A 123,771-nucleotide genomic window follows, 5' to 3' on the forward strand; every position below is an offset into this window, starting at 1 on the left:
GGCACAGGTAGTAAGCACGACCAGCAGTATCTTTATGTAGCGACTGAAGAACCACGACTGTCTTACCACAGTCACAAGTCGGGACGGGGAGGGCGGGGGGAACGGGGGCATCTTTGCAACTGACATCGGGATACTTCTTACCGATATGTGCTCACTTTTGCTTACGCCATAAATTCGAAGTCATACCGAAAAACTGCATGAATACAAAACCTACACATTATACATTTCAATTCGACTAAAATTCATCTCTGCAATGCAAAAACATGCATTGCTCATATACATTTAGTATAGCTATATGTATTTTATTTTCCTACGCTCAACCAATTGTATGCAACAAATTTCACACGATACATATACGTTAGTATACGTACATAGCATGATATATGAGCACCGATCTAGACCGAAATGTACAAATTTCATAGATCAACCGAATCAAATTCTAAACCATAACTACCCAAAAACTAGCAATGCAAACCGAAATAACCAAAAATACTTGGAGGGATTGGAGGAGATACCTTCCTAGGACTCTTTCCCCTCAAATCCACTTCGAATCGGGCCCGAAATCGGTGAGAATGGAGGGAGGGGGCACCAGCGGGGTGTTTGGAGTCCCTGCTGCTCGCGCTCGGTGAAGAGGAAGAAGGGGAGGTGGGGAGAGAGGGGCTAGGGAGCTGCCTGTATGACGCTCTGTCACGCCATACACCCTGACGCGACTGAGGGCTGCCACGTCGGCACGCCCACGTGGCATGGGGCTGGCCGCGCCAATATGGCACCTAATCACGCCAGGCTCCTTGACGTGACCAAGTAGTGAGTCACGCCAAACTCGTTGGCGTGACAAAAAGAGCTAGTTTCTAAAAATTTAGATCCTCACCGGTTATTATTAAAATATTAATATTAAATAGGCTAAAAAAATTCTTTGTGCTTTCGGCGTCCACGTGCGCGTCTCACTCACCTCGGTTGCTCAGTCCGTTAGTTTTCAAGCGCACAGGGGAACGGTGCGGCCTTCCCGGGCTGGGCCTCCCCTCCTCAACCTCAGTCGGTTAAGAGCTTGTTTGTTTAGGTTTCTGCTTGGTGTTACGTAACGATAAGGCATCCTTTGAACACAAGCAGGGTATTCCGTTACTTTCAGCTGGCTCGGAGCATCTTCTGCCTTCTCCTTACTACCCCCTCGCGGCGGTATGGTGATTTCGATGTGATCTCATATTAGCGTCTGCCGCCTGATTTGATCAACAACGGCTGTGAGTTTTCGTAAAATTCAGGCACACACCACTTCAGATTTCCCAGTATTTTTGACATACGCCGTTGTAAAGTAGCCTTCCACAGCAAATTAATCCCTCTTCGTCTCAACCAGAGAGAGGTTAACCTGTCTTCTCTCAGCAAGCAACGTAACCAAAGGCAACGGTTAAATCGAAATGTTGAGGAAACTGTAATAGTTCAGAATTGTACGTTGCAAACATGACATACGTACTTCCAACAAATTAGCCAAGACCTACTTCCCCTGAATGTTGGTACCTCAGATTTGTGCCAAGATGTATGCTTTAAAGATGGTGGTACATGAGAAAGAAAAGAAAACCATATGTTTAAAGCTCCTAACACCTGCTTTTTCAATGATACCTCAGTTACAATTAGTTTATATCCATCAAGAGCCCCCGTGTCGCTCTGGAAGGGCGGCTCGGGCGGCACCGAAACTTAGCGCCGCCTCCCCCTTGGTTAGCCAACCTCTGGTGTTTCGGGCCGCCTCACCGGATCCTAATGCCCTACGCGCAAACGACGGGATCCGGGTGCTGAAGGGCCGGATCCGCCCGGGGGCGGCGAGATCCACGCAAGAGCGGCGGCGCTGAGCTCGCGGAGGTGCGCAGTGGTGCAGCACAGAGACACGGTGCGTGAGGTGCAAAGGCACAACACGTTAGGCAAGCTGTAGAAGCTCCATCGGGAGTGGAAGCCTCTCTCAACTGTCGACAAGCTGGAGTAACGATCACCATCTCATCCAAGGTCATGTCTCTACTGACGATTACCTTAGGGGGTCTTGAATCTTTACACCACAAATGATACCTCTTAACTCCATCATCATAACCAAAACACACTTCAATGCTCGAGGTTCCAACTTATTCTCGAATATGAGCATACGCCGGACAACCAAATACCCTCAAGTGATCATACTGAGGTGGCTTGCCAGACCGCACCTCCTCTGGTGTCTTACACTCAATAGCTATCAAAGGCGAGCGATTAACTAAATAGCATGATATGGTAATTATCTTTGCCCAAAGATTTTGTGGCAACCCGACATAAGAGAGCATGCAACGGGTCCTCTCCAACATTGTCCTATTCATACGTTCCGCAACTCCATTCTACTGTGGAGTACCAACTGTGGTGTAGTGTCGAATAATGCCGACGTCCCGATAATACTTCTCAAACTCTCTCGAGCGGAACTCAATGTCATTGTCTGATCTCAAATATTTGACCTTCCTTTCTATTTGTGTTTTCACCATAGCCTTCCACTGACGAAAACAAACAAATGTCTCATCCTTGGACTTTAGGATGTAGACCCAAACCTTCATACTGAAATCATCAATGAAGGTTAGTAAATATTTTTCACCTCCAATAGAAGTAACTGGTGCTTCACCCCACAAATCAGTATGCATATAGTCAAGAATGACTATAGTTGTGTGAACAAACCTGCTGAACCTCAAACGAGTTTGCTTCTCAAAAATATAATGCTCACAAAACTGCAAACTACTTGTCTTTTGACTGCTCAACAGAGTAAGGATGTGAGCATCAAGATTAAGGATCTTCTAGTTCTAAGTGTTATAAGGAGATGAAGGATATTTAAAGTAGTATATGTCTCTTTCTTAGTCTTTTGACCGTACTATAAAGAGAGGTTAAGAGTAGTAGTTTGATCTAGTTGAGTCTAGACTTGGTTGTATGTATACTTATAAAATTCTAGCACTATGTGGCTTAGAGAAGCCCATAGATGAGTTTTTGAGAAGTTAAAGCTCAATAAAGTTTGAATTGGACGAGCTCAGAAACATTTATTCTTACTGAATGGTTTGATGCTCAGAAAAGAATTCACACCGGAGTATTTGTCACAGAAGAGGTTTTTCTGGAAGAAAACACCGGATGGTCCGATGCTCAAAAAGAAATACACACATGAGTATTTTGACTTATAAGACAAAATTGAATACAACACCAGATGGTTCGACATTGAGGCTTTGAACACGTCAGATCATTTTGCACGAGATGTGTATTTATTTAGAGGATAAATTTTGAACTCACCGGATGGTCCGGTGATCTCTAATAGTTTCACCGGAGCATTTTGCATAAGTCTATCATGTTAGTGTGCTTGGTTTTACTTTGCCGCTGATCGTAACGCTGATGCCAATACTAGAGAAGTACTGGCCGTCCTTGTACTACAGATTTTCTTCGATCTTTCGCAGTGACCAGTGACCAAACCAGCAAGAGGTTCTGGTGAGAACAGCATTACATTCACGTGGAGGGTGACAAAATAGAAAGGTTCATATTCATGAGGATTATGGTTGATCAGCCCAACTGTTCGGCCTTGGTCAAGGTAATGTTTAATTTGCTTTTTGGATCCAGTAGTGTAGCTCCGGTTGATTATGTGATCCTTACCCTTAGATGTCCAATTATGGTTGTTGTTTTCAGCAGAACCTCCTTCTCGCATGTTGTCAGATCTTGCGCACCGTCCATATTGTGTACATCCATAATTAACTTGTAGTCTGAATGCTATACTAGGTACATTCATGATGGCGTTGTTCTTTTGCATCTGCAGGTCAGCAGGTGTGCTTATTGATTACGTGTGGGCAAATAAAAGACGTGTGATCAATATGCCTGTTGTACCTCGACTAGGTAAGGAGTTGCTATGAAGTTGGGGCTTGATAAAAGACGGTGCAATATAATGGATTCTCGTAAGCTCCAGAACAACACAGAGAACATGTTCCATGCTGGTCAGCTGCTGCTCTTTCGGCCTCCGGCTACCCCCAATGACTTGTGCATGCACCCCTTTTCATCTCCGTTTGGAAGATGTTTAGAGCTGTACATGAGCAGAAACTACAAGTATACGCAGTTAAGGGGCGTAAAAAAACATACACAAGAGCCCGTTCCCTATATCCTACCATAAATTTTTGTTTATATTTGTCTTAGCGACGTGTGTGAAAAATAAAATAGATGTTGAGTGTAGGATTTAGATAATTTGGCACGGGTACCATTACCATTACCATACCATACCAGGATGTTGTTTCATCCAATCTTGTGCCTTGGTTTTCAATCCGATGGCAAGAACGCAGAGTGGAGCATGGGACGGACGCTTTGCATAATCCTCTCCCCTATCCTCGTCTCGCTTTGCATAATCCTCTTATTATTGTCTCGCCGAGAGGCGTCGCCCTCGTCCTCTTTCCCTGCCATCCATCCATCCGGACACAGAGATCGATTCCTTCTTTTTGTTGGTGCGCAACCCTAATCTAGATCTTTCTCTCCCTCTCTCGATTCAGCTAGTTGCGGATTTGATGGCCATACTAATCTATCCATCCATGGTTAGGCTTCAGCCGCGCAAGGTCAATCCGCCTCTATGCCTACTAATCCTCCGCCTCCGCCTCCTGGGTCTTCGTCTTCGGCTCCGGCGGGGGCCAACTATTTCCCGCTCCCTTTCCACCTGCAGCAGCACCAGCCGCAGCCGCAGCCGCAGATGCCGATGGCGGCGAGCAGCTACCAGCAGTACCAGCAACAGCTGCAACAGGCGCAGCAGCTCTTCCAGCGGGACGCGCAGACCATCACCCCCGAGGCGCTGCAGAGCGTCAAGGCTGCCCTCGCCACCAGCGACGTCCTCGACCCCGCCGCCGCCGCCAACGCCAGGCCCTCCGACCCCTCCACCAGCAAGAAACCCGTCCCTCGCCGCGCAGCCGGACAATCCTGGGAGGACCCCACCCTCACCGACTGGCCCGAAAGTACTGACGATGACACCTCTTCATTCAATTTCCTTTGTTTTGTGCCTCACCCTTCTCTCATTTCCTTGGGTCTCAACAATTTACAGACGACTATCGGCTGTTTTGTGGAGATCTGGGCAACGAAGTTAATGATGATGTTCTCTCCAAAGCATTCTCACGGTTCCCCTCCTTCAACATGGCAAGGGTAACTACTCCCTCTATCCAAAAATTCTTTAACGCTCAAATACTCTTCATGCTCAAACTCTTTTTCATAAGAGTTTTTATACAAAACTCAAGCTCACATAATACTCAGGTTTTTAGTTTTGGCACAAGGTGGTGATATACATGGCCAATTATCAACCTGTTCAATACGTAGAAATATTGTTCAAAGTAATTCTGCCTCAAAAGCCTTGCAGATATATAGCACATCTCCCTGCAAAAAGTTTGATAATTGATAGGTAGCTTTACAGAAAACATCACGTAAAACATGAGCTACAGTATGGCAAATCCGGTGTCAAACTTTCAAACAACAAAGCCTTTTAGTCCCAAGCAAGTTGGGTAAGCTAGAGATGAAACCCAACAAGATCCACCAATAAAGAGGATGGAAAAAAGTAAACAAAAATCAAACACACCCCAGAATTGTCTTAAAACCATGGCCAGTCTTGTGGAGCTTCCTTCCACAGGGACACTTGAAAAACGACATCAACGGTTACTCGTTGGCACATACAAAGTAGCAAAATTTTAAAAAAACAAATCAAGCTTCAAGTAACCTTGCCCATCGCTGAAGAAATCTGTAGCTTAACATCAAGTAGCTAGTGATTACTGAGTTGGTTGTTGCTTACTTTCATACTCAAATCCCACATAAAGAAAGTCAAATTGGCTCACATAGATTTACAGAGAGAGGAGCTAACAAATTAGGAGGTGGTGATTCGGGCTAAAAGAGATGAAGGATACAAGGATTGAGGCTCCTTGAAAGTAGAGGCTGCTTCCTGCTCTACACTACCACTACTACGCGCCTTAGGCTTACTCCGTCATTCTTGTTCTCCACCGTTACGGGCAGCGTTGCTTTGCCATCCTCGCGTTGGACCACCACCATAGCCACTCTACCACCTCTTGCCCCATATCGCCTGGCCTGAGAGAGCAGTGGCTAGGGATGGCAGCTGGACCCGTGGGTTCGGGTCCTCACGGGTTCTGCACCCGACAGGTGTGGGTTCGGGTGCTAAATCCCGCCCAGGGGTTTGACGGGTCGGGTGCCCGAACTATAGCGGGTTGGGCGCGCATTTCGACCTAGCCACCCCGCCACCCCCTCCGTTGGCCCGCCTGGCCTCCCCGCCGCCCCGCTGCCGCCCCGCCCGACCGACCCGACGCCTGGCCTCCGTGCAGCCGCCCTTCCCGGCCTCCTTGACGCTCAGCGAGGCTCCCCAACCCAACGGGCACCCGGCGGGTGCGGATTTGGGTCCCATTTTTCACCCGTTTGTCATTTCGGTCTCGGGTCGGGTCAAGACTGTCAGGTTTCGAGTTGAGCGTGGTTTTGCTCCACCTAACCCTGACCCGATCCATTGCCATCCCTAGCAGTGGCAGCTGGTTAATCAGGGGTACGGATGGCAATCAGGCGCGATGGGCACAGGTAGTGCTCACCCATACCCGTGCTCATTAGGAATCCTATGGCTGTGGGTGTGCCCAGTGCCCACCACCCGTGATGGGCAATCAATCATGTTGATGCCTGTCGCCGGTATTTGATGTCCACGGGCATGCCTGATTGGCCACCAAAATTTGTCCAAATGGCACATGAAGCCCAAAATTACTACCAAGGTCTAAGTGGAGATCATCAGAAATTAAAGCTATACTTCATGTGGGATGGATGGAGTCAAAGAGTGGGGAACATGGGATTACTGAGATGGAGAGGAATTGGGAATGGGGCCCAGGGCTTGAGTATGAGTGGGAGAGACTAAGGGATAGATGGGGGTGGTGATTGCGCTCCTTGCACTATCTAGGCATCCATCTAGGATCCAGTGGCTGACAATAATTGGGGTGATGTGTCGACGCTAGTCTTTATGTCATTCCAGCAAGAATAGTATATAGTGCACATAAGATCTGTATAGTTGTGTACTGTTTTCAGAATATGTTTATGAATTGTGACTGATTCAGATCTTGAGTTGTACATAGCACAGTGTATATTGGTCCTTGTGTGCAGAATTTGGCATGCATTTCTTTATTTTATGCGGCCATAATTTGTATTTGCACCTTTTTCAGGTTGTTAGAGATAAGAGGACTGGCAAAACTAAAGGTTATGGATTTGTGAGCTTTTCAAACCCTACGGACCTGGCTGCAGCGATAAAAGAAATGAATGGTATGCATCTATAATGGGTTCTACAGATTGAGTTGCTGTCACTTATCAACATGCTTTGATTGACTCTTACCCTTGTGACTTTTGAACACTGGTTTAGGAAAATATGTTGGGAACCGCCCTATTAAATTACGTAAGAGCAATTGGAAGGAGAGGACAGATGTTGAGGCTCTAGAAAGACAAAAGGTGTCTTCCTGTTTCCTTCTTCAAACAATTGTATGTTGCTCTCCTCGTGGCCTCTAATTTTGTTCATATTTTTTAATTTTCCAGAACCATATCCAGAGGAAGCCTAAAATGCCCAAGAAGAGTATTCTTCACAAGTAAAGCTATATTGGCCCTACTGAGGGTGACCCCTGCAGAGGGTAAGTTCCTTTGATTGCATGAGCTGAACACTGTCCTTGCATCACTATCTTGTGGTTTATCATTTGCAATTATATCATCTAGTAATACTTGGTCTGTTATTTTGTACAATAATACGTAGCCAGGCTTGTGATTTTGTGATAGAACTTGTATAAAATCGAGAAAGCAATGCTAATAGCACCCAAGGTCCCTTCTACCTTTTTTATTTCTTTTGAAACACCCGGTCCTTGCCAATAAGTCAGAATTCAAATGGTTATGTCTCATCTAGCTTGTATAATGACTGATATCCATATAAATTCCAAATAGCATATAGTTAGAGCAAAAGACAATTGGTATCGCATATGCCAGTTGGGACCAAGAAATATGGTAATCAGTATGTGTCTGCTGGTTTTTATAACCCTCATAGCATTGATGTATTTTCTAATCTTCTAGGGCAGACTTCAAGAGTGATGGTGTATTTAGAATAGTTGCTGTTAGCTTGAGGTTCATGCTTGTATTCCTTATAATATTAGGTGAAATTCTTAATGACCTACTGATCTATTGGGGGGCGCCAGATGTTAGTTATACCATTCTTTCTCCTTCCCGATCTCTATATTTCTCCATTCTAAGTATTGCCTGTACTCCCAGTGTGCTCTCTCACACATCCACACTTCATCACACCTAAAACAAACCAAGGTTGCAGCTGTAGCATTCGCCCAAAACATACTGCTCAGACCCCCTTTCCCTGTCTTCCCAACCATGAGTGCACCTCAATATGGTGCTAATCCGGCTCGAAGAGGTCCCCCCCCCCCCCCCCCCCCGCGTGCGATTCATGGCTGTTCGTGCAAATTTCACTTCTTAATGGTCCAGCCTGCTTGTACCTTGCGTCCTGCAATCCTTGCCATTTCCACACTAGCCAACTCCCATGTTTCTCTGTCATCGTGCTTGTATATGGCACCGATACCATGCCATGCTGGCTATGGCTGTGACCAGGAATTCGACATGTTATCGGAAGAAATACAGAAAGATGCGTAAGAATGGGCCAAATTGTGTTACATTTGTTTTCTTGGAAAAAGTCCATTTCTCGATCCCTCGACTCTTTGAGCGGCTTAAAAATGGTCCCTCAACTTGAATACCAGAAATCTTTAGTCCTTCAAGTATTAATACCATGAGAAACATGTCCCTTCGCTTTCAACTAGGCGGTTTTGCACATGTGGACATGCTGAGTCGGAAATTGCGTGGCCACGTGTTGCTGAGTCAGCCCCCTTATCATCCCTTTGCCTCCCGCACACTCTCTCCTCCTGCCGTTGTGTGCCTGCCACCGCCGCAAAATCCGGAGAGGGTGTAGAGGCCCGCCGGCGCGGTACCACCACCATGAAGGCGAATAAGGTAGGGGCTGTGGCGCCGTCCCCAAAGAAGCTCCGGTGGACACAACCCATCCACCTTTCTTCTTTTTCACCTTCCCCTTTCCTTCGGTTCTTCCCCTCCCCAAGGTCTCGCCCACCTCGTCCCAGATTGGAGTACTCGTTCAGCAGCCACCCGTAACGCAGTTGGGAGAGGAAGTAGAGCAGCGGCAACAGCACTCCTCGACATCTAGACCATGGCTGAGAGGACATCTAGATCATAGCAGTGAGGAAGTAGGGGAATCAGGAATAAGTAGCAGCAGGACAATTGCAGGTCATATGGAGCATCAGCAAGTTCGACCTCCTCATGGGCGTGGAGAAGCAGCAGACTTGGCGGAGGGGGTGCTGAATCTTTTGTGGTGGCTTCCATGCCATCCGTCTCCACGTGTTCGGTGGCAGCAACCACACCTCAGAGGCTGTGGTGGCCGAGCCCCAGCAGTGGGCATCTGCACACGGCGTCCGCTTCTCCCCTGTGGACAAGCACTGGCGTGCTGCGCTCGCTGTTGTGCTGTAGAGAGAGGTGTGTGTGAGAGGGAAAAGAAGGTAACGGGAACGACATGCGGGACCAAGTTGGTGATGTGGCAGCCATGTGCCCGTGTCACACAAAAACGCCCACATCAGATCCGAGTCAGCTTGTGCACGTAGGCAAAACCACTCAGTATGGGTTGGAGGGACTGAAGATTTCTGGTATTCAAGTTGAGGGACTATTTTTAAACCACTTGAATAGTTGACGGACTATTTTTAAACCACTTGAATAGTTGAGGGACTTTTTCCTTTTTTTCTATTTGCTTAGTAATCTCCATGCCATCCGTGGTAGTAAAACCGTCTACAGAAACTGCCTCGGGGGGTTATGTTCTCGGGTTTTTTGAGATCATGGGTTAAGTAGATGGCTCTTTATTATAGGGAGTTAACGCACACCGATAGTTTATGGGCTGTATAAACCTTGCTATTAGGGTTTAGGGAGGAAAAGCAAATGCGCCTGCAGGGGCATATGCACCTCATATCCACATGGGTAATGCACATGCAAAATCCATAGTCCTGTTTTATGTCCTATTTTTCTTGGCTCTGATAGCAATTATGCGTTCTGTTTTCCTTGGCTCTCGTAGTCTTATCATTTAGGTAGATTTCATTCTAACATCTTTAGTCTCCTGCCATATATGTGCATGCCACATTGACCAATATATATTAAACCCATCATGTCCACCTCTACCATTGATGGGCTTTAGCATGCCTTGATGGTGACATATGCAAGAGCTGTAGGTGAAGGGCCTCTTTCTTTCTTTTCTGCATTACGACTTAAACCACTTTCACGGGGCACAAGCTGATGCCTGTGATGTTATTGTCCAATTTGTGCTGCAGAGGGCTGATGGATCATGGATGGTGCAGTGCTGCTGTTGCCTTGTGAAAACTCTATTAAAGCAATGCTGTTGCCTGTGAGGCGTGTCACGCTATTTAGCAAGCAATGTTCCATCTGATGACAGACAAGCTGGTGGTCACATTTCTAGAGTATTTGTCTGTTAACCTCTTTTGGTTGCTTAACGGCGTATGTTTAATCAGCTATAACTGGAATTGTATTGCTATCTGATATAAGCCTTTTCGTACTGCCCCTTTAAAAAAAAAAACCGTTCCTGCTGTTTTGAATTGTGCCCGAAGCTATGGCTATATGAAACATCTCCTCTGATTCAAATGAGACATTGAGTCTGATGTTTCTGGGAATAATCTGGTGGGATGTGGGGAATATGATCATCTTATTGCGGTGTTCACAGCCCAATTATATATACTCTCTCTGTCTATTTATGTAAGGCGTATTTTTATTTGAAAAAATTAAACTTTATAAGGTTTGACTAATAATTAGTCAAATTATATGTATATTTAGTTTACAAAAGTTGTATCAATAAATTCGTATTTCAAAATGTTTTTAATATTATGTTAATTTTATAGTAATTGATAATATGTTGTAATAAAAAACTAAAGGTCAAAATTTACTTTTAAAGACTTTTTCATTTTAAAGTGCGTCATATGTAGATAGATATAAAGTGCGTCTTATGTAGATAGATAGACGGAGAGTATATATAAAAAAAAATGCACAGTTCATTACATAAGTACAAATTTTGATCCATGATGCTGTAACAGATAAATTCCTTAGTTTGTTTTCAAGCAAGCTCAGGACCATGGATGCCAACCAGGGTTCAAAAAACCGTTGGTAACCGCTCAAAAATCGCGGTTACCGACCTTCCCGGTCCGGTCCGATTTCAAAAACCGCTCGGTAACCGAAATTTGAATTCAAAAAATTCGAAAAAATAAAAAAATTCAAAAAAAATTTAAAAAAAATCTTAAAAAAAACTAGACACAATTCTAAGAACTTCTGTGAAAACAATTTTCAAAAATAATGTCGTTTGCATCATATTCTATAGGGAGAAAGTTTGAAAAAAATGAAAAAAATTGAAACGTGCGGCTCAATTATTAACTCACGTTAAGGAAAAGTGTAACATGCAAACACATATTTTTCTTGTATAAAACGTATTTTAAGAGAACCTTTAAAATTGATTTCACTTTATTTAGAATTTTATTAAATTCTCTATGATTTTTACAAAGTTCACAAGCATAAAGTGAATATGTTAAGAAAAATCACTGTAATTAATTTTTTCATGTCTACTATTATTTTTTCTACGTAAATCATAATATAAATAAGCTAATGAAAGTGGTTTCACTAATTTTTAAGGTGTGATGGGTCAGTTATGAATTAATCTAGTCACAACACATTTACACAATCATGCATGTTACAATAACTAATTCATGAGTTCATATATTTTTAAAAGATATAGGATCATATAAGAAGACTAACAAAATTAGTTTCATGATTTTTGGATTAGCAAAGAGTAAACTATGCATTTACCTTGGTTTAACAAATAAAATTTCTCACAGAAAATTTTGAACTTTTTTATGAGTATAAATACTTTTATCATGTAGATCATGTTACAAGGAAGCCAACAAAATTTGTTTCACTTGATTTGAAGCTCGGATGAATTAGTTATTGATTTTACAAGATTGAACCTTTTTTTAGGTTTTTTGTTGAACTGCGCTGAAATTCGATAAAACCGCTCGATAAATCGAGAAAACCGAGCGGTTACCGAGCCAAACCGCTCGGTAACCGACCGAATAAAAAATGCGAGAAAATCGCTCGGTAACCGACCCAAACCGCTCGGTAACCGACCCAAACCGCTCGGTTACCGAGAGGGCAAAAACATGATTTTTTCGCAAAAATTTAAAATTTGCCGAATGAATTTTCTCCAAATTTTTTTGAATTTTTGACCGGTAATCGCGGTTACCGCGGTTTTTCGGTTACCGCCGGAGGTCGGTAACCGACCTCCGATCGGTAACGCGAACCATGATGCCAACCCTCGTCGATTCAGGGAGTTGTGGGGAGCGGATTGAGGCGCGGGGTGGGGAAGAGCACGAGCGGCTGCTTCCGGGCAGAGACGAGCCCGTCTGCCTCCATGTCCAATGGCGGCGCCTTGGATTGACCAGGCGGGAGCGGCACCGCCCAGTCGAAGCATTGCACCAGCGCGGCGAGGAACGCCGGCACAGCCTGCATCGCGAGGCCCATGCCAGGGCAGGCGCGGCGGCGGCTCCCGAACGGCATGAGCTGCCCCTTGGGGTCCACGTTCGCGCCGGCGCCACCGGGCATGAATCTCTCGGGCTCCTCCCAGCACGCCCGATGGAGAATATGGTGAAGAAGACGGACGTCTTGGTCGGGATGGTGTAGCCGCGGACGTGCACCGGCTCGATGGTCTCCCGCTGCGCAAACACCGCCGGCGGCTGCAGCCGCAGGGTCTCCTTGAACACGGCCTGCAGGTAGGGCAGCTGCGCGACGTCCTGCTCGCCGACCAGCCGCGACGTGCCCACCACCGCGCGGCAGTTTGTCCATGCAGGCCGGGTGGTTGATCAAGTGCGCGAGCATCCACTCGACGCTGGTGGCCGTCGTGTCCGACCCGGCGGTGAAGATGTCCTGTGAGAGGGAGGGTACATATATATAGCAGGTTGCGGCCTGAATTAATCTGGAGTAACTCACGAGCTACAACTCACGAGGACGAAGGCCTTGATGTTCTCCCTGGTGAGCTTGACCACGGCGTTCTTGTCCTCCGCCGCGTAAGTCCTTGGTTGTCTTGGCGATCGTCGGCGAGCGCTGCTTCTGCTCCTTGCCCGTGATCATGATCTCGAGCAGCGCGTCCAACTTGTCGCGCACCTCGCGCGAGACCCTGCAGGTCCCACCCGCGGCAGAGCGCGACGTAGTCCTCGAGGTTGAACGCCCCCACGAGCTCGGCCACCTGCTTGGCGCCGCCTCCGTCATGTCGCCCGGCAGAGCGCTGGCCACCATGCGCATGATGGCGTTGTTGGACATGCGGATGAGCTGGCGGCTGACGTCGATGGACTCGTCCTTGTCTGCACCGCCCCCAGCTCGGCCTCCCGCACGGGGCGCAGCTGATCGACGGTGCGCGGGCCGAGCAGCTCGGACATGCAGAGGCGCTTGACGAAGCGCCAGTACGGGCCGTAGGGCGCGAAGGCGAAGCCCTCGGAGCCGTAGGCAAGGTGGCGGGTGACGGCCGTGAGCGGGCGCTCCGGGATGCTGGCCTCGAACTTGAGGAGGTCGCGCGCGGCTTCGGCGGTGCCGGCGACGACGCAGTGGGTGGAGGGGCCGAGGCGGAGGTAGACGAGGGGCCCGTAGCGCGCGAGGATGCGGTCGAAGGCGCGGTGCGGATGAGATGCAGGTGTCCGATGAGAGGGAGGTCCAGCGGGCTCGGGGGCAGCTTCTTGTTGCTTCTTGTCCTTATGCTGCTGATCGCCGACAGCGTGAGGAAGAGGACGGCGGCCAGTGCGACGGACAGTTTGTTGTATAGTTTTAGTCTTTCGGTGAGTAGGTTTTTTTAGTTAGGAGTTTGAATAGTTTTTAATCTCCTTTTAGTTCTTTTTTATTGTAAACTGTAATAATTTGTTGTATGTTTAAGAATTTATAATGTAATTTAATTATTTGATCTTTCTTAAATTGTATTTTGATGCTATATATTGTAAAGATATTGTTCCGATCCTGAAAGTAAACACGTGCCGAGTCTATCGGAATAAAATTCTAATTAATCATCGAAGTTGTGATTATAAATAATAATCCTTCTGGTGATTAACTAAAATACTATTTAGACAGTTACCTATAGCTATTCTATGCTTCGAGAGTCCTTGATGATGACCTCGAACAGTGTCCGTAGGCTAGAGTATTTCCTCTGATAGTACCATATAGGTGCAGGAAGTTGATCTCTATTTGGTCGGGTACCATGTAAAGAGTGCTTCTTGAAATTCCTTGTTGAGAGAGAGGACGCAAATTCAGCTAAGCATCCTTGATTGTTCTCTCTGCTCTCTCTTTTTTTTTAAAAAAAAACCGGAATCTATTTCACACATATAGATAAAGTATTATATAGCAGTACTTACAAAGACACTCTTGAAAAATATCAAAATAACACATTGGTCCTTGCAAGGAACTCCCGGTCACTTTGTCACCGGCAATCGGAGCTTGCAGCTTGAAGCCGAAGCTCTTTCCGGTGAAGAAGTTTTGAAGTTTTTTATTGCTACAACGGGAAGCACATCAGAGTCAGACACGACGTACTCTTGAATCGTTGAACGCTAAGGCACTTCTTCTCCTCTCCTGCTCTGGATATCACAATTCTCAGAAAGAAACAAAAGAAAACAAAAACAAAAACCTCTTGGGCCAAGCCCAGTGCCTTCCTGTCTGTCTCCTCTCCTCTGCCGCAGCGCCGCGCAGCTGGGAAAGGAGGAAAGCGAGAGGACAGCGCGATGTCGGCTCCGGCTGCTCTGCCGGTGGGGTTCCGCTTCCGCCCGACGGACGAGGAGCTGGTGCGGCACTACCTCAAGGCCAAGATCGCTGGGCGCGCGCACCCGGACCTGCTCTTCATCCCGGACGTCGACCTGTCGGCGTGCGAGCCCTGGGAGCTCCCCGCCAAGGCCCTCATCAAGTCCGACGACCCCGAGTGGTTCTTCTTCGCCCCCCTCGACCGCAAGTACCCCGGCGGCCTCCGATCCAACCGCTCCACCGCCGCCGGCTACTGGAAGGCCACAGGCAAGGACCGACTCATCCGCTCCCGCCCCGGAGGCACCCTCATCGGCGTCAAGAAGACCCTCGTCTTCCACCGCGGCAGGGCGCCGCGCGGACACCGCACCGCCTGGATCATGCACGAGTATCGCACGGCCGAGCCCCAACTCCCGCAGGGCCAAAACGTTCGTAATTTCTACTCGTCCTCATCATCCTTGCACTTACTACTACTAGGCTCAGGAGCCGATTGCTTTCTCTCTACTTGTGCACCAGGGTAGCTTCGTTCTCTACCGCCTGTTCAACAAGCACGAGGAGGAAGCCTCAACTCTCCCAGGGTCCAATTCGGAGGACTCGGATTCACCATCCACATCGTCTCCTGCCAACCCGCAACATGTCCAAGGAACAATCACCCAGGTGGTAAAAGCCGAGAATTTGATCCGACCGGCTTCTGGCAAAATGCCTCATCTTCTTACAACTGTCGATAACAATGAGCCAACAGCCACTAAGGTGAATTTCTTTTCTAATAGAGTATACACCAAGCAAGAACCTCCAGTATTTCATTTCAACATTGCATATTAACTCTTGGTATAACATGCAGGAAGATGATCCTCTTCTGGATGTGTTAGCTCAGCTTCCAGACCTACAGCCTGAGCAAAAATACGATGGATTCCCTACCATCACTTCTCCGATGCGTCCTTACACTGATCATCCTTTTGTTGGCAATGTTGGCGGGCAAGATCTTTCAGCATATATCAATAGTATCATTGCTCATCAGGATCTGGAAGACTTGTTGCTTAACCCAGCTTTGGCCAAGACGGATGAGCACCCCACTGGAAATGCTGAGCCCAATCCTACTGCTCTACTCATGCCAAGCAACAGCTCGAACAACAAGAGATTACCTGAAACTAGTTGGACAAAAAGTGATTCAGATGATGTGCTCCTAATTCAGGTTAGAATGAGTCTTCGCTTTTATCCATCTTGACACTCTTCTCTGAACTTATCTTCTCTCACTTTTTCATTTTGAAACAAAGGGTGCAGATGGCACGGGTGCTGCTCACTGTTCTTCTGCAACCAAAATACTACAAATGGATACGGGTGATGCTAATCATGACACAGGAGCCCAAACCAACTTGGCCTACAGTGAGTCAACTCAAGTGTCCCACTTATACAACCAGTATCAACTTCAATCTGCGTACATTCCTGAAAATGAACCACCAAATAGTGGAGCATTGTGCCCTGCTGGCTCATGGACTCCTTCCCAACATTTGTTCAACAATATGGTAGAACCGTCCAGGAGTGACATGACAAATTCAGATGCCTTTAATGCACTCGAAGGTTGGGCAGCAGAACCCACGATGCAGCAGTTCACAGTTTCAAACTTCATGGATCCACAGCAAGGAACTGCGGCAAGAAGGATCCGCCTTGTGCACTCTGTTCAGAGGCCATCAGTCACTGAACCTGTACTAACTTCTCATTTGGAGAGTGAAGATGAAGCTGGGTCATGTTATAGCACACACAGTTCATCAAGCAACCATAACAAGGATGATGCCAGTGTGATCTCCCAAACTATGGTACGACTCTAGCTTCTCGTAAGTCTATTGACCGCTGCTAGTATTCACTGGGTTAATATGGTCTTTCTCAGGCTGGAGAAGCAATGCATATTCAGGGTGGAGGGGTGATACCTACTCAAGTTCTTTCTTCGGTGGAAGTGACAGGAAAGCTCCAGGATTTCTCATTTGATGGTAATATATTGCAAATTCAATTTAAATAGATTTTTAGGGCTTCCTTGTGTTAGTATATAATATTAATTATAAATATCATGACTAAAGCAGTGAGGTAAAATATTTAGCATGTCCTATGGAGCTGTTTTTTTTTTCTCATTCTGGCATGCTGCAAATTGCAAAGCTGTAGGTCTCACATGTGGCTTATCTACAAAATTTGTGCAGTGGAATCCCTTCTGTTATGCAAAATTTCAGTGGGGTTCCTTCTTATATTGGAGGTAAAATTGAACTTTTTTGTAATTTCGCCAATACTGAAGGGCAGGCCTGTGACCCTACAACGATCCGCCTGTTGGTCTCATGTATAGCTAATCTAAAGGGCATGTATTGCCTTGGGACGCTATTGACACCAAGTTCCTAAAACTTGACCTTTTTTTAAAAAAAATGAAGTAAATATTTAGGGGAGGAATGCTCCTATTGCGTGCCCTGAAATATGGGCAGCCAAGGCAAAATATAGATGTTCATCTGGAAGAGTGCATGTTCACTTTGTGATGCAGTAGCTTAGTATTTAGAATGTTCCTATTGTGCGACATGAAATATGGGCAGGCAACAAAGGCATAATGCACATGTTCGTCTAGGAGACTACATGCTCATTTCTCTATGCAGTAGTTTAGTATTTAGAATGTTGTGGGAGTAGTTCTAAAACATAATACGTTGGAGTCGATGGACATAATACCTGCATCCTGAGCTGTCTCTGAGGTTTTGGTAATTTTGTTCTGCAGAAGGCACATCGCCACATGGTGAGCTGCCTCATGGAGGCGATCTCAAGCAGAGGCTCAAACAGGAACATAGAAAGACCAGTCAGAATGTCTGCGAAGGCCTGCAGCACAGTGAACGTGTGCCTGGAGAGCCAACCTTGAGAAGAAGAAGACAGCCTACACCAATTGGTTCGGTTGTGCGGTTGCTCTGTCTGGCTCTCGTGGTGATCCTTGCATTTGTTGGTTTATGGAAATCTAGCTTATGTAAATCGCTGCTGTGGTAACTATTGTAAATGATTCAGGGTAGTCGCAGCATTAGTACCTAGCGTGAATGGCTGGTCTCCAAAAAGAAAGAAAAAAAGTGTGAATGTTTCAGGGTCTATAGGACTCACTATGCTCCTGTGTATATTTGCTGGGCTGGCATAACATAGAGTTAGAAATCTCAGAGCTGTTCTGTAAGGTAGTTGATTCATACTTCATAGAATGAACTTGTGTACACGAGTTACTTATGTAGAAATTCCATGCTCATATATGTGGGGAGGTGCTTGTAGCTGTATCATGGATCCCTCATCTATTTTTACCACAAATCTGTTGATTCCTTTCCATCAGAATAAAGCTCAGTTGAAATCAGCGCAGGTGAAATATGGAATCAACTCATTAGAGCCATAACCAGGTGAGTCCAAATTATTATCTGCGAGCATGGTCCTAGAGTAAAATGGGTTGGAAGAGAAATGAAAACTGCAGGGCCAATCTTTTCAAAAAGCTAAAATTGCTGCTACAACCTAGAGTTTAAGAAGCTAAAATCATACGAGACGAGAACACATCTTGGTTTCTACATGTATTTGAGGGCAAACACACCAAAACTGATTCCGAGGAAGGTGGCGATGGCGATTCCGAAAATGCCGGCGAGGATACCTGGAACCATCAAAGAAATCCAGCCCTTTGCGGTCGCCATCCCGCAGGCTGTGGTCGGGCCACCCACGTTTGCGTTTGACGCTATCAGCAGCAACTTGTCGTCAAATCTGAGCAGCTTCCCGGCGCCAAGAATCACCAAGAGATGTACCGCGATTTGCACAGATGCAAATGCAAATATGGTAGGTGTTGTGTTGATGACATTGCCGATGCTTCCATTAGCTCCAACAACAGCAAAGAACACCTGCCAATTCGATTGAATTGCGTTGAATTGAATCGAATCGAATTCCATGCAGAGGCTAAAGCATACTACTTGCCTGCATCAGAATTACAGCCAGGGCCTCGCCTGACGGAGCAAGCTTTCCGATGAGAGGGGAACAATGTTGCCAAAGCCACCACGATTCCAGTGATGCAGGGAAGGCTTCCCCCTTGTATGCCCAGCAAGCTCGTCGTGTATCTTCCTGCTTTGCATATGGCAAACGCCACCGCCATGGCCATGGCACTTTGCAGAGAAGGTAACTTGTCCCCAGCTAACGATTCCGAGCGCCCCTGACCATCTCCTCAAGATCAAAAGGTATTTAGGTACTAGTGTGTTGAATTAAAGCATAATCTACTTAGTTGACTTGCAACATATATTAGAGAAATCTAAACATGAACTCGCACTCGCTAATGAAGGGAAAGTGAACTCTTGAATTATATCAAATTATGTGGTGGATGGAACCAAAGTTTTCAGGTCCACGAAAACGCAACGCTATGACTGGGGGCTTTTCATTTTTCTTGAGAACCCAGCCAAAAGATGCATTACTTGAGGCTTTTCATTCTTTTTTTTCTTTTCTGGCGAGGAGTATTACTGGAGGCTTTGCCTTGCACTAAATTTTCCGCGAGAATAAATGCAAGACACCAACATGATCTGCCTACGGAATTGAGAATTATGAGAGAGAAAGGAAAGACTACAAAACAGGAGAAAGTAAGTAACTCACCTGCTGGTTGCGAATCTTCTGCGGGAATTTTAGCAGCTAATGCAAAGAGACTTGTGAAGTAGAGTGCACAGATAACATTGTCAGCAGCTAGTCCTGCTGCCTGCACTGATGAGGAAACCCCAAGAGCTTCTGAAACAGCAACGTAGTTGACGGCTGACGAGGTAAAGTAGCAACCAGTGTTGAAGTTGAAGACGTTTACAATGAAATGCAGGTAAGCTAAGCTAAGGCAAGAAACAATTGGTACCACACCTCCACCAATGTGGCGACTCATGAGCGCTGCTGCGATCTTCCAATTATCTTGCCCCAGCGACCGCATCGGGACAAGCAGGAATGCCACCACTGTGCCGATCGTTGTCGCCACTGCAAGCAAATTGAGCAGCAAATTACGATACTACGAGCAGATGGGAATGCAAGAAATAGTACAAGTAGAGAAGGCCGTACGAGATCCGAGCAAGAAGGCTCGGAGGAGGTCGCCGGTGGAGCGGAGGAAGGTCCGGTTACCCCAGTGGTCAGATGCGGGAACAAGGGGTCCATGTCCATGGCCCCAGGACGGCAGGACGAAGGCGGTGGCCAATATCGGGCGCTGGTGGAGTCGGGCAGACGAGGAGGACGACGACCGTGCAAATGCAAGGCCGCACGAGTAGTTGTGGCGGCAGCTGCGGTGACGGAGCGGAGCGCTGGCCTTGGCTGGGACGAAGATGGCCGTCGCAGCGGCCATCCGGTGCACGCACGCGGAGGCGGAGATCACGACGAGAGTCAACGACCGGTGAGCACCTTCGGACCTCACCTGAGCACTGAACACTGAACAGCAAGGGAACAAGTAAACTGGAGCCAGGCACAAATTCAGCAAGGAAACAACATTACTGGCAGCATTGTTATACCACTGATGAATTGCATTACATTACAGTGCTAGATACAGGTAGCCTGAAGAAACAGCAAGTTCGTTCGTCACCGGCAAATCAACACAACAACCTAACCAAGCATACACTCCAGTACATCAAACAGGAGCAGTAACTTTAACGCATTTCAAGCGGGGAGATCCCAGCAGACGGTTTGTAGTATTCAAGAGCGCTTCTTCCTCTTCTTCTCATCTTCACATTTCTCCGACGCATTCTTCAGCTGCAACAACAACAAAAATAACAACAGCAGACATCAGAACGACACGAGCTATTCCCTGGTGGGGCGGGGTGGGATGGGGGGGGACATCAACTGCTAACTAACCATGATGACAAGGACCCGAACAAGAACTGCAACAAAGTCGGTGAAGAGAGTAAGTGCATGCTTGATGTAGTCCATATCCCCATGGTGTGCCCTCTCGATGATCTCCTGGGTGTCAAACACCATATATCCCAGGAAAACCAGGAGGCCAAAGTAGAGCTGCAGATTATCATCAATCCATCATGCAAAGTCAGTTTGCCAGGCTACTTTTACGAGCCTAGGTCAGCGATTTTACCTCAAACATGAAGGTCGCAGTGGAATGGCCAAAGATGGAAGCGGCAAACTGCAGCCAGAGAAGAATTGAGAGGCCAGAAGAAAGCAAACCGCCAAGGTACAGATATTCCCTGCGTTTGGCAATGATAGCAGCACCCGAGAAGCATCCAAAAGCAATTGCAGTTCCGATGAATGCCGTCACTAGAATCCTGGAGGCACAAAGCGTACTAGATAAGATACAGCAATCGAAACAATACACTGCAGGAGGAAGTAGACAGTATCTCTCAGCTCAAAAATCAGGTCCAAGCGTTTGGATAATTAAGGAAGAAGTTGTGTTTGTTATTAGTTGAGCACCCTGGGCAAAGAGGGCAAGTGGTTACTCTAGCTAGGAGAAATAGTACAGCTTAAGCAACGCCTGCTACAATCCTACACTAGACACTAAACTAATCATGGGCATGGATCACTATCTCATTCTGATGTTTACTGCTCTTATTCCGGCATGATCAAATCGCAAAGCATCCATGTACAAAACCTCTGCAGTTTCAAAAGATTCCTCTGCATGACGACGGTCCTGGCTGAAAAAGACTGATTCAATGAAATATGCCATGCCTACATTAAGATTTAAAACGTGTTGTCTACTTCCAGGAAATGTTCGAAACACTCTTAGTTAAGCCAGCGCATAGAATTCCAACCCCCTCCGGGACGAGGAGTGGTTGTAGCAGCCAAAACTCATCTACATATGATTGTAACAGCCACTGATGTACCTCATAGTTGGGCTGTACCTTCCACTCGTTGCTAGAACCGAGAGCGCTAGCGATTACTTTCTTTCTGACCTTGAGCCAAGAAATTCCATACCTTCCACCGACTTTTTTTTGCGTGAATACGTACTTGCCTAGCTAACTACCTCAAGAAGTATTAATCACAAGCAAATGCCTAGCTAGCTAAAACAACCTATGCCTCGCTCCATTCCTGCGCACTCATACCGCTCGAGTCACTTGCGTTCCACTTGTTGAATAATAAAGAGAAGATTGTTAACAGAAATGTTAGCATAGCACTTACGTTCCACTCGTTGAATAATAAAGAGAAGATTGTTAACAGAAATGTTAGCATAGCATAGCATCTAGTTGAGAGCAAGGTCCACATGCATCACATGGTAAGGAGAGGACCTTGGATCGAAGTCAAGAGCAAGGTGGATGAGAGGGCCAACGGAGGTCCCTTGAAGGAGGGCGGCAGACATGAACAAGGCAAAGCGGTTCTTCTCCTGGTAGGTGGGCAGCGAGAAGAGGCCGACGATGGCGGCCAGGCATCCCAAGGTGGTGAGGGTGCCGCCGATGTTGAGGATGATGTGCAGGTAGGCGCCGAGTGCGGAGAAGGCCAGCGCGGAGCACAAGGTCACGTACACCTGCAGCAATTCAATCAAGCAGACTAGCTTTGAGTTGAGTTGAGTTGAGAATCCGAATCCCCCAAGAAAGAAAGAGGGAGGGAGGGACTTGCGTGCTTGAGGTGGGACTGCACGGCGGGGGAGATGTGGCCCAGGTGCTTGAGCGAGTCGAAGCCGCTCCTCCTCCTCCTCCTCCGTTGCGACTGCTCATCCCAGAACCCGAACAGGGACTCCATCGCCACCTCCGATCCCCCAATCGAATCCAGCTGGCAGTGGAAAGGACAGAAACCCTAATAAATCCCCAAATCGGCCGACCGGGAGGAGGAGGAAGACGATGACGTATGCGTTGGGCCAGGCCGTGGCCTATGGGCCTCATCCTATTTTAGGCTAACTCCAACGGAATCTTCAAATTTACAGTACTTTGACTGTAGCAGTACTGTAGACAAAGCTGATCGTGGGTACGAAGGGAGAAAAAAAGCAGTAGAAGGTAAGAAATAGAGTTGCTGTTGGAGATGAAAAAATAAAAAATACTGTAATAGTGATAAAATATGTTGTAATAGTATTTTTAAAGATGAAAATTTAAGATAACTGTTAGAGATGTTTTTACGCTAGGATGCATTCTCCCGAGCTGAGATCATCATCCTCATGTCATCCGGATGGCCACAAGCCAAATCAGCCAATGGCGCGGGATAAGAATCCGAGGGCGTGGATTCGTGGCCACCCATTCACTCCATGGTCTCATCCATGACTGCCCTCCCGCCCGCCATTGATGATATCATCATCTATTTCTTCTTCCTCCTCCCGCTCTCCGGCCGGCCTAGCTACTTAGTACTATATAGCCACACTGCCCTGCGCACTCGTCGGCCTTAGCTATAGCCAAGACGACCAGCTACCAGCTAGCAATGGTCTCCTTTTCCTCTGCCGCAATCGCCGCCCCATCCTTCGCTGCCGTCCGGGCGCCCGCCCGCGCCCTGGCCAGGATGTCCTCTTCCTCCTTCACTGTACGCGCCTCGCTGAGCAAGGCGGCCGGCACTGCCGCTGTGGCTGTGGCCGCCAGCGCCCTGCTGGCCGGCGGCGCCACGGCGCAGGAGGTCCTGCTGGGCGCCGACGGAGGTGGGCTGGTCTTCGAGCCCAGCGAGTTCACCGTCAAGTCCGGCGAGACCATCACCTTCAAGAACAACGCCGGCTACCCGCACAACATCGTCTTCGACGAGGACGAGGTGCCCAGCGGCGTCGACACCTCCAAGATCTCGCAGGAGGAGTACCTCAACGCCCCAGGCGAGACCTTCTCCATCACCCTCACCGTCCCAGGCACCTACAGCTTCTACTGCGAGCCGCACCAAGGAGCAGGAATGGTCGGCAAGGTCACCGTCAACTAGATAGATAGATAGATATAATCTTCACCAATTCCATTCCATTCCATATAGGAGAGCGATCGAGTTACGTTGCTTGTAATCCCATCATGCACGACATCAATTGATCGATCATCCATGCATTATTTTGAGAACAACGACCAAGAGAGCTAGCTAGCAGCCACCTCCATCAGCGATATGATCGAGCTGCATGCTTAATTATTTCCTCTTTTTGCTTGCTAGATAGATATCCCAGTGTGTATATATCATCGAGGTAATCTCAATTGATCAAGTAATTAGTTGTATTACGATGGATGATACATGTTTTTATGTATCCATCTCTCATGACAATTCAGCATCGAATTCACACCCTGACAACCCATAGATATGATTGTCCTCGTTTCCTTTCGCCTGAGCTGAACAAGCTTATATATAAGTTGGCCGTACGAATCTCGCAAAGCAATTAAGCATATCAGTTGTAAAACAAATATACGACTAAAGAAAAGAAGCCCAGTGATATGGTGAAAACAGACTTTATTCATTCACTAGTTTAAGCTCAGCATGAGACTTTATCCGTATGTTTCTCTCTCTCTCTCTCTTTCTACAAGAAATCCTGATATATATATATAAGCATGAGTGTTGTAATAAGCTAGAAGAAAGCGTGCGAGCAAGGATAATAGCAGTGATGCTAGCTTGATCCGCCCGGCCATCATGATATGATAGTAGCTAGATCAGGATCACAAAAGCGAAGCAGCTATCGGAAGTAGCCGTAGAGCTCGAGGAAGCAAATGCACAGGTTCCAAGTGTTGGAGACGCCGGCGGCCGGCCCCATCAGCGCAACCCTGAAGAATCGGAATGGCAGCAGCGCCGGCGGGCCGGGGATGGGCCACGACGCGAACTGGCCGGGCTGGCAAATGGTCTGGTCGTCTTCATGGACGCGAAGGTTCGTCCAGCTCCAGCCGTCCATCGATCCCTGGAGGACCCAAGACCTCATGAACGTTGTGGAGCCATCCTGCCTCACCGTGTAGTAGTTGCACATAAGCTGTAAGAGCAAATCAAATTAAGCCGAGAGCATATATACCGGGAAAGAGGCCCGAACAGAAACCAAGTTACTCATTTTTCAGTTCACTACTGTGAGAAACCAAGTGCAAACAGATGTCAGATAAGAAGGAAGAACCTGGTTTCGGTTCAAAAAAAAGAAGGAAGAACCTGGTGGTCCTGTCCGATGTCGACCATCCACCAAGAACGTTTCTTGCCTTCTTCGATACAAGGCCCAGCGAAACAAGTCCCCTAGAGTCGCCACATGTCAACTTTAGTTTCACCAAGAGGAAATACCATTAGTGTGTTTTATCAAGCATTCCCAATCTTATAATACCTGGTAATTTTTCGAAACCAAAGCCTTTGGATCCGTGTATCTGCAATTCGGGCTGCTTGCCATCACAGTGATATTCTAATTGCAGAAAGAGATACCGATGAATGAATAAGCGAGGGTTATTACTACAATGAATAGCCTCAAACAAAGCGAACCTTCCCCTTTTACCTTGGCTAAAACAGGATTCATCCATTGATGCTTTCCGAATGACGTTCCAGCATAGTAGATAACACCATTGTTATCACCATCAGAAATATACTGGAGCTCTTTATAGCTGGAGCGTCTATGCTGAAATCTCTCGCTGAAAGATTTGAGGTTCATGAATAGTAGTCAGGCATATCGGCAATCCTTAATCCAGCTTGATCGAAGCGTTAACACATACTCACCATTCATATGATGCAGGCATCCATTGCCCACCATGAGAGAACTCGATGGCTTCTGCAACCTGCGATCCAAGAAATAATCGGATTTTACTCTTCCAGTGTAGAAGCATGCACCCAAAAGATTAACTATGGAGCAAGCGAGCACTAACCAACTGTCTGAATGCTTGCATGTGGTTCGCTAGATTACTTCTCTCCATCTGCATTGAAGCAACAAGCGCTATTAGAGACTAAACAGATTTATTCAGCAAAAGCTGCTTCATAATAGAATCACATAACAAGAAAAGCAGTACCCTCTGAAGGATCGATTGCTGCATCAAAGGGAACCTTACAAACGGTAATAAAGTATTGATGGCAGTAAGCCTCTCTCCAAAGAGTTGCTCTGGTGTTGAAGTGCTTAAGAGCTTATCTACTGAAGTCCAGGACAGAGTTTCACAAGTCTCCATACACCATGTTAAGATGGCATCTAGAACTCTCTCTTCCGATGTTAGAGTCATATCACCGTGCTGCAAAATTACTACTAGTATGACCAATGCCAAAAGAAATAGCTCACTAGTATTTTCAGCATTTAGTCTATTCAAGACACATGTTGTGTATTCCACTTTGCGAGTACATGTGCCCCGAAATTTAGGTTGCACTTCCATACAGATTCCATTTTTCTAATATTTAACAGAAATGATAATATATAAACCAGAAAATCTTAACCATTTCAGAACCCAAAAAAATGGAGAGCAATTTTACTTCCTGGGCAAAACAACATCTGAAGTACTTAACTGTTGAGAATCTTCACCATTCCTATCCAAATTCATAAGATTCCTTTTTCCCTTACGTTTTATGAATGTGTAGGTTCATCAACAGAGTACGCCTGAAGATTTATGTTGAGCATGTTGCTGCTTAGTTAATTGGCAAGCCTTGCAACCGGAAAAAGTTACCAAGGGGTAAAGCTAAAAACTAAGAGAGTCACATTTGTTTATTAGGAAAAATGCAAAAATATGACGCAACGAAGGACCGACACACGACAGTGCCAAAACTAAACCCATGCGACGTTAGGGTTCAGTTTGGCCGAAAACCACAGCGTGCAACACCTAGGCAGAGCTAGTCCTGGTGTTGGGCAGCGGCGCTGCCCTAGCTAGGTTCTAAAACCCGGCCAGGAAGAAGAAAAAAGGAGAGATCAAAGGGAAAAACAGGACTATAGGAAGAACAGGACTACAGGAAGAACTACAAAAATAATAGATGCAATATGTTTTTTGTCGATTGGCTTGTGATTGCAATCGGTCTTCACCCCCTCAACTATTTATAGGGGCGGCTTGGACTTAGCCCTTATGGAATAGGACTCTATTCCATGTCTACACGTGCCCTATTTGGCCAAAACTTCCAAAAGAATCTGAACAGATCTAAAAATCCAGTCGAGTCAGACTCGGACTGAACACCGAATGGTCCGATGAGAACAAAATTGTGAACACCGGAACATCCTGCGAGTTTAACCAGGCTGAAACCCTAAACTCTGTTTAATAAACACCAGATATTCCGATATACAATATGTACACATCAGAGGCTTCGCCGGAACAATTTTCAAGAGTTCTGAACTCTCTACAACAACTCGCATTTGCACTAGACCTATTCAAACCTCGGGTCGGGCTTTGAAAAGCCCAATGGGAAAACTGTAGGCCCAAGCCCAACACCGGGCCGGGTTTTTGAAGCCCGAGCCTGGTCCGGTGGGAACCGCGGGCCTATTTTTGAAGCCCGAGCCCGACGTGTGCACTGGTCGAGTCGGGTTCCTCGGGCTTTCTTTTCCATGAACAGGCTTAATTTGCACTCACGGATAATCCAACGGTCATCGGATGATTCACCGGACTAATTTCAAGAGATCTAAACACGCTACAAGAATTGATGAACTCACCGGATGATCTGTTACTTCACCGAATAATTCACCGGACTAATTCCAGAAGATCCAAACTCTCTGCAAGAATTGATGAACTCACCGGATGATCCGATGATAACACCGGAGTCTTCACCGAACTATTCTCTAGAAGATTGCAACTCTCTGCAGAATTCAAACTACTCTACCCACCGGATATTCCGATGATGACACGGTCTAAACACTGGACCATCCGATGTTCATAAAAAACCTAACCGTGTCATTTTTTGCTATCAACACATGCCCCCCTCTTTTTCTGGTAAAGCTTGCGTACCGAAAAACATTTTTATGCACAATAATCATGAACGATGATAAACTACATCGGCCACGTACAATTATATTTCTTAGGGCGATGATAAACTACATCGGCCACGTACAATTACTTCAAGTGCCGATCTATCTCCTTTAGCTTCTTAGAAAATAGCTTCTTTTGGCCCAAATCCAATTGAGCTACTTCACTTTCATTCATAGCACGGAATTCCAAAGATAACATAAAAACCATATTAACATCCATACCTTCAGTTGGTGAAGCATCATTAGTGTGCACCGGTGAATCACCATAATCAATTAATTCCGCATCTTCCTTATCGTCTTGCATAGACACCAGCGTTGTTGTTAGTGAAAGAGCTATTGTAGAAGCTGTTATAGCATCTAACTTTGATCTCCACACTTTCACGGGTTGCATTGGCTTAACTTCATTGAAAGTATCATCCCGTAATTCTTCAGCTTGTTGCTCCATTAATTCTTGTTTGCGTAACCACTGCAACCTTCTCTTCTTTGTGTGAGATAAGTCTGAGGGAAACTACCTCGGATGTAAGTATTTAGAAAGCAGCTTGCTACTACTTGTTTCATGATCATTGGTCTTTAAATCAACTTGGACAGCAGTAGGTACATGTTTAGACTTGACCGATTTATCACCAAAGACAATCAGTCCTTTACCAAGTTCTTCGACCACTACTTTCATTGAACCAATCTAAAACATTCCGCAGGTGTCAGCCCATAAGGGATGCCTGACACTTGCAGTGGTATAGGCGGAGCACTATATGCTACAGTTTGGTAACAAGGTATTTACATATTGGGATAAAGCGTGGTGCTTAACATATGGTCTTTGGTATGAATTTTGTCACATCAGTCTTAATAGCATAAGAAGCGATATAATTAGGTGCAACACTACCCATATAATTTCGGCTATCCTAAGGGTTACCCAAGCAAGTATAAGAAAAACTAGGTAACGTATTACTAACAGCACGAGGAATTGGAGCATTAACATTACTAGTAGCGGGTTTTTTCAAACTTTGTTGCTCATGTATTTGCAAAACTAAAGGCCGAAGCTTATCAACCAACGTGTCTTCAACCATCTTTTGAATACTACTAGCTATAGTTGGACCAACAGATTGACTAATCATATTAGCAACATCTTGATGCGAGGGAGAGGGTTGAGCACTCACATTGGTTAGTACCTTAGGGCTTTGGTCAGCGGACGATGAAGAATCTTCTTTCTTGAACACGCCTTGTCGAGTCTTCACGTAGCGCGAGAGCAAGTCAGCTTCGATTGTCAAACGCGCTTCTTCCAGCAACTCGTCATAGGATCCTTGTCGATTTCTGAAGTAGACAACTCTAGGGTTTCAAAATTCGGCTAGAAGACAATCGAAAACTCGATTCCCCAGCAAATATGACGCGACGAAGCACCAACACACGATTCAATGTAAGACAACGCCAAAACCAAACCCAGGCGACATTAGGGTTTAGTTTCGCCGAAAACCACAGCGCACAACACCTAGGTGGAGCTAGTCGTGGTGTTGGGCGGCGGCGGTGCCCTAGCTAGGTTCTAAAACCTGGCCAGGAAAAAGAAAAAAGGAGAGATCAAAGGGAAAAACAGGACTACAGGAAGAACTACAAAAATAATAGATGCAATATGTTTTTTGTCGATTGGCTTGTGATTGCAATCGGTCTTCACCCCCTCAACTATTTATAGGGGCGGCTTGGACTTAGCCCTTATGGAATAGGACTATTCCATGTCTACACGCGCCCTATTTGGCCAAAACTTCCAAAAGAATCGGAATAGATCTAAAAAATCCAGTCGAGTCGGACTCGGACTGAACACCGGATGGTCCGATGAGAACAAAATTGTGAATACCGTAACATCAAACGAGTTCAACTGGGCTAAAACCCTAAACTTTGTTTAATAAACACAGGATATTCCGATATACAATATGTACACACCGGAGGCTTCGCCGGAACAATTTTCAAGAGTTCTAAACTCTCTGCAACATCTCGCATTTGCACTCACCGGATAATCCAGCGGTCACCGCATGATTCACCGGACTAATTTCAGGAGATCCAAACTCTCTGCAAAAATTGATGAACTCATCGGATGATCTGGTGCTTCACCAAACTAATTTCAAGAGATCCAAACTCTCTGTAAGAATTGATGAACTCACCGGATAATCTGATGATAACACCGGAGTCTTCACCGGACTATTTTCCAGGAGATTGCAACTCTCTGCATAATACAAACTACTCTACCCACCGAATATTCTGGTGATGACACGGCCTAAACACCGGAGCATCCAGTGTTCACAAAAAACCTAGCCATGCCATTTTTTGCTATCAACAAATTGCCAAGCTTATGTGAGGTGACACTTGAAGCAATCTACTACAGCATTTAAATGTTATACGTGCCATTTCATATTAGACCACTAACATATTATTTTTTGGTGATGCTAATCTTGATGAACATCTTAATATGTTCTCAAAGACACCATTTGCATTTAGTCTGACTGCAGTCGGCTGATGAAACAAAAACAGTTGTATTACTTGCCTGAAGAATATCCTTAAATGTTGCCTCATCTAACAACACAAAGTCCGTGCAAGCAGTTGTGCAATAATCAAAGTGCGTAGCAAAATTCCTCTTGCACACTTCTTCAAGCAGTTTACAAGATGGGATTGATGAAACTGCCTGTAAGACTGAACATACTGTGTCCTGCAATAAACTTTCAGCGGTCAGTCTACATTGAATCAGTTACAAGTTCACCCAAATTTGCAGAAGCCATATCCCTTAAATTTGGAAGAAAAAAACTAGAAATTAGTCTTGTTGGATGAGCTTCTTCCAGTAGGACACACGAATCCTGCATGTGTAACGCACGTGGAAAGTGTTAATATCTCATATACTTGATTTCTGAGGCTAACGGCCCCACTAATTACTATCACGACTACCACAACCCACGGCAAGTCTTGACTAGCCACATATATAGCTTTCAGTAATGGCAAAAGGGAAAATAGAAAGGCCTGAAAGTCTGAAACTATAATAGAAGTCTACAGTCATGAGGTATTGCATAAAAATAACATTTTCCTTTTGTTATTATATGAACAACGCTGCATGCAGAATGAAGTGTCACAAGTGCCTTTTTAAGAACAACACAGCTCTACAAACTGGTGAATGAGACGTATTTGTGATAAGTAGTCTTTAGTTCGACTGAGTTGTACCAGTAACTTCTATTGGTGTACCATTCTATATGAAAGAAAACAATAAAACATAGGTACCTCTGAAAGGCATTCCATTATTCGTTTACAGCATTCAAACTGAAGAATAGTGATGGCAAACTGGTCAGACAATAGAAGCAGTTGAACCAACACAGAAGTAATATCCCGGGTATCCACCTTAAGTTCCCCATAGTACATAAACTGAAGGAGGAGAAAGAATGCTTCAGCAGAAACATCTTCGAAAAATACATCCGATGCATTGCTTTCCTTCATCCCATTTGTGAACATCTGCATGATTACGCTCATATCTTTATTTATGCAAAAATATGCATGATGCGTATTTCGTTATCCCAAAATGTGAATATGATGCAGTAATAAAATAATAATAATATGTGTACCTTGGCGAGAGGCACGCTCCACAAGCTAAGGATAATCTTGTGACCCTTGGCAACAAGACCATGCCCATTAACATAGATATTTATATCACTATGCTCGCCATTTGCAAGGAACTGTCCAATTTTCTGCACATTCACTGGAGCTTTGAAAGGGAATGAGTCAAATTGATGAGCTTGGAATCCATTGCTTGATACTTTCAAGTTTTTCCCAGACTCAGAAAGTTTCTTATCCATCTTCAAACAGTCAATGATTTCTTCACAACATGACACCAATGTTTTAACCTTAAAGTGTGAGCTAAACTCCAGCAGGGAATTCAATTGACACTCTGCGATCTAAACAGACACAAAATGTAGAGTTTACAGTTTCCAGACTGGCTCAATATCAAGATAAGAGCGGTTCAAACAAATCAAAGATTACCTGTGTAGAACCTGTATAGATGTACTCAAGAAGAGAGTGGAGAACTGGGTAGGATACTGATGGAAGCTCGATGGTAGATCCATCCACTAAGTTAAAAGGGAAATCTCCAGAAGCACCCAACACAACTTTGTGGGCGGGAACAACCTTTCTTTCACTGCCAACAACAAATACAGCATCGGAGAAGTCCCAGTTCTCTAGAAAATCTTCAAGTACCCTTTGCTCACAGTCATCTTTTAACACTTGTTTTCTCGCATACTCTCCATCACCATCCCGCTCGACATATGCATACTCAATTTGGGTCCAAAGGATGCTATTTGGGGGAGCTGATGGAAGGATGCTTATGTTTCTGTACCCGACATGCTTGTCCCAGCTGGATAGTCCCACGTACTGAACATTCCTGTTGGGATCAGGATCAAGCCATTGGAACAGGAGATTCTTGTTAGGATGCTTTCCTAGTCCGATGCTTATCAATCCATCATAGATGCTGATCCAGTAGCTCTGAAAAGATGAAGAGCAGCATAGCCCTACGCCAGCAACATCAACAACAGTCCTTCCATCTACCTCAATCTTCAATCTTTTGTTTCTATGGCTGCCCAAGATGACAGTGTAATGGCGACTGCTGTCCAGTTTATAGTGGTAGTGATGGCTCCCAAGCTGTTGGCGGAACACCAGAGTAACATCGTTGTGGGCAGATGCCTCAAAGGCGATGCAGCCACGGCCAGGCTCCCCGAAGCGAAACTCTTCACCCCAAGCGCACTCAAAGGGGGCAACTGTTAGCGATCTCTTCGTCTCCTCTACTAATCTCATTGTTGTTTACACCCCACAGTCCCAGAGAGAGAGAGAGAGTAGCTTAACTGAAAAGAGGAGGACAAGACAAGAGCACATCACGACAGGGGCGGATCCACCACTGAGGCGAGGTCGGGCGACCGCCCGAGGTGTCCCGGCGGCGGAACGAGCAGAGGAACGCGCTGGCGCCTGTCGGAGTTGGAGACGAGGTGAACCGCGACAGAATCGAGCTGGACAAGGAGAAGAATGGAGACGGGGAAGGTGAGGTTGCAGATTGGGTAGAGAGAGGAGGAGAGCTCCGCTTTTAATCAGGAGAGCAGCTGCCGGGTCCGAGTCCGCCGGGCGAATTCTGAAACCTAACGGCAGCCGAATGGGCTGCTCGGCATTGCCTGGAGTAGCCCATTAAGCCAACCGCCGCCTTGTTTTCTCTCTCTTTTTTTCCCCTTTTTTCCATGAAAATTCCACATTTCAAATTTGGCTACAAACTCAAATTCGAAATTTATGGAAAACCTCCTAAATTTTTCAACAGTTCTTAATGAAAGATTAAGGTGTGGCCCATTACGTGTTGTCATTAAAATATTACACTCGGATATTAAATATTCAATCTATCTATGCAATCATGCTTAAACATTTAATTAAAAACACACATTATGCCACATTGTACCTTGTTGGAAATATATCAAAATTGTTTTAAATTTTATGCATACTCTAATTTGTAATATGGTATAACCATTAGTAAACATATTTATTATAGCTTAGTCAAGATTTTACTGTTTCCCCCACTAATCCATCTACATTTCCCTTTATTTAATTTATAGGTTTATATTTTTTCTGTTATCTTTTGTTGGGGAATTAATATGCTCTATTCATTATTGAGGTATTCTTCTTTACTTAGATTCCGTGTCTTCGCCTTATTTCAAAATTGTTTTTGAATCTGTCACTAGCCGAGGCAGTAAGCGTCGCAGTGAACAAGGTAAGAGTAGGAGACAAGGCTGCCCAAACCCTAAATCGATGTGAAGGTAACCGATGAGGAGTTGTCAAGAGGAAGAAGGGATGACATGGTCGCGACCTGTGAGGCCAGTGCGCATCGGGCAGAGGGCACAAGGGTTCTCTATAGAATTTTTAGACATCATGAGGATAGGGATAGACGGTGAAAGACAAATCCATCTACATCTCTGGTCTTCATCACAGATATGACGGCTCTCATTGCAGCAATTTGGTTGCTTTCTATTCATTTTTGCTTTCGGAGTTGCTCGAAGATTTATTTCAATTTTTTATAAAAAAAAATACAACCAATTTTGAACTATGCGTTACAGTTTTGAACTCAATATATGCACTTACTAATGGACTAACCTTCGTGTCATGGAAAAAATTGATCTTTTGCCACTCAAAACTTGAGCCATTTTGATCATAATGCCATCGAAGTCAATGACAAATGGCCCCCTTGAGTCTATGATTGTGGGGTCTGTGGCAAATAAACGAAGCCCATTTTTAACTATGGCAAATTGGCAATTGGCCCTGTATCATGGGGGAACATGCACTTGGAATGCAAAAGATTTTATATTCTCATTGTAAAAGTCTAACAAAAACTGCATAGTTCCCTCATTTCAAAAAAAGCGATCATATGTTTGTGATGCTTTTTATTACAACAGCATACTCTGCTCTACATCTGCAGGCTCGTTACTTAAACACACAACCTGGTAGAGGCAACATACAACACGCGTTATACCAGCCATATGGCTTCCACAATAACTTTTTCATTATAACTGCAATCTAGTTTATATTTAACTAAGGATTGTTGAATTATCAATACATACATGAAATTCTTTAAAATAGTTTGAAGACTGAAAAAAACTAGAGTTATCATGCTTCATGGCAAAGTAAAGGTTTGTGTGAAACATAGATATTTCTTACTAGATATTTTACATGGTAAGAAATATCTAGATTTTAGATAAAACTGAAAAAATCTAGATTTAGATATTTTATAAGAAATGTGTGGAATGTGCCATGTACCAACATTCCAAATGTCTTGCATCAAAGGACAATATAAATATGGGTGACCTCCTCTCCCACTAGCACTAAGTAACTAGAAATTAGAATAGGGCTCTAAGTCTAGATAGTTTCACCATATATTGATAAAATGTAACATGTCATAAATATACGGGATACAAAACTTATTTAGGTTATGATCTCATAAGGTCATTCCACATTACATAGACAAAAGTATATAATCTCGCCTTGTATTCTTCCTTACTTAGACTCCGTGTCTCCGCCCTAACTCAAAATTGTTCCTGGATCCGTCATTGATCACGAATTGAATTGAGGTTCAAGATAATGCAAAAGACTGCTGGAGAGGACAAACTAACATCAATTAAAGACAAGCAGAGAACAAACTAACAATAATTGAATACACAAAATAAAGGAGAATTGCTACAGTAACATGGACTGATTGAGATGGATTCTTGTTCTCGTGTGCTGAAGAAGAAACATAGTCAAAGTAATTAGATAGAGATGGATGGATTGGATCAACGCTCTACTATTACTTGAGCATGCATGTTATACATCCTTTTTCCATTGTTATTTATTTATTCATTGCATCCGTGATTTTTTTAGGGAACACTGAGCCGACGATGCAAGCAAGCAAGGGTGACGCTGAATCCCACGATTTCTATGAGTTTTGCATGGGCAATGTGAGGCAACTATCGGAGCAGCAAAGCAAGCATCTAAACATATTGCACCCTTTGTGATGAAGTTGAATGAAGTCTAAATTAATAAATTATGCTTATGTATGTTTGCATGATTAGTGAGTCGATATTGGGCGTATATGGGTAAAACCTATATTGATTGCATGATCTCTACCCTGAGATGTTGTTTATCCCTATCCTTGTAGCCTTATTAACAATGTTGTTGTCTAAGTTACAAGTTCATTTTAATATGCTTAGTAATGAATAGGTCATCAGTAGAAGACGAGCAATGGTTCGGCTATTGCTCGCGAGCTTAGAGATTAATTATTGTTCATAAAATACAATGATGATGTTGAGATGGTTGAGTTGTGAGGTTGAGGCGAGATGTGAGCGGTGCTAGGAGGTGTCTTCTGCCCAGATGTGGAGTTTCACTGGGTAGGTCGAGAGAGGAACCCGGACGTCGTAGACCGCTTGCATCGTTTAAGCACCGATCGTTGCTGCAGTTGGCTTTAGCACTTTCTGTGCTTACCACATGTCGCATATGGGAATTATAAACCGATTACCTTTGTAGCAATGTCTTTTTGGCATGCGGGTCGATGGTGTCGAGTAGGAGGGGTCGGTTGAGGTATCCAGTTTGTTTCAGGAGTAGCTATGAATGACCCCCGTACCTATTGGCGTATATCCAAACGGTTATGATTTATTGGGAAAGGTTGACATGAATACCCCCTTGTACGGACATGTGTGGTCATGCAAGCCATGTGGTCCTCAAGTCTTGCGAGTAGAGGAGTACCCACTGTAGGGTGTAAAAACATTTCAAAATAACACGCTCTCGGTCATAAGCATGCTTCTGTCCTTTTGCAGCAGTCGTAGAGTTATGAGTGTGAGCTGTGGTTGGTTATGTGGGAGTTGGTTGAGATGGTTTTATTTACAGTTATGATTACTATGATTCTAGTTACATACATGTTCATGTGGGTTTTGCATGTTAAAATGGTAGTTTGGTTAAGTATAGTTGCTCACACATACGTATCTAGGTTGCTTATACATATGTTTACTTAACCTTTGGTATTTTTTTTTTTGCTATTGGCTCAATGCATAATCCTTGGAGTCGGGCTATGTATATATGTACTATATAGATTAAGTCTTGCGAGTACCTTCGTATTTACGCTGCTTTTTCAGGTGTTGTTGGTGAGAAAGAGACGATGTTTGGCTACTTTGTGTTCACCAACGATGGTGATAGGTAAGAGTAGTGCATCCTACTCTTAGGCAAGGCTTTTGGGGCAGTGTCTAAGGGCATACGGTGTTGTCCTCTCTTTTATTTTTGATAGTTTAAATCTTTCGCTGCTTAGTTTATCCCTTTTGTTGTAAATTGATGTAAATGGTTGCATGCTTAAGAACTTATAATATAAATATTTATTTCAATCTTTCTTAAGCTTTGTTGTGATGTGTATTTTGGAAAGGCATGTGTTCCAATCTTGGGCATAAAACACGTGCCGAGACTACTAGGATAATATTCTGGTTAATCACTGAGGTTATGATTATGAATATTGATCCCGCTGATGATTAATTAGAATACTATTTGGATGGTTTCTCACATCACGCATCACAACCAAATCCGGCCGCCCTTGATCGGATCCGGGAGCCCCGAGCACATAGGAGCGAAGAGGGAGGCCCCTGGCAGCTCCTCGGCCGCACCCCAAGCTCTTCCTGCAATTTCCCTCCCTAAACCGAGCCGTGCGACTCCTTCTTCCCCGACACCAGCTATAGCATCTAAGCCCCTAGGTAAGTGGTAAGTGTTTTAGTGATTAATGATAACTATATTATTGTAACTAACAAGTTTGTTTTGAAGGGAATTAAAAAATTAGTTCATAATGATGATTAGGTAATCTTGGTCTCTAAAATTGACTCTATGGATGATCAAAGGATATGTGCATCAAGATTAAAGACTTTCTAGTTCTAAGCGCCATAAAGAGATGAAGGACACTTAGAGTAGTTTAAGTCCTTTTCTAATTCTTTGACCGTACTATAAAGGGAGCTAAGAGTTGTAGCTTGACCCAGTTGTATCTAGACTTAGTTGGATGTACACTTATAAAATTCTAGCACTAGGTAGCTCAGAGAAGCCCATGGATAAGATATCGAGAAGATAAAACTTAAGTTTAATTGAATTGGACGAGTTCAGAACAAATTTGCCTCACCGGATGGTCCGGTGCTTTCACATTGGAGTTTTATTTTGGGACACGTGGCTGAAAAAATATGAAGTCGGCACCGGATGGTCTGGTGTTAGGTAAATGAACACACCGGACCTTTTTAAGGAGATGTGCAAATTTTGAGAAAAAAGAGTTCAATGCACCAGATGGTCTGGTGTTCACTGGTATGAAGCACCAGAGCTATTTTTTTAGAGGGTTTGGCTCAGTGCAGTGAGAATTGAACACATCGGATGATCTGGTGTGTGAATGATAGAGTACACCATAGCATCTCTTAGTGTTAATGGCTAATGCCCACTGGCAATGTGAGGGTTTGGAAAAAGGTACACACTAGATGGTCCAGTGTGTCTGAGCATGTGTACACCGGACCTTCCGATGTTAATAGAAAATTTGGGTGGTTAGTTAACAGCTAGATTTAGACATTTAGCCTATAAATACCCCCTCACTTCGTCTCACTTCTACCTCTTGCGACCCCAGAGGAGCTTATACAATGTGTGTTATCAAGAAGCAAGAGAGAACACTAAAGTGATTTGCAAAGTCCCTAATTGAAGATTAAGGATATCATTGGTGCTTTAAGAGGAGCAAGTATGCATCTAGCTGTAGTTTATGCTTGATCTTGTCAAGTGAAGCTATTGGCTTGTTACTCTTGGTGGTTGGCAATACCTAACCGGTCTTTGGTGATTGGAGGTATCTCGGTGAGCTCTTGGAGTTCTTATGGGAGCCCAGGGGGAAGATCGTTGAACTTGGTTTGATGTCTGCCAATTTGGAGATGGAGAAGTGGCTATCATGAGTGAGCACTTGAGTCTTGGTGACACAAAGGGAAGCAATATCCTTTATGGATGCTCCAACGTGGACTAGCGAGAGTGCCAACTCCTCGATACCTCAGGAAAAAATTGATGTCTTCTTGTCCATCTTTTTACTTTCCCGCATTTAAATTTGAGTATTTACTTGCTTGCAAGATTTCAATTCCGTATTTACTTTTTGTTCTAGCTTGCTTGTCTACTTGCTTTCTTCTAGCTAGATCGTGTAGTTACATTATCTTTCATCTAGCATAAATTTGTTACTTGTTCTAGAATTCAATAGAAATATTTTTTAATTAATAGCCCAATTCACCCTCCACTCTTGGACCATTCGATCATTTCATCGGCACACTCTTCTGCCTCTCACCGTCGCACCACCTCCCTGCAGCTCCAACCACCAATCCCCGTGATCGGTGAGTTTCACCCTGTGCTATTCAACGTTCCGCGCGTGGTGATTTTGGCTTCGTCCATCACTGGCATGGTCCCCCACGAGAGCCGCTCGTCGCCGCCCTTTTACTGCTCGCCGTCGGCTTGACTCCGGTTTGGCCAGTTAGCTGAGCCCTGCCCAGGTGGATTCGAGTCTTGCCCTGCAGCTTCCACTGCTGTCACATCCCAACTTCCATAATCGTGTGATTAAGCTTAATCATGTGTTATTAGCGTCATAATTAAATTCGAGGGGAATTATTTTGGCACATTAGAGCAATTCATTTTGGATCAATTGGATGAGAGAAACTAATCTGAGAGAGAAAAGAATAGAAATCGTATTGGAAATACCTCCTTTCTCTAGCACGTGGGCCCCACTCGGTGGGCCAACCACCTCACTCTCACCCTCCCTCGCATGCACCCACCTGCTCCCACTCCCTCTCTCTCGTGCTCAACCGAGCTAGCAAGGGCAGCAGCTCCCTCTCACTCTCCTCTCAAGCTCTCTCTCCCTTTCTCCCAAAATCCAACCTAAAGAGAAGGATTTGAGGTATGCATATGATACTCACGCGATCCTTAGCTCATAAGCTTTCTATCCCTCCAATTCATTTGCTCTTTCCCGAAAGATTTGGGGTGGATTTGATGTCTTTTGGTGTTTAGGGTTGAAACGTGAAGAACACCGGATTTCTTTGTCTCCCGAATGATTTCCTCCGTTTTCTTCATCATCCGACGGTCACCCAACTCCATAAGCACCGTGGGTGAGTCTCCTAGGATCCCATAGCATGAATGCATGATTTGGTTGGTCGAAATCTAAGAATTTAGTGCTAAAGTTGAAGTTCATGAGTTCTTGATGTTTTGGTAGCAATAGACGAGTTTTGGTCGATTTCGGCTTATACGTGTGTTCCTATGCGGTAGAGGAGATCCAGATGATAATCTAGGTCCAAAGCCCTAACCAAAAGGTCACCGGAATCGTCGTTGGCAAGCTCACCAAGTGCCCCCGGCCGTATATAGTGGTCCGACCGCCCCTTGGGCCGATCTGACCGCCAAAAGCCCAGAACCCAAACCTCTCTATTCGCTGGCAGTCTGACCGCAATTTTTGGAGGTCTGACCACGGCCCCCGGTGGTCTGACCGCCCCTGTTGGCGGTCTGACTGCGGTCAACTCAGCAGAACCATTTTCAGCATAGTTTACTGTTTGCTGAAACTTGTAAAATTCATAGTAAATTCTCTGTATCTCCAAAAATTATGAAACTAATTTTGTTGGTCTAATAATAGCATACTCTACCTATTAAAAATGTCCCCATCCATGAAATAGTTAATTAATTTTCTAAGATTAATGACTTAGATTGAAGCTTCATTAATTCACCGTTAATTCATCGTGAGCCTGAAATTAGCGAAACCAATTTTTCTAGTGTCCTTATGACTTGTTCTAACTAGGAAAAATATTATCATGCATTATGTGGCATATTTGATGGTATTTCTTTATTTGCATATTGCGGCATGCATTGTTGTATTTCACTCATGCTCATTATTGCATGCGCTTTTCTTTAGTGAACAAGGAGCCGGAGCGGGAGACGACCGTGGTTGAAAATGACTCTAATCTTTCGGATTTCTGCGAGTGTTGCTTGGGTAATTATAAGCAGTCACCGGAGCAGCAAGGCAAGCAACGAAGCATATTGCACCTTTGTCCAATTAGATGAAGTTTAAAATTGATGAACTATGCTTATGTATGTTTGCATGTGTTGAGTCGAGATCGGGTACAGGTGGGTAGATCCTATATTGAATGCATTACTTCTACCTTGACTTGTTGTTCATCCTTTCCTTGTCGCCTTGAGTATGTTATTGGTGTCTAGATTACAAGTTAAATCAAAATGCTTAGCAATACATAGGTTATTCGGTAGAAGTCGAGCGGTAAATTGTTTCATCGGTCGCGAGCATAGGCGTTATTTACTTTTATAATGATCACAATGTTGGATATGAGTTGATGATGGTTGGATGAGTGATGAGTATGAGACGAGACGTGAGCGGTGCTAGGAGGTGTTTATCCTACCCAGATGTGGAGTTCCCCTGGGTAGGTCGGAAGAGGAAATCAGACACCGTAGGCCGCTTACATCATTTAAGCACCGATCATCGGTGTAGTCGGCTTTAGCACTTACCGTACTCACCACATGCTGATCTAATGGTAAGGCGACCCGAATACCTTTGTAGTTGTGGTCATTTGGGGCCTGAACATCAAGAATGTGAGCCGGTGGGCTTGTAGTGGTACTAGTTTGCTTCGAGAGTAGTTCTAGTACCGCCGCGCCGAACGATGCATGTTTCAAATGATCAGGGCTTATTGGGAAAGGTTGACACGAGTACCCCTTGTATGCACTTTAGCGGGTGGCACAAGCCGTATGGTCCTCATGTCGTGTGAGTAAAGGAGTATCCCCTGTAGGGTGTATAAACATTTCAAAATACCGCGCTCTCATTCATGAGCATGTTTTTGTCCATCTGCATCGGTCGTAGAGTTTTCGCTTGTGGTTGTGTCGGAGAGTGAACTCCTGTCGCAGGGATCCCGAGAGACCCCTTTTTAGAGATTCGGCCGGGGGGATGATCCTGGAAAAGCTTGTTTGGGAAATAAGCGGGAACGGAAATAAATGCGATGGCTGGTGGGAGACGATCACCCTAATGCAAGAAAAAGTGGGTACGCCGGGTTTTAGACAGGTTCGGGCCGCACGGAGGCGTAACACCCTACTCCTGTATGAGCGCTATATTTATCCTTGAAGGGAATTCTTCAAGGAGGTATCTGGTTCTAAGGAGAGAACTGTTTACAAAGAGCTTGAGGCTCTTATGTTCTAGCTTAACTTGAGCTGGTTCGAGTGTCTGTTGATCTATCTTTGGTCTGGTTCGTCGGGGATTGTTGGTTGTCTGGTCTCTTGGTCGTCTCGTGGTCGGGGGCTGTCGTTTTCTCCCTCTTTTAGTGTTCTCCATCCTTTCCTTTTATAGGCGCGCTGACCTCAACATATCCTGAATGGGAAAGAGGGGACGCGAATGCCAAGGTGCCACGGAGAAAGGCGTAATCATTTCATCTTGGCGAAGTGACAGGGGCGGTGGAGAAATGCGGCGCGCATTCGATCACCAGCCGCTGCGGAAGCCTATGGGCGCCATAAAAGGGGCCCACCGGGCAGCCTCAGAGGTGCCCGGTGCGCCCACCCCGTCTTGTCCTTCTGACAGGGCAGGGTGGCCGACGGAGCGCTTTGATCCTGGCAACGTTATCCCGAGGCACCCGGATGAAACGGGACGGGACCCGTGCATTTAATGGACCCACGCCCCCCTGCCAGTGCATGGCAGGGTCTGACACTGGGGCGTGGGCAGCTGAGAATGTCAGGATGTCAGGATGTCAGGCCGTGCGTGCCTATTAAATGCGGCATTGGGCCTCTGACTGGATAACACCCTGACGACGGGACCCTTCGGGTCGTCGAATGATCTTGCGCGAACCTTCGGGGCACCGAGTCCTCGGGGGCCGCCACGTGCAGCCCCGAGCACTCTCTCCCGAGCACTTCGGCGGGACCTTCGGGGAACCGAGTCCTCGGGGGCTGCCACGTGCAGCCCCGAGCACTCTCTCCCGAGCACTTCGGTGGGACCTTCGGGGAACCGAGTCCTCGGGGGCTGCCACGTGCAGCCCCGAGCACTCTCTCCCGAGCACTTCGGTGGGACCTTCGGGGAACCGAGTCCTCGGGGGCTGCCACGTGCAGCCCCGAGCACTCTCTCCCGAGCACTTTGGTGGGACCTTCGGGGAACCGAGTCCTCGGGGGCTGCCATGTGCAGCCCCGAGCACTCTCTCCCGAGCATCTGCGGATCATCGGGGAACTAGGGTGCTCGGGAACCAGAGGCGGCGGCCCCGAACACCTTCTCCCGGGACTCAGCTTCTTCCTACCTTGCAGGGTGGTGACATGTGGCGGATGGCCGGCCGGGTCTCGGGACTTAGGGACCCCTGGTTCTGAATACACCGACAGGTTGATAGTTGGATATGTGGGAGATGGTTGAGTTGGTCTTTGTTACATGTATGTTTATAATGGTTCCAGTTATTTATGTTCAGTTGGTTATGGCAGGGTAGAGTTATGTTGTTGTTGGTTAAGTTAGTTGCCCACACATATGTGTACAGGTTGCTTACCGCTTATGTTTAACTAAACTATGTGGCTTTTCCTTGCTAATGGCTCAATGCATAATCCTTGGAGTCGAGTTATGTATATGTGCTCTATATGGTTTAAGTCTTGCGAGTACCTTCGTACTCATGCCTGTGTTTTCAGGAGCTGCTGGTGAGGAAGAGCCAATATTTGGCTACTTCATGTCTGCCGTTTAGGGTGGCTGGCAAGAGTAGTTCATCCTACTCTCGGAGGTCGTGCTTTTGGGGTGGAGCCTAAGGGCATGTGGCTCTACTATCTTTTGTTGTATAGATTTATGTTTCCGCTGCGTAGATGTTGTTACCTTTTAATGTAAATTGTTGAAAATAGTTACATGCTTAAGAACTTGTAATATAACTTTAATTACTTGTTCTTTCTTAAACTATGTTGTGATGCTAAATGTTGGAAGACATGCGTTCCGATTTTGAACACAAAACACGTGCTGGGACTACCAGGATGATATTCTATTTAATCATCGAGATTGTGATTATGAATAGTGATCCTCCTGGTGATTAATTAGAATATTATTTAGATAGTTTCTCACAACTGCTGCTTGTGGCCGTCACCCAGCTTGCCTCTAGCGAGTCTTGCCGAGCTGTCGCCACAGTTGCCTTGTGCAGCCACAGGCCAAGGTCAATTTTGACCTCGTAAAACAAGTCGGCCCCACTATTATACTCAGTAGCTAGAAGGAATTTGGTGTAAAAAGGTTTTGGGAAATAAAGTATTTCGGTTAAAAGAGGGAAAGGGGAAAATGTTTATCTGTTCAATGTAAAAACCAGCTGAAAGTTTAAAAATTCATAGTAAATTAATACTTGCTCCAAAAATTGTGAAACCAGTTTAGTTAACTCTGTATGGTTGTGCTCTACAACGTAAAAATGGTAGCACTCATGACAAATGTGTATTAATTTCTGTAAATGTTTAAATGTGCCCAGTATTAATTCACCATTAAATATTGGTTGATCCAAAAATAGTAATTCTAGTTCTAAAAATCTTGTTAAGTGGAGCACTTTCTAGGAAAAATATTGTCCAGCATGCTAGATGTGTTGGGCTCTATGTTTTAGCATTTGTTTGATCTCACTTTTATTGACTTCTAAAATTTGTACATAAAAGAATAAAAATAATTTGGGGGGTGAGACAACATCTGAAAATCTTTATTAGTGTACTCCTACACACGAAAAATAGTTAAATGACATGTTAGGTGCTGTCTTAACATCACCTTGTTTTAATACACAACTTTTAATTAATTAGCCTTTTTGGACAGCTCCTCGCCTTTTTCATTGTACCATGAGTTTACGCACAATACTTCACATGATTCTTGTTCTATTGTGTTACTTTCTTGATACACTACATTTATGTGCATTTTCATCACATTCGGATCACATCTCATTTGCATGCCATTCATTGCATGCACTCTTTTTTTTTTAGAACGAAGAGTCGGAGAGCGACACGGGCGTGATCGAGGGTGATCCGGAAGTGGTTGCTGTTGATTGCAAAGTCGAAACTCAAGGCAAGCATATAAGAATGTTGCACCATTACTTTAGATCATATGTTTTTTTAATTTGATAAATTATTGTTATATATATGTCATGCATGATAGCTAGTCAATGTCGGGTTTTGGGTGTAGATCCTATTTGTTGTATTACCCCTCCTTGACATTGTTATATCTTGATCCACTGTAATCTGAGGTGATATCACATAATGGTCCAACTTAAAATGAATGTGTTATGTTTAGCGAGGCATAGGTTATCGGTAGAAGTCGAGCGGTGGTTCATCCATCGTTTGCGAGCTTTAGGGCTTAATCGTGTCTCACTAAATTTAATCTTGATGGGTTATTGAGTTTGTGAGAGTGAGACGAGATTTGGACGGGTAGTAGGGATGACACGGGAAAGGAGTTTTGGATGTCGTAGACCCGCCTAGATCAATTAAGCACCATTCGTTGTTTGCCGTTGGTTTAAGCACTTTCCGTACTACCACCTATCTGAATAGGGAAAGGATGAGCCGACTATCTCATGCCATACTGGGTGTTTGGGCCATGACCTCATGATGTGAGTGTGTGACATGTGTAGGTGTGGACTGTGGATGAGACGGGGAGCCTAGTGTGTGCCTCGTGGAGGAGCTAGGTGGTCCTCCGTAATGAGGATTGTCCAACCGGGCGGGGATGGGTGAGAGAAAGGTTGTTATAGGGGCCAAGAGGTTGGATTCGTGTCGTGTGGGTAAAGTTGTACTCCCCTGTAAGGTGTAAGATCAACTTGAATCGATGCGCTCTCGGTTATGAGCATGTTTAATATCCATCCGCATCAATCATAGAGTTTCTGATGTGTTGGGTATATGTGGTTATAAGTGGTATGTTGAGGGATGATTTGCATATGTTTATGTTGAGAGAAACTTGTTATCTTGTTGGCTATGTTTATGTATATTTTGTCACTTGAGAATTGGTTAGAGGCTCACACCATGTGTCTCTTGAAATGCTTTTTGCTTAAATGCAACTTAACTTGTGGCTTACTCCTTACTACGCATTCTAAATTGTATAATCCTTAAAGTTGGGTTATTATGTGTACCCATAATGAGTAAGTCTTGCGAGTATCTTCGTACTTATGGTGCTATTGTTGAAGTTTTGAAAGTAATAATGAGTTAGTCTATGGCTACTTCGTGCTCGCCGATGACGGTGATGGTCAAGAGTAGCAATTTACTACTTGTAGTGTTCCGGTGGCACCTTAGGGCATATGACGTCGCTTCTTTTACTGTTTTTAGATGATATATCCGCTGCATAGAACTGTTCACATGCTAGGTTATAAAACTTGGTGTATTTCGCTTAGTCTAGCACTTAAATTGTTGTATGTTGAGAGCTCGAACTTGTTAATTAGCTCTCATATTTTAAATTTCAGCAAGTAGTACTTTGAAATTGTTGAACCTGTAATTACTTTAAAGACTTGTAATATGTTTAATCTACTTGCTCTTTGTTGTATCTTGATGTGATGAGGCTTATTGTATAGGTATGTGTTCCGATTTTGGGTATAAACACATACCGGGACTACAAGAATTGCATTCCCTTTAATCATTTGCGTTTGCGATTGTGGCTTTGAGATGTGGGTTAGCACGTGGCACGTCAAGAGATGGATATGTACTAGCTCTCATCTTATTGGACGAATCGCCGGTTTGATTAATTTGAATACAATTTGGACGGTTCAATCTACTAGCGCTCAAGCCAATCCTCCTTCATGATTCGTCCCATACAACGGTATAAAACCCAAATTTCTGTAGCCTATCTTGGTTGTTTTGTAGCCTAAACTTCTTGGTTGTCTCAGCCTCCCGATGTCATTTTCGACCGTCTTGGCTGTTTCATGGGCTATATAGCACACGTTTTCTGGCATCTCGGATCCTTGCCCATGCCTGGGTGGCCTCTTCCTCTCCCGGGGCCGTTTTTGACCATCTTGAATGTTCAATGACCTATATCACACTTTTGGGAGATTCCACTATTTGCCACTGAATAGCTTGATATGTTCCTTATATATTATCATTGTGTCAATGATATGTGGATCCAGGTCCCACATATCATCCTCACAATGGATGACATATCGTAGATTAGACCGTTATTCGGTGATGTATCATAGATTTATCACACACTTTTTGGGCGTCCCGGGGCCGTGGCCACGCCCGGGCCATCTCGCCCTACCGAGGCTGTTTTCACCTGTCATGGTCGTTACGTGGCCTATAACACACGTTTTCTTAGTGTTCCGGGGCAGTGCCCACGCCCGGGCCGTCTATGCCTTTCAAGACAATTTTTGATCTCCTTGACCGTTATGTATCCTAGAGCACATGTTTTTGTACGTCCCAAAGCCTATAACACACATTTTTGGCGTCCCGGGGCCGTGGCCACACCTGGGCCTTCTCGGCCTCCCAGATCCGTTTTCAACTGTCTTGGCCGTTCCGTAGCATTAGCATACATTTTTTAGTGTCCCGGGGCTGTAGCCATGCTCGTTTTTCACCGTCTTAACCGTTCCGTAGCCTATAGCACACGTTTTTGGGCATCCTAGGCCATGGCCATGCTCGGGTCGCCTCGCTCTTCCGGGGTTGTTTTCCACCATCTTGGCTGTTTTGTAGCCTACAACACACGTTTGTGGACTTCCCGGGTCCTTGGCCACGCCCAGGCCGTCTCGGTCTCCCAGGGCTAATTTCAACTGTGTTGGTTGTTCCGTAGCCTATAGCATACATCATTAGGTGTCCCAGGACCGTGGCCACACCCAGGCCGTCTCGCCTTCCCGATGCCATTTTTGACTATGGCCATGCTCAGGCCGCCTCGCCCTTTCGAGATCGTTTTCCACTATCTTGGCCGTTCCGTAACCTATAGCACACATTTTTGGGCGTCTCAGGCTCTTGGCCATGCTCGGGCCGTCTTGGCCTCATAGAGCTATTTTCCAGCGCCTTGGTCGTTCAGTACCCTATAACATACATTATTGGGTGTCCCGGGTCCTTGGCCATGCCCAGGACGTCTCGACTTCTCGATACCGTTTTCGATTGGCTTGGTTGTTCTGTGGGCTATAGCACACGTTTTTTGGCGTCTCGGGTCCTTGGTCACGCCCGATCGTCTCTTCCTCCCAAGGCCATTTTTTACCTGTTTTGGTCGTTCCGTGGCCTATAGCACACATTTTCTGAGCGTTCTGGGGCAGTGGCCACGCTCGGATTGTCTTTGCCTTTCAAGACAATTTTCGACTATCTTGATTGTTCTATCTTATAGCACACATTTTTGTACGTCCCGGGAACTATAGCACACTTTTTGGCATCCAAGGGTCGTGGTCACACCCAAGCTATCTCACCCTCTCGAGGTCGTTTTTGACCGTCTTGATCGCTTCGTTGCCTAGAACACATGTTTTTGGATGTCATGAAACCTTGCCACACCTAGACCGTCTCAACCTCCTGAGGTCGTTTTCGACCGTCTTGACCGTTCCATGGACTATAACACACGTTTTTGAGCATGTCAGGGCCATAGCCACACCCGAGCCATCTCACCCTCCTAATGCCATTTTCAACCGTCTTGACCATTCCGTGGGCTTTCGGAACATTTTTCAACCATTGTGGCCTATATCACACATTTTTTAATGTCCCGGAGCCTTGGCCGCTTCCCACCTTGGCGGAGAAAATAAAAGAAAATGGCAGCCGATAGTGAGAAGGGAAGCGCATTCCTGTATGTAATTGGGAGTTGGGACCGGTACCTGCTGGCTGGAGGATCAAACAAACAAGTATTCGGTGTGTGCAAGCAGCAGCGCGTGGTCTCTGTGGGCTGTGGCACAGGCCTAAGCCCCGACTCACCCTTGCCAAGCCAGGCATGTACAAGCAGAAAGCACAACACACATAGCTGCTGCTGCTTCAGAATCCTTGGCGCAAAGCAGCCAAAACACACCAACAGCTGGCCAGCTCCGACGTAGTACACACTATTATAGTCAAGCCTGTAAATCAAACAGAATGTAACGCAACTGTTTTTCAGCCTCCTACCATGGAAAATGAGGCAAGCCCCTCCCCAAAAAAATCTCTACAACCACCAATGCAGCAAATGAGTACATACATTTTTCCTCTCTTTTTGTTTACATCCAAGTACCGTATGAGAAAACAAGCAATCTCTTCATTCAGATGAACAAGCTACGGCGCCAATTTTTGTTGCATCGCAAACCTCCTCTTCTCGCCTCCTATCTTGCCCTGCAATATAAACCACTCGACAGTAAATCATCCAAGTTCACACACCACATGCCCGACTATATTCAACATACCACTTGGGCATTCCAAGGATCAAACAGCACAAATACTCCAACATCAACAAATTCCTAAATTTGCACCAGACATAAGAATTGACAAGCATTGAAACAAGCATGATAGGCACAATTCAGCCAAGTGTACAGAATCAGATGCTTCCACCCGACTCATGCACCTACTGCCATAATGCACTACAAACAGGATGTGACAAGATTGGAAATTGCGTTGGCCTACAAGGAAAGAAACTGATCAAAATTGTGGCTAGGCGGTGATCAGCCCTAAACTGCTGAGCTAGTTCAGCACAAAAGTTCCATTTTCTTGTCCCATCGTTCCCCAACAGAAAAAAGAATTACTACATTGTTATACCCTTGACCAATCGTCACATGAATTCAACTTCAAAGACACATCTCTCCTACAATGGACTGATGTAATTAACAATAGTGGAAAAAGTATAGGGCTAGAAGTTTCAGTCTTCATAAAAGCAAGGAGTGACAGAATAGTTTGCAAAATGAAAAACAAGGCTATGGCATGATAAATCACATGTGGAAACCTACACAAAGCTAGATTATGACAATAAGGAATTAATGATAATAAAGCTGACAGGTCGAGTAATGCTCCAAAAACATAACAGGGCACAGGAGAACATATGCAAGGGGGAGCAGCAGTTGGTGTTCATTAATCTAGCCATTATCCTTAAGTGCTTGCGAATGGATGGTGACCACAACATATAGCAATGCTAAGCCATCATCAATTAGGTAAGGTACAGTACAGTATACCTCCTAAAAAACTCCAACATTGATCTTTGGAGTACATTTAAGACTAATTACAACATCAAGCCATTCAGAATCATAGATCAAAAGGAGGATAAATTTTTTCAACATCTAACCTCAAAGGGAATCAAAGAGTATCCTTCCAGTTACTATCATACAACATTAACCCGTGATTTAATGGTCAATAAATGGACACATACTAGCAGCTTGCAAAGTGCAAGTGCAACTCCTTCCAAAACAATGTATCACCCGACATGCCACTTCTTTTTGGCAAGCCTATACCTCAATAGAGTACGGAAGCTCGAAGAGGAAAATAATCTAACATCTTAACCAACCAGCGCATTCGTACACACTAAAAAATGTGGGCAGTATGATTACTTAGTAAACCATTTTCTCAGCAGGGAAACTTGCACAGCCCAGCGGTGGTTGTAGGCTGGCCAACAGTTACTCGAACTGGTTTACATCATGCGGCTTGCCCAAGCCCAGTTCCCACACACTATGAGTAGGTAATCACAGAAGAAGGCTGGCATAAACAAACCTTTTATTTTTCTTTGCATATTGCCGATTGTATAGAATGCAGCAATAGACATTATCAGTAACCGCTAAAATGTAATAACAGAACAATAGTAAATAGGGCATATTGCTTCCTGATTCCTGAACTAGATATGAACAACCGCTGCAACATCAATCATATTACAAGCAAGCAAGCAACCCTAATAGTAGTTAATGAAATTTGTAGGTTTATTGTACCTCCTCATTCCCCTGCGCCCGTCTTTATGAGAAGGCTGTGAAGACCTCAGTCCAGATCATCGTATCCACTTTGAGGACCACCACCTGAATTGTTGTTGTTGTTGCCACCAGAAGGCGCATCTTCGCTCCTCCTATCTTCCTGAGTTTGAGTGGTTGGATTGCTGCTCTCCGCCTGGGCACCACCGAAGGCGGCCCTGAGAGGCCAAGGCAACGATATCCTGAACCTTCTCTCGGCCACCCTGGGAGAGGCAGGAGCGGGAGCGGGAGCGGGAGCGGGAGCAGGAGCGGGAGAAGCGTGCTGGTGCTGGTGCTGGTAGTCGGGGTCGTCTGTGGGCAGCTCGAAGCGGCAGACAGGGCAAGAGCTGTGGAGGTCCAGCCAGGGGAGGATGCAGTCCTTGTGGAAGACGTGCTTGCAGGGGAGCTGCTTGGCGGCGGCGCCTAGTGGGAAGTCGTCCATGCAGACGGCGCACTGAGCCCCTCCGTCGGCCTGCATCATGTCCGCGGAGACTTGGACGTCGGGGAGTGCTGCGACGGCGGACTTGGCGGCGGGCGGGGTGCCGTAGCGGTTGGGGTCGTTCTCGGCGAGCTGCTGGATGAGCTGCTCGAGGCCGGACGAGCCCATGAAGTAGTCAGCGAGGCTGACCCCTGGGGCGAGGGTGGGCGCCCCCCCCTCGACAACGATCTGGATGGTGGCGCCGCTTGAGAGGAGGCCGCCGAAGTGGTCGTGGAGGAAGTTGGAGGGGTCGAAGCCGGGAGAGGCGGTGCTGGGGGAGGGCGGGCCGAAGAAGGCGGAGAGGTCGCTGGGGTGGCGGAGATCGAAGGAGGGCGAGGCGAAGAGGAAGGGATGGGGCGGCGCCGGGGCCGGCGCTGGGGCTGGGGTAGGGTCGGTGGGAGGGAGCTCCTCGACGAATCCTCCAGCGCAGAGAGGGCAGAGGACGTCGGCGTCAGGGGATGCGGGAGGGGCGATGAAGACGGTGCGGTCGCACTGGTGGCAGTAGAAGCGCAGCGGCGCCGGATCGGCGGCGGCGGCGGAGGAGGACGACATGGCCGCCCCCAAGGACCAGATGGATCGAGATGGATTGGTTGGGCGGCCTCGCCTCTGCTTGCTGGGGTTCCGTTCCGTTCCGTTCTGTTCGGGGTGGGGTGGGGAATTGGAAGAGAGTAATTAATAATTAATAGAGTACGCTCCTTTCTCTCTCTCTAGATCTCTCTCGTTCCGTTCTGTGCACGCTGAGGTCTGCCCGTGGGCCCCATCAGAGACCCACGCCAGGCAGTCCAGTCCAGTCCATGACACCCCAGCCTGCCAGTCGAACGACGGCACCGGTAACTGCAGCAGGGAGAGGCAAGGCGTTGTGGCCGAAGGCCCAGAGCAGCATCGTCTCCCCCTCCACCGGACGACACACAGCGCCGCTCATCCCGTCCCGGGCCGTGAGTGCGAACAAGGCCCACTAAGGTAGCAGACGCTCCTCCTCCCTCCTCCATGCCCCGGTGCGAATGCGATGCGAAATTGAAAAAGGCATCCTCCTCCACTCATCGCAAGTTCAAAAACCGTCCTCTTCCTCCTCCCCTCACCCTCCCCGCCCCCCGCCCCTACCAAGGAAGAAGAAGACAACTGACTGAGAGTGAGGAGATGGAAGCAGCAGCTGCCCCCAATTCCTCCCACTCTCGGAGGATTAGTCCCGCCGCCCCCGTCAGAGTCGTCGCCAGGATCTGCCCCGGCGGTGGAGGAGGAGGCTCCTTTCAGGTAGCCGCCCACGTCTCCGATGCAGCAGATTCCTCCTCCGCCGTCGTCTCTCTCCTCCCCATCCACGAGGGCGCCCCGGCCACACCTGGCCCTGGGTACGCTCGCTTTCCTCCCCTCCCCTCCCTTCCCCTCCCCTCTACCTCTAGTTATTATTTCGATCGGTTCCGTCCATCTCATCACCTCCTGCACATGGACCTGGATCTCGTTGGTTGCTTGCAGAGCCCCGCCTCAGCGCAAGTATCATGAGTACATGCTCGATTGTTGCTATCTCAAGAGCGACTCCTACCATCACATCTTCCACAGCGAGGTCAAGCCGCTCGTAGATGCCACCTTCCGAGGCAACAACGCATGTGTCGTCACTTGCGGTGCCACCGCCAAAACCCATCTCATCATGGTACTAGACTACTTCTATCTTCATATCATTTCATTCCATTCCAGATATCGACTAACTGTGCTGCATATTTGCACTGATTTGCTATATTCAATAATTCAATATAATCTACCATGCCGCGAATGCAAACGCCAATGCAGGGCTCCCAAGGTCAACCTGGCTTGCTTACCATGGCCATGGCGCAAATCCTCCACCTCTCCAAACCCATCGACGCTCTTGTCAGCGTCTCCTCTTATCAGGTGCTTCAGGATAACCACGTCTTCGATCTCTTGGAGCCAAAGGACAACGAGGTTCTCGTACTAGAGGATGCCGATGGAAGGACAAACCTCAAGGGCCTCTCCAGGGTACACTGTCTGCCTCCTCTACTCTACCCACCTCAACTACCACCCTACCATTGTTTTATTACCTTCGTCTTCATGTCTTGTTTGTTACATCCCACTAATCTTTTTATGAAGGTCGATGTCAAGTCAACTGAGGAGTTTGCGGATCTCTGTTATTGTGGTAGCGACAACCTCAAACATCCCGCCAAAGCTTCCAACCAGTTACAAACTAGAGGCGGACACCAAGGGTTTATCATTTACATTTCTAGGTTTGATCAGCAAGGCAAAGAATGCGCTGTAGCAAAGATGAACTTTCTTGACCTGGCAGGTTTGTTCTTCTCATTCGTGCACGGCAATTTCTTATAATACTATCTTTGCATTACATCTTCTTTAGTTTCTGCTCCCTGTTTTCATCAGGCTATGTTGATCCCAAGCAGAAGAACAATGGTGGAGGGCTTGCTCTACCAAACTGTAACAAGTCCATGTATGCCTTAATGAATGTTGTGCAAGCTCTGAACAGCAACCAGAAATTCATACCCTACAGACAGAGCAAGTTAACTCGTATTTTGCAAGATTCTTTATGCAAGACAAACGGTGCTGTGCTGATAGCATGTTTGGTAAAGAATACTTAACATCTCCAATCTCCATTTTGTACTACTTTCTTCTCTTACCAGATGGGCAACACAAAATATTGGTCAAATAAATGCCATTCCCGTACCATAAATTCAACGGTTGCTTGAAGCTAGCATGCGTTAGGGGGAGATGTTGATCGAACATTTGGTCACAACACTTCTACCTTTTATCATTATTCTTTCGTAGGCTATGTGCAAATTTTGTTGAAGTGGAAGGTCGTTCAATCATTTACCACATAATGTTGTTGCTCAATAGTCATATTCCTAACAATAAAATAGTGCAGTATATGTCCTAGTACCTTTGGTCAGAACTCCGAAGAGAAGGTATCCATGTGATGGTTTTGTTTTCATGATTCTCTGTTACCATTTGTTGCTATTACTTGATAGAATATGCACTGTAGAATAGCTTCAGCGACAACGTGCAGTCAGCTCTGTCTATTTGTTATACACTTATCTATCTTATCTTATCTAGTTATCTTAAATGTTGGAATTGATACATGATTTGCCTTCTTGGTGTAGGATGAAGTTTGCAGCATAGATGCAGTTTCTACTCTAAGCTTGGCTTCTCGCTCGAGCCAAGTGGTCAATCAACAATGCTACAACTTATCCTCAGGTACTAGAAGTTCTTCAAAGTCAAATGTAAACCTTGCAAGTGCTAAGAACTTGTCAAGATCATTACTGCCTTCTATCCACCAACCAAGTTCTGTACTAGAGAAGCACGGCGGAACCCAATTCAATAACAGTGCAGTAAAAGCAAGTCGAACCCTCACTGCCAATAAGAGGTCACATTCTCATTTCGGAAGTAGTAGATTTTGAGCTTGGCACTTTGTTAAAAATGTGAAACCCATGGTGGTTTTAGTTTTATGCAGGTCTGAAGTAACCATGCAGTCAGCCCAAAAACCTAGAAGCTCAGCCTTTGCTTCAACTAATATGAAGAAAACACACGTTAAGCCTGTCCTGAGTGGAAGGTACCACACTGTTAATTAACTCCTGAAAATCTTGACCTCCTTCTACAACCTACCACTGGAATTGACTTTTTGTTGTACAGGAAATTGTTCTGTCCAGGTCCCAATTCATCAAAGGTACATAACTAGATATCTGAACTAATTTGTTCTTGTGCTCTTGCACAAAAGTAGTATGTGGGTCAATGGGTGTTTAAGTTTCTGTTCTCGTGTTACTAACTACTCTAAGTTGCAATTTATGAAATGTGTAGGAAGATAAAATAGTTGCTGCGCCTGCGCCAACTGTGGTAACAAAAACTGAGGTTTGTATACTTAGCAGCCTATATGTGCGTATACTATCGATCATCAGTGAGCTTATTTATATTGGGACTTTGTGCACCATTTCACAGAAGTTACAATCATCACTTGGCATGGAAATTCAAGCCCCATTACCAGCTGAGGTAATTTAGTTTCCTTCCAGTGGCATCCCAAGGATATGATAATTTTAGAACTAATGAACGCCATATATTGGAGCAACATGCAGGGATGCGGTGAAATAGAAAAGGTTATAGATGTTGTATCATCTGAAATGCAAGAACTGGTACCTTGCAGCATGCAAGAACTGATATCAAGTAGTGTGCAGGAAGAGGTATGTAGCCCTTTAAGAAATACCTGATCGTTTGATGTTTGCAATTCCCATTTCCACATCATAAACATGTATCTTCTTTGTTACCTTGTTCAGGACTATTCATCGTCAGATTTGCATGCAGAGCATTCATGTACTACCTTGGGTGAGACATGCTCATCTGATGTAGCCAGTACAACACATCTCTTAACTCCCTTTTTTTTTGGAAAATTAATTATTGAAATGGAAGTGCAAGTGCATTCTCAATCGCCCATCATTTGCAGATGACCTTATTGAGAAGACTCCTGTCGGTGCTATTCAATCCTCTCCAAAGCTGAGTGATCGACTGAAGGAGATATCGAACTCATTGAAGCTTCTTAGCACTAGGCCGGTGAGCGTAACGAATCATAAAATAGACATGGTTCGTGCCCAACACTTTAACACAGATTTACCTGAACCAAAAACTCCTGCGATTCACTTGAAATTTGGGCATGCCGAAGACTCACATGAGTTACTCAAGGCTCGCAGCACAGGGATTCAGGTTACCCTTTTTTAACTCGCCGGACACATTTTGTATTGTATCATTAGCTTTCCTAATAAATCCTTTCTTTTTTTTTTCTTCACAAAAACAGAAATCTCTGGCTCAGGAGTGTTTGGCATTTCTAAATAGCGCTAATAAGTGAGTATTATCCTTAGCTTATCATTGATCACCGACCTGGCATTCTTTTTGTTTTCCTAACGTATGCTTCCATGTCAATTGCAGGGAGCAGTTAAAAAGGCTAAAGGTTAGCTCAGAATCTTAAACATAATGACATCCCAAGATTACTTCTTTCTTGCTAACGTGCTACTGATTGTGCAGGGTATTGGAGAGAAAAGGGCAAGTCATATACTTGAGCTTCGTGAGGAATCACCAGAGCTGTTTAAAGAGGTAAGCATTCTATATAGAATGCTTAAAAGGAATCAAGAAGTGGGAAATTGTGTACTGAGAATATCACATAAGCTGCTTCCTTTGCTTTTGCAGATTGATGATCTCAAAAACATCATTGGGATGAATAAAACGCAGGTACCATCGCTATATTTATTCTTTCTATTTCATTATTGTAATAAATATGGGTCATATTATCCCAGTTGTGAAAATATTTCACTACACAGTCACTGGATATGTTGCATACTTGTTTGTACAATGCACATTTTAGGTGGTTTTAGCACGTACGTTGGAAAGGTATAGAGGTGAAAACGGTAATGGAAATTCCCGTTCTACTGGAGTAAAATCTGGATACTCACTGCTGTTACTTTTTTTTTTCTCTTTCCACCAGATCAAAAATATGATTTCAGGGATGATTGTGGACTCATAGATGGACAAGGGCTCTATCCGAATCTTTTCCACCTAGGAAAGGGGGCGTAAATGATTGATATATTCTATGTTTCTTCTTTGAGAATGCCAATATGTTTGATTTCAAATGTTTTATTTTGGTGGTCGTGGTTGAGGGATTGCTGAAGAACCCTACTGTTCTTGGGTGTTGCTTGTGAAATCATTGGATATATCTGTTGCTATATCTCTTGTAGTGTAATCGTGTACCGTGCTATAAGTTTTATATATGAAATATGCTGTGTAAATGCAATGCTAACTGAATGGTCTCTATTTGTTGTACTTGGTCGGTGTTGGCCAGAGAATTGAAAGGTTTGTCTCTGGCTGGCCAGAGATGAATTCTTGGCTAAAATGGGTGCCCTGCAGTCGGCTTAGCTCCTTGTACATCTTTGGTGATTCTGGTGCTCCGTTTCTCAGAGTTGTATCCCCTCGTGTTTTTCGTGGGTGTGTTTTAGGTGGCATCCTTTGGTGCTTGCTGTTCTTTTCCTTTTGTGAAATTCTCCTCCGCACTTTGTTTCTTTCCCATATGTCAGCTGCAAAACCGACATATTTTTTCTTTACGAGAGAAAATGAAGGTTTATACTCGTAACGCAAGCTACGTTCTTGAACAATGTTGTGCGTATCCATAATATTACCGCGAATTTGAATATGTCCGTGGATAGGAGTAAAAAAATGTATTAGATTCCATAAATATATTTTAATAAAAATAATGATCGAATACCATCATATAATTTTTATGGGAGGGAGAGAAAATAAGTCAGGTGGCTTAGATTATTTTCCCGGTTTCGTTTCACAGCCATACGATACGAAAAGCGAAGCAGGCGGATTTGATTTGAACACAAATCCAAAAGGCAAATTTCCCGCAAAAGAAAAACAAATCGGCAATTGATTAGGGCAGGCCACGGGAGGATTAATTTAATTTAATTTAATCTAATCTAATCTAATTTAATGGTGGGCTCTCTCTTTCTCTCTCTCGTCGTCCTCCCCTCCCCTCTCCTCTCGTGCTCCATCCGATCCACCAAAGAAGGGAACCCTAGCGAGCAACCCTAATCTCTGATGCCCGCCTCCTCCTCCGGTGGCAGCGGCTGTGGCACCCACCCGCCTCCTGCCTCATCTCCGCCGCCGCCGCGGGCCATGAAGCGCGAGCTTGCCTTCGCCCTCCGGTCGCTCTCCGAGATCTCCGCCTCCCCCGGCCGCACCCGCTCTGGCCGCTCCATCTCTTCCCTGCCCGACCCATCAACAGCATCTCTCAAGAGGCGCAAGAGATCCGACCCCCCCGCCGATCTCGTCTCCCCGCCCACGCCGCCCATCGACGACGAGCCGCTAAAGCCCACCCACCCCCTCCTCGACCCGTCCGATGGATCCAATCCTGCCACCGCAGATGACACGCCAACGTCTCATCAATCCAATGCTGCCGATGAGGAGGTGATGGTGGAGGCCCCCCAACCATCTCACGCTGAGGCTTCGACACTGGAGTTGATTGCAAAGCCGGATGTGCCCATGGAGGATTCTGCTGCAGCACCAACACTGCTGGGATCCGCCGATGCAGCTGGAAACGACAAGTGTGATAACTCAAATGGAGATGGAGGAACTCTACAAATGCATGCTGCGGACAATGCATTAGTCCCGGCTCCTCTGGCCGCTGAGAATACTGTCACACCTGCTGCTATCGCCGAGCTCAAGCCCGCAAGGCGCTTCACACGATCGTTGCTCAAGAATAAACCAGACGAAGATGAGGCCACAACTAGTGAAAGCCAAGCCACTCCAGAGGCCTCTATTGATTTGGCTTTGCTGCTGGATAAGCCTCAGAGAAGGTTCACAAGGTCACTGCTCAGGACAAAGGTTGATAGCAGTTTGGTTGAATCTGAGGATGCACTTGACAGAGCATTGGATTCCCCTCCATCAGTGAAGAAGATGGAGATGAAGATGTCAAAGAAAGTTGCATGCCTCACAAAGCACCCTGGGAACATTAGAGAGCTGCTCAACACCGGCCTGCTCGAGGGATTGCCAGTTATGTACATCATCCCTCACAGCAAGGTATGAGAGAATTAGCTATAATGTTTTATGAATATATTTTCATCTGCCAGTACAATATTCTTCTCCTTCATATTAGGAGTACACATGGTGATTGCCAACGCGTTAATGGTTCCCAAATTTCTGTTCTTCACTCTTTGACCGATTTTGTTTTGTCTAGTAACATTAGCATAGATTTTTCCTTTGTTGAGACAGTCCATGTTTTTTCTAGACCGTAACAATGATTCATGACATAATGAAAGCAGCTTGAATAATTTGTTCTATTACTCAGCACCTCCCATTTCCCAAGGAACACATACAGTTAATTGTTTGACAGATTCCTAGGAAAAAAAATGGGAGACCCTCACTTAGGCCTGTTTGCCTCACTTCTGTTGCCATAGCAGGATGAAAGTTGCTTTGATTTACTGGTGATTGTGGTCTAGGATGTTTTTGTATCTCACACGATTAACATAATTTATGCTTGCAAGTTGCAGAGGGCTGTTCTGCAAGGAGTGATTACGGGTTGCAATATACGTTGCTTTTGTCCGTCCTGTAATGGCTCCAAGGTTAGTATTCCATAGTCTATAAGCCAGTAAATAACACAAGCTGTTTACATTATGCTGTTCTCCTTTTCAATTTTACAGGCTGTTTCAGCTTATTACTTTGAACAACATGCTGGAAGCAACAAGAAACACCCTGCTGACCACATTTACTTAGGGAATGGCAATAGTTTGCGTGATGTACTGCGTGCATCTGAAAGTTCTCCCCTAGAGTCTCTGGACAAAACAATACGCTCATCCATTGATCCGGTGGTTAAGAGGAGCCGCGTTAATTGCCTGAATTGCAATGGTAAGACCTTCGTGCTTGGGCACTTTTTACGTGCCAATTCTCTTTGCTACATTTGATTACGTCTCCTAATGCTGCAGAGCATCTTCTTCCATCATCACAAACTGAACGCATACTGTGTCATGGTTGCCTCGAGTCAAAGCAACCTCAAGATCCTCCTACCCCATCATATGCATGTAAGAGCAATTCCAGGTAAGCAGTTCGAGCAACATAATATGCTGGATTTTCTCTTATGCCCAATTAACTACGATCCAACCATCGATTAGATAATTAATTTGTGCAAGAGATGCAACTTTGCACCCATGGACCATACGAAAATAAATTGTTTACATTTATCCCTGCCTTACATGGTTTGATGTTAAGAAACTTTCTTGGTTTCGGCTGTTTTATTTAGGTTCACATTTTTGTTGAGTTCTGCTTGTAAACTTTTGCTGTTGTATTTCTAAAATCATATTTATGCTGTTGCATTTAATAATCTTTGTTCCATTCTCTGTTTTATTTTTTTGGGCCGTAGTCTGACTCCAAGTTCCAAGGATTCTTTGGAAAAGAAGATATCATCAAGCAAGAAGGGCGGGAGTGCTGGCAAAGTAACAAACAAGTTGGTACACTATACATGTGTTATCTTTTCTTCTTTATTATGTGGGCATGAAATTCATAGGTTTTTGCTTGGTACTTTCTTCAGGGATACTGGACTACACAAATTGGTCTTCAGTGTTTTGCTTGATGGCACAGAAGTAGCCTACTATGTTGATGGGGAGGTTGTTAGGCCATGGGTTATCTCCTGATTTTCTTCAATCGCACTTTGCGTTTCTTTGGTTGATATTTTGCACTTGCATTATGCAGAGAAAGGTTGATGGGTATATCAAGGATCAAAGAATCTACTGTAATCACTGCAACAGAGTGGTCTGACTCCTCTCATCTGAGTTATTTCTTCAGGTCCACCATACTTCTATGAAATAATTGACCTTTTTTATGTGGAATATTCAGGTTAGCCCATCAGCATTCGAAGCTCATGCGGGTGAGGGATCAAGGCGCAAGCCGTAAGTCTTATGGTCTCCCGTTTTAAGTTATGCCAGTCCACAGTTATCATGGTTGCCCTTACTGTATTGCATTGCCACCAGGTATGACAACATCTTCACATCAAATGGAGTATCATTGCATGAGCTGTCAATGAAAATATCAAAGGATATGCGACAGTCGGAACGCGAAACAGATGATCTGTGCAGAGAATGTGGTCAAGGGGGAGATATTTTCCCTTGCAAAATCTGTCCAAGGTCATTTCATCCAGGTTATTTCCCATGTCCTTTGAGTTAACTACAAATAATGCTTTCTGAATGGCCTTGTTTAGTTGTTTACTTGAAAAGAACTGATTTTTTTTTATAGGGAACCATTTTAACAATTGACCTGCTTCTTGTTGTACAAATTGCAGCTTGCGTTGGACTGTCTGAGGTCCCGTTAGAGTGGTATTGTGATAATTGCAGGAATCTTGTGCAAAAAGAAAAGGCTTTAGCAGAAAACAAAAATGCTAAAGCCGCTGGGAGGCAAGCTGGAGTTGATTCCATTGAACAGATAATGAAGAGAGCTATACGAATTGTTCCCATTTCTGATGACCTTGGAGGTTGTGCTCTCTGCAAGTGAGTACTGTTTATCTTAGCTGTCTCTCTTATTTTATGTGCTCTATTCATTATTATCTTAACAAGACATGCTTGAATCAGATTATAGATAATTTTGGCATAGGGAAAGTTTGAGTTTTGTATGCATGGTGTATCTGTTTTTGTAATTACTTAATTTACACTTTAGTTTTATCAGTAGGAACACTGTTTATGATTCTACCAGTGCAGTTAAAGATGTGATGCACCATATCGTGTAAATTGCCTGAAGCGCAAATCACACACACACAGACAAAAAAAAAAAAACCTTCTGGCCAAGAAATTATAGGTCCAAAAGTAGAAACTTCTTATTACACAGGTAACAGTTTGGAACACCAGGTCATATGCTATATCAACATATGCAAATCCATACTCCATACTTGTCACACCAGCTGTTCTACAGCCATAAGAGATCACAAACTAAACTTTTACAGAGCACACACAAATTTGCAGCCTCTATTGACAGATCTTGATACCCCCATTTGGTCATCTTCGCCCCTCCCTTCTTCCCTCTCACTGCAGGTCCACCTAGTCATATTCTTCACATCCAAACCCCCTACCTAGCATATTCTTCCCATCCACCCGCGATGTAATCACCTTGAGGGGTTGCTAAGAGAAGATGGCAGGCTGCAACTAGACAAGGTATTCTCCGGATTAGGTTGGTGTATGTAACCTCAAAATCTGCATGGAAATGGATACGTGGAGTTGACCTCTCTTCATTTTATCCTTCTTATTTGATGGATGGCAGGCTAAATAAAATCTTTTTTTGAGAGTTGGACAAACTCATTTGGTTAGTCGGCTTGGGTTTGGGTCCCTAAATATCTTTCTCAGGTTTCCTAAATTTTCTCATCTTAACACACAGCAAGGCCTCTTTGCGCCTTTGGCACAAAGAACTGTGAGCTTGAGACCCTTTTTTTGTGCCTTTTACTGCACTGAAATCTTTTAACTGGTATTGTGGGTTGGAAAAGTCTCTTGATAATTTTCCATAGTGGAATATGCATAATTACAACTGAAGCGGGTAGACACATGGCAGAGAACTCAAGAGCAGACAATTGCTCACTACTAATTGTAGAATCTCTTGGTACTGAGTCTGAGGCTCAAATCACTAGGCCATTACCATAATGTGAAGACATAACAAAAAACGTGAATCTTTTAGAACAGTGAAATATGTTACCATCTTTCTTAAGGTGTTATCAGTAGGCTACCCTCCAAAATTGCTAGCTATGTTGTTATTTTGTCCCTTTCTTTATCTACGTTGCAGAATCGGAATATTCTTACTGGTAAACTTTCTCTGTGCAGGCAGAAAGATTTCAACAATGCAGTATTTGATGAGCGCACTGTGATACTCTGTGACCAAGTATGCCTTTTCTATTTCTACAATAGCTAAATACCATATGTTTACATTTGACTTAAAATCCTAACATACATACTTTTTCCTTCATCTGGTTCGATTTACTTTGTTTTTAGCACTACTCAGTGGAATACTTCTGAATTCTGATGCTCACACATATACGCTATATATACATATCCAAATTAACTGTTATACTTGGCTAACATGATTTTATTTTGTTCTGTTCAGTGTGAGAAAGAGTATCACATAGGATGTTTGCGGAGTCAATGGCAGGTAGACCTAAAGGTTAGCAGAGAACAACCTTATTATTCGTTTGAAACTGCCCATTATCTTCACATTTAAGATTGATGTGCATGATATATTCACTTCAAATGAACAATGGTGTCTTGGTCTTGGTGATTGCTCAACACAATAGCATGCTTTTATTTTCTACAGGAATTGCCAGAGGGGGAGTGGTTCTGTTGCAGTAATTGCTCTGAGATACGATCTTCATTGGACAAGATAATATCCGATGGAGCTCAGCTGTTGTCGGAGCCAGATATGTATATCATAAGGAAGAAACATGAGACAAGAGATTTATGCATGGACACCATTACAGATCTCAGATGGCGATTGCTTTCTGGTAGAAATGCTACTGAAGATGGCAGCTTATTGCTTTCTGCTGCAGTCCCAATTTTTCATGTACGTCCTGCACTTCTCCTCTACATAAAATTCTGCATCAAGTATCTTTGTTATTTTCTCCTTTTGATGTAATTTTCACGGCCAGTAGCTGACAGTAATTTATTTTGGGGCATTAGTTCTGGATGGCAGATTCTTGTCAACAATGCATTTAATATGTATTGGCTGGATGCATTATATCACATGCTAGGAAATGTTTAGTTGCTTGTCAGTACTGGAACTTTGTTAGTCCGTTTTACTACAGAGTTTGCCAGTTTTGAATGAGCTCGTTGTTCTTCTTTGATATTAGCATAATGTCAAACAGTACTTGTAGACACATAAAAAAGAACAGTTGCACATTGGTCATTTTCTCACATTTCTCTGAAATGAAAATAGCAAAGATCTGGTATGTTGCTAGCCGATTATGGCTGCATTTGGTTGTGGATTCAGGCTACAGCTTGTTCCACACTGGTTACCAGTGCGCGCAGCCAGAGATCAGTACCAGTGGCCTGGTGGGTTCAGTACACAAACTATCAAAAGACCTGATCATATACAAGTTTAAAGAATAAGTTGTCACTTGCCAGCATGCTACTGTGTTGGAGGCGTATCAGTACTTTGTGGAATACTATTTTATCAGTGTTTTATACTGTTTGTTAGACTAGTAATTTTAGTGTTCTCTTGCAGCAATCTTTTGATCCAATCATTGAAGCTCATACTGGTAGGGATCTAATTCCTGAGATGGTTAATGGGTAAGAGTACCACACTTCCATATTTGTCACAATGCTATGCCTTACGGGTATGTACCCGCCTCTGTGAACTTTCTCATTTCCTCATTTTATCTTCCAGGAGGGGACCTAAGGATGGAATGCCTGGCCAAGATTACAGTGGAATGTACTGTGCAGTTTTAACTCTGGGGTAAGAGTTCTTTATTAAAAAGAGACATTGTCCAAACTTTTGCATCCAATGTTGTTGAACCCTACTTGCTGGTTGCAGCTCTACTGTTGTATCGGCAGCACTTTTGCGTGTCATGGGAGGTGATGTGGCCGAATTGCCACTAGTTGCTACAAGTAGGGATCTTCAAGGGTTGGTGGGTCTCAAAATTGCTGCACACTATTATTTTTTTGTATTACTCTTGTTATCGGCATGTGCATTCTTGTTGAACATTAGCATTTTCATTTTGGTGCCATAAAAAATGCCGTATTTTGTTCCATGTCCTTGGTTCGTTTATTGTTAATGTTTCACCATTAATTGATGCAGGGCTACTTCCAAGCCTTGTTCTCATGCATAGAGAGGATGCTAATCTCACTAAAGATTAAGCACTTCATGCTTCCAGCTGCCCATGAAGCTGAAGGAATCTGGATGAAGAAATTTGGATTCTCTAGAATTCCTCAAGAACAGGTTTGCTACGATTTGCTTGTTATTCTGATTGTGCTTGGCTTAGATGCTGTAGAAATGTAAATGTAATTGAACTCGCTGTTTGCAGTTGGAAGCTTATCTTAAGGGGGCGCACCTGACCATATTTTATGGGACGTCGAACCTGTACAAGGCTGTTCCTTTGTCATAGCAAACGACGGTGTTGAAGTAACTGTGCCTTTTGCTCAATCAGGCAGATTTGTTTTTTTTTTTTGGGGGGGGGGGGGGGTTCTGATGGTAACTGTATATAAGATGATGAAGCATGGCACGGCAAAATGATGATATACAGCAAGAGGAGAAAACTGAGTCGTCTTGATATTGGTCGATCAGAATTTTTTGATGATGCAGCCAAGATACATGTGGAGATGTTTGGCTGATGGAAGCAAAGCTTTCCGCTGCTCATTTTTTTTTTCTTCCTTCTGTGTAATTTTCAGGTGCCCTTGGGGTGTCGTTGAGAAGTGCTGGTATTTTTGATGTACAGTCGTCACCCACCCCCAGATGCCGCAGATTTCGACATTTTCATCTGTTTCCAGTAAAATTTTGATCTGTTTATTAATTGGGTGCATTGGGTGTGAACGTGCAAATTTTGATACAAAAGGAATTCTCAAAGCTGCAATTTGGCGAACCTTGTCGGGAGTTGCTACATCGAACTGAAGGCTCTAAGTTTGTTTGGACAGATTGGATAATGTATGGATTTGGCATCATGCATGCATTTTGACAAATGAAGTTGCTAATGGATTATGATTCCAATTTTGCTCCGATTTTAGTATTTTAGATCAATTCATGATTCCAATTTTGCTTGTTGCCAGAAGAATTACTAATTCCTAGTCGGATGCGATGCTACGACTGGTCTGCTTTGCGGTATGGAGAGCATGACCACGTGGCCCTCACCTGCCTTTGCCTCTCCCTCTCCCTCTCCCTCTCCCTTTGGTTAGTTGGTTGCTTGTCCTCATCTCCCCCCTCCCTCCCTATAGAGAGACCGTGGTGGCGGCAGCCATACCGGTGTGTGCCGCCTCTGTGGTGACCTCACCTCACGCGCTGCAGCCGCCTCCTCCTCCTCGTGCCCCTCCTTGAATAGCTCAAAGATTAAGAGCAAGGTGGCCTCTTGCCTCTCGCCGATGCCCTGGGATCCATGTGCAACCTCATTTGCGCTATCTAGGAAAGATTCTGACGAATGAATGAATGAATTTGTATACATACAGACGATACGAGAGGATGGTATCCTCGACAGTGTCAACAGACACATTCAGCTTGCACTAGATGGCTTGCCCTACAACACTTTCGATATGCCTCAAGAAGTGCAGGAGCAGGTACTTACATGTCGCATGTTTTTTACAGCAAAAAATACATCCGATGAACTGTGACTTCAATCCAGTTCATCACCTGGACTAACATCGACTTGTACCATTCTTGCAACCGATTATTTTAGGTCGCGCTTGTGCATTCCCAGTTCAAAAGAGCAGGATCTCAGAGAGGCTGCAACTGCAGAGTATGGCCGATATGAAGAAAGAATCCGTCGCACTGCATGAGATGGTCATCTCCAGTGGTGGTGAACCTGATGGCTGCGTGGAGGAAATGTCTTCGTTGCTCAAGAAACTTAAAGACTATGTCATCACTATCGAGACTCTTGGCACCAGGTCTGTCTCCATAAAGCACACATCTCCTATCATCCCTGATGAATTCAGATGCCCCAAATCCCTTGAGCTGATGCAGGACCCTGTCATTGTTTCCAGCGGACGAGTACGTATTTGAGTTTTGATTCTGGCAAGCTAACTGTTCTTCTTAAAATTCGTTGGTGTCAATGACTGTTGCCCTCTTTTCAGACATATGAGCGATCTTGCATCCAGAAATGGCTTGATTCTGGCCACAAAACTTGCCCCAAGTGTTAGGAAGTCCTATTCCTGCGCCACAGAAAGCTGCACGTTTAGGGAGTCCAGTCAACCACTCCGATCTTGTCGCTCAACCAACACCGGCTATCACTCAACGGAGCTCCTACAACGTCGCCCGGTCATTGCATGTACCAACTACCAATAGATATCTCCAACAACTTTGATGTACTCTGTTGTGTACATGCATCCTTGTACTCTATATATAAGACTCAATCCTCATCAATAAAGGTTGTCCACTGGAGACCTGAGTTTATTCTCATTCATGGTATCAGCAACCTCCTTCCTGAGACCTGATTTCTTCTCCACGATGAGCGACAACCAACAATCCTCTCCTGCCACAGGCAATATCACCTTTCCTCCTCCAGCCAATCATGTGCCCCTTTCCCAAGCCATTTTCAGTGTCAACATCAAATCTCTCATTCCCAATTTGCAAATAATCCGCACAATCACGGGAGATAGGTTGCGGTGTGCAAAGATTCTATCCAAAATTCAGGTGGCATGTGAGCGTGAAATAATAGAGTGCGAACAATGTCGTTAATTGTGCGCAACGCACGTTCGGCTTTGCCGTTTTGAGGAGAAGTGTAAGGGCAAGAAAACTGAAAAGTGATGCCGTTGTCAGTAAGAAAGCAGCGAAGGAAAGAGTTGTCAAATTCACGACCGTTGTCGCACTGAATGCATTGTATAGAAATGTGAAACTGGTTAAGAATGAGGGAAAATAAGCGCTCAATGGTGTGATGAATCTCGGACTGGTGATGTAACGGAAAGGTCCAAGTGTAATGGAAAAAGTCATCAATTATCACAAGATTTTGAAATCCGTGAAACTAACAACTGGCGAGGTCCATAAATCACAATGAACAAGTTGGAAAGGGAAATAAGTGACAGTAGTTGAACGGAAAAAAGGAAGGTGCACATGCCGACCCAACTGACAAGCAGCACAAACTCTGTTATTTGGAGCGTTATTTAAACAAGAAATTGAAGAACTAGAAATTAAATGCGAGAAGGATGGCCGTCCTGGGTGTCCAAGCCGTTGGTGCCATAAACTTGAAGAGGTTTTCGTTGCAAGAGTCGATGCAGGTGTATGCTAGCGTGAAGATGAAAACAGATAAAGTGTGCCAGAGCTATTAGACCTCAGAATTGTTTTCTTGGTAAGTAGATCATTCACAGAAAAACCAAACTGGTCAAACTCAATCGAGCAAGAATTATCAAGAGTAAATTGTCTTACAGAAATAAGATTCTTGATGAGATTTGGGGTGTGAAGGACATTATGAAGAAGGAAGTTGGAGATGGGGGAGGGTAACGTGACAGTGCTGGTGCTATACACGGGCAAAGACGCGCCATTGCCGACAATGACATGAGAAATGGGCACTGAGGTGGGAGAAAGGGAGGAGCGTGTACCGTGAGCTCCAAATATGTGAGAGCTAGCTCCCGTGTCCATGAACCAGTCCCCGGTGGTAGGAGGCTGACTCACGGAGGTGGAGTGCAGAGACTGAATGAGCCCTTGAACGTCCCAGGACGGAGTGCCGGGTGCAAGAGTTGATGGTGGAGGATGCTGCAGCACCGAGTAAGCATGATTGTAGGTGGGAGGATGAGCGCCAAGGACACCAAGGTCTGTGACTCCAATCCATGGTGGGCACCAGTACGCACTTGGTGGGATGCCCCACGGTGTGCCCCATGCACTGGCCCACTGAGGCGGGCCGTTGGACTGCTGCGGAGTTCGGAGGCTGATGCTACTGTCCACAGCCTCCAAAGGACTAGCCGGAGCGGCCACCACGGCCACAACCACGATTGCGATTGCCACGATCGCACCTACGATGAGAGCCCTGAGTGGAGCGATCACCAGATTCTTGACGAGGCACAGAGGTGTCCTCGGAGCCCGGAGTAGCACCGGCGGCGATGAAGGCAGTGTCTCTTGGTAGCTTGGTGTTGCCGGTCTAGGACTGGGAGTTCTCTTCCAGCGTGAGGTGATCACGGGCCTGCAGAAAAGTGGGGAAGGTGGGCAGGGCAGGCAGGAGGGTTTTGAGAACGTGAAAACGAGGGCTCAAGCCACGAATCAATTGATGAACAAGGGCTCTCTCAGAAATAGGTTAGTCACAATCTGCTAGGGCATTGGCAAGTGTTTGGAGCTTGTGACAATAGACAGACACCGAGAGATAGCCCTGAGTGAGAGCGTGCAACTCAGCCTCGAGATGGACAGCTCTACTGGATTTGTTGCCAGAGAAAATGGTATGGAGATGGGTCCAAATGCCGTAGGCAGTGGCTGATGGTTTCATGACCATGTCAAGGAGCTCTTCCGAAATGGTGGCATAAATCCACATAAGCACAATAAGGTTTTCCTTGACCCATGCAGGATCATCATGGCTGGGTTCGAGATCGGTAATATGGTCGTGCAGATTGAAGCGGCCAAGGATGATATAGAAGAGAGTACGCCATTTGGTATAGTTGTTGGACTGTAGGTCGAGTGTAAATGGTGTTAGGAAGTCCTACTCCTACGCCACATAACGTTGCACGTTCACGGAGTCCAGTCAACCACTCCGGTCTCGTCGCTCAACCAACACCGGCTATCACTCAACGGAACTCTGACAACGTCGCCCGGTCATTGCATGTACCAACTACCGATAGATATCTCCAACAACTCTGATGTACTCTGTTGTGTACATGCATCCCTATACTCTATATATAGGACTCGATTTCATCAATAAAGGTTGTCCACTCGAGTTTATTCTCATTCATGGTATCAGAGACCTACTTCCTGGAGACCTGATTTCTTCTCCACGATGAGCGACAACCAGCAATCCTCTCTTGCCACAGGCAGTATCACCTCTCCTCCTCCGGCCAATCCTCATTCGGCCAATTCAACACCACCTTCCTAGCTTCTTCTCCTCCGGCCAATCCTGTGGCCCTTTCGCAAGCCATTTTCAGTGTCAACATCAAATCTCTCATTCCATTTGAATGAGAATAAACTCATTCACTAAGATGCAGCAGCGCCTCTTCACATACCTCATTGACACCAAACCTTGTCCTGAAAAGCCTGATAGAACAGTGGTGTGAAGCCAACGGCATCGAGCTTCCGAATAACAAAGCGAATTCCCGCGATAAGAAAGCAGCGAAAAGTTCTGACTATGACCTTGCTGGTCTAGTCTCACTAATGAACAGGTTGAGGAGCGGGAACCAAGATGAGCAAAGGGCAGCTGCTGGTGAGATCCGTTTGCTTGCAAAGAGAAATGTGAACAACCGCATATGCATCGCTGAAGCAGGAGCAATTCCCTTGCTGGTCAATCTACTCTCATCTTCAGATCCAAGAACGCAGGAACATGCTGTCACAGCACTCCTTAACCTCTCCATCCACGAGAACAACAAGGTAAGCATTGTAGGCTCACATGCTATCCCTAAGATAGTGGAAGTGCTGAAAACTGGGAGCATGGAAGCCAGAGAGAACGCAGCAGCCACACTATTTAGCTTGTCAGTTGTAGATGAAAACAAGGTTACCATTGGCAGTGCTGGTGCAATACCTCCACTCATTAATCTTCTGTGTGATGGGAGCCCGAGAGGGAAGAAAGATGCAGCAACGGCGATTTTTAATCTGTGCATATACCAGGGCAATAAGATCCGAGCAGTGAAGGCTGGAATCGTCATCCATCTGATGAACTTCTTGGTGGATCCTACTGGGGGAATGATTGATGAGGCACTCACTCTTCTGGCAATTCTTGCTGGTAATCCTGAAGCCAAGGCTGTAATTGCGCAATCGGAGCCTATTCCCCCACTTGTGGAGGTGATCAAAACTGGGTCTCCTCGCAACAGAGGGCTGCAAAGGCTGCCGGAGCGGAGGATGCACTCAAGGAACTGTCAGAATCTGGCACTGACCGTGCAAAGAGAAAAGCTTCTAGCATTCTGGAACTCGTGCAGCAAGCTGAAGAAGCTTGAACCTGACCATTATTAATTTGCTGGAATTGAGGTTGTGGCTCAGCTGTATTGTACGCATAAATACTAAATGCTTCTGAATAGTGTTGACGTTTGAGATATATCTGTAGGCAGATCTGTTAAGATTGTTCTGTAAACATATAAATTGGTCGTATAATATTGTAACTCAGCCCAAAATGTTTGTGATTCAGTTTGGTGGTTATTATTATTTCAGGTTTCATGCATGCAAATCCATTCCCCTTTATGGGACATTTCAACACTTGTAGAACTGGGAATTTTCTGTTGAAGCTTGACTGCATAATAAGAAAAAGGAAACCAAAAGTTGTTTTAAGGCTCTGTTCTTTGGTTGGTACTTTTGGTGGCTTCATGTTGAAGTAAGTTCCCTCTCAGCAAACTGTTACTGCATTTTAGATGTTATTTAATTGTTTCGTGAAAATCTCAAGCATTCATTATGGGCCTTAATATTGCTTGGTTTCCTTAGAGACCCACATCATTCAGCTATTATCAGATTATCTGATTTGTTGGCAAAATAGTGCCCATTTTCTCTCGATGATTACTAAAAACAGATTAGGTTGAGCCAACATTATCTCTTGTTATATCTCCTTTTGTGGTACCTTCCGTGTTTTGCGAATGTCATCTCTGAAATCCTTTATACCATGGGAATATGCATATAACCAACCGGGAGACAATTACCGTTGCTGTTGATGTTTATCAATACTGAGGGAATCAAAGAAAAGGATGGTGTCATTGCACACCTAAATGCTAAATCTGTCTTGCAATAAGACTATAAGATAAGAAGAGGATTCAGAGTAGTTCTTGAAAATAGACAAGATACTGGAAATTGCAGCACATGGAGCGCATCACATAATTCGGTAGTACCTACTTGCAGGATCTTTATATTTTCTATTTTGGTACCGCGATGATAAGGGGAAAAGGCATAAAGAGAGATTAAGGGGCAAGCTGAGCCCACTGCACTGGTAGGACATAAATCATCATCCCATTGCGGTATGCGAAATACACAACACGTTGAGACCATAACTAAATGTCGAGAAATGCTGTTCACATAATCTGGTCTTTTCGGACCATGTCAGTCATGTCTTGGTATCTTTTTTGGGGACTATAGAAGATCTGGTCCCGTATCGTAGACAATGAACTTAGAGCCTAAGAGTAGAAGTAGATTGCCGGAGATAATGTCGCTCATGTGGGGACAAGTGTACCCGTGCTGCTGTTCTTCTGCAATGGCCAACTCTAGCAGAAAGCCATTTCCACAACCTAAAAATATATATAATAGATTCATGTGTTGCTGATAATGGGCCAGATTATTTCAGATGCACGAGCCACCATGTTTCTCTGGTGAAAAGCATGATGGATCGGTTTGCAGATCTTGTCAATACCATTCCTGTTCAACCGAGATGTCTGAAACATTTTATTTCAGATAGTAGAACATAACAGAAAGAGGGGATATCTATGCTTTTGGCAATACCATTCCTGTATCTTGTATTTTCTGTTCTTGGCTGAATTTCGGGCTATGCTTTTGGCAATCTACTTTTAATGTTAGAACAGTTCAGCCTGCGGCTTTTTATAACACAAGCAACAGCCTTCTATGTATCTCTCGTTTCTGAATCCTTGAACTATTATGGAACTTTTTGGTTCATTTGATTCCATAACAGTTCAGATATCTATCTTCTTCTCTAGAAAAAGATATCTATGCATTATGCATGGTAAATAGCATCTATATAACCTTATTGTTTATATCCTCGACATAAACTATCTAGTCAGACAAGAGGTACAGAAGTATAACAATAAAAAACTCCTTTCCTACAGTATGCAGTAACATGTAGTAGCCCAGGGCAGGGGCGCCCCCCTTTGCATGCATCACATGGCCAACCTAAGCAGCACAAGGGACACCATTCGAAACTAATCATGCATGCCCATATCATTTGCTTGCTTAATCTTTCTCAGCATGCACATCTGTCTTTGCCCCACTTGGATCAATAATCAATATACCTGTAGCTAGTGCGGTGACACAGCACCTATCTAATCCTTTCACTAAACTATTAAACAAACAGGCAAGTTGGTGGAGGAGATCTAAATGCTGGCCCTGGCCTTGTAGTAGTGTTCGACTTTGCCCTTTGACCACAACTGCATGCACCTAATCAAGATTCTTATACTTGTTACAGCTACCCAGGACATGCATTGTGATATTATTCTATCTTCACATGTGATGTTTAACTAAGGCTAATTCCAGCTTAGCTAGGCGCCCCATATTGGCTTTGCACGCCATGTTGCTTCAATTATATAATAGATGATACCAATTATATTAATCTCTTGGCTATTTGCTATCGGAGGGGATCCCGCATAGTTCGCAGCTGAGAACAAAATACACACCCTAGCAGGCCGTCCGTTAAGAAAATCAATGATCAGGATCGAGTACAGATTGGCTGGCTGCTAGATCGAGGTTGGTGTATTTGTGGTGGGGAAAATGGAAATAGCCTATGTTTGATTGAGGTCACCTCAGTCAATAACACACTGGCTAAAACTTAAATTTCTAATATATTATTAGACTTCATGTGTTATTGACTGATGTGACCTCACATGTCATAGATACATGATGGTATATAAGGGATTTGTGAGTTTTAGCGATAACATATAAGGAATTGCTCTTAATTATAAATGCCAGCAACCAAACCATATACAGGGGATGCAGTGCCAGTGAAGTGAGGTATATATTCTGCTGGGGTGCCTGTGGCCTCGACAAGGATAGATGGGGCACATTGCTGATCCTGCTGGCGCTGTAGTCGTCGGCTGCAAAGTGCTCCCGATCTTCAACGAGCATGGCTTCGCCGACGGTGCGATGAAGAAGATGGTGCATAGGATCGACGGCAAGAAGGCCGTCGCGCGGGTGAAGGAGCTTCTGAAGCGGGCTGCTCAGGCCAGGCCTCACAGCGCTACCGTCAGTGCCAAGAAATGGAAGGTATATATTCTTTCTAAGTTTAGTTTGTTTAGCTTATCAGGATCCCAACTTTTCTTGTTTCCCCATGCAATCACGGCAGGGCCTTGCAATTGCTTCTTTTTACTACTGTATGTGTTAGTGTTTTTGGACGAGTGCTAGATGCCTTGTCAAATCTAAATATTGTAAATTAATTCCTGATTTGTTTCATATTCGTTATTTTTTAATAAAAGGATTCTTATTTTATTAAGCTAATGAAAATATCCCGATCTGTTCATAGCAACATGAATTCGGCCGAACATTATTACAGAAAACAAACTAAAAAGGCAGGCTCCGTCTGTCACAAAGGCAACAAAAACCCTGAGGAAAAAGAACTTTAATAATAGAGACATGTTTCATTTTAAATACTTAATCTATTGCTAAACCTTCATTTGAACTTTGCGAAGATATCTATTATTGTGATCTCCAGCTGACGACATCTTAACCTCATAGTTTCCTGGTACTCTTTTGAAGTAATGCCCATAAGTGAATCCAATATATTGCCCTGTAAATCACCTGCATAGGCATCGGTTTGAATCCAACCTCATCTTTGTGTAAGTACCAAATTTTTTTATCTTTAAAGAAACCTTTAGTCTCCATAGGCATCGGTTATTATCTATTATATTCGTTATTTAATGGTGTTTTGGTTTGCAGAAGGTCCTGAGCTTCCAGGCAAGGGACGCAGCGAAGGGAGGGCAGCAACAGCAACATGGACAGGCGAGCGACGACATGAGTTGCAGCTCGAGCAAGCTGAGCTTCAAGTGGGACGTGGGCAGCTGCTCGTCGGCGTCGGCGTCATCGGTTCTGCACTCGCCGCTGTCGTTTGTGTCGGTGTCAGCAAAGGCAGCGGACCAGGCTCTGACGCCGTCGAGAAATCACTACTGCATGTCGAGGCTGTCGTCGATGAGCCAGCAGAGTGCGTCGGTGTCGGAACCGGCTATTGCCAGTATGTTGTACAGCAGAAGCAGGAGCCCAAAGAGCATGGAGGAGCAGGAGGAAGAGGAGGAGGATTGCAGGGTGGGGCAGTGGATCACCACCGATTCAGACTGTGAGTTGTCATGTGTTACTTATTTATTATTACTCTATCCAGTAGCCTACGTTACAGTTACAGCAGATGTAATGTAATCATGAGATGTCATGTATACTGTTGTGACTGACGCTGGTGATTCGGCTAATTTGCAGTTGTGGTGTTGGAGCTCTAATCCAATCGATTAATGAAGATGTAGGGAGGAGGAGGACATGCAATGCATGCACCTGAGTCGGCAGCGAAGAAAGTTGGGTGCACACATAGACATAGTCGGAAGGGAAGGAAGATCCAGTGGTTGCAGGAGTGAAATCAAATGTGGATCGATCGATTCAGTCAGTTAGTCAGTGCGCCAGCAAGCACTGCAGCAGCATCTTATTCAGATCTGCTTGGCTTGGCTGCTCCATGTGTGAAGCAGAAGCTTCCTTCCTTCCTTGTGCTATGTATGTATGAATGTGAGTATACCATAGCATAGCATACCAAAGAAGCATGCAGCTGAATCTCACTGAGATGGTGGGAGGGAGGGAAGAAGAGATGAATCAATAACTTAACTGTGTGTTGTTTTGATAAGAGAGATCAATGATCAGGTGTTGGCTGCTAGCTAGTTAGTCCAGCAGGAGCAGGCATGCGTGTGTTTGGTTATCGAACAAAGATTTTTTCTATTTTTATTTTAACCTTTTTATTATAATATTTAATATTAATTATTGTAGACTATATTTCCCGTAACTAACGCTACGTAAGAAAACATCAAAGAAGACACATTATTAGTGATGGCTCCTCAGTACCCGTCACTAGTACACTACTAGTGACGGGTCCAGTGCCGACCTGTCACTAATATGTAGCTCGGGCCGGGACCCAGCCACGACCTGTTACTAACGAGAGTTCATTAGTGACGGCAAGCGAACGGTCCGTCACTAAAGATATTAGTGACAGATCACATTAATGTCCATCACTAATAATTCAATTATTAGTAACGGTATATGAGGCACACGTCACTAAATATAGCATACTCATTAGTGACGGGTCGTTATGAGATCTATCACTAATATTAAAGTAATTAGTGACGGGTTATAGTTGTTACCGCCACTAATGATTGATTTATTAGTGACGGGTGTCATTATAACTCGTCACTAATTTCTGCCATTCCTATCTGCTCGACCACTCTTATCCGTCCATTTCTCTCTCGATCACTCTCATCTCCGCTCACGTCCACTCACCTCCTCCTCCCGCCGTCGCCGCTGTTCGTACCTCACCGCCAACGCTACCGCCATCCTCCCCCCTCCACCACAGCCTGACGTACGCCGTCGCCGCCCTCTACCCGCTAGGGTTAGGGTGATGGATCAAGGTAATGGCAGGGGCCGTCGCCGTCGCTGTGGCGGACTTGGATGTATCCCTACAACTCATCCATCGGCTCACGCACCAGGCGTACATTACCCTCCAGGCGTTTCCCCACCGGCGTTCCCCCACCGGTCACGATCGAGACCGATCATAGTAACCTCTTTTCTTTTTCTCCCTCATTGTTAGGCTCATAGTAACACTCATTAGGACACAACAATTTAAATGACTTTATAGTACATTAGGCTCAATTCATATCATCCTATCATGTAGGTGTTGAAACCAATCCTATGGCTTAAAGAGGTAATCCCTGTAATATGTGGTACTGTACCTTTGGTGCAATCCACTCTAGATGGAAGAAATTTTGTGAAGCTATCTATCTCTTTTGACATACATTCAAGGGGAGAAAGTCGTGGGGATATCACTATTAGGGCCTGTGGCAAGGCATCACCGATTTCGTTGCATTCCAAAAAACCACTATTGTAGGGTGCCTGAAAGTGCTTGAAGAGCATGGGTTCTTTTTGCTCGACTACAACTATTTTTGAATAAAAGCGCTTGAGGAGGGCGAAGAGGATTTGGCTTCGATCAGTGAGAGGCTTGCTCAGTTCAATGAATATGATATGGTACAGTAATATGTAATTCGGTTGTTTTGATATACATGATTGTTAGTGTGTATTATTTTTATAATTTAATTTTCTTTTCTTGTAGGATATTTTTGGTGACACCTTTGCGGCAATTAGCTTTCATACTATCTTAGATCAAGCCATGGAGCATCTTGGGTTAAGCTTTTATGGCTCCAAAGTAGATTTTACTGCTGAATGCAGCTTCCACACTGATATAAGATTTCATTTAAGTGGAAATGAATCAGCTAATAAGACATTATTTACTGTCTATGGTAAATCCTTTGATCGTCCATGCTAAGGGAAAGAGAGTGCACTAATTCATACGCTAATGTATATCGATGAAGTATTAGGATATAGTATTGTAGATTTCAACTAAGTTAAATATAAGAGGTTATGTACTCCGGTAAATGCTCAAGTGTAATGATGTATGGATATTTGTATAAGTAGTATGCATAACTATATTGTATGACTAACTTGAGTTAAATTCAAGTTTCTGGATTTATATATGTGTTCTTGAATGTGAAGATGGCTTCCAAATCCCGACATTCTTTAGGATGTTATCCATAGAAGTTCAGTTTTGTTCAGTTGAATGGGATGTTGAAATACTCTCTGTTTACATGCATGTACTTCTTTTGTTTGTAGAAGTCGATCTTTGCATGTGTCATTAGTGACGGGTATCCTTATCACCCGTCATTAATGTTAAATAATCAGTGACGAATGTCTTTATAATCCGTCACTAATATTAAGTCATTAGTAACGAGTATCTTTATAACCAGTCACTAAATGTAGCCTTGGCGGTTCTCTGCTATGGCCACTCATTAGTGACGGGTTGTTATGAGACCAATCACTAATGGCTACTACTAATGAGTGATGTTTATTGTTATTTTATTTACCGAGTAGCACGATCAGACAGTGTCTGTTCGACGCGGCTGCTCAGAAAAGAGGCGATTTTTTTTGCCTAATCTAGATTAATTCAAATAATGTTTTCTTTAGTAAAATAAATATTTTAAATATGTTTTGTTACATATAAAATTATTTTTAATTCCTAAAAAATGTAAATACATTGTTTTAATTAGTTTTATGCTATAAAATAATTCTAGGAAATTTTAAATAAATGTTTTAAGTCTTTGTAAAAATTAGGTTTAATTCCAGAAAAATAGTTTTCATTGTTGCTAGCCAATTAAAAATTCGTTTAGCTGTAGTTTTCGTGTTATAGCTCCGATTTGAGTGATTCTTGTGCCTAAATCTTTCTAAAATCGTAATCTAACCATCGTTCGCGTTTGTTTGTTGCGTTAGCTTCATATTTTGCGCTTGCTCTTAGTGTGTTGTTCTCTCCGTGTGTAGACGATCCTGTCCTAGAACCGTTTGAGAATATTCAAGATCACGATTTCGACAACACTGAGCAGCACTTCGGAGAAGGCAAGTGTCCTTGAACATCTTGCACATATTTTTAGGAATTTATGTAAGTTATTTATCCTTCATTGTATGCTTGTCTAAATTGAAAACTTTTACTAGCTTTTGTTTCAATATCCTTGTCGCCGTTGATGAGTCATGGGAAGAAAATGATAGATATGCTAGTCACTGTCCTGGTTGGGTTAGAAGTTAAACTTGACTAACGATTATGCAACATGAATCGGGTATGGTAATCTTTCGTAGCAACATAAATAGGGATTCTAATAGGATGGTTGGTATGTTGTGCCGCACGATGAGAATATGTATGTTCCTGTGTGGGGTCTTAAGGACCGGTTCTTGAAGCCTGTAACCTGGCTGAACAGCGCAACCACGAGACTTATATGGGTACGGCCTGACCAATTAATTAGATGTCCTCCTTATTTTGTATACACCAGTGGACGGTTGAGTGGCACAAGAGGGGACCTCTGCAGTGGATGGAATTCCTGTTAGCGGTGAAACCTTAGTGGTTGCATATGGATTTGTTGGCGCTTTGTAAAGGCCTTGTAGTGAGACCCCGGCTCTACACCTCAGAAGTGTGTAGCAAAACGGGAATCACGACTCGTGGGTAAAGTGTGCAAACTTTGCAGAATATAAAACTGATCGATCAGCCGTGCTCACGGTCAAGAGCGGCTTGGACTTCTTCTTGATTAGTTGGGATCAAAGTTCTGGGTATGAATGGTTGGGTAACCAGGTAATGGGATTATCTGGTGAGTTGTGGTAGCCGGATATAGAATATCTGGTGAGTTTGGTAGTTAGATAGAATCTGATGAGCTGTTCCTCTTGTTTAAGTTGTGTCTTCACACTTAGTAAATAGGATGCCTGATTCAGAGAGTTATAGGTTAAGGTTGTTTAGTGCAGTAAACTAGTGCCTAACTTTTTCTTGACTTAAACCCTCATGTCATACTTTCCTACACTTGCGGAGTACGATATGTACTCATACTTGCTATTTTCAATAATAAATACTGCTCAGTTAGAGAAGGCTACACGAAGATCAAGGAAGCTCAAGACTATAATGAAGACGGAACGTCCTAGGTCGCGTTGCCCCTAGTCGATTGCCTATGGTGTGCCTTGAAGTCTGCGTTGGAGTTTCCTCTTGTTCTTGCGTTGCGGTTTAAAAACTCTTGTATTTGTTTTAATAAAGTTGTTTTGTTCGATATAGAACTGTTTATCACTGATGATGTCATCGTATGTATGATGAAACAGATCCTGCATATATGTGGAATACACCTGGTTGTTCTTTTGAAAAACTGGGTGTGACAGATGCTTACTCAAGTGTGTGGTCCCATTTTTTTGATAGCTAAAAGAATTTTACTACACTAATTACATTTAGCTTTCTAATCATCCCTTATTTTTATTCTTCCATACTCCCTCCATACAGCAGATTTAAGTTTTCTTTTATTACCAACAACGACACTATCATCTATCAAAACATCATCGATACCATGACTTGATGTTGTGGTGGTATCAAAACATCATGGATTCAGCACTGATAGTCAGCATTCAACAACTCAGCATGAGAACAAAGAAATAGTAAGAACATTTCCCCCCAAAATACAGTTCAATGTAAGAACAAATACATCAATTCAACATGAGCACTGTGAGAACACTGTTAAAACAGATCAATTCCCCAAATACATCAATTTCAGCCATCTTAATAAGAGCATTTTAGATTGGTCGTTCTTGACGCTCATGGTTCACCTTGCGATTTCTTGATGGATGGATCGGCCCCTATCGGCATAGCACAGGATAGGGAGCACCAGAGCCCGGAGGAGGTCACTAGGGGACATACGAGGTTGGGAGGGAGGAGATCGTCGGCGGTGAGTGGGCGTGTGGACCGTGGAGGGACCGAGAGAGTCAGAGAGGAATCGGCTAGGGTTCGAAGTTTCCGAGTTCCTCAATCTTCACTAGGTGTGAGCTGACGCATGAGCTTCCTGGTCTCGTGGATGAGCCTAGTCTTAGTGGGTGTTTCGGGAGATCCGATGGACACCTATGGATAGAAACTAAAACCCGAGCATGACCCGATAGACCCGTAGAAAAAATCTTGTACCCGAACACAGACCCGGTAAACGGGTACCCAAACCTAGAGGTGGGACTTGGGCCGGCCCGACCCGACCCATTCGGGCTTCGGGCTTTTCGGGCCGTGCTTGGATGGCCCGATAAACTATTCGGGTCGGGTCGGGCTGGCCCAATCCTCCTTCAGCTAGGCCCAAACCCGGCCCGAATGCACGATGGGCCTTATCGGGCCGGGCTGGCACGGGCCCAGTACCACCACATTCCACCGCATGTGAGGTCGCGAACCCATTTTTTACTGGGCCAGACCGCCCATTAGGCCCCATATCAAGGCCCGGCCCGGCCCATAAATCGGGTCGGGCTGAACCGGCCCATCAGTGCTCGGATCGGATCGAGTTTAAGCTTCACCGGGCCGTACTGGGCTCAGACCGGCCCAAAAAATATGGCCCAAAGTCGCAGCTCTACCCAAACCTAAGGTCCGGTTGCTATAGGCGAGCGGAGCGGAGCGTATGACCCTGCGCTCCACCCTCTCTCTCTCTCTCTCTCCGCTTCACACGAGACAAGAGGTAGGATGGGAAATTCTTTTTCTTTTTTAAAGAAAGAAATAAAAGCAAGTTTATCTTCTCCCCTCCCCTCCCCTCCCGGCAAGGGCGGCAAGCAGCGGCGGCAATGAATTGAAATGCTCGGCGTCGGGGTAGGACTAGGAGCTGCCCCTGCCCCTGCGCTTCCAGTTGCAGCGGTGGTCGTCGCGCCTCGCAAACCCCTTCCCCTCTCCTCCTCCTTTTCTTACCCCGTGCAAACCCTCCTCCGCCGCAACAGGAGGGCTGCTGCCAAACGGGAAGATGGGAGCAGAAGGTGGTGGTCCGACGACGACGGCTACGATTACCATCAGGACGAGGAAGAGGAAGAGGAGGACGACCAAGATTACCAAGAGGATGAGGATGAGTTCCCCTTCCCCAGCTTGGGCTCCCAGCTGTTCGACGAGCCATGGTTCTCCAAGGTCCGTCAGTGAAATTTCTCCCTCCCTGCCTGTATGTATGTATGTATTCTGGTGGCTATAATAAGAGAAGGATGATTCATTACTCATCCTCATACGAATGAATGAAAGATTCCATCTTGATAAATACAATAATAAAACAGAAGCAATATATATCCACTGCCTGCCTAGTCCATACTCCACTCTGCTGGAACATAATAAAAATAATAAAAAAGAGTTGTATTCTTTTCATCAAGGAACATAGCCTAGCCTGCTTATATATAGTACGATCTTCTCCCTTGTTTATGCATGTCCTCGATCATGACCTTCAATTGCATCTATAAGGCAGGAATCCTTGTTACTTCCCTAGTGCAAGCAATTCCTTGTTTGCTTGCTTGCTTCCTTCCTTCATTGTGAAGTGAAGTGAAGTGAAATGAAGTGAAGCTAGCAACTAACTTACCCTCTGCATGCTCTTGCTGCTAGGTCTTTAAGACTTACGGGTACCTGCTCCCGGTAATGCTGGCGTCCATGTTGGTTGCAACCGGGCCGAGGGCTTTCCTGATGGCAATGGCGATCCCGCTCGGTCAGTCTGCCATATCGTTTCTGCTCGACGCCATATGGGGAAGGAGAAGAAGCAACAGCCGGTGGCAACCACCATTCGAGGAGGAAAAAGATTTTCCCGAGTACAGTACTGACTTTGCAACAGGTGGTCGAGGAAACAGAGACAACAACAGTAGCTATTATGGGAGGAGGCAGTCATGGGTTTCAGAAGATGATGATTTTGCTGGTGCTACTTCTGACGGCACCAAGAGCAGCAGCAACGGCAGGGGAGGTAGTAAAAGCGGCGGCGGCTTTGGAGGATGGGATGAACTCCTCCATGACGATGACAAGCCATCCCCTGGTGCTGGTGGCTACAGTAGGTATTACAGCAAGGGGTCGACTCCTCATGCGAGTGGTGGTGGAGAGGATGATGCTGCTGCCAGCCGGAGAGTGGGAGGGGGAGTGGGGGCTCCTTCACCTCCAGCAAGGAGGAGAGCGAGAGGAGGACGAATGTCGGCGAGTAGCAAGTACAAGCAGGCGCCATTGTTGATGCGCTTGCTGGTGGCAATGTTTCCATTCCTGGGGTCATGGTTCAGGCTACTCTGACAATATAATGATATAATGTATGTGTTGTTCATTACATTACCTACGTGCTAGCTTAATTGAGACTTGCATGGCAGATTACTTAACTTACATTTGATAACTGAAATTAACTGCCTTGCCTTGGTCTCATCTCATCCAATATAATTGATGTTGTCAATACCTTGGTCTCATCTACATCTACATAGATAGATGCAGAAAGGAGAGGAGAGGAGAGCATGTGTCCATGTACTCAGACTCAGAGGGAGGCCCACTGCATATAGGGACCATATAGGGACGCTAGCTCAACTGAAGTGAAGTGGAGCATATGTAAACGTCAACATATATATTGAGCCGCCCTTCCATGGCTGGAAGGATAACTTTGTTGCTGAAGTTTACCTTCAGTTGTATAGAGTCAATGAGCAGTTGAGATCTCTGGTCTACTTCTGGCTCTCCAAGCATGTATAGTTCTTCTCTCTCTCAGGTTCTCTGGTACATTCCCTTGTTTTCTCTCTTTCGTTATATAATATATTTTTACTACAGTAGAGGTCTTCCCTACTGTTTTTCTTTCAAAAAAACATATATATTGAGAAGCAGCATATATATAGTAGGAGTATATATATCGTACAAGAATTTGGGAGAAAGTTGGAGGATGTCACACCCGATTTTAAGATCAAACCGAATTTAAACTATATGTATGTCAGGATCAAATTATATACATATAGTAACATTATAAGTGAATAACAGAAACAATACCATTAACTTAAACGCACATTTGTTCTAACAAAAAGGAACCAACGATGCAATGGAACTAAGTGTAGCCTTCAATCTTCCGGCAACTCCACATGCAATCGATGGAGAACACACCCTAGAATACACCAACCTCTGTGAAGTCTTCGAAATCTTCCTCGACTGAGTAACATTATTTGGGTATAGCAAGTGTGAGTACATGAAATACTCAGTAAGTATGGAAAATCGTGACATGAGAGTTTAAGACAAGGAATGCTTAACTCTGGTTTACTGTCACTAAGCCATTCTAACTTAGGACTCAAGTAGATATATCAGTCATATTTACTATGTATGATGACAAGACTTTAAAAGATATGGCTCATCGGATTCCATCCGACTACTAAACTCACCAGGTATTCCATATCTAGCTACCAAATCGGTCCTTAAGATCTAAAGTAGGTACTCGTACATTACCCAATGCGTACACAACAACCATACAAACCAAACTAACCTGTCTAGATCACTATGATCCATGTTGCTACAAAAAATTACCCAATCTGGTTCATATTGTATAGACAATTTATCAAGTTATTAAGCAACCTACCCATATCCATGATAACGGAGCTAAGCAAGTCTACCTTTGATACTCCGACTCCAACACATGTGACAAGGATAATCTGGAAAATACTAGTAAATCCTAAACATGCGATTCATATTGCAAGCATGCAACAGAACAAAATAAAGGACACGCTCTCCTACAATGGGATCTAAGTAGTCAAGGACACTTGCCTTCAACAATAGGTTGCTCACAAACGTCAAAGGTCTGTTCTTGCAAGCTCACACACTGCTCGTCTCCTATTGCATTGACGAATACTGGAAATAAGTAAGCACAAACAACTAAGAATGGTACATGGGTCTTTATATAAAAGAACACGGATCATTTGGTAAAATAGAAAGGTCTAGGGGCTTATTTGTAAATTTTTAGAGGCCTATATATAAAGGTAAATGTTTAGGGGCTTTTTTTGTAAAAATGTAAAAGTTTAGGGGCTTATATGTAAATAAATAAAACTACAAGGCTAAATGTAAAAATAGTAGCTGACAGGGGTCTTTTTGTGAAAACAGAAAAGTCTAGGGATCTAAATGCAAAATTACCTAATTAAGAGAATTAAAACATAAATTTTAATTATAAAACCTTAATTATGACGTCAGCACGCTATTTGGACTTGGTGGTTGACGTGGGCGATGTGTCGACACGTCTGTTCAATTTTGGTCAGACCGATGTGCCAAAAGCTTGGTTTGCTACGAACAAGTAGCAATATGAGCAATGGAGATTACAAGGCATGGCGTCAGCTTGGAGGAAAGCCATTGTCAGAATGCATTGACTTGCTGGAATTGAATCGTTTTTCTTTCTTGTCAAGCTGCTCTTGCCTGCCTAGGTAAGTAGGTCTCTCAGCCCTTGTTTCTGGCACGCAGACGTGAGCCCTTGGCTGTAGATTGGGAACCTCGTCGCTCCTGCCTTGTTCTTCTCACCGTGCAGTGTAGTGCAGTGCTACCTGCCTTGTTCTTCTCACCGGGCCTGCCTCTATTTAACGAGATTAAGAGCTTCTTGTTTGTCTTTGGCTTGCTTGCTTGCAGGATCGATCGATCATCAGCTCCAAGAGAAGGCTGGTGAATGGTGATCATGTCGTCGCAGCAGGAGCAGGGGCAGGGGCAGGGGCAGCAGGTGATCATGTCGGCCAGCAGCTCCAAGAGACGGCGGCTGGAGACGGAGCAGCAGCAGCAGCACCTTGTGGCGCTGGGCGGGAGGTACTCGCTGCAGTGCGTGCGAGGGAGGGGTAGCTTCGCGGAGGTGTGGGAGGCCAGCCACCGCCGCACGGGCATCAAGGTCGGCATCAAGATACTCTGCCAAGCCACCGCCGGCATGCCCGTCTGCAAAGTCGAGCGCGAGGTCAGGGTGATGAGGCTGCTCAGGCATCCGCACATCATACGCCTCTACGAAGCCATCTTCACCGATCACCACATCTACATCGTCATGGAGCTCGCGGAGTCGGGGCAGCTCCACGACTACGTCGCCATCCAGGGGAGGCTTCCTGAGGCCCAAGCGCGGGCCATCTTCCAGCAGATGGTGGCCGGCGCCGCATACTGCCACCACAACATGGTCGTCCACCGCGATCTCAAGATGGAGAACATACTCTTGGATTCAGAGAACAGGATCAAGATCGTCGACTTTGGTTTCAGCAAGCTGTTCAGGTACACCAAGTTCCTCAGCAAGGGTTGTGGAAGCCCACACTACGCGGCACCCGAGGTATATATCATCTGTTGGATTGATTCTATCTGCAACATCGATCTCCTTTCTGTCCAAATAATCCAAATCAATCAATTGCACACAGTTGCACCAGCGCCGGAAATACATTGGTCCTCCGGTGGACGTGTGGAGCTGTGGAATCATCCTCTACGGCATGCTCTGCGGCTGCCTCCCCTTCGACGGGGTCAACATGGCCGACCTGCGCAGGAACATACTGAGAGGGGAGTTTCGCATGCCGGCTTTCGTGTCGGATGACGCCAGGGATCTCATCTGCAGCATGCTGATAGTGAAACCGGAGAAGCGCATGAACATGGCCGAGGTCAGGGCGCATCGCTGGCTTCAGCCGGACATCCGTCCCTACTTGGCCATGCCTCCCCTCGATGCCTGCATGCAGCAGCAGATTGTTGATGATGAAACCGTGGAGCAGGCGGTGACGCGGCACGGCTTTGACAGGAGCAGCTTGCTTCAGTCTCTGGAAGATGGAGTCGAGAACGAGGCAACGGTCGCGTACAACTTGATCCTCGGCAAGCAGTTTGATGCAGCGACCCGTTATCTCTGGACGATGATCCGTCGTCACCGACAAGCCACTGGCGCGGCCACGGTAACAATTAAGCCTTGGGAGGATGTTTCTTCCTCCTCGATCCATGGGATATTTCTTGGCTGATCGATCAATATTATGCACCACAGGTGAAGACAGGAGGAGGAGGAGGCAGCAGCAGCAGAAGGGCTCCAGCTGAGATGCAGCGAGAGCATGGTGAAAGCAGCAGGAGGCAGTGGGCGCTGGGAGGGTTTCATGTCCTGCACGATTGCCCGCGCCAGACGATGCGCCACATAGCCAAGGCGCTGCACGAGCTGGGCATCCTCTTCTACTCGCCGTCTTGTTCGAACCACCACCAGCCGGGGCGGCGCCGCCACAGGCACCGGATGGTGTGCGCTCACTTCCCCTCCCCTTTCCCCGGCGGCGTCGACGTCATCCCCAGCGCCACCATCATCCACACCTTCCTTCTCCTCACCACCAACGCCAACAACAACAACGACGATGCCTTGGAGAGCCTATCCGCTGCTGTCTTCTTTGAGATTCAGGTGATGGCAGGGGAAGGGAATCAAGATCATACTAATTACCTGTTGGATTTGAAGAGGATTTCCGGCCCACAGCTTCCCTACCTCAGCATCTGCTCCCAGTTAGCCTCCATGCTCAGGCCTGCAATCCACTAAGTACTCAGGAGAAGGAGAGTATCAGAGATATTCATATATGTGCTTCTCTATAAATAAATATATATATATATATATATATATATATATATATATTGAAAACGACTTAGTGTTCCATTACTTGGACTCCTTACATTTTGTTGTTGTTGGATTCGTCCTCTTTAAGCATGAGAAAACGGGGTTTTGTTCCCCGTTCAGCTTTTCACACCCGTTTTTTTCAAAAGAATAATCAAATGTATTTCATATGTATGTTAGGATCAGTTTCATCATATATGAGGTGACATTATCAATGATATACAGTTCTATATCGAACAAAATCAACTTTATTGAAATAAATACCAGAGTTTACAAGACAGCAGCGGAAGAACACAAGATGACTCCTACGGATCTTCTGGACACACCACAGGCAATTGATAGGGAGCAACGCGACCCGGAACGCTTCATGTTCATATAGCCTTCAGCTTCCTTGATCTTGATGAGGTCTTCTCTAACTGAGCAACATTTATTATTGAAAATAGTAAGTGTGAGTACATATTGTACTCCACAAGTGTAGGAAAGTATGACATAGGGCTTAAGTCGGAGATGGCCAAATGGGTGGCCTGGCCCCGCACGGCACGGGCCCATTGAGGCACGGCCTATTTAGGCACGACCCGTTTAAGCCCATTAGCTAAATGGGCCGTGCCGTGCCGGCCCACGTGCCGCGACTCCAGCCCAGGCACGGCCCATTTAAGACCGGGTTGTGCCGTGCCGGCCCGTGGCACGGTAAGTCCGATGACTTTTTTTGGCCCGTCAGCCCGCGGAAAATTGAAAAGAATCACAAAAACTTGCTTTCACTCGGAATTGAACACCCGACCTTCTACTTGGGAGTCAAACACACTATCATTGCACCACATATCCTATATGGTATTAGATCTAAACAAACTATATAAAATACTACAAAAATATGAACAGTTAAACGGGTTGTGCCGTGTCGGTTCGTTGTGTCGCGGCTCTGGCCCAGGCACGGCCCAAGTCATCGTGTCGTGCCAGCCTGGCCCATTAGCCATCGTGCCATGCCTTGCCTGGGTCGGGCCAAAATGGCCGTGCTTTGTGCTGGCCCATTTGGCCCGGCCCACTTGGCCATCTTTAGCTTAAGTCAAGAAAGGTTAGACACCAGTTTACTGCACTAAGCAACCTTAACCTATAACTCCTAGAATCAGACATCATATTTACTAAGTGTGAAGACACAACTTAAACAAGAAGAACAGCTCATCGGATTCCATCCGACTACCAAACTCATCCGATATTCCATTTCCGGCTAACATAACTCACCAAGTAATTCCATTACCTGGCTACCCGACCATCCATACCAGAACCCTGACCCCAACTAATAAATAAGAATTCCAAGCCGCTTTTGATCATGAGCACGGCTGATTGATCAATTTTATACTCTGCAGAGTTTGCCCATCTTTCCCCACAGGTCGTGATTTAATCACCCACATTACCAGGTGCCAAACTCCATATTGTCGTGCCGGCCAAGAACTTACATACTTCCGAGGTGTGCGCCAGGAGATCACTACAAGGCCTTTACAAAGCTCCCGCCAACCTGCAAGCACCCACTAAGGTTTCACCGCTAACAGACGATTACATCACTGCAGAAGCCCCCTCTTGTGCCACTCAACCGTCCAATGGTGCTCGCAGAACCGGAGGGGTGGCTAATTAATTGGCCAGGTCGTACCCATATAGGCCCTGTGGATGGTTGCGGTTTAGCTTGGTTACATGCTCTAAAAACTAGTCCTTAGGATCTCACACAGGAACAACCACAAACCTGATGTGCAGCACCACCTCAAACCAACCATCCATTTAGGATCCCTATACCATGTTACTACAAGATTACTATACCCAATTCTTGTTGCATAAACATTAGTAAAGATTAACATTTACCCCAACCACGACGACAACAACTAGCATATCTACCCTTCATTTCCCATGAGCAACCGACAAAAGAGAAAACACAAATAACTAAGAACAGTACATCAAACAGAGGCATCACATCATACAACAACTCTATGGTTGGATAGGATACGAGATTTAGGCGAATTTATAGAGTGTTGCTTGGATTTGAATGAAATTCACTGAACAAGATTTGAATAGATGATTCTATTTAAATAATAAGGGCTCAAATATAATTAACTATAGAAGGCAGGGGCTAACATGTAAACATCCTAAACAGGAAAGTAAAGATAGAAATAAAGGATCTTCGGAGGGGTTATTTGAGATTCTCACCAAGAGAGTGAGATCAGAGAGCAGAGTAGGGGAGTTTGGCATGGAGGAGTCGGCCGGCGGTGGGATCTCGGTGTCACCGATGAGGGAAAAGGCCCGAGGTTGATGGAGATGGTGCAGACGGGGTCGCATCGCAACCATGAACTCATGAAGGGCTCAGTTTGACCTGAGGTATAGAAGGACATGCACACCGGCGAGCTGAAGGCGGCGAAGTGCACGATTAGATGGCGATAGCAATGACGATCACTGATGTTGACATTGGGCAACAATGGTGTTTCAACAAATCAAGGAGAGTACGGGGGTAGAATGCAAGAAGACAAGCTCGGTTTTATGGTTGGTCTTGTCAGAGAAGTTCCGAGGTAGTGGCAAAAGAGAGATGAACAATCCCAGGTTCGGAGTTGACCACGCACAGACACAGCGAAGGAGACGTGCACATTCTCGGAGATTGGCTGTGATATTCAAGAAACGGTTTGAATAGAAATATTCATATTTTCTAGAACACGATTCTGTAGTGATGGTTTGGATAAGGCTTCACCTGAGAAGGAGATTGATCGGTTGGAACTTTGGTGAGATTGCGCGACGATGTTGGAAGTTAGGATCATGTTCCTGGTGGCGTCGCTGCAGATGCGAGGGAACCTTCAAAAGGCTCCTGGATTGACGGGGAACGCGAATGCATTCCGGATGCACGCGCAGAACACTCACAGACATGGGGGCAACAGTGCAGCGACCAAAAAATCGTCGGTGTCGGTGCTCTTCTGGCTGAACTACTTTTAGAGATTATTGAGGATAACCAAGGGCACGTCTCTGTCAAAGGGATCGATGATTGGAGCTCCGGTTCGCTGGGGAACGCGGCTGACATTCTAGGTACGCAGAACGTGTACGGGATTGGGTAGCACAGATTGCAACATCGAGAACAGGGGCTCTGTTGTAGCTTTGGATAAACCGATTTTGGGAGGACGTAGAGCACTAGCAGGGGCATGTCTCGGCCAAAGGACTCGTGGATTGGAGTGCTAGTTCACCGGGGAACGCGATCTAAACTCGCGCTGCACGCGCAGAACTCTAGACTGGGCAGTGGGCATGGTGATCGTGATCCCTGTGGCATCGGGGCTCTAATGGCAAAAAAGGTTTGGTGAGGGCGTGTGGGACATCCAGGTGTACATGCTGGTTAAAGAGCACGGTGATCCGAGTTCTGATCGACCGGGGAACGCTGATGCCATCCAGGATGGCATGCCTGTCCGTGACAGCGACGACCGTGGCGGCGCGACGGTGGATTCGAGGAGATGGGGGTTTGGCTAGGGATCACATGGGACGACAACATAGGGTGAACGAGGAGGGGAAAGGGCTAGTCTGGGGTCCTCACCTTTCTGCGATGATCGGGGAAGAAGGATTTGCAGAGACGACGACGGCACCGACAGCGGTGGCACTGGAATTGAGGCTCATGTTCCCGCTGCGTTGGCGAAGATCTGGACGAGCCCTTCTGGGATCCAGAGGTTCCCTCGTCGTTCCACATGGTGACGTGGGTGGCGCGGCTAGATCTTCAATGAATCGTCGGGAACACCGATGGAGTCTTTGGTTCGCGCCCTGGACACGACCACAAACGGAGCAGCGCACACGGCGACGTAGATCCCAGCGGCTTCTGTGCTCCTCTTGACATTCTACTTCGTGGATTTGTGTGCACCGACCAGAGGCACATCTCGACAAAAGATGAAGGCATTTGGCTGGACGGATCGCCGGGAACGCGGATGCCAACCGGCGACGACATGGTTGTCCGCGACGGTGAACGGTGCCTAGCAAGTTGGGGGCGGCGGCTAGGGTTTGGTGGACATGGGAAAAGGGCAGGAGAGGGTGTGCTAGACCCTTTTTATGGAGCTAGGGACGTCGGGCTGGTGAGCCAAGGTGGGATCCAAGCCGGCCATGGCCCAGGCCCAAGTTGTGATCTGATTACGCGACGCTAATTCGCAGGTCTGTGTTCCGAGGATGATAACTCCACCTTCCGAACACCACATTGGATGTTTTTGAACTCTATCTTATAGTAATCGAAAAGATCTACAACTTTCGTATTCATTTGAACTTCTGAAAACGCCATCTTGATTTCCAAAACTGCGCCAAAGGGAAACTTTTTGAATTCAATCTTAACTGCGCAGCACTGATCTCGGGGGTAATAAATTTTAGATCCGTTATCCAAATAGTGACTTCCATAGATGCAAATTGAAGCTCTCGACGAGACCTACAACTTTTGTATTATCAAGATTTGCATTTGTGGCTGTCTTAAGCTCCTATGTGCAGCCATGGAGTCGGGAAGGTGAATGACTTTGTTCATGTCCTCCTCTTGATCTGGAGATGGAAGAAGGGACAGGGCAGCTTGGACCATCTTTGGTATAGGAAAGAATTAGAGAGAAATAAAGATATGGAACTTCGGAGCTTTGGAGAAATGGTGACAAGATATAAAATGGAACAAATTAATATAAGGATCTTGGATAATATTGGGAAAAAGGAGCAATGATTTATCCAACCTTGAAATTCCTTAACCTATTCTAATATTTTATAAATATATTTTTATCACACAAAACAAATCCTTTTTAAACTCTAAAATTTATTTGAAAAGCTTTCAAATTTCAAGAAAAATATTATTTTATTATTTTAAAATGCTCACAACCCAAAATCGGAATTTTGGGGTGTGACAGTTCAGTTTGCACCTAATCCCGACAATGATTGATTGATTCTCGATCGATGGACCCATCACTCTAACTCGACCGAATGGGAATTGTTAGTAGTACCAGCAGCAACAACCCATTCATGAGTAGTCAAGATACCGCTAGAAATAATGTCAAGGCCAAAAGAATTGCTCTATCAATCACCATCTACCTTAGTGTTAAAGAAAGTTTTTTACTCCAATTAGCGAATTAGGAGGGGCTAGTGAATTAGGAGGGGTTCTTTTGTCCAGAAAAAGAAAAGGTAGTGCAATCTTTCAAACTTGCATTTGAAATGTGAAATATTTATACAAAGGGGGAGAGATCAAGACAATGCAGCATGGTTGGTTATCTAATTAGCTAGTAAACATGAGGTGCTTCATAGATCTTTGCATTTCGATCACCGAGGAATATATACTTTACAAATAAAAGCAGGGAATTGGGACTCCATTGCTGTTATTTTATATGTATATGGTTACAATTATTTATGTCCCTAATGTGCTTATGACATAGCACCCGATGGATCTTTAGCTAGCGTGTATCATCTTACGAGAATACAATATGGTATGGATAAGTGAGAAGAAGTCTTTGCACAAAAAGATAATTCTATAATCCCATATGTCTTCTGGGTATGGAGAAGTGCCAATTTTCAAGAACGTAAGTCTTATGATATGGTGCGAATTTCTTATGGTAATCATCCATGCTTTTAGACGTATCTTAATACCTGAAAGTTGGATAGGTTGGCCCTTACGTAAGGATTGTATAACGCCTATTTCTATGAAATACAAGATGCTCATTGAATTATAATAAATTCATGCTCACTTATGCAACACGACTTTAGATTTTATTAAGTCAAGGAATATTTTAACATTCTATTCCTAGACAAAATTAAATACCTATTATATTCTAATTAATTCCTATTAGACAAAAAGATCTAAATAGACTGAGTAAAAAAGGGCTTCATTTCGATTTTCCAATTTGGAAAATCACATATTCATTTCCTTCGTATGAATAGAAAAGTACGATGACTCACAAAAGTTCTAGCCATGAACTTTGTACCACGCACATTACTTAGAACAACTAGGAAAGTAAGATAAGAAAGAATAAAGAATTCTTTGAAATGGCTTAATACAAAATTAATAAGAAATAAAAATAAAGAAAAGGGCACCTAATCTCACATCCTTCTATACCATAAAGAAAGGAACAATAGATTTTATCCATTGTAGGATTCAAACCTAACCATTAAGGACAAGTTCATTTATTACCTCTGCCATATCACTAAAACCTTCCAATTTGGAATGGGGAGAGATGGTTGAGTGGACTAAAGTGGTAGATTTCTAATCCGTTTTACAATTTTTTTACTAAGGGTTCGAATCCCTCTCTTTCCACCCCTCATATCATTTTAGACTTTCAAATTGTAAGGAATTCTGCCGCCGCCCCCCTCCCGGATTTTTCTCATAGATAAATGTACAAAATTAATCCAATTTGTAAGGGGAAAAAATCCCAAAACTTTTGGATTTTTACTCCTCACACCTAGGATTATGTCTTGGATCATTAGATAAGAATACAAAGATAAAGAGGGAAACAAAGAATATCACTACGGTATAAAAAAAGTTTGAGAGTAAGCATTACACAATTTCCAAGATTTTTTAAGGAATAGATTACACATTTTTCCTTACCACACATATCCACTAGGATGGGTTTTGTTTATTTTGACACATAAAAAAAAAATGCAAAAATCAATTCTGATTTTTTTTTGCAAGAATTGCTTAGGTATTTGTGTGGATACCTTGATTCCATTGAAAATAGATTTTATATTACATGCGCTTATGATCTCTCCCTTATGCCTTGTGGTAATGATTCCTCTGGCATTACGATATTTACCATAATAATGTCGTCCATAGATCAATTTATTTTGAGGATTGGATTTCACTTGTCTGTATATGGTTCCCTTGCGTGTGCTCGGGATAGGTGTTTTGTATAAATATTTTATCGTATTATTAAGTATTCTCCTTTAGTTTTTTCTCTATCTAGAACTGGAATAGAATAACCCAGATGAAGTGTAATGATTTCTTGACTTAGGTTGATGTAGGATTAGGATACCAATTAGAGGGGGGGGGGGGTGAATAGACGATTTTAGAACTTTAAACTAAACGATCAAATCTAAATTGTAGAATTAAAAAACAATTGATCAATGAGCAAGATACAATATAAATAAACAACACCTAGGTTGATACAAGTCAATGCTTTGCAATCCTTGGATGACATGCAACAATTTAGTTTCTAGGAAAGTAGATAGCAAGAATGAAAATTGCCCAAATATGAATTGAGCAATTGAACTTAAGAGATATGACACAAGGGAGATGATGAATTTTATCCCATGATATCGATGACTTGTCAGTCACCCTTAATCCACATTGATGTAGGTTCAAACCTCTAATCATTCCACTATCAAGTCACCAGTTCTCACAAAGAGATAGACTTGATCCAAGATTAGTCCAATGAACATCGATTCTAGTATAGTTGCAATTTTGCCGCTCCGGCGAGGCGCTCACAAGATCTCTCACATCACCGGGCTCCTTCACAATCTTCTTAAATGGCTCAATGGTGCCACTACCTCCAAGCTGTCTAGAAGGCGCAACCTCTAAAAGTAACAAGTCGATGACGCTTGCTGTAAAGATCACTATTTATACAAAGATCAAACTCTTTATGCAAAACACTGCAATGCTCTATCTCTCACAAATAATGCACAACTAAGCAATGAGAGGGAGAGAGGGACTCAAGGTTCTCAAGTATGCAATCCAAATAGCCAAGAGAGACTCCTTACATCTGGTTGGGGACTATTTATATGGTACACCTCAAAAAGTAACCGTTACAGAAATATGCTTGAGCCCCTCTGTTCTTGGCGATCACACCGCAATGCAACTAGTGAAAGTGCATTAAATGCACCAGATTTTTTAACGTTATACACACTGGCGGGCAGACCACAAAGCAATCCAGAGATCACCATAGTTATGGTCCTTGTGGTAGTTAGACCGTGAACTATTTCAGTCAGTCAAACAAGTTGTGTTATCTCAAATGGTCAAAGCGACCACCTTAGCGGTCAAACTGCCAAAGGGACCAGTGACTCTTTGCCCCTCTGCAAGCTTCACGGTCATACCGCACTCCTTCAAGGTCAGACCGCCAGACATTGACGACTTAGGTTTTGCTAGGGCAAGCTTTGCACTCTCTTGAATGCAAAGCTTAGTGCTCAAAGTGCTCATATCTTGTGCTTAGATGAGAAACACAATTCACAACACGAACACCGAGTTGAAAGTCTCTATTTTAGTTAATCGAAAGTTCCGATCAGAGGTTGGAAGTTCCAATGTGGTCAAACTGTCTGATATTCTCAACCTTGGTGTTCTCGGGTTCCTAGTTTTTTATTTAATCGGAAGTTCTGATATATTGGTCGAAAGTTTCGATATGGGTCGGACTATCTGATTTTCCCAAATATAGGGTTCTCGGGTTGAAATTATTTTATTAATCGGAAGTTCCGATTATTTGTGTCGGAAGTTCTGATATGTTCAAACTTCCAGATCTAGTTTGAGTAAAGTTGGTCGATAATGTTATTTTATGAACACTGAAAGTTCCAATCGGGGATATCGGAAGTTCCGATGTAGCTTGAGAGTGCTCATAACGGCTAGTTTTTAGGGTTCCCTATATATACCCCCTCACTTCTTTTCAAATAGGTTGTTGATACTACTCTTAAGAAAAAAATTCCTAGAGCCAAAACTTCACATCTCTCCTCTCCCTAGCTTTGTGATACAAATTGGGAAAGGGATTTGAGTGAGAGATCGAGTGCAAGTGAGCTAGGGTTGATCTTTGAGCACTTGAGTTCGTCTCTAAGCTTTGCTTCGTGCTCATTTGTTACTCTTGGAGATTGAGGTCTCCTAGACGGCTAGGAGTCGCTCACGAGCCCCAAATTTATTTGTGGTGTGCCATGAGAAGTTTATGAAGACCGGATTTCACATCTGAAAGGAAAGGAATACCAAGTGGAGCTGATGATTTCTTTGCGCAACCTCAGGAGGAAAAGGTTTAAAAGAAACCCAGCTTAAGTGCGACCGAGCCCCTCAACAGAGACGTAGGATCCCCTCAAGGATCTGAACTTCATGAAACAATTCGACGCGTCTCCCCTCTTTGGTTATTTCTTACCTTTTATGAGATTTGAGCAATTTGTTTATTATCTTGTGTTATACTTTGTGTTCGCTAGTTCTACATTAAATTGAGTAGCATCATATCCTGCTTCAACTAGCAAATTTGTAGTTTACCTCATCCTTGCTCAAATATCTAGCTAGAGTTTAAATTTAGTTGAATCGGAAGTTTTGATCGTATCAACTGGAACTTCCAGTGACATTCGGAACATCCGATAATATATTGGAATATCCGACCTGCTTTCGCATTTCTATTTTATTTATTGAAAAAGTGCTTATTAACCCCCCTAGGCTGCTATCTCTATCCTTCAGAGGCATAGGGCGGGAGCTGAGGCATCAGTGTGAAAGACATGAAGATGGCTAGCTCAAGGTATATTATAAAAGTTGAGATTTTCTTTTAACAGTCAAAGATGATTATAGAAGAAAAATGATCAGGTTGATGGAATAGATGTTGTACTATTAAGAGATGTTGATGTTCATTTACTTTAGGTATCTATAGTTACCAGTTTCCTCATGAATGCAAACCAGGGGAAACTGGTAACTATAGATACCTAAAGTAAATGAACATCAACATCTCTTAATAGTACAACATCTATTCCATCAACCTGATCATTTTTCTTCTATAATCATCTTTGACTGTTAAAAGAAAATCTCAACTTTTATAATATACCTTGAGCTAGCCATCTTCATGTCTTTCACACTGATGCCTCAGCTCCCGCCCTATGCCTCTGAAGGATAGAGATAGCAGCCTAGGGGGGTTAATAAGCACTTTTTCAATAAATAAAATAGAAATGCGAAAGCAGGTCGGATATTCCAATATATTATCGGATATTCCGAATGTCACTGGAAGTTCCAGTTGATACGATCAAAACTTCCGATTCAACTAAATTTAAACTCTAGCTAGATATTTGAGCAAGGATGAGGTAAACTACAAATTTGCTAGTTGAAGCAGGATATGATGCTACTCAATTTAATGTAGAACTAGCGAACACAAAGTATAACACAAGATAATAAACAAATTGCTCAAATCTCATAAAAGGTAAGAAATAACCAAAGAGGGGAGACGCGTCGAATTGTTTCATGAAGTTCAGATCCTTGAGGGGATCCTACGTCTCTGTTGAGGGGCTCGGTCGCACTTAAGCTGGGTTTCTTTTAAACCTTTTCCTCCTGAGGTTGCGCAAAGAAATCATCAGCTCCACTTGGTATTCCTTTCCTTTCAGATGTGAAATCCGGTCTTCATAAACTTCTCATGGCACACCACAAATAAATTTGGGGCTCGTGAGCGACTCCTAGCCGTCTAGGAGACCTCAATCTCTAAGAGTAACAAATGAGCACGAAGCAAAGCTTAGAGACGAACTCAAGTGCTCAAAGATCAACCCTAGCTCACTTGCACTCGATCTCTCACTCAAATCCCTTTCCCAATTTGTATCACAAAGCTAGGGAGAGGAGAGATGTGAAGTTTTGGCTCTAGGAATTTTTTTCTTAAGAGTAGTATCAACAACCTATTTGAAAAGAAGTGAGGGGGTATATATAGGGAACCCTAAAAACTAGCCGTTATGAGCACTCTCAAGCTACATCGGAACTTCCAATATCCCCGATTGGAACTTTCAGTGTTCATAAAATAACATTATCGACCAACTTTACTCAAACTAGATCTGGAAGTTTGAACATATCAGAACTTCCGACACAAATAATCGGAACTTCCGATTAATAAAATAATTTCAACCCGAGAACCCTATATTTGGGAAAATCAGATAGTCCGACCCATATCGAAACTTTCGACCAATATATCAGAACTTCCGATTAAATAAAAAACTAGGAACCCGAGAACACCAAGGTTGAGAATATCAGACAGTTTGACCACATTGGAACTTCCAACCTCTGATCGGAACTTTCGATTAACTAAAATAGAGACTTTCAACTCGGTGTTCGTGTTGTGAATTGTGTTTCTCATCTAAGCACAAGATATGAGCACTTTGAGCACTAAGTGCCGCATCCTAAATCTCGTAGACATGTCATTAAACATAATCATACATCACGAGCATCATGTTTATTTGTTGAGAATTTGTTGAGTGCTTGTTAATTTCTTTTGTGGCTTAACTTATGCCAAGAGTTATGAATATGCCGACCTTGGAGTTTTTTTTAGTTTAAGTTCCGCTTAGACGTTGTGGGTGAATCCATTTAAAATGGTTTCATCTCTTATTGTAATCAATGCATAAATTTTCCTAGGATTTTTGGGATTTTTGGAGCACTAGAGTACCTCGTTTTGGGTTAATGAAATGAGGAGAGAATGAAATGTTTTTGCAGCTGAAATAGACTTGATGCCCTAGCAAGTGGGGCCCACATGAGCTGAGTTGGTCCCACCACCTCTCCCTCTCTTCAGTTGTAGCAGCCCTCACTCTCCCTCACTCTCTCTCCCTCACACGTTCTCACTCCCTCTCCAACCGAACAGCAAAGAGGAGCAGCAGCTCCCCTCCCTCAAGCTCTCTCCCCTTTTCCCCAAATACTCTCTTAAGAAGCAAGAATCAAGGTATGCATGTAGTACTATTACGTTCCTTAGCTCCTTAGCTCTCCATCCATCCAAGTTTTAGTTGCATGCGTGAAGATTTGGATGAGTTTCAATCCAATTTCATCACCTCTTTTTCTCTGAAATTTTCAGCAGCCTTGTCCCTTTTCTCCAAGCCTTTTTCCTCCATTTTGCTTCTCCAATTGAAGGTCACCTTCCTCAACAAGGATGTTAGGTAAGTCTCCTAGGATCCCCATGGTGAGAATGCACGAATTGGTTTGATTAAGTTCGAGTTTTTGGGCTGCGATCGAGTAGTTGCGAAGCACCACTTCATTTTTGTTGCTTTGGAGCTCGTAGGGGAATGTTTGGATGAGCAAGAGCTGGTGAATCGTGCTTGTAGAGTGGGTAAATTAAGTCTAGAATCTATGCTTTAGTGCCGACACAAGCTCATGTGGGATGGGCTTTAACATGCATGTTGAATCGGCAGATGAATCAGCGCGAACTCATGTCTGCTAGAACCCGGAAGTTTCGGTTTACAACCCAAAAGTTCTGGGTATTTCGAGTTAGAACTATCTAAGAAACCCTATCCGGAAGTTCTGACCTTCGGTCGAAAGTTCTGGTTTAATGCGAGTTAGCTATCCTGAGGACCCCTGCCCGGAAGTATACCAAATGTTCTAGCCTAACCCGGAAGTTTTGACCTTAATCCAGAACTTCCGGTTTAATTAAAAAGTGCAACCTGAGAACCCCTGTTCGGAGCGATACCCGGAAGTTCTGACCTTAATCCGAAACTTCTGGTTTAATAAAAAAAATTGCAACCCGACAACCCCTGTTCAGAGCGACATCCAAAAGTTATGACACCCGGAAGTTCTAACCTAATCTAGAACTTTCGGATTTCAGTCAGAATGTCAGTTGATGCTTGGATCGAATACTTCATTGTTCTATCGCATGTCTTTGTACACTTAGCTTGCTGTATTGCATCCTCATGGTTTATGCATTTTGTAGCATACCTCTTTACACCTCATTCATGTTCATCGCATTGCATGCACTCTTCCTTAGAGAGCAAAGAACCAGAGCGTGACGCAGGCGCGATCGGAGGCGATTAAGATTTTGTTGCAGTTAATTGTAAATCTAAGCATCAAGGCAAACATCTAAGCATATTTTACCTTATAATTTGGATCATGTGGAGTAAAATTGATAAGTTATTGCTTTATGTATGTTATGCATGTTAGTGAGTTAAAGTCAGGTTTTGTGGGTAGAACCTATGTTGCTACATTATTCCTACCTTGAGATGCTGATGTTTCTTATCCTTGTAACCTTAGTATAACAATGGTTTTGTCTAACTTAAAAGTTTTTCTAAGATGTTTAGCAATGCATAGATCCTCGTTAGAAGTCGAGCGGTGGTTCGACTATCGTTCGCCAGCTTAGGGCTTAATATTGTTCACAATGATAATGTTGATGTTGAGATGTATGAGATGTAAGGATGAAGCGAGATGTGGACGGTGCTAGGGGTAGGTCAGGAGAGGAACCCGAATGCCATAGACCGCTTGCATCATTTAAGTACCAACCGTTGTTTATCGTTGGCTTTAGCACTTTCCATACTACCACATATTCAGATAATGGACAAATGAGCCGATTATCATACGTCGTGCTAACGCTTGTCTTGTGCCCCTATGACGCGTAAGAGAAAAAGAATGAGGAGAAGTAAGGTGGTGGGGAGCCGAATGTGTTCGGAACAAGCTCGCGGTAACCCCGGTGCCATAGGGGCATGTGCAAGTGGGTAGTTTCGGGTATGAGAAAGGTTGTCTCAGGGGCCAAGAGGAAGAACCCGAGTCACATGGGTAAAAATATACCCCCTGCAAGATGTAAGAACAATTCAAATTACCCCGCTCTCGGTTATGAGCATACTTCTGTCTATCCGCATCAATCATAGACTTACCGTGGTTGGATTGTGATGGTATGTCAGGAATGGATAGTGATGTTTGATGATGAGTTGAAATGGTTCAAGTTACCTTTTGTTATGTTGATGACCTGGGGGTAGGAGGTTACAAATGGTTAGGTGTAGTTGCTCACACTTGAGTCGAATACTGCTCTTCGCATATAAATTCACTTAACTTTGTGCTTGATCCCTTGCTAATTCATCCAGATGCATTATATTTAGAGTCGGGTTATTACATGTATCTAATATGGATTAAGTCTTGCGAGTACCTTCGTACTCATGTTACTTTTATAGGTGCTGCAGGTGAGGAAGAGCTAGTTTTTTGTTACTTCACACTCGTCGATGTTGGCGACGGGAAAGAGTAGTGATACCTACTCAAAAGATGTCATTTTGGGGTGGTTCTCATGGGCATATGACACTACCCATCTTTTGTCTTTCTAGTATTTATGTTCCGAGTTAGAACTGTTTTTTGTTCTCCTAGTGTTCATGCTATGTAAATTATTGTGAAATTGTAATAACTTAAAGACTTGTAATATAATTTCATTACTCACTCTTTATTATGCCTTGATATAATCTTGAGTATAAAACACTTGCCGAGACTATCGGGATTGGATTCTGGTTAATCATCATAAGCGTGATTGTGTAAATGATCACCATAATGATTAATTAGAATACAATTTGAATGGTTTCTCACACTGAGATATGTCTGAGCAATGCCACATTGCATCCCTCTTGATAGTACAGTGTTTTTGTAAACTCAATTAAAGACAAAAGAGTGTATCACAAAGAATAGCCATGCGTTGTCTACTTTCTTCATTTTTTAGGGTCACCAATGTCATTGCCCTTACATCATTGGGACTTTCACATATTCATATACTCAATTGAACGTATTAGTCCTTTAATTACTTGTCATCAATCATCAAAACCCACAATGGGAGCCTAGATACACTTTCAGCCTCCTCCACCATGTGACCTCCTTCACATCTTAGAGCCAACACCACTTCCTCAACCACTCTAGCGCTAGCCTCCTCCACACCGATACCTCAGCTCTCGCCACATGCCTCATCCACATCTTGGAGCTGATGCCACCTCCTCGTCCACCCTGATGCCTACCTCCTCCACACCGACGCCTCAGCTCCTGCCCCCACGCTGCTGCTAGCCTCCAAGACACCAAAGCCGTTGCACACTCCCCGGCCTCCTCCACCCTGGCGCCTCAATTCACACCTTGCATTGCCATCGGTCTCCACGATACCGACGTCGCAACGCCCTCCTAGGCCTCCTCCTCCACAACTAGGTATGAATGGATGGATCATGGCTAGATAACTTTAGTTTAATTCGAGAGAATTTTAGTTGCATTCTAAATGATTAATTTGAGAGAATGGATGGATTAATTTTCTTTTATACAATTTAGTTGATGAAATATGCCAATGATATGAGGCCACATATTAGAAAATGTCGATGTTGGATAACTAGATGCATTTTGGTAACGATGATACCATGTCGAATTAAGTTTGAATGTCATGTTTTGTGGTATCAGGGTTTAGATCGGATAAAGTACCTAAACCCTACTACCCATAATATCACATTTAAAATTTGGGACACATAACTAAGACAAAAGTGAATAATTGTTGTTGCCATTCCTTAGCGCAATAGCTTGCTCTTATTTTTTGTATGATGAAAGTGCACAATAGCTTCTATGGATCTGTGATGATTATGCGCTTGAGAATAAAAAATAGAAGTAGTTGTACAATTTATATTTTATACCTCAAACATCAGATTATTAGCAACAACCTCAAGAATATCAAGATCAACGACCAATGACAAAATATTCTTAGAACCTGAAATGTCAAGGCATGTACATTAGTAAAAATGTGAAGACTTTACATGAGTAGAAGTTTAAATTGTCACCTTTTTTTGCTGCAGCTATCCAATCTTTAGTGCAAATCAGTGCTTGTACCATCTCAGGATCAAGACGAGAACGATATGGATCAACAACACGGCCACCAGCACTAAAAGCCGATTCAGAAGCTACCGTTGACACTTGCATGGCAAGCACATCACGAGCAAGCAGCCATAGAATAGGATACTCATCCCTCTGACCCTTCCACCATGCTAAAATATCAAATGTATGATAATTAGCTTTGGTAACCTTTAATGGTGGTTCTGCCAAGTACTTATCCAAGTCATTTGCATCATCATCCAGGTCATGTGTGTCATATAGGTAGCTATCAAGTTCCTCATCTACCATGTCCATAAACAAATCTGCCTCTGTTGAAGGTACAGGTGCTTTACTCTTTAAAGATAAAGGATTACTAGCAGCATAGCATTCATACATGTTCCTCATAACACAATTAAATTTGTTAAGTTCATCTTGATAGGAATTTTTGTACACCCTCCTTAAATAAAATTCTACAAATTTTCTCTTGAACCTAGGGTCAAGAACACTTGCAATAGCAAGAGCAACATTGGACTTCTTCCAATACTTCTCAAATTTAAAACTCATAAAAGTTGCCATGCTACTAATAGTAGGATCATCACTATGACACCAATCAGTTAGCAAGAACTTAATCTCACAGAAGCCTTTGAAAAATAAGTTTGCAGTTGGATATAATGTACCAGAAAATAACTCAGTGAGATCAAAGAACTTTTTCAAGCATGGTATAAGAGATTTTGCCTTTTCCCATTCTGCAGAAGAAGGAGCAATTTTCTCATACCTGCCACGTTCGCAAGACATGAGCCTCTCAAAAGCAGCCCTGTAATATAAAGCATCCCTCAACATAGTATACGTTGAATTCCACCTAGTAGAAACATCAAGTGAGAGGCCCAACTTTGTGTCCAATCCACACTCAGTAGCACACTTTAGGAACTCCTCCCATTGCAATGAAGAACCCTTCACAGCCACCATAAATGCTCTAATATTCTGAATTAAAGATGCAATCGCACTCATACCATCTTTAGCAACCAAATTAAGAATATGATTAGCACATCTCACATGAAAAAAAGAGACCATCACAGATTAATGGACAATGCTTCTTGAGTCCTAAGATGACATCCTTAACAGCAACTTTATTTGCAGCAGCATTGTCTAGAGTCAAAGAAAATATTTTCTTCTCGATGTTCCATTTCAACATACATGAACTTAAGGTATGAGACATATTCTCACCAGTATGTCGTCGTCCGGGCACATGGAAGAAATTGATAATCCTCTTCTGAATACGCCAATCATCATCTATCCAATAGACAGTCACACACATATACCCCTTGTTCTAATTTGATGTCCACATATCCATAGTTGCACTCAAGCGGCCTTGAAGGGTTTTAAAATAAGCATACATCTTATCCTTTTCTTGCAAATAGAGGTCCATTATATCCTTTCTAACAGTGATACGAGACTTGATAGGAAAGTTTGGACGCAGGGATTTTATAAACTCAACAAAATATTCATGTTCAACTATGTTAAAAGGATACTCATGCATGATTATTGCAATGTATAACTTCCTCAAACTAACTTCTTGATCATACTTGTATGGTTCAATAACTGTCATACCTTTCTCATGATCAGTTTCTGATTTGAGTTGTTGCTGGCCTTTAACAATACTATGATAATGCTTTAGATGACTCCAAAATCCTGTGGTTCCTCGATTACTCTCAGCTCTACCTTTGCTGGTTTTGTTATTACACCCTTTGAACTTACATTGTGCCCACAACTGATCTAGAACATTTGCAATTTTGTGGCTTCAAATTTTATCTTTCAAGATTGTAAATGTTCACCATCTTCCTTGGGTCAAAAGTAGTGACTACTGAATTATCTTTTCTCTTATCCATGGGGAGGAACTTTTTATTATTATTATTTGCAAGCATTAGTTTTTTTTTCTCGAATGCGCAGGAGAATTGCGAGTCACTCCATTAAAGAAGAAAGAAACAAATACAACACAAAACAGGTCCACACCAAACAAAAAAGGAAAAACAAAACATCCACACCCACACACAACACACACACAACACAAAACAGACATCCCCAAGAAACGAAGAAGGACTAGGCTATCCAGCTAACAAAGACCGAAGCTCAGAAGCCCCAGCTGCACACCATAGAGTGGCCTCATCCGCGACCGACCTTAGAACCGAAACCACATTCGGGACCTCCCCGTTGAAAACGCAGTCATTACAGTGTTTCCAAGCCTCCCAAGCAGCAAGGATAATACGAGAGTTTAGGCCCTTCCTGTGCTGCTTTGCAACCTTATTGATAGCGCGACTCCACCAGCTCGAGAACACAGAATCAGCCAGTTGTGGATAGACCAAAGGCAGGCCAACCTTCTACATGACATGTAACCAGACCTGACGAGCAAGCACACAAGACACCAATAGATGTTGGATTGTCTCATCAGCCTAATCGCAAAGAGGACAAGCTTCTGGATGAGGCAAACCCCGTTTAGCCAATTGGTCCACCGTCCAGCAACGGTTAAGAACAGCCAACCAAATGAAAAATCTGCATTTTAGTGGTACCCAGGACTTCCACACTCTCTTCCACAGCGCAAACTCAACCGAGCCAACAAAAAACGCATTATAAGCCAATTTACTTTAATAAATGCCCGAGGTTGACAACCTCCAAAGATGTTGATTCTCAACCCTGGGCTGCAGAGCAAAACCATCCAAAATATCCCAAATATGAAGATACTCCCCAATAGCCCTCACCGATAGGGCGCCCTTGATATCAGACACCCATCTCGTGTTATTCAAAGCTTGAGACACCGATCTTTGGTTGATAGCCCTATGAGAAACCAAGGAAATAAGATTGGGAGCCAAAGCAGCTATAGAATGACCATGCAGCCAGCGATCAATCCAAAATTTCGTATTGTTGCGATCACCCACCAAAAGAAATGGTAGCAATGGCAAACAAGGCACAAACATTCGGATGAACCTTCACCTGAAAGCCAGCCCAAGGCCGCGACAGCTCAATCTTTTGGAGCCATAACCACATCATCCTAAGAGCCCAACCAAGAGACACCAAATCATGGATACCCAAGCCACCAAGATGAAGAGGGGGACATACTCGCTGCCAAGACACCAAGCAGCTGCCACCCTTAGCTTGATCCTGACCCAACCAAAGAAAACCCTGCCTTTGTTTGTCTATTGCCTTGATAACCCACTTGCAGAGGCCCATGTCAATTATTTGATAAATGGGAGTTGCCGTGAGAACCATAGACACCAGAATGAGCCTACCGGCCGGGTTCAACAATGCAAGCCGCAGTTTTTATGGACTTGAAACTGCTGTAACAAAGCTGAAATCATATTGTTCGTCAGATTAATAAGGATATTAAGAACCAAATACATCCTCAGGATAAGTGTAACATTCAGTTGTTTTGGAACTAGGACCGGCAAACAAAAAATTAACTTAAACTAAAGTTACTAAACAAGATAGTTGTGTCCAGTTGTGCAACATGCGAAATTGCAATGCAGTGTGTGTAGTAAACATGCAGTCATGTTATAAAAGATCTTTTACATTAACATTTCTTTGTAAAATTGTGAAACACCAAAATATACTTTATTTCATTTAGTCATTTTTGCTATCTGAGCTGATTGGTTTTGTGGATGGATGATAACGAATTTTGCAGGAGAGTGTTATATCCTTATGTGAGGAACTCCTTGAGTATATTTTGAAGAATCACCAAGTCAACCAGGAGCTAAAGGGCATACTGCATGCATTCAATATAGCTCTGGTTAGTAGAAGACCCTTTATATTGTTTTTGACTTTATACATGTGTATTTCTAAGTGCTATTGTTCTTATAATGCTTTGCTTCAGTGTTGGCGTGCTGCTTCTCTCTTAAAGCATAAGGTCAATCATAGCGAATCACTCACACTTGCTGTAAAAAACTTAAACTATGAGTGCAATGAAACGCTCGCTGAGTTTGTTTATGAGAAGCTAAGGATCCTCAAGAAGAAGTTTGCACATAGAGCAGGCGAAACAAGCAAGCAAAGTCAACCAACTTCAGTGAGCAACAAATCACCTTGCGAACAGGAGACTTCAACTAAATCAATCCTTAGCCAGGAAACTTCTGTTGATGGTATTTTTGAAAATGGTTCACATCAAGAAGTACTGGGTGATTTTTTGACTGAGGAGATGGTTTTAGGAGAGGAAGAAGTTTGTAGCTGCCATGTTCATGCAGCTTCTTCGACACCGCAGTCTTTGGATGATAACTCAGCAATGGAAATTACGTTGGTTCGAAGTGTAAATGCATCTGAAGTTACCACTACAGAAGAAGCAAGAAATGAACCTGCTGAAGTTCTTATCCAAGGGCCACCATCAGACGTTGTTGGTCTGTCGGTAAATAGGACCTGCAATAATCCTGATGAAATTGACTCACAAGGAGATGCACTCTGGCTGTTCAACATTCATTACGTAGTAGTCCTTTAGTTGACATTTCGGTTAACCAGGTATAGCATGGTTTATTCTCACAGCTAGCTGCAAAATGCTGATGGTGCTTGCTTTCTAATACATCCGTTTCCACACAATAAATTATAATATTTTTAGCTTAAACTTATCACGTTCAGCATGTCAGTTATAACATATTTCACGAACAATCAGGAAGAAATGTAGATCTCTTGACACAGTGAGGTTTCAGTTCTTTTTTTCATGAGCTCTACTGGTTTGGCAGATTACTCATTTAAGTTCTTGTCCTTTGTGATATAGCGAAAGGTAAAAGAAATATTTGTACGCCTTGTAGTTTCCTAATATAGCAAGTGGCTTTTTTTTGTGGCTCTTTGCATGTGACAATCCAAATGTTTTTACCACTCCAGTAGTCTTATTGGTCTGTTTGCCGGATGGACTGCACAACATGCTGGGCATGAAGAGTGAGAACTGTATGTATTATGTTGTCTTTCATATGGAACACTCCTCTGAGTGTTTCTATACCCATTTCCTTGAATGTACTTTGCTAGTGGATATCCCACCTTTTTCTTTGCATAAGTACTTAGCACATTGTGTTCATTTTTCAATTAATGGTATTCACTAGTTCCTCATGCTTGCATTTTCTTGTGATGTCCTGTGCTGCTCATATCATATTCGAGGCCTTATGTTCATTCTTATTGCATATGCTTATGAGTTATGATGCAAAGTAACTCATTATGTTCCGTTACCATTATATCAGGAATGTTCATGTGGTGACCATAGAAGTACTGAACATGTCGAGGGAGAGAGTACTGTCAGCTCACCATTACAGGGTGGTACAAGTCAACATTTAGGTGATGCTGCAAGGAAGTTAACACCGAAAATAGCGACACTGCCACTGCAGATTCACCTCACTTACATTACACGCACCAGCTTTAACTGCTCCTTCCAGCCAGGCTACTTTGCCAGTGTCTGGAGAAGTTGAGACGTGAACCAATCTTGTAACTCAGTCTGCACAACAGATTTTAGTGCCTTTACAACTTGTGCAAGGAGAACCAGAAGAAGCAGACCTGTCTGGTGTAGCACAAGCTCAACCTTTGCAATCTGAAAGGCAGCAATCATGCCCAGTATCCAATAACCCGCTTGAAAGAGCACAACCTGATCAGGATCAACCAAGTCATCAGACAGATGCTGCACCTGGTTCTGCACAGTCGGCACAACTCTTTCCAGTGGCATCAATGATGTTTAATCACCCACTAATTGATGCGTGGCTTACACTGAGTCTTGGGTTCAACATTGATTCCCCTGGCGCGGGGGTTCCTAGGAACGGTGATGCTTGTCTGATGATGATGAAGGCCATGCATTAGAATGAATGAATGAAGGAAGGAAGGTTCGTTTGTGCTGTGAGTGTGAGGATTCATTCACTGTATAATATCACCACCATCAACCAAAAAGGGTTTGCTAAACTCTGGCTGATCTCAAAGTCTTACGTGCTAGTCGTATGCTGAAATTTTTCAGCCTGTCGGATTTGTCACAAAGTAGAAATGTCAGTTTTGTCGCTCGCTTACCTGTTCTACAACGTAAAAGGAAGACTTCACCAACTCTCAGTTGTCACACACGAGGCAAAGACTTGTCTCAACTATCAGTTGTCACACACGAGGCAATTTCCCTTCCCGGTCAACAATTTCTTGAGAACAAGAATGGCCAATCGGACCCATTCATGGGCTGGGCTGGGCTGGGCAACATCATTCCACCAACCACAACCACAACCAAACCCCCACCCCACCCCACCTATAAATTCCAATTCCAATTCCAATTCCAATTCCACTTCCACCTCCAATTCCAAGCAACCCATCAATGCCGTCATTGACAGTAGAAGGGACAATGCCGTCGCCGCCGGTGCGCGTGGTGTCGAGGCGCACCGTCAAGCCACCGCCTCGCCCGCGTGAGCGCATCCCCCTCACCTCCTGGGACGTGTCCATGCTCTCCACCGACTACATCCAGAAGGGCCTCCTCTTCGCGCCGCCGCCCTTCTCCACCGCTCACCTTGTTGACCACCTCCAGGCCGCCCTCGCCGACGCGCTCGCCACCTACTACCCCGTCGCCGGCCGCTTCGTCACCGACCAGCACCGAGACGACAAGGGCCACGCTGTCGCATGCTCCGTCTCAATCGACTGCGCCGGCCAGGGCGTCGAGATCCTCCACGCCGTCGCGGACGCCGTCGCCATCGCCGACGTCATCCCTCCCGACGCCGACGTCCCCCGCGTCGTCCACTCTTTCTTCCCTCTCGACGGCGCCATCAATTACGACGGCCACGAGGTCCCCCTCTTCGTCGTCCAGGTCACCGAGCTCGACGACGGCGTCTTCGTCGGCTTCGTGTACAACCACGCGCTCTCCGACGGCACGGCCTTCTGGGACTTCCTCAACACGTGGGCCGAGATCGCGCGCGCCACGCTCGCGCCTCCGGAAGCCCCCCGTGCGCTGACGTCGCGCACGCCCTTGTTCGACCGTTGGTCGCCCGACGGCGGCGCACCGGCACCGCTCGTGCTCCCGTACGCCGACCTGTCGGGGCTTATCGAGAGGCTGTCGCCTCCGCCGCTGCGCGAGCGGATGCTGCACTTCTCGGCGGAGTCCCTGGTGGCGCTCAAGGAGCGGGCACGGCAGGAGCTCCTGGCGGCCGGGGACACGGCCGGCGCGGCCGCCGTGACCAAGTTCCAGGCGCTGAGCTCGCTCATGTGGCGGTGCGTCACCCGCGCGCGGCGCCTAGCGCCGGACCAGGAGACCGTATGTCGCGCGGCAATCAACAATCGCGGGAGGCTCCGGCCGGCGCTGCCAGCGGAGTACTTCGGGAACACCATCTACGCCATCTCGACTGCGCCAGTGCGCGCGTCGGAGCTCCTGGCGCGCGGGCACGGTTGCGCGGCGGCGGCGGTGGGGCGCGCGGTGGCGGCGCACACGGACGCGAATATCCGGGCGCGCGTGAAGGCATGGACGGCGAAGCCGATCATGTACACGCTGAGGTACTTCGACCCGAACGGCGTGATGATGGGGAGCTCGCCGCGGTTCGACATGTACGGGTGCGATTTTGGGTGGGGAAAAGCGGTGGCGGCGCGGAGCGGCAAGGCCAACAAGTTCGACGGGAAGACGTCGCTGTACCCGGGGCGGGAGGGCGGCGGCAGCATCGACGCGGAGGTGGTGCTGACGCCGGAGCACATGGCGCTGCTGGAGCAGGACGAAGAGTTCTGGGCCGCCGTGTCGCCGGACGCGCCGCGGGCGGGGAAAGATTGAAGCTTTCCCTCTCTTTCTCTGTCTCTCCGTCTTTTTGGCTGCTGTTGCTACTACTGCATTGTTGCTCAGACAAAGACGTCAGATAGGGAGACAAATAGTGGTATTTGCATTGCATGTTTCTTTTTCTGTTAATTGTGTTTGGATAATCCTCGGATTCTTGTTAAACTAGAGGGAAATTAATAAATCTTGCATGATTTTTTATAATGTTGCTGTCAGAATACTTACTGCAAAAGTTTAGCCACTGTAATGATCTAGTCTACAACTTGATACCTGTCGTCAATGGTGAGCACTAGGAACATTTGACAACTCTGCTAGTTTCTACTATGCCATAAACCTGTCGTTGAAATACCACTATTACCTGGTCAAATTTAGTGAGTTGATCAACAGCAACCAATGCTTCTCCAACAAATACAACTAATTAAATATGGCTTGTTCAGATTGATGAACATGGAAAGTGCTCGCATGAGTGATGAGTGGCTCGTTATCCTGACAGATTCAATGAAACAGATACAAGAAGATGGCGAGGGAAGTACCTTTCCAATTTCCAATACCAACACAGAAAGATAGTTAAAGCCTGCGAGCATGAGGGCTGCTCAACAGCACAAGAGGCTGCTCATCTGAAGGTGTCAGTTACAGCACATGCTGCATGCAACAGCAACACAAGAGGCTGCTTGACTCGATCCCCTTTCTCATCAGCTGGGTCTGTGAAATCCAGTTTCGTGTTGGAAGGTGTGCCATCCCTTTCAACAGCAACACCAACTCCTTTGGGACGGCAGCAAGGAGATGATCTGCGCGTTGTGGAAGGTCCACCCGAGCCGTGGGAGAAGATGGCATCGGCGGATCTTCTCCTAATCAAGCTGATACTGCCTCTTGCTATCAGCTTGGAGAGCACTGCTGTCAACTCGGCGGTTACGGGCACGGTCAATGGAGCTGTCAAGTCCGAACGAGCTAGGCCCTTGATATGTGGGATTACTGTAGAAAGCCTATCCCAATCTTGGTGCCAGCATCGGTCTAAAATTAGTAGAGCTATTGTCTGTCAGACTTGCACTTGGAGGAGAAAAAGGATTCACAGAAGCACGACCAGCCATGTTCAGCATGAGGCCTCCCCATTTCGGCCACTATTGGAGTAATGTTCCCAAACCTGACTCTCAAATAGAGCACCTGAAGGGGCAGAGCCACCATGATGATGGTGGTGGTGCTGATCTGAAGACTCAAACAATGAAGCCTGAAGGCTGCCATACAAAAAGCCTTGCCCCGAGAGTGGCTTTTTTCTTTTCGAAAAGGGTGGGGATTGTATTACTAATTGCACATTGGTACATCCCCTTTTACATTCACAATCTTGGAAGAGAAGGAAAATACAACGAAATACAACAAGGCCCTATTCATCGTCTTCTCCAGAGCATGAACCCACCGCTGGTCATCCCGTCGTCGAGGCGAAATAGAACCACACAGAAAGGTAGTGCCTGAACCCAACCCTACTACCAAGATCACCAGCGAAGTCTAAATCTTGTGTAGCCGCATGAACCAGTGGCGGAGAACCTCCACCTGAGCACATCTAATCTGATGAAAGACTGTCGGCAACCTCTACAGCGAACTTAGCATAGGAAGCACACCGCTAGCACCACCATCTTCATATGGCATTGCAGATCCGAGAGTGGCTATTATATGACATTGCAGATCTGATTGCTGGTGGACACCAAATAGGGGATTGAGAATGCTCCAATAAGGCTTTGGACTACCCCAGAGAAATTGGGGCCCTGTTCCTTACAAACAATGTTCCCCGTACGGATGCTCCCCAGCCACAGTTCCGACACTGTTTGGGAGACCAAAAGGGTTGATCCCATTTCCTTTAACCCCATCTCCAGTACTTGAATCCCCCAAAGTAGCCGTGATTCTCTCCACAGGGTCTAAGTCCAGTTCCATGCCCCCTCCGCTGACACATATATCAAACTCTTCCAATTCCTCCGCGATATTTGTCTGCCCAACGGGCTCAATCTCATCGGTGATCCCCGCGAAGAGCTCATCTTCGTCAGGCACAGCAAGTCATCTATCTGTCGAAGATCAAAATCAAACTTGTAATCCTTCTCTTCAGGATCATCGTCAACACTTTGATTTGGTCAGATGTGTCATCCGTCAATAGGGTACCATGTGCAGAATTAGGATAGTTCAATGAAAAAAGAGAGACATGTTAAGGAAAATCAATGGAAAGTCGCACTACTACACTATATATTACAAAAGGTCAGATTTGTTAGAAACTTTTGATGAATATAATTTGAGATCTGGTCTACAAATAAGGGCATGGAACCACATGTTTGGCATTTTGACTCAAACAATAATTTCCTTTTTTCCCTCGTCTCCCTTGCCCCAGTGATTTGGGACATATTTGTTTCAGCTAGAAATTATGAAAAATAGTTTGTAAATTATAGATCGTAAAAAGTTGGATTGTGAAAAGCTTTTAGATTATGAATTTAAAAAACTTTGATGGATAATTCAGTAAAATAGACTTTTAAAATTTATAAAAATCTGAGAAAAACCAGCCTCTTATATTTCCATAATTCAACAAGCGAATTGTAAAAAGCTACAGCAAAAAACTATCTATTTATTTCAATTTCAAATTATAAAATTTAAAAACCACAATTAAAAGCTAAAACAAACAAACCCCTCTCAACTATTTCACTTATCTCTTTGCAGAAATTTACCATAATTCAGTCATCCCTCGGCAGCTCCCCCGGAAACCCCGCTGCACCCATGGACAGATCTGCTCTTTGGACAATAAGGCTACTGCTTTCCACATGCACAGACTGCAGCACATTAGCATATGCTGGTATGCCTGTAAACGTACTGTGCTTCAAGTGCCTAAAGAAGAATGCAAGTGGCATACATTTTTCATGAGGAAGCACTGGCAGCGACCTAAACCACCGCGTGTATTCAACAGTGGCGGCACAGGTACCCTCCACGGGTTGTTATTTCCAGCCATCTGGCGCATCTGGGAGGCAGGAGGCAGTGCAAGGTGTTGGGGCATGAAATAGAGACCCCGCATACAGCACGAAGAGAGCTTCTCTCACTAGAGGAGGCTTAAATTTGAAGACGAGTTTAAAGTTTGGGGAAGAGTAAGAGTGAGGGAGAAACTCTATAATCAATGTGAAAGATTTTTGTCCCTCTCGCCTGTCCCTTGGAGGTTTATTTTATAGAGAGAAGGCGCATAAGAAATTGCTATCATGCCCCCATAATTATGCCCCATAATTATGTTATAATTATGTACATATGAGGCTATTTTTTATCATTAACCTCTTTACATGTGATGTGGTAATAGAGATACCATAATTGCCATAGCAATACCGACGTACGCCGTCTAAGTATGTCAGGGTTGGGGCGTTTCCCCAATAGCACCCCATCATCCGTCAGTTATGAGATATCTTGGGGCGAGCGGATATATAGAGAACTAGCCCCAATCTTTTTGAAGTCACGATATCCCAGATTGTCCCCTGTCGTCGAAGCTTAGAGCCAGTGGATGAAGCGACACTGTCTGGAGCACCACGATGAGAGCTGGAGGCGAAGCCAACGACGAGACTGAGGGAGGCAATATGCGACTCCTTTAGCGGGTAGTCACAGCGGAGCTCGACGGAGGTGGGGCCGTCCGGAGCGCCGTGGCGAGAGCTAGAGGCAAAGTCGACGGTGAGGCCGAGGGAGGCTGTATGTGACCTTCTCAGCGGGTTGCCTCGGCGATACTCGACGGAGGCATGGCCGTCCGAAGCGCCGCGGTGGTGGTCGGAGACGAAGTCGACGACGAGGCTGAGGGAGGTAGCCCGCCATCCCCTCGGCAAGTAGCCATGGCGAGGCTCGACGGAGGTGTGGCCGTCCGGAGCGCTGCACAGAGAGCCGAAGACGAAGTCGATGGCAAGACTAAGGGAGGCAGTGAGCCGTCCCCTCAGCAAGTAGCCACGGCGAGGCTCGACGGAGGTGGTGGCGTCTGGAGCACTGTGGCGAGAGCTAAAGGCAAAGTCAACAACAAGGCTGAGGGAGGCAGTCCACGTCCCCCTCAGCGGGTAACCATGGCGAGGCTTGACAAAGGTGGGGCCGTCCGGAGTGTCACGATGGTGGCCGGAACGAAATTGACGACAAGGCTAAGGGAGGCATCCAACGATCTCCTCGGCAAGTAGCCACGGTGATGCTCGATGGAGGCGAGGCCACCCGGAGCGCCACGGCGTTAGCCGAAGGTGAAGTTGATGGCCAGGCTAAGGGAGGCAACCGGCCATCCCCTCAGTAGGTAGTCACTATGATGCTTGACGGAGGTGTGGCCGTCCGGAGCGCTGCACAGAGAGCCGAAGACGAAGTCGATGGCAAGACTAAGGGAGGCAGTGAGCCGTCCCCTCAGCAAGTAGCCACGGCGAGGCTCGACGGAGGTGGCGGCGTCTGGAGCACTGTGGCGAGAGCTAAAGGCAAAGTCGACAACAAGGCTGAGGGAGGCAGTCCACGTCCCCCTCAGCGGGTAACCATGGCGAGGCTTGACAAAGGTGGGGCCGTCCGGGGTGTCACGATGGTGGCCGGAACGAAATTGACGGCAAGGCTAAGGGAGGCATCCAACGATCTCCTCGGCAAGTAGCCACAGCGATGCTCGACGGAGGCGCGGCCACCCAGAGCGCCACGGCGTTAGCCGAAGGTGAAGTTGATGGCCAGGCTAAGGGAGGCAACCAGCCATCCCCTCAGCAGGTAGTCACTATGATGCTTGACGGAGGTGTGGCCGACCAGAGCACCGTAGTGAAAGCCGGAGGTGAAGTCAACGACGAGGCTGAGGGAAGCAGCCAGCCAGCCATCCCCTCAGCAGATAGCCGCGGCGATGCTTGATGGAGGTGTGGCCATCCGGAGCACCACGGCCAGAGCAGGAGGTGAAGTCAACAACGAGGCCGAGGGAGGCAGTCTACAACCCCCTCAATAAGTAACCACGTCGGGGCTCAACGGGGGCGGGGCCGTCTGGGGCGTCGCGGCGAGAGCCGAAGGTGAAGTCGATAGGGAGGCCGAGGGAGGTAATATGCATCCCCCTCAGCGGGTAATCGTGCTAGTGCTCGACGGAGACGGGGCCTTTCCAAGCGTCGTGGTGGTGGCAAAAGATGAAGTCAACGGTGAGGCTAAGGGAGGCAGCCAATGAACCCCTCAGCAAGTAGCCGTGACGATGCTCGACGGAAGTGAGGGTGCCTGGAGTGCTGCGGCGATGGCCGGAGGTGAAGTCGACGACGAGGCTGAGGGAGGCAACCAGTCATCCCCTCAGCAGGTAGCTGCGACGATGCATGACGGATGCGTGGCCGCTCAGAGCATAGTGGCGTTAAATGTCCCCACGCCTCCCTGCCAGGCCGTGGCAGGAACTGACAGAAAGCGTGGGGGGAGCAGTTGGAAGTGATAGGCCACGTGCTCTCTTAAATGCAGCATCGGGCCTCTCACAAGTTGACACCTCACCGCTGGACCTCTGTGGGGGCTACCGGCGAAGGGCTTCTCAGGCCCTCGGGGAACCAAGTGCTCGGGGGCCACTGTTCACAGCCCCGAGCACTCTCTCCCGGATATGCCCTTTCTTGGTCCTTCGGGAACCGAGTGCTCGGGGGCCATTGTTCGCGGCCCCGAGCACTCTCTCCCGGAACTGGTTGTTCGGGTCCTCGAGGAACCGAGTGCTCGGGGGCCATTGTTCACGGTCCCAAGCACTCTCTCCCGGAACTGACTCCCTTAGGTCCTGGGGGGGCTCGGGTGCTCGGGGGCCACTGTTCGCAGCCCCGAGCACCATCTTCCCGGTTCTTGACTTTTCATGTCGTCGGGGAACTTGAGTGCTCGAGGGCTACTGTTCGGAGCCCCGAGCACTCTCTTCCCGGCACTTGGTCTTCTCGGGTAATCGAGGAACTCGGGTACTCGGGGATCACTGTTCGTGGTCCCGAGCACCCTCTCCCGGGACTTAGTCTTCTCGTACCTCAGGGAGACACCCCTGTGGGAGGGCGCCACGTGTCACTCTGCTGTTCTGGCCTCGGGACTCAGGGACCCCTGGTTCCTGTGTCATTGACAGCATCCCATCCAGAACGAGATTGTCTCGGTGAAATCAGGTGACTTCAATGAGCTGTCAACCGTTGATTTGAGATGAAGGGACCAGATTTGATGGTACAGTGTTGTAAACATTAAAAAGTCACTACAGTAATGTGCGACTTTACTACATCTATGTGCTACAGTACCTCTGCTACAGTATCATCGTCAGAGACACTATTCATCTTCTCATGAAAACTTTGTTCCTCTCTGACTTCACCGAGCTGAAGTCAGAGGAACCGGATCCATTCCATCCATCCATCGACAAGGCTTAGGGGTTTTCTGGGAAGTCGGACGACGAGCTCCTCCGGGGTAATTGACATGACGGGATGTGATTGATCCATCGCTCATGACCAGTGAGGGGATTGCATGGTACCAAATGATTTGCACGAGTACCACGGCTGCATAGACCTATAGTGAGGGGCTGATGCCAAAAGTTCACGTGCTTGTGCAATGCAGCACATCAAATGTTTGTGTGGTAGTCACAAATGAGTCAATCCCTTCTTCTTCCTTTTCTCCTTTGCAATATGAAGGAAGTCGACTCTTCTTTTTCCTTTTCTTTTCAGCAGGAAAAGAAAAAAGAGACAGATGGTTAGCCCCGGTGGTGGCTTGTGGGCCATCACTGCCAGTGAGACTGAGGAAGAGTTGTCAGCTAGCTCCCCCTCCCTTTCCTCCTCCTCCTCCTCCTCTACTTTCTTTCTGCATCAGCAGCAGCTGCTATCTTTTTTTCTTCCTCGAACACACATGAGATCCGCACACCTTTGTAATAAGATAGAAGAAAAAATCGATCCCCATACAAAACCTCCAGAGGCCAAAAGAGAGAAAGAGAAGGAAGGAGAGAGCAGCAGCTGCTATCAGGATGCATATCACATTCCTTACCCTTTTCTTCTTTAATTTCCACATCATGCATGATGATCCATCGCATTGCATTACTAGATAGAAAAAGGCCCGTGCTTTGCTTCAGCTATACATACTCAAATGACTACTCCATAATGCAGCTTGCGTCAGTTATATTATCCACATCAGTAATATAACTAATCTGCAGATAGATGTTATTTTTTTTCTCGATAAAGGAAGCTTTATTGACTGTCGTCGTTTCATCAAAATGATACAAACACAAAAGAGTATCCTCCCTGCTTCTGCATAGCTGGAATACAGATAGATGTTGCTTGCTTCTGTTATTGTTATACACAGCATTACAGCTTATTCCCAGGTAGCTAGCTAGAGTCTGGCATACAAGGCTGCCTTCACTTCACATACATAGAAACTATACAAGGCTCTTAGGCTCAAGTAAGCTAAACTAATCTTTCAGGCTATTGTCATGTGAGAAGTGGGATTTCAATCCAATCCAGCACTGGTAGTAATCGAGATCCCGGGATGGGGAATCAAGAGCCCACCGGCACACACGGGGGATCAGTGAAGACTCAAACATGAATGCCAATGTGCCGCGCAGTCTGGATGGCTCATTCGCATCATCACCAGCACCAGCACGCCTGATCGTTGCCTCGTAGGTCTTGGTGTCTGGTCCATGTGGTGTCATGCAGCTGTGAAGACTAGCGCCTCCAGGAAGAAAACCATCTGCCTTAGCCTGCACAAGTTCAGATCAGAAAACCAAATTATGCACAAGTTCATCCTTCGTAAATCTGGTCATTCATTCGTTCCAAATATAATATCAGAGAGAGCGATCCGATCCGGGTTTTACCTCGTACATCCCATAAATCAGGCCCATGAATTCACTCATGCAGTTGCGATGATAGTATGGAGGCCGGAATGTATTCTCAGCAACCAACCATCTAGGCGGGAATATCACAAAATCAAGTAATGCAACACCAGGCTTATCAGTTGGCGCAGTTAGTACTGGAAATTGAACAAGTATATGTACAAATGGTTAGTACGCCACATGAAAAGCATCTAATATAAAATCCCCACAAATTGAATTGCATCGTGCTCCTTAGTGAAAATCAATTAATATACCTGTGTTTACTGATGGGTCAGCATGATCGAATAGGACGGTATTAAATGGACAGAACCTACTTAGATCGTACTGAAACGAAAGAAAACCAAATCATCATAAAGGAGAAGCTAAAATTCAACATTTTTTCCAAAATGGATCCAAGTGGTACCAATTTTGCTAAAATGGTTGGTTACCTTGTACGGGACATAATTTCCGTGCCATGCAACCACATTAAATGGAGAAAATTCCTGTGTGGCAGTGAATAGCTCACCACCATATTTCTGCACTATTATGTATCCAGGGCGGTGGACTTGCTCAAACCATGCTGTGGGGGAAAGGAAATCCCTTGGTGAAGCCAGACCATTAGCACCTGCGCACCAATTAGGCATTGTCGAACAACGTAACAAACTCTTTCCATTCCTACTGTGAGAGAGAGGATCGGAAGGGAAGCCAAAAAGGTGAGGGTACTATTACCAATTGGACCAAGATCAGGGAGTTGGAAATGGGTACCAAAAATCTCAGAAACATAGCCACGTGAAGGACCATCAGGCAAGTCAACAGCAAAGCGAAATCCTTGAGGAATCACAACGATTTCACCAGCTGAAACTAGCATCTTCCCACATTCGGTTGTGATCAACAACCCTGGGCTTGATAGCAAAAGAAACAAAACCATGACAAATAGTGAGCATGTTATTCCCACAGACAAGGTAAGCGTTATTGAATAGAGATTGCACAAAAGGACATAGAATGGCACAACTGGAAAATGATGCCCCAACCTTTTTTCCATTTGAAAATGTGAGCTAATAAACAGCACAAAAGGACATAGAATGGCACAACTGGAACACTGAAAGTGATGCGAACAACAATTGCATAAACATGTGATCATTACTCTAGCGGTTCCTCGGTTAAAAAAAAAAGTACTCTAGTGGTTGTTGGGTCTGGTGACAAAAGGAAATGGTGCTTCTCTGGCTGAGTCCGAGAGATTCGAATAAAAGGACATGACAGTAGATGCATAGCCTGATTCACAAGAAGGTAATGGAAATGGAGTCCACCCATCCTTATTGATGTTTGCAAGGCATCAACATAAACTGTATCTACGAATTTGCGGCATGGCTGAAGGTAAAGAACTTACTTCCTAGCTGGGGAACAATGAGGAAATCACCGTCGGCGTTGCAAAAGGCGCATCCATCCATGGATTTGTTAGCAGCATACCTACATGAGGTGAAGTCAAGGGTCATTCAATCTTTCGGCAACAAGTAGATTAATTACTAGATCAAGAGGGAGCGGAGCAGAACAACATGTGGATGGCGTATCCGTGTCGGAGGAAGGAGCTGCCGGCGCCGCAGACGGTGTAGAGGCCGTCGATGAAGTCGACGAGCGGCGCCGGGGGCACGTCTGCCGGCCTCCAGCGCAGCTGCGTGGGCGTGGCGACGGTGGTGGTGCGGTCGAACTCCCCGATGAGGCGGCCGTTGGTGGGCTCCCGGGGGTGGAACGGCTCGTGGGTCACTGACGGCTTGATCCGGTACAGCCACCTGCAAATTAAAGCAGCAGGAAAAGCAGCAGCCATGGCCATCAATCGCGATCCCATACAAGAAGCAAGAGAGCAGAGAAGAAGGGACTCGATCGACCGCGTACGTGCGGAGGTTGCTGGCGCGCGGGGTGGTGAAGGAGGTGCCGGAGAGCTGCTCGGCGTAGAGGCCCAGCGGGCACACCAGCGGGCTGTTCTGGCCGACGGGGAGCGACCCCGGCACGGCCTCCGACGAGAAGGTGTTGCCCAGCCCCGACAGGTAGGCCAGGTCCTGCGCCGCCGTCAGAGCAGCAGGTTGCTCTTCCATGGCCATTGCGTCAGGTCGGGAGTGGAGAGGATCGGAGGAGAAGACGAGCTGCGCAAGGATACAACGACAGCCAGAGAAGCTTCCTCCTCCTGCAGCCGCCGCCAATGGATGGGATCAATGGCTGCCACCTCCACCTGCTGACTTGAACACCGGCTGTTGCATGTTTATCCTCATATGGGCCATCCGATCACGCAATCAGCGACCAAGATCCACTTAAAATTCAAATAACTTACTGACATTGGACTCATTGTACTAATAAAAATAAATAAAAAAATTTAGAGAAAAATTAGCAAATAATCTTCCCCGAAAGATCTGTATAAGAGTGCTCGGGGCTCAAATGGCAGCCCCCGAGCGCTCGGTTCCCCGAAGATTCGAGCAAGAGTGCTCGGGAGAGAGTGCTCGGGGAGGTAAACAGTAACCCCGAGCACTCGGTTCCCCGACGACCCAGAAAGACCCCCGAGGGACCCACCGATGAGGTGTCATTCAGTCAGAGGTCTGAGACCGCATTTAATGAGCGTGCGTGGCCTGACATCCCCAACTGCTCCCGCCGCGGTATCAGTTCCTGCCATGTTCTGGCAGAGAGGCGTGGGGCTATTAATTGCACGGGTCCCGTCCCGTATCATCCGGCGTGTCTCGGGATAACATCGCAAGGGTCAAGGTATTCCGTCTGCCGCCCTGTTGTGGCAGAGGAACAAGACAGGACGGGCACGCCGGGCTGCCCGGTGGGCCCTCTCCACGGCGCCCGTTGCCAGGACGTTTATGGTGATAGGTGACCGGGCGTGCGGCGTTTTCTCCACCCCGCGGTCACTTCACCCAGAAGAAATGATGACGCCTTTCCCAGTCACGGCGCCTTGGAACTTGTGCCCCCTCCTTCCCGTTCGGGGCATGTCGCAGCCGGCGAGTGCATAAAAGAGTCGGCGGCACACAGAAGAAAGAGGACACACACAGAGAGACCAGCCGAGACACAGAGCGCATGAAAAAGAGGGCGACAATCCCTGCCCAAGAACAAGGAGCATCAAGCTCTTAGTTAGACAAATATCCTTGTAACCAGCAACATCCTTAAGGGACTTCCTCAGGGCAGTTATTACATCCATACAGGAGTAGGGTATTACGCCCCCGTGCAGCCCGAACCTGTCTAAATTCCGGTGCATTTATTTCTTCTTGCATTAGGTCATCATCCCCCACCACCGGCCGTTGCATTTTGCATTCACTTCCATTTATTCCTCCGACGAACTTATTCAGGATCATCCCCCGGCCAAATCTCTAAAAAGGGGTCTCTCGGGATCCCTGCGACAGGAGTTAATCCTCCGACAGCATGGTTATGTGGTTTCCTGTTATTTGTCACTGTTTGCATGTGCATTTGTGGTTCTTCAAGTCTATTGTGTGCCTTCTAGAGACATTGTCATGATCAACCAGTGTGACTTCTGCAAAATCATCATCACTTCTTGTAACCTTTAACAATTATGAGGCTATTGCTTGCTTTATTCGGAGCCTTCGTCACACTCGGCAAGATCCCATCCCCCATCTGTCTTCCAACCTTCCTTCTTCCAATCATCTTCCTAAGTGTAGATGCAGGCCCTTATAGTCCTTTATTTGGTTGTTGAAACTCTCAGATACATTGTTTGTCAATTAGTCACACTTACTAGCTTCTTAGAAGCCACACACGTACCAAATCCTTAGGTGATTTTTCTCTAGCCACTCTATAGCATCTAGACTTAATTGATAAATTTGTTGCTTGTGCCACCTGAACTTGTCTTCTGTGTAACTCCTTGCAGCTGGATAAAGATATTGAGTGAAGATAGAGCCATAATATTTCTTCATGAAATTACCACAGAGATGCCTCATGCACTCTCTTTGCTCAGCTTTAGGGAAAGCAACATCAACAACAATTTTCAAGCCCTTACAAGCATCTGTAGATATCATTAACCTTGAAGGACAACCTACAACTCTACGCAATTGTTGCATAAATCACACCCAATTGTCCTCTGTTTCAGAATTAAAAATAACATGTGCTACATAAAACAACCATTTGTGACCATCTACAGATGTGGCTAACTCCAATTGTCTAGTATATTTACCATTCATGTTAGTTGAATCCACACCTATGTAAGATCTACAGTCAACCAAGAATCTATCTATGCATGATTTGAAAACAACAAATATTCTCTTGAAACACATTTTATTGCCTTGTTTCTCTAATTCAATTTCAACCAGTAAATTTGGTGACCTCTTCTCAATCTCTGATGTTCAGTTAAATAGCACTTGGAAGCTTTCTTCATACTTGCTATGAATCTGCTCAAGTGCTAGCCTCATCCCTACTTAAGCCTTAGAATACTTCAACTTAATCTCATATTTTTATTCCATCTTCTTTTGAGCCTCCTTTGCACCCTTCTGTGAGTTTTTAATCCAATCTCCAAGCCTATTTGTAACCCAGCCTTGAGTATACATTTTCCCTTCATGTAACTTGGTTGTTGGGTAATTATGCTCAAATGGAAGAATATTTATCTGTATTGTGCGGTTATCTTAGAGCCTAGAAGCATGTAAGTGCCAAGGACAGCCCTCATGTGCACAACTAGCTATGAACCTAATGGGATCTGTCTTCAAACCAGCAAATTGAAAACCTCTCTTAATAGCATAGTGCTTGATTGCTTTTCTAAATGTTGTGATGTCAAAAAATAAAGCCTCCTTCCTAATAAATGGGTTCTCAGATCATGTAGCACATTTAGTTCCTGAGGGTCTACATCAGTTACCTCTGCCTCAAACTGAGAATGTTGTGCAACAGCTTCAGCTTGTGCAGGTGGTGGAGGCACATATATGTGCTCATCATTCAAACCAACATACCCCTCTACATTGTCAAAAACATCATGCTCAATTGCACCTACTTCTTTAGCTACTGGTTCTTCAGAAACAGGTGTCGGAGGGCATGTTTCACTAGGATTGCTATTCTGAGTATGTGTCACAACACACAGAGGTTCTAAACCCATCGTCTTGTCAAAGAACCACACCGTAGGAGCTTGATTCGTGCCCCTATGTGACCTCGGCCCTTAAGCTATTCATAAGGAAATCTAGTGAAAAGCTTTCAAAATTGTCACACCCGGTTTTCAAGGAAATAAACCAGATATATTCCATATGTATGCCAGGATCAAGTTTTTCATACATGTAGCGACATCATTAGTGATAACATAAATTGTGTCTTTAATAACGAAAACATTCCTTACAAAAGGACCCGAAGGTCTGAAAGAAAACACTAAAAGATCTTCAAGCGGCAGCAGAACTCCCATCCATCCACAGGTGTTGTCCGGGGGAAACACCAGCCTAGGACATGGTCTTCAAGCGACGCCTTCCTCCTCCTAGAATTCAGCACCATCGTCCAGGAAATCTTCGAAAGCTTCACCTTCTGAGCAGCATCCGGAAGTTTGGGAGAAGGCAAGCGTGAGTACACAGAGTACTCAGCAAGTGGGGGGAAAAGTATGACATGCAAGCTATTGACAAGGAAAAACTTGACTTGGGATAACTACGACTAAGCCAACTAAACAAGACTCAAACAACTTAGCAACCTATTTACTAGATTAAACTCCAACAAATAAAGAACATAGCTCATCGAATTCTATCCGACTACCAGACTCACCAGATATCCCATATCCGGCTTCCACCACCCGACTACCCAAACCAACCCTTTAGCATTCCCATCTAATTATGAAGAAGTCCAAGCCCGCTCGTAACCCACGAGTCGTGATTCCCGTTTTGCTTTACACTTCCGGGTGTAGAGCCGGGGTCTCACTACAAGACCGTTACAAAGTACCTCAACATCTATAAGCACCCACCAAGGTTTCACCGTTAACAGGGATTCCATCCACTGCAGAGGCCCCCTCTTGTGCCACTTAACCGACCATTGGTGCGTACAGAATATGAAGGGCACTAATTACTTGGTCAGGCCGTACCCATATAGGTCTCATGGTTGTGCTGTTATGCCAGGTAACAGGCTTTACAAACCGGTCCTTAGGATCCCACACAAGAACGTACACAATCCTTGCTATGCAGCTCCACCTCATACTAGCCATCTAGTTGGGATCCCTAGTTCAAGTTACTACAAAATTACCATTCCCCAAATACTTGTTTCATAGACATTAGTCAAAATTAATAAATACTCCAACCCTGACTGCACTAGCATATCTACCTATTTCATGTCTCATGACCCAACAGAGGCTACAAGAAATTGTCACACAAATTCTAGTAAAACCCTACTCATGAGATTCCATATTTAAACAAGAATGCAACTAAGGAAAATAAAACTATAATACCCTATAATGGTATCAAAGTGGTCAAGAACACTTGCCTTCAAATGCAGGATGCTCGAAGTCTTCGAATGCTTGGTCTTGAAGACTGACACACTGCTCATCTCCTAAAGCTATTGTGCACACCGGAAAGCAAACAAACATAACAGCTAAATACAGCACACATAATAGGGGCAAATAACTCTTAAAAGGCTACTGAAGGAAAGTACACGATGCTACGATCTCGGGAGCGCAAAAATCACCTAAATCGGAGCTCGTATGAAAAAGTTATACTAGTTTTACTCTACAGGGGCTTTTCTGAAAGATTACAGGGACTAATTTGTGAATACAAAAGGTTCTAGGGGCTTAAGTGAAAAGTTTAGGGACCTATCTGCAATTAACCTAAAGTTCAGGGGTCTAAGTGCATAAAACAGAACTATCCAGGGGCATTTTTGTGAAAACAGTAGAGTCTAGGGGCCTATTTGCAAGATTACCTAATTTCAGAGAATAACTGGATTTATTTTTTACTAAAAACCCTATTTATTGCGTAATGCTGACGTCACTGGCTTACATGGCTAGCTGACTAGGTTAAAGAGGACACGTGGCGCAATCTAATTGGCTAGCGAAGGGGTACGGGTAGGTTCTAATCTCAGGCGTCCATCTGAGATCGGACGGCCGAGGCTGACCGGGGGGAAAACAGAGCCGACGGCGACCGAAGAACAGCGGGGCTGCCTCAGACTTCACCGGATTCTCGCCGGAGATGCTCAAGAATGCACTACGGGCTACCATTCGCTACGGGAAATGGCGCAAACGAACAGGGAGGCCACAGGGGTTCTCACTGAGGGCTTGTCGACAGCCGGGGAGGTCCTGGCGGTGGTCAGCGACGGCAAGGGCGGACGACGACAGTCGGAGATCAGCGGACTCAC

General features: G+C 45.1%; 13 protein-coding genes and 3 pseudogenes across 19 annotated transcripts; 10 read left to right on the forward strand and 6 right to left on the reverse strand.

The window, feature by feature from the left end:
- Nucleotides 1-4,279: 4,279 nt before the first annotated feature.
- Nucleotides 4,280-10,710, forward strand: LOC133926058 (uncharacterized). The gene is made up of 7 exons (XM_062371795.1): nucleotides 4,280-4,457; nucleotides 4,550-4,955; nucleotides 5,042-5,139; nucleotides 7,188-7,284; nucleotides 7,382-7,467; nucleotides 7,552-7,643; nucleotides 10,383-10,710. Exons 2-6 carry the CDS (start codon nucleotides 4,580-4,582, stop codon nucleotides 7,603-7,605), a joined length of 711 nt encoding a protein of 236 aa, XP_062227779.1. The 5' UTR covers nucleotides 4,280-4,457; nucleotides 4,550-4,579; the 3' UTR covers nucleotides 7,606-7,643; nucleotides 10,383-10,710.
- A 1,719-nt stretch (nucleotides 10,711-12,429) lies between these two features.
- LOC133927480 (cytochrome P450 93G2-like) lies at nucleotides 12,430-14,349 on the reverse strand (annotated as a pseudogene).
- Nucleotides 14,350-14,761: 412 nt separating this feature from the next.
- On the forward strand, nucleotides 14,762-18,152 carry LOC133926060 (NAC domain-containing protein 14-like). Of its 2 annotated transcripts, none has more exons than XM_062371801.1 (6): nucleotides 14,762-15,305; nucleotides 15,394-15,627; nucleotides 15,719-16,069; nucleotides 16,152-16,673; nucleotides 16,763-16,862; nucleotides 17,621-18,152. In XM_062371801.1, the coding sequence occupies exons 1-6, from the start codon at nucleotides 14,865-14,867 to the stop codon at nucleotides 17,878-17,880; spliced, it is 1,908 nt and encodes a 635-aa protein (XP_062227785.1). In that variant the 5' UTR covers nucleotides 14,762-14,864; the 3' UTR covers nucleotides 17,881-18,152. The 2 variants fall into 2 exon arrangements, with proteins under 2 accessions (XP_062227785.1, XP_062227784.1); XM_062371800.1 differs by having other exon boundaries at nucleotides 14,763-15,305; nucleotides 16,152-16,691.
- Nucleotides 18,153-18,326: 174 nt separating this feature from the next.
- On the reverse strand, nucleotides 18,327-20,208 carry LOC133926061 (uncharacterized; annotated as a pseudogene).
- Nucleotides 20,209-20,330: 122 nt separating this feature from the next.
- On the reverse strand, nucleotides 20,331-22,650 carry LOC133926062 (bax inhibitor 1-like). Its single transcript, XM_062371802.1, has 5 exons — nucleotides 22,414-22,650; nucleotides 22,086-22,321; nucleotides 20,942-21,128; nucleotides 20,710-20,865; nucleotides 20,331-20,607 (listed from the first exon to the last, which is right to left on the reverse strand). The coding sequence occupies exons 1-5, from the start codon at nucleotides 22,534-22,536 to the stop codon at nucleotides 20,551-20,553; spliced, it is 759 nt and encodes a 252-aa protein (XP_062227786.1). The 5' UTR covers nucleotides 22,537-22,650; the 3' UTR covers nucleotides 20,331-20,550.
- A 379-nt stretch (nucleotides 22,651-23,029) lies between these two features.
- LOC133926063 (plastocyanin, chloroplastic-like) lies at nucleotides 23,030-23,957 on the forward strand. The gene has a single exon (XM_062371803.1). The coding sequence runs from the start codon at nucleotides 23,203-23,205 to the stop codon at nucleotides 23,677-23,679; it is 477 nt and encodes a 158-aa protein (XP_062227787.1). The 5' UTR covers nucleotides 23,030-23,202; the 3' UTR covers nucleotides 23,680-23,957.
- Nucleotides 23,958-24,171: 214 nt separating this feature from the next.
- On the reverse strand, nucleotides 24,172-32,731 carry LOC133926059 (BTB/POZ domain-containing protein At2g30600). Of its 3 annotated transcripts, none has more exons than XM_062371796.1 (11): nucleotides 31,619-32,729; nucleotides 31,204-31,533; nucleotides 30,866-31,093; nucleotides 30,144-30,305; nucleotides 25,698-25,910; nucleotides 25,557-25,604; nucleotides 25,411-25,469; nucleotides 25,193-25,325; nucleotides 25,028-25,102; nucleotides 24,862-24,942; nucleotides 24,172-24,694 (listed from the first exon to the last, which is right to left on the reverse strand). In XM_062371796.1, the coding sequence occupies exons 1-11, from the start codon at nucleotides 32,423-32,425 to the stop codon at nucleotides 24,407-24,409; spliced, it is 2,424 nt and encodes an 807-aa protein (XP_062227780.1). In that variant the 5' UTR covers nucleotides 32,426-32,729; the 3' UTR covers nucleotides 24,172-24,406. The 3 variants fall into 3 exon arrangements, with proteins under 3 accessions (XP_062227780.1, XP_062227782.1, XP_062227783.1); XM_062371799.1 differs by having other exon boundaries at nucleotides 24,557-24,694; nucleotides 24,830-24,942; nucleotides 31,619-32,731; XM_062371798.1 differs by lacking the exon at nucleotides 25,698-25,910.
- Nucleotides 32,732-48,081: 15,350 nt separating this feature from the next.
- On the reverse strand, nucleotides 48,082-51,096 carry LOC133926067 (E3 ubiquitin-protein ligase RING1-like). Its single transcript, XM_062371810.1, has 2 exons — nucleotides 49,936-51,096; nucleotides 48,082-48,361 (listed from the first exon to the last, which is right to left on the reverse strand). Exon 1 carries the CDS (start codon nucleotides 50,978-50,980, stop codon nucleotides 49,982-49,984), a length of 999 nt encoding a protein of 332 aa, XP_062227794.1. The 5' UTR covers nucleotides 50,981-51,096; the 3' UTR covers nucleotides 48,082-48,361; nucleotides 49,936-49,981.
- A 148-nt stretch (nucleotides 51,097-51,244) lies between these two features.
- On the forward strand, nucleotides 51,245-56,210 carry LOC133926066 (kinesin-like protein KIN-10B). 4 transcript variants are annotated; one of them, XM_062371807.1, is made up of 19 exons: nucleotides 51,246-51,774; nucleotides 51,899-52,073; nucleotides 52,211-52,414; nucleotides 52,526-52,718; nucleotides 52,808-53,007; nucleotides 53,542-53,635; nucleotides 53,735-53,804; nucleotides 53,892-53,990; nucleotides 54,071-54,104; nucleotides 54,236-54,286; nucleotides 54,374-54,424; nucleotides 54,508-54,612; nucleotides 54,706-54,781; nucleotides 54,873-55,129; nucleotides 55,221-55,267; nucleotides 55,352-55,373; nucleotides 55,448-55,516; nucleotides 55,610-55,651; nucleotides 55,905-56,210. In XM_062371807.1, exons 1-19 carry the CDS (start codon nucleotides 51,416-51,418, stop codon nucleotides 55,941-55,943), a joined length of 2,187 nt encoding a protein of 728 aa, XP_062227791.1. In that variant the 5' UTR covers nucleotides 51,246-51,415; the 3' UTR covers nucleotides 55,944-56,210. The 4 variants fall into 4 exon arrangements, with proteins under 4 accessions (XP_062227792.1, XP_062227791.1, XP_062227790.1 ...); XM_062371808.1 differs by lacking the exon at nucleotides 53,735-53,804 and having other exon boundaries at nucleotides 51,245-51,774; nucleotides 53,882-53,990; XM_062371806.1 differs by having other exon boundaries at nucleotides 53,542-53,804; nucleotides 54,706-54,754.
- Nucleotides 56,211-56,904: 694 nt separating this feature from the next.
- Nucleotides 56,905-64,483, forward strand: LOC133926064 (uncharacterized). The gene is made up of 18 exons (XM_062371804.1): nucleotides 56,905-57,994; nucleotides 58,465-58,536; nucleotides 58,615-58,819; nucleotides 58,897-59,008; nucleotides 59,331-59,414; nucleotides 59,499-59,574; nucleotides 59,660-59,719; nucleotides 59,804-59,856; nucleotides 59,938-60,104; nucleotides 60,246-60,450; nucleotides 61,765-61,822; nucleotides 62,045-62,101; nucleotides 62,252-62,497; nucleotides 63,158-63,222; nucleotides 63,320-63,388; nucleotides 63,467-63,560; nucleotides 63,731-63,871; nucleotides 63,957-64,483. Exons 1-18 carry the CDS (start codon nucleotides 57,014-57,016, stop codon nucleotides 64,035-64,037), a joined length of 2,826 nt encoding a protein of 941 aa, XP_062227788.1. The 5' UTR covers nucleotides 56,905-57,013; the 3' UTR covers nucleotides 64,038-64,483.
- A 581-nt stretch (nucleotides 64,484-65,064) lies between these two features.
- On the forward strand, nucleotides 65,065-69,836 carry LOC133927481 (U-box domain-containing protein 12-like; annotated as a pseudogene).
- A 2,612-nt stretch (nucleotides 69,837-72,448) lies between these two features.
- On the forward strand, nucleotides 72,449-74,380 carry LOC133927823 (uncharacterized). Its single transcript, XM_062374207.1, has 3 exons — nucleotides 72,449-72,667; nucleotides 73,337-73,730; nucleotides 73,865-74,380. The coding sequence occupies exons 1-3, from the start codon at nucleotides 72,458-72,460 to the stop codon at nucleotides 73,882-73,884; spliced, it is 624 nt and encodes a 207-aa protein (XP_062230191.1). The 5' UTR covers nucleotides 72,449-72,457; the 3' UTR covers nucleotides 73,885-74,380.
- Nucleotides 74,381-79,689: 5,309 nt separating this feature from the next.
- On the forward strand, nucleotides 79,690-81,282 carry LOC133926068 (uncharacterized). Its single transcript, XM_062371811.1, has 2 exons — nucleotides 79,690-80,126; nucleotides 80,586-81,282. Exons 1-2 carry the CDS (start codon nucleotides 79,806-79,808, stop codon nucleotides 81,246-81,248), a joined length of 984 nt encoding a protein of 327 aa, XP_062227795.1. The 5' UTR covers nucleotides 79,690-79,805; the 3' UTR covers nucleotides 81,249-81,282.
- Nucleotides 81,283-83,342: 2,060 nt separating this feature from the next.
- LOC133927825 (serine/threonine protein kinase OSK1-like) lies at nucleotides 83,343-85,490 on the forward strand. The gene is made up of 3 exons (XM_062374208.1): nucleotides 83,343-84,255; nucleotides 84,341-84,856; nucleotides 84,943-85,490. Exons 1-3 carry the CDS (start codon nucleotides 83,623-83,625, stop codon nucleotides 85,468-85,470), a joined length of 1,677 nt encoding a protein of 558 aa, XP_062230192.1. The 5' UTR covers nucleotides 83,343-83,622; the 3' UTR covers nucleotides 85,471-85,490.
- A 21,777-nt stretch (nucleotides 85,491-107,267) lies between these two features.
- On the forward strand, nucleotides 107,268-108,929 carry LOC133926069 (uncharacterized acetyltransferase At3g50280-like). The gene has a single exon (XM_062371812.1). The coding sequence runs from the start codon at nucleotides 107,295-107,297 to the stop codon at nucleotides 108,723-108,725; it is 1,431 nt and encodes a 476-aa protein (XP_062227796.1). The 5' UTR covers nucleotides 107,268-107,294; the 3' UTR covers nucleotides 108,726-108,929.
- Nucleotides 108,930-115,935: 7,006 nt separating this feature from the next.
- On the reverse strand, nucleotides 115,936-118,717 carry LOC133926070 (homogentisate 1,2-dioxygenase). The gene is made up of 8 exons (XM_062371813.1): nucleotides 118,372-118,717; nucleotides 118,035-118,268; nucleotides 117,869-117,948; nucleotides 117,211-117,378; nucleotides 116,931-117,106; nucleotides 116,757-116,826; nucleotides 116,485-116,639; nucleotides 115,936-116,370 (listed from the first exon to the last, which is right to left on the reverse strand). The coding sequence occupies exons 1-8, from the start codon at nucleotides 118,575-118,577 to the stop codon at nucleotides 116,083-116,085; spliced, it is 1,377 nt and encodes a 458-aa protein (XP_062227797.1). The 5' UTR covers nucleotides 118,578-118,717; the 3' UTR covers nucleotides 115,936-116,082.
- Nucleotides 118,718-123,771: the final 5,054 nt, after the last annotated feature.

This window comes from Phragmites australis, chromosome 8 (assembly GCF_958298935.1).
Source record: "Phragmites australis chromosome 8, lpPhrAust1.1, whole genome shotgun sequence".
Classification (NCBI taxonomy): domain Eukaryota; kingdom Viridiplantae; phylum Streptophyta; class Magnoliopsida; order Poales; family Poaceae; genus Phragmites; species Phragmites australis.

Bases quoted from the DNA above. Each gene is read 5' to 3' on its own strand.
- LOC133927823 (XM_062374207.1), top strand. From the start codon at position 72,458: ATGGGGCACATTGCTGATCCTGCTGGCGCTGTAGTCGTCGGCTGCAAA. The intron at 72,668-73,336 runs GTATATATTCTT...TTTGGTTTGCAG, and splicing joins TCAGTGCCAAGAAATGGAAG to AAGGTCCTGAGCTTCCAGGC. The intron at 73,731-73,864 runs GTGAGTTGTCAT...GCTAATTTGCAG, and splicing joins GATCACCACCGATTCAGACT to TTGTGGTGTTGGAGCTCTAA.
- LOC133927825 (XM_062374208.1), top strand. From the start codon at position 83,623: ATGGTGATCATGTCGTCGCAGCAGGAGCAGGGGCAGGGGCAGGGGCAG. The intron at 84,256-84,340 runs GTATATATCATC...AATTGCACACAG, and splicing joins CACACTACGCGGCACCCGAG to TTGCACCAGCGCCGGAAATA. The intron at 84,857-84,942 runs GTAACAATTAAG...TATGCACCACAG, and splicing joins AAGCCACTGGCGCGGCCACG to GTGAAGACAGGAGGAGGAGG.
- LOC133926058 (XM_062371795.1), top strand. From the start codon at position 4,580: ATGCCTACTAATCCTCCGCCTCCGCCTCCTGGGTCTTCGTCTTCGGCT. The intron at 4,956-5,041 runs GTACTGACGATG...AACAATTTACAG, and splicing joins CCTCACCGACTGGCCCGAAA to ACGACTATCGGCTGTTTTGT. The intron at 7,285-7,381 runs GTATGCATCTAT...ACACTGGTTTAG, and splicing joins AGCGATAAAAGAAATGAATG to GAAAATATGTTGGGAACCGC.
- LOC133926064 (XM_062371804.1), top strand. From the start codon at position 57,014: ATGCCCGCCTCCTCCTCCGGTGGCAGCGGCTGTGGCACCCACCCGCCT. The intron at 60,105-60,245 runs GTTATTTCCCAT...TACAAATTGCAG, and splicing joins TCCAAGGTCATTTCATCCAG to CTTGCGTTGGACTGTCTGAG. The intron at 63,561-63,730 runs GTGGGTCTCAAA...TAATTGATGCAG, and splicing joins GTAGGGATCTTCAAGGGTTG to GGCTACTTCCAAGCCTTGTT.
- LOC133926067 (XM_062371810.1), bottom strand. From the start codon at position 50,980: ATGTCGTCCTCCTCCGCCGCCGCCGCCGATCCGGCGCCGCTGCGCTTC.
- LOC133926069 (XM_062371812.1), top strand. From the start codon at position 107,295: ATGCCGTCATTGACAGTAGAAGGGACAATGCCGTCGCCGCCGGTGCGC.
- LOC133926062 (XM_062371802.1), bottom strand. From the start codon at position 22,536: ATGGAGTCCCTGTTCGGGTTCTGGGATGAGCAGTCGCAACGGAGGAGG. The intron at 21,129-22,085 runs GTCCTCTCCTTA...TTGTGCCTCCAG, and splicing joins GCTCTTGACTTCGATCCAAG to GATTCTAGTGACGGCATTCA. The intron at 20,608-20,709 runs GTTAGTTAGCAG...TTGTTGTTGCAG, and splicing joins TTCGGGTCCTTGTCATCATG to CTGAAGAATGCGTCGGAGAA.
- LOC133926060 (XM_062371800.1), top strand. From the start codon at position 14,865: ATGTCGGCTCCGGCTGCTCTGCCGGTGGGGTTCCGCTTCCGCCCGACG. The intron at 15,628-15,718 runs GTGAATTTCTTT...TATAACATGCAG, and splicing joins ATGAGCCAACAGCCACTAAG to GAAGATGATCCTCTTCTGGA. The intron at 16,692-16,762 runs GTACGACTCTAG...GGTCTTTCTCAG, and splicing joins GTGTGATCTCCCAAACTATG to GCTGGAGAAGCAATGCATAT.
- LOC133926059 (XM_062371796.1), bottom strand. From the start codon at position 32,425: ATGAGATTAGTAGAGGAGACGAAGAGATCGCTAACAGTTGCCCCCTTT. The intron at 25,470-25,556 runs GTTAGTGCTCGC...CTTGGATCGCAG, and splicing joins TGCAAGCATTCAGACAGTTG to GTTGCAGAAGCCATCGAGTT. The intron at 24,695-24,861 runs GTTCTTCCTTCT...TTGCTCTTACAG, and splicing joins ACATCGGACAGGACCACCAG to CTTATGTGCAACTACTACAC.
- LOC133926063 (XM_062371803.1), top strand. From the start codon at position 23,203: ATGGTCTCCTTTTCCTCTGCCGCAATCGCCGCCCCATCCTTCGCTGCC.
- LOC133926066 (XM_062371805.1), top strand. From the start codon at position 51,416: ATGCCCCGGTGCGAATGCGATGCGAAATTGAAAAAGGCATCCTCCTCC. The intron at 53,991-54,070 runs GTACCACACTGT...TTTGTTGTACAG, and splicing joins AAGCCTGTCCTGAGTGGAAG to GAAATTGTTCTGTCCAGGTC. The intron at 55,374-55,447 runs GTTAGCTCAGAA...CTGATTGTGCAG, and splicing joins AGCAGTTAAAAAGGCTAAAG to GGTATTGGAGAGAAAAGGGC.
- LOC133926068 (XM_062371811.1), top strand. From the start codon at position 79,806: ATGCTCGGCGTCGGGGTAGGACTAGGAGCTGCCCCTGCCCCTGCGCTT. The intron at 80,127-80,585 runs GTCCGTCAGTGA...TCTTGCTGCTAG, and splicing joins ACGAGCCATGGTTCTCCAAG to GTCTTTAAGACTTACGGGTA.
- LOC133926070 (XM_062371813.1), bottom strand. From the start codon at position 118,577: ATGGCCATGGAAGAGCAACCTGCTGCTCTGACGGCGGCGCAGGACCTG. The intron at 117,949-118,034 runs GTTGTTCTGCTC...CACCTCATGTAG, and splicing joins CACGGATACGCCATCCACAT to GTATGCTGCTAACAAATCCA. The intron at 117,107-117,210 runs GTAATAGTACCC...ATTGGTGCGCAG, and splicing joins CCCTGATCTTGGTCCAATTG to GTGCTAATGGTCTGGCTTCA.